Genomic DNA, 128,521 nt, shown 5'->3' on the forward strand with positions numbered 1-128,521 from the left:
GGAAGAACATTTTCTGCTTGGGAATTCTACTGGACTCAACAACCTTAGGGCTTGTGGCACCTTTTTCTAGGTTCACCCCAACTCTCACACATTAGGTCTTGTTATCACATGCTCTGTTACACACAGCCCATAATTAGCCACTAATACTCCCCATTAGTGGCTATTCATTCTCCCAGGCTGACCATTATCCACTTCTATGTATGTCCACTTCTCTCTCTTTGGGCTCTATCTCCATCTATTGTTTGCTCCTTATCCCTTCCCCCCGCATTATTATCTGCATTAAAAAAATGTTTTCCTAGCAACCATCAGTTCTGAAGAAGGGTCACTGGATCTGAAACATTAACTCTGATTTCTTTCCATCTATTTTTGAGTTGTCTACAAATTTGGCTACAGTACATTGATTTCTTTCCTCCAAGCCAATAATATATGAACCCCACCAGTCACAGGTCACCAACCTGAAAAAGAACTCCTTATCCCTGCTTACTGTATCCTGCCCATGAGCCAAGTCTTTAGCCATGCCAGTATACTAAATGATTTTAGAACATAGAACATAGAACAATACAGCGCAGAACAGGCCCTTCGGCCCTTGATGTTGAGAACTATTCTCAGCTCGTCCCCCTACACTATCCCAAAATCATCCATGTGCTTATCTAAGGATTGTTTAAATCTCCCTAATGTGGCTGAGCTGACTACATTAGCAGGTAGGGCATTTCACACCCTTACCACTCTCTGAGTAAAGAACCTGCCTCTGACCTCTGTCTTAAATCTATCACTCCTCAATTTGTAGCCACGCCCCCTCATATAAGCTGACATCATCCTAGGAAAAAGACTTTCACTGTCAACCCTATCTAATCCTCTGATCATCTTTTATGTCTCTATCAAATCCCCTCTTAGCCTTCTTCTTGCCAATGAGAACAGACCCAAGTCTCTCAGCCTTCCCTCATGAGACCTTTTACTTGTATGAAACTGTAATCTTTTGCTATAAATTCTCATCGTCCTCCTCCACAACCACCTGATGAAGGAGAGGTGCTCCGAACGCTAGTGCTTCCAAATAAATCTGTTGGACTATAACCTGGTGTTGTGTGATTTTTAACTTTGTCCACCCCGTCCAATATCCGCTCCTCCACATCTTGTAAATAGTACACTCTGCTGTTATTGAGCATCGGTGGTGGAGGGAGTGGGTACTTGTGGAAGTAGTGTCAGCTGAGGAGGCTGCTTTGGATGGTATCAAGAGCATAATGTGGAGATGGCGGTGTTGGACTGGGGTAGACAAAGTCAGAAGTCACATGACACAGGGTTATGATCCAACAGGTTTATGTGAAATCACAAGCTTTTGGAATGAGGCTTCTTAATCAGGTGAAGGAGCAGCGCTCCAAAAGCTTGTGATTTCAAATAAACCTGTTAGATTATAACCTGGTGTCATGTGACTTCTGACTTTCTCAAGAGCAATAAATACTGACCAGCCAGAGACACCCATGTCCCATTAGTAAATTTTCATGAAAACCCTCAGGACTAGAGCACTCACCTGCCTTGCAGCCAATTCGTTTGTCTAATACTACTTCTCCAGTGATGGTGACGGTACTTAATGCTTCCTCCATACTTTTTAGTAGTAATGGGATGATCAAAATATTCTCCATCATAATGACTGATGCAAAATATGGTTGAACTGCTCTGCCATTATTTTGTTCTCCAAAACTATTTTTCCAGATTTACTTTTTTAAAGGGCCTGTTCACTTTGACCTGTCTCTTCCTTTTTATATATTTAAAGAAGCTCTTTTTGTCAGTTTTTATATCCCTTGATAGTTTGCCCTCAGTATATTTGGTTAGCCACAATTGGTACATCCCTCCCTTCCAATAGTGTTCAGAGATGTGTAGGTTAGGTGCAGTAGTCAGGGGCAAACGTAGAGAAATAGGTTTGGGGAAGGGTGGGTTACTCTTCAGAGAGTCAGTTTGGAGTTGTTGGGCCAAATGGCCTGTTTCCATACTGTAGGGATTCTATGATAAGTTCTATGATGAAAATCTTTCTTCCTTACTTGAATGCATGTTTTGCTGAGAGCCATTTTCCTTCCGCGATTGTCTGATATTACTTGCTGACTGTCATTCCTACTAATCTGTCCGCCTAGTTCACTTTAGCTAACTCTATCCTGTCATTGTAATTTAATTGCAATTTAAGTTAAATACTATGGTTTCTGACCCAAGTTTCTCACACTTGAACTGAATATTCAATTCTATCATTTCATGTTCACTACTTCCTCAGGGATTTTTACTCTGAAATAATTTATTAAACCTTCCTCAATACCTGTTTTCAGATCCAAGATAGCCTGCTCCCTGGCTGGCTCCATGCTGTATTGCTCTAGGAAACTATTCCTAATTCATGTTATGAATTTGTTGTCAGAGCTATCTTTCCAACTTGCTTAACCCAAACAACATGAAGATTAAAGTTACCCATAATTATTGCTCTATTCTTTTTACATGCTTTTATTATTTGTTGATTTATAGTCTTGCCTACTGAGTAGCTACTCTCTCAGGGTCTCTGCATTATCCCTACCAGTGTCTTTTCTTCGTTTCTGATTATTAACACCCCATCCAAACAGACACTACACCTTTCAAGCCGAGATCATCTCTCACAACTGTCCTCATTTAATCTCTCACAGATAGTGCTATGTCACCACCTTATCCATCCCCTCTGTCTCTCCAAAACGTCAAATATCCCCGAATGTTAAGTTCCCAGTTTTGATTTCCTTGTAACCATGTTCCTGTAATGGTTATGAGATCACATTCATTTAGGTTGATTTACATCATCAGTTCATCTACTTTATTACAAATGCTTTGTGCATAAAGATACAAAACCTTTAAGTTAATTCTATTAAATAATTTTCCAACACTTTCATGGTTCCTTGGTACAATATAATTTCACACATTCTGTCTCATCCTTTAATTTCCTGGTAACAATTGGGGTGGCATAGTGGCTCAGTGGTTAGCACTGCTGTCTCACAGCACCGGGGTCCAGGTGTGATTCCACCCTCAGGTGACTGTCTGTGTGGAGCTTGACAATTCCATCTGTATGGATTTCCTCGGAATGCTCCAGTTTCCTCCCAGAGTCCAGAGATGTGCAGGTTAGGTGGATTGGCCATGGGAAATTTCTTTAAATATATAAAATGAAAAAGAGTGGCTAATGTAAACATTGGACCTTTAGAGGATGAGAAGGGCTGGGGGGGGCGGGAATCCAAGATGGCAGTAGTCTGAACAGTCTGCTGTGTTGGGCTCTATGCCATACCCCATGCAAAGTGGGCTCCTAGTAAAAAATGAGGTCTGCAGATGCTGGAGATCACAGCTGAAAATGTGTTGCTGGTCAAAGCACAGCAGGCCAGGCAGCATCTCAGGAATAGGGAATTCGACGTTTCGAGCATAAGCCCTTCATCAGGAATGGGCTGATTCCTGATGAAGGGCTTATGCTCGAAACGTCGAATTCCCTATTCCTGAGATGCTGCCTGGCCTGCTGTGCTTTGACCAGCAACACAAAGTGGGCTCCTACCATCACCACCACCACCCCAGAAGAAAGTTTGTAATGTAAAGTCGGTAGAATATGTAGAATCCTTTTAAATTAAGATTTGACAGATCTGGAGCTGAAATGAAGACATCCAAGGGAAAGAGAGCAAAGGAAGCGCAGCAGGCAGGACACTCCTCTACTATGTCGGGCACACCCACAGCCGTTACCTTGAGACCGTGGTGATGCCCTTAAGTTCAGTGAAGCAACAGCATTTACTCACGGAGTTCGCAAAACTCTGTGAAAAAAATCAAGGGAGGGCTGGAACCAATTACTGCCACGCTGGCAAAGCATGAGCAGGAGATCTGGGCCTTGGATGAGCACGTGGAAGCAGTGGAACAGAGGACTGCAGCCTCGGAGGCCGTGACAGAGAGCTCCAAGGGGCGGGTCTGAACCTTGGAAGGCCAGGTTCGCGTCCTGTTGGAACAAGTAGATGACCTCGAAAATTGAGGGTTGGACAAAAAGAATCTATGGATCTTGGGCTTACCGGAGCGTGAAGAAAGTGAAAGCCTCACTGATTTTCTTGAGAGGTGGCTTCTGGACTTGCTGGGCCTGGAGAGCGAGTCGGGCCGGATGAGTGTGGAGTGGGCCTACCGGGTTGTCATGTACAGGTTCGAGCTGGCCCGATCCTAGTGCGACTCTGGCCTTACAAGGAAAAGCAATTCATAATAGAAACAGCCAGAAGATTGGGAGGAGATCCACAGGCTTTGGCTTATAAAGGTTTGAAGATCATGTTTTTTCATGACTTTCTGGGGCCATAATTAAGAAAAGGAAGACCTTTGATGATGTAAAGAAAAGAATTAAGAGATTTCAACATTCTATATTCTCTGACGGACCCAGCAATGCTACGTTTCAATTATGGGGGAGCTGTTCACAACTTTAATTTGACAGAAAAAGTAAAAGAGTTTTTGAATGTGCTGAAATGATAGACTTTGGTTGAGGGTGAAGGAGGAAAAGATGCGTGCGGATAATGGCATAATATAACTTTTTTTTTCATCTTCCCTGTCTTTGTTCTTTTCCCTTTTGTGGTCTTGGGCCTTACAGGTTTGGTATTGCTTTTGTGTAAAATCTGGTATGTTTTATATTATATCTGTTTGGTGGTTATGAGTTATTCTATTGTTCCATTTTGCTGGGTGAGGGATGGTTACTCCTTTGATGTAAAGATGTCTGGGGCTGAGATGTGGAGGGGGAGGGGTGGGCGTCCATTGTTAACTTGTAGAAGTGTAAATGATATGTTTTTTTCCCATTGCTTGGGTTTGGGGTGTGGCCTTAACAGGAAGGCGCTAGGATGGTTGTGAGGTTGGGAGCGAAGGCTCTCTATGGGCAAGGTGGGGTGGGGTGTGTGTGGGTGGGGAGATCTCTGCAGATTTGTGGTTTTTTGTGTTTATTTGTTCAAGTTAGGAGTAGAGGTTAGTTTTATCATATTAGTAGTTTTGGTAGTATTCGTAGGAATAGTCTTTAGATTTGATAAAGTTTGCTTCTCCTCCAGGCTGCAGGCTGTGGGTGTGGTCTTGGTATGTACTGTACGATTATAGGAGGAGACTTTGATCATCTCATGGACCCTGGTGTAGTCAGGATGCCAAGATGGCAGTCTAGACAGGTAGTGGACTTGTGTGAGGAGTTGGGGCTAGTGGATGTGTAGAGGTGCCTCCACCCGAATGGGAGGGTCTTTGCTTTTTACTCCAACCCACACAAGTGCTACACAAGAATTGAAATGTTCTTTGTTCCGTCAGTTTGTTTGGATTTGGTGTTGGCCTGCAGGACTGGGCGCATAACTATTTCGGACCATGTGGCAGTATATTTAGATGTTAAGACCAAAGGTAATGGAGTAGGCATGCGGCTGTGGCGCATGGATGCATTTCCTTTGAAGGATGACAACTTTATACAATATATCACAAGGGAGTTCAGGGCCTTTTGGGATATCAATCAGTGCTCTGGGAGACCATTCTTAAGGGGCATGATTATTTCATACTTGACAACAAGAAGGAGACCAAAAAGAGAGCAGCAGTGTATGCTTGAGGCCTGGCTGAAGGTAGGCATATTATACCAGACCACCTGTGATCAAATTGCAACCGGTCACGGCTCTCCGGGCTGCTCTGGACTCAGCGCTCACACAAGTGGCAAAGAGAGGGGTCTCCTTTGCAAAGCAAAGACTGTTTATTATCACAGAAGAGGTAGCATTGGGAAAAATAATGGAGCTAAGGATAGACCAGTCTCCTGGCCCCGATGGAATGTATCCTAAGGTACTAAAAGAGATGACGGGAGAACTAGCAAGTGCATTTGTGCTAATTTTCCAAAATTTGTTGGACTCTGGGTCAGTTCCAACAGATTGTAATTTGTGATGCCATTATTTAAAAACAGTATTTATAGACTGGTTAGCTTATAAACTGGTTATAGACTGGTTAGCTTAACTTCTGTAGTGGGGAAGATGCTTGAGTTATTATCAAGGAAGAAATAGCAAGGCATCTTGATAACATTGTCCCATTAGGCAGATGCAGCATGGATTCATGAAGGGCAGGTCATGCTTAGCTAATTTTTTGGAATGCTATGAAGACATTATGAACACAGTGGAAAACGGGGACCCAGTAGAAGTGGTATATCTGGATTTCCAAAAAGCCTTCGACAAGGTCCCACATAAAAGACAGCTGCATAAGATAACGATGCATGGCATTACAGGTAAAGTATTAACATGGATAGAGGATTAGTTGACTAACAGGAAGCAAAGAGTGGGGATAAATGAGTGCTATTCTGGCTGGTAATCAGTAACTGGTGGTGTGCCTCAGGGATCAATATTGGGACCGCAATTAATCACAATTTACATCGATGATTTGGAATTGGGGACCACGTGTAGTTTGTCAAGGTTTGCCAATGACACTAGGATGACTGGCAGAGCAAAGTTTGCAGAGGATGTGAAACTTTGCAGAAGAACTTGGATACTTTAAGTGAGTGGGCTAAGGTCTGGCAGACGGAATACAATGTTAAAGAATGTATAGTTATCCATTTTGGTAGGACAAAAAGTAAACAGACTATTACTTGAATGGTAAAAAGTTGCAGCGTGCTGTTGTGCAGAAGGTCCTGGGTGTCCTTGCTATTGAGGTCACAGAAGGTTGATTTACAGGTACAACATGTAATTAGGAAGGGAAATGGAATTTTGTCCTTCATTACTAAAGGGATTGAGTTTAAAAGCAGAGAGGTTATGTTGCAGTTGTACAGGGTGCTGGTGAGGCCACACCTGGAGTACTGCGTGCAGTTTTGGTCTCCTTACTCGAGAAATGATGTACTGGCACTAGAGGGGGTGCAGAGGAGGTTCACTAGGTTGTTTCTAGAGTTGAGGCAGTTGGTTTATGAGGAGAGTCTGAGTAGACTGGAATTATATTTGTTGGAATTTAGAAGAATGAGGAGGGATCTTATAAAAACATCTAAAATTATGAAGGGAATAGATAAGATAGACTTAGAGGGGATGCTTTTACTGGTGGGTGAAACTAGGACAATAGGGCATAGCCTCAGGATTAGAGGGAGCAGATTTAGGATTCAATTAAGAAGGAACTTCTCCACCCAGAGGGTTATGAATCTATGGAATTCTCTGCTCAGTGAAGGAGTTGATGCTACTTCAGTAAATGTTTTTAAGGCTCGGTAGATTTTTTTTGAACAATAAAGAAATCAAGGAATACAATGAGAGGCGGGTAAGTGGAGCTGAGTCCACAAAAAGGTCATGATCTTATTGAATGGAGGAGCAGGCTCAAAGGGCCAGAAAGCCTACTCCTGCTCCTAGTTCTGATGTTATGTATGTAAATTGGCACATCTAGGGATGTGCAGGCTGTGTGGATTCGCCACAGGAAATGCAGGGTTACAGGGATAGGGTGGGTCTGGGTGGGATGCTGTTCAGAGGGTTGGTTTGAACTAGATGGGCTGAATGATCTGCTTGAAATTGTGTTGCTGGTTAAAGCACAGCAGGTCAGGCAGCATCCAAGGAATAGGAAATTCGACGTTTCGGGCATAAGCCCTTCATCAGGAATGAGAATGATCTGCTTCCATACTGTAGGCATTCTATGAATCAGCTTCATCACCAACCTGCAATCCGACTTGTGCCTTTACCTTTGACTTTTTTATGTTTGATATGCTTCCCTTTATTGGTCAGAGCACTGAGGATAGGAGTCGGGAGGTCATGTTGTGGCTGAACAGGACATTGGTTAGGCCACTTCTTGGAATATTGTGTGCAATCCTCATCTCCCTGCTATGGGAAGGATGTTGTGAAACTTGAAAGGGTTCAGAAAAGATTCACAAGGATGTTGTCAGGGTTGGAGGATTTGAGCTATAGGGAGAGGCTGAACAGGCTGGGGCTGTTTTCCCTGGAGCTTCAGAGGCTGAGGGGTGACCGTATAGTGGCTTATAAAATCATGAGGCGCATGGATTGGGTAAATAGACAAGATCTTTTTCCTGGGGTGGGGGAGTCCAGAACTAGAGGGCATAGGTTTAGGGTGAGAGGGGAAAGATATAAAAGAGACCTAAGGGCCAACGTTTCCATGCAAAGGGTGGTATGTGCATGGAATGAGCGCCAGAGGAAGAGGTGGAGGCTGGTACAATTATAACATTTAAAGGACATCAGGATAGATCTATGAATATGAAGGGTCTAGAGAGATATGGGCCAAGTGCTGGCAAATGGGACTAGATAAGATTAGGATATCTGGTCAGCATGGACAAGTTGGACCGAAGGGTCTGTTTCTGTGCTGTACATCTCCATGACTCAATGCACCCCTCCAATGTGCTCCATCCAATTCTCAGCCTCCATTATTGAGCTTAAAGCCCTATTCGCAGCCCTAGTTAAGTGATTTTACAGGACACCAGTCCTCGCATGATTCAGGTGGAGCCCATCCCATTGGTACAGCTCCCACTTCCCCAGTACTTGTACCCATGACCAATGAATTCAAACCTGTTTCTCCCACACCAATCTTTGAGCCATGTGGTAACATCTTTAACCTTGTTGACCCTGTGCCAATAAGCTCCTGGCTTAGGTACCAAGCCAAAGATTATTACCTTCTTGGTTTTGCTTTGTAATTTAGCTTCTGGCTACTTGCATTCCTTCAGTAGAACCTCTTTCCTCTATCTACCTATATCATTGGTACCTACATGGACCATGACAACCGGATCTTTCCCGTGTCACTCCAAGTTTCTTAGCAACCCAGAGGATATATCCTGAACCCAAACATCCGGGCAGGCAACATCACCTTTGACCACAGAGAACAGTATCCATTTCCCTGAACATACTTTCCCCGATTACAACTCCATTTCTTTCTCCTCCCTCCTTTTGAATTTCTCCCTGTACCATGGCACTATGGTCACTTTGCTTATCCTCTGTACAATCCCCGCTCTCAAACATTGTGGTGGGATCTCAAACCTGTTAGACAGGCTCAAGGAGTGAGTCTCCTACGTCCCTCTACCTATCTCGCTTGTAGCCACCACAAAGGGTAATTACAGATAATGACTGTCAGACCCAGCAGCAGGAGGAGGCCATTCAGTCCCTCAAGCCTGTTCTGCCATTTGACACGATCATGCCCTGATTGCATCTCAGCTTCAATTCCACCTTCCTGTCCATTCTCCATAAAGCTTAAACTAATTAAAATTCCTTTTAAATATACTCAATATCCCAGCATCCATACACCTCACTTTATGGCAGTGAATCCCACAGATTCACAACCCTTTGAGAGAAGCAGTTTCTCCTCTATTTAATTCTGTTACCCATTATCCTAAAACAATGACCTCTTGTTCTATATTGCCTCACATGGAAATATCCTTTTTACATCTACTTTATCAATTCCCTTTAGCATCTTAAATACCTCAATTCTTATTCTTCTAAACTCCAGTGAGTACAGGCCTAAATTGCTCAATGTCTCCTCATAAGACAAGCCCTTCATCTCTGGAATCAATCTAGTCAACCTCCTCTGAACTGCCTACAATGCAATTACACCCATCTTGAAACAAAGGGACCAAAATTGTCCACAATACCCCATGTGAAATCTCAGTAATGCCCTCATACAGTTGCTGACAACATTTCCTACTTTTATACTCTATTCCTTTAAATGCCAGCATTCCATTTGCCTTCCTTGTTACCTGCTGTCCTTGTATATAGTTTTCTGCAATTCATGCACAAGGACACTCAGATCCCCATGCATCAAAGCACTCTGACGTTTCTACCCATTTAGATAATAAGTTGCCATTCTATTTCACTGACCGATGTAGGTAATGGCTAATGGATTAGGGTTCTTCAATGCATTGATCTCTGTAGATCTAATTTATAAAGGTTTGATGGATTGGCCGTGCTAAATTGCATATAGTGTTCACAGATATGGTCAAAAATCAAATGACACTAGATTATTGTCCAACAGGTTTATTTGAAATTTCAAGCTTTTAGAGCGCAACTCTTTCCTCAGGACTGCAATGATAGAGAGGTATAAGACACAGTATTTACACAGATTTGATGTCTGTGTCTATATATGTGATTTTCTTGGAGATTCTCTCTACTTTGAGCCTCTTATACTTGGATTATAACTTGGTGCCATTTGATTTCTGACTTTGTCCACTCCAACCCAATCTGGCATCTCCACATCATGGCTATGACCAACACCATGAACCGCTGGCTCAAAGTAGAGAGGACCTCCAAAAAAATTGCACAACATCAAATTTGCATAAATACTGTGTCTTATACCTCTCTATCATAACACGCCTGAGGAACAAGCTGAGCTCTGAAAGCTTGCAATTTCAAATGAACCTGCTGGACCATAATCTGGTATTGTTTGATTTTTGACCTTGTTCAGCTCCCAGTCCAACTCTGGCATCTCCACATCACATATGTAGGGATGTGCAGGTTAGGTGGATTAGCTGTGGAAAATGCAAGGTTTCAGGGATGAGGTAAGGGTGTAGGTCTGGGTGGGATGCTCTTTAGAGAGTCAGTGTGGATTTGATGGGCCAGTTGGTCTGCTTCCTCACTATCGAGAGTATATGATTCTAAAAAGCCATACATCCAACATAAATAATTATGAAATAGGAACAGTAGGAGGTCAGTTCTGTCAACCATACCAATCAATAAGATCATGGCTAACCTTCCACCACAATTACTCATCCCTACTTTGTCCTTGCTTGCAAATGTCTGTCTGTCTCAGCCTTAAATATACCAAATGAGTGAACATTCATAGTCCTCTGGTGTAGAGAATTATAAATACACACCACTAGCTTTCTGGAGTGCAATTGATTCTCAGATTGGTGACAACCTGCTGTTTAGAACAAGTCAAAAGGCTGTTGTCAGATAGCTTTCCAACCTAAAGGCACTGATGTCAGCTTGTCTCACAAGAGTTTTAAATCCAGCTTCTTCAGAATTTACACCATCTTCAAGTTGTGAAAACATATACGTTGTACACGTTTTGCAACACAGCAAATGTCAGTTTTTCCCAATTTATATTCCAAAAATATATCCCTTGAATAGTTATAGAAGAAAGTGAGGAGTGCTGATGCTGGAGATCAGAGTCGAGAATGTGGTGCTGGTATAGCACAGCCGGTCAAGCAGCTTCCGAAGGGCAGGAGAATCGACGTTTCAGGCATCGTTCCTGATGAAAGGCTTATATCCGAAATGTCGATTCTCCTGCTCCTCAGATGCTGCCTGACCAGCTGTGCTTTTCCAGCACCACACTCTCGACTTGAACAGTTATAGTCAACCTTCCTGGTGTAATATTTAAACCAAATTTGACAGTTTATTGTCACAAGTCACACAACCTTGGTGATAGTCCAACAGATTTACTTAAAATCACAAACTTTCGGAGCACTGCTGCTTTGTCAGGTGAACTCAATTAATTGTCTGTCATCATTAATTAATGCCTTCTGCATAGGAACACCTCTACCAATCAGCACTCTCCTCTCACACAGTATAATTGTTTCTTTCCCATTACTTTGGTAATTCTTACAAATTTCCACAATGAATGCAAGATAATAAACTTCAACAAAATCTGTTTTTAACAAAATGAAAAGTTCTGTGCTACCAAACCACTATTCCTTTAAAAATGTTTATTTTTATCTTTTAATATCATTTCCAAATTGTTGTGTATTAATTCCGTTCTCGTTTATTGCTTCCTTACTTTGACTTATTATCCTGTGCTTTATCTTAGCATACATGCATGTTCATTGTAGCCATTGTCACAGAATCATTTTAGTGTTTTGGTGCAAGAAGAGGCCATTCGGCCCGTTGTGCCTGCATCCACTCTCCAAATTAGTATCTTTACTAAGTGCCATTCCCTTGCTTTTCCCTTGCACATTACTTCCATTTAAATAACCACCCAATTTCCTCTTCCATAACTCAGTTAAAACCTGCCATGCTTCTATCCAGACATGAGTCAGGCACGTGAAGAAATTACTCGCGTATTGCAGTTGTTTCTGTTGCAGCTTACTTTAAAAACTGTGCGCTCTTGTTCTCAATACTTTTCCCAAGTTCTCCCGACTTAGTCCATCCAATCCCTTCATGATTTTGAAGCCCTCTGTCAGATTTCCTCTTGGCTTTCTTCTGTCCAAGGATAACACCCCTAACCCCTTCGAACTGTCCTCACCACTTTCTCAGAGCCTACCCACCGATCCCTCAAGAAAGTAAAACCTACAATTCTCTTTTGGATGGGAACAGAGTTTTGTGCACTTCCGATATCTTTTCAGTAATTACTTTCATCACTCAAAATATTTCCTTTCTACATGAAATGCTTACTATAATCTTCAAGCCATAGTATGAAACTAGACACTTACGATTAGCCCTGGACATGCTTGAATTGTGATTTTCTGTGCTCATCACTTAATCCTACAAACTGTCGAAAACTAGGAGAGCTCTTTTTGTCACAGTTTTTGATTGTGGAAATTCACCAAGTTTTTTTTTAGCTGGCACTTTACAAACCCATGATTGCTACCATCTAGAAGGACAAGTCACCAGGTTACAGTCCAACAGGTTTATTTGAAATCACAAGCTTTCAAAGTGCTGCTTCTTCATCAGGTCACTAAACCTGTTGGACTATAACCTAGTGTCGTGTGACCTCTGACCTTGTCCACCCCAATCCAACACCGACACCTCCTCATCACAGCAGATATATGGGAACACCACCACCTGCAAGTTCCCCTCCAAGTCTCTCACTATCCTGACTTTGAAGTATATTGCTATTCCTCCAGTATTCCAGATCCAAATCCTGGAACTCTCTCCCATCAGCACTTTGTGTCTAACACAGCAAATAGTGGTTCAAAAAGGCAGGTCAGTACGCTTTCTCAAGAAAACTAAGACTGGGCTATAAATGCTGATTCAGCCAGTGGGAGTTACAACACCTGAAAAAAAAACAAAATGTAAGTTTTATGAGAGAATGTATAATGGTTATGTTTTATGAAATTGTTGCAAGAAAGCAAATTGGAATATATGTCAAAAACGCTCACTAAATCGAGCATCAATTTCAACGAGACCTGAAGGAACTGAAGAGAGAAATTAGTAAGTAAAACAGTGCACAACAGTGGCAAATATTCTACCATGAAATGGTGAAAGTAATAGTATTGCTGTAACTAATATAGCAGAAGTTGAAATTTATAGACTCTTAGAGATGTACACCATGGAAACAGACCCTTCAGTCCAACCCGTCCATGCTGACCAGATATCCCAACCTAATCTAGTCCCACTTGCCAACACACGGCCCATATCCCTCCCAGCCCTTCCTATTCATATACCCATCCAGATGCCTTTTAAATGTTGCAATTGTATCAGCCTCCACCAGTTCCTCTGGCAGCTCATTCCATACACGTACCACCCTCTGCATGAAAAAGTTGCCCCTGAGGTCTCTTTTATATCTTTCCCCTCTCACACTAAACCTATGCCCCTCTAGTTCTGGACACTACCACCCAAGGGAAAAAACCTTGTCTATTTACCCTATCCGTGCCCCTCAGGGAAAACAGTCCCAGCCTATTCAATCTCTCCCTATAGCTCAAACTCTCCAACCCTGGCAACATCCATGTAAGTTTTCTCTGACTCTTTCAAGTTTCACAATATCCATTTAATAGGAAGGAGACCAGAATTGCATGCAATATTCCAAAAGTGGTCTAACCAATGTCTGGTTCTGCCATTTACTGTATAATTTCCATCTGTACTTGACTTTCCGAAGTGCATCACCTCACGTTTGTCCGGATTAAACTCCATCAGCCATTTTACAGCCATATCTCTGAATGATCTATACCCTGGTGTATCCTCTAACAATCCTCCTCACTATCCGCAACTCCACCAATCTTTGTATCGTCCGCAAACTTAATAATTAGACCAGCTATATTTTTTTCCAAATCATTTATGTAGATCAGGAACCGCAGAGGTCCCAGCACTGACACCTGTGAAACACCACTAGTCACAACCCTCCATCCAAGAAGCAGTCTTCCACCACTACCCTCTGTCTCTCATGACTAAGCCAGTTCTATATCCATCTTGCCGGCTCACCCCAATACCATGTGACTTCACCTTTTGCATTAGTTTGCAACAATGGACCTTATCAAAAGCTTTACTGAAGTCCATGCAGACAATATCCCTCATCAATCATCTTCGTCACCTCCTCAAAAAACTCTAACAAGTTAGTGAGGCACGACTTCCCCCGCACAAAACCATGGTATCACTAATAAGTCCATTTGCTTCTAAATGATATAGACCTTGTCCCTGAGAATCTTTTCCAATAATTTCCCTACCACCGATATGAGGCTCACAGACCTGTAATTTCCAGGATTATCCCTGTTACCCTCCTTGGGACAATGGGACAACTTTATCTTTTCTTCAGGCTTCTGGGACCCCACCTGTGGCCCAAGAGGATGCAAAGATGTCTGTCAATACTCCAGTAATTTGTTCTCTTGCCTCCCTCAATATTCTGGGATAGATCCCATCAGGATCTGGGGAATTATCTACCTTAATACATTTTCATGCAGAATATCTCTTCATTTTTAAAAGCATCTTGTTTCAGAAGTTCAACGCTCCATTCTGAGGTTATCCTTCATCAATTCCTTTTCTTTGGTGAATACTGACACAAAGTATTCATTTAGGGCCTCACCAATCTCTTCTGGCTCCACACATACATTCCCTCCTTTGTCCTTGACGGTGCCAACCCTTTCCCTGACTATCCTCTTGCTTTTTATATATATATAATATATAGTTAATGACTTTCATGACCTCTTTTAGCCTTTCTAATTCCTTGTTTAAGTTCTTTCTTACTTTCCCTGTGTACTTCAAGGGCTTTGTCAGTTCACATCCTCCTAAATCTCGGGTCATCCAAAATCCACATAACTTCCCATTCCTATCCTTCACTCTTGCAGGGACGTGCCGTTCCTGAATTCTTATCAAACTGCCACTTGAAATACTTCCACATATCCAAAGTGGATTTACCCTCAAACAGCTGCCTCCAATCAACATTTTCCAGTTCCTGCCTAATATTGTTGTCATTTGCCTTCACCCAATTTAATACATTTACCAGAGGACTGCTGTTATCCCAATCCACGAGTAACTTAAAACTCACGGTGTTATGGTCACTACTCCCAAAATGCTCCCCCATTAAATCTTCACTCACCTGGCTGAGCTTATTTCCCAAAACCAGGTGCAGTATTACCTCTTTCCTGGTTGGACTGTAATATATTGTGTCAAGATACCTTCCTGAATGGCCCTTAGAAATTTTGCCCCATCCAAGCCCCGAGCACATAGTCCCAGTCGATGTAGGTGAAGTTTAAATCACCCACAACAACCCTGCATTTTTACATATTCCCAAAATCTGTCTACATACTCTCTCCTCTATCATCCGATGGCTATGGGGAAGCTGTAGTATACCCCCAACATTGTGATTTCTCCTTTCCTATTCCTGACTTCTACCCATACCGCCTCGCTACATGAGTCCTCTGATGTTATCTCCCTCAGTACGGCTGTGAGATACCCCTTTACCAGTAATGCAACTCCCCCACCCCTTTTACCTCCCTTTCTATCACACCTGAAACATGTAACTTCTGGGACATTCAGCTGTCAGTCCCGACCCTCTTTCACCCAAGTCTCTGTAATCACAATAGTGTCATAGTTCTGCCCCAACCAAGCCCCTAGCATGTAATCAGTCCCAGTTCCTGATGAAGGACTTATCCCAAAACATCGTCTCTCCTGCTCATTGGATGTTGCCCGACTGGCTGTGCTTTTCCAACGCCACATTTTTCAACTGTTCATTATGTTTTCCTCGTTTCTACTCTCCCTCAATTTCTGCATTTCCTGCCTTATCCTCTGATCATCCTTCTGCCACACTAGTTTTAAACCCTCCCCAACCAATCTACTACGTATCCCCCAGTCTCGGTCCTGCCCACGTGTAACCTATCCATTTTGTACAGGTCCTACCTCACCCAGAACCAGTCCCAATGCTCCTCGAATCTGAAACACGTCCCCTCACACGATCTTTTCAGCCCCATGTTCATCCTATATATTCTACTCTGATTAGCTTGTGGCACTGGTAGTAATCCTGGGATAACTACCTTTGAGATTCTATGTTTCAACTTTAGAGCATAGAACATAGAACAGAAAAATACAGCGCAGTACAGGCCCTTTGCCCTCGATGTTGCGCCGATCCAAGCCCACCTAACCTACACTAGCCCACTTTCCTCCATATGCCTATCCAATGCCCGTTTAAATGCCCATAAAGAGGGATGTTACTGGCAGGGCATTCCATGAACTCACGACTCGCTGAGTAAAGAATCTACCCCTAACATCTGTCCTATACCTACCACCCCTTAATTTAAAACTATGCCCCTTCGTAATATCTGACTCCATACGTGGAAAAAGGTTCTCATGGTCAACCCTATCTAAACCCCTAATCATCTTGTACACCTCTATCAAGTCACCCCTAAACCTTCTTTTTTTCCAATGAAAACAGCCCCAAGTGCCTCAGCCTTTCCTCATACGATCTTCCTACCATGCCAGGCAACATCCTGGTAAACCTCCTCTGCACCCGTTACAGTGCCTCCACATCCTTCCTATAGTATGGCGACCAAACTGCACACAATACTCCAGATGCGGCCGCACCAGAGTCTTATACAACTGCAACATGACCTCAGGACTCCGGAACTCAATTCCTCTACCAATAAAAGCCAGTACTCCATATGCCTTCTTCACAGCACTATTTACCTGGGTGGCAACTTTCTTGCTGGTTTTCTATATTCTGCTTTTAGGACCTCAACACTTTTTTAAAAAAATGTGTGTCGATAGTAGCAACGTGTAGCACAACTATTGGCCGTTCACCCTTCTCCTCCAGAAGGTCCGACAACTGCTGCAAGACATCCAGGTCCCTAGCACCGGGGAGGCAACACACCATCCTGGACTCTCATTTGCAGCCACAAAAATGCTTATCTATCCCATTTATGATTGAATTCCCTGTAACTATGCCTATTTTCCCCTCCCTCTGCAGCAGAGCCAACCAAGGTGCCATGAATTTGACTGTTGCTGTTATCCCCTGATGAAGGAGCAGCGCTCCGAAAGCTAGTGCTTCCAAATAAACCTGTTGGACTATAACCTGGCATGTTATTTTTAATTTTGTCCACCCCAGTCCAACGCTGGCACTGCCACATCATACCGAGAGGCCATCCAAAATGGTACATCTGTTTTGCAGGGGAATCACCACAGGAGATTCCTGAACTTCCTGCTTGACTCTCCTACTCCGCATGTGGTCTTTGAATCTGTGATGTGGCCACCTCTCCACACATTCTATCAATGATACTCTCCACCTCGTGAATGCCCCACCGTGTCTCCAGACAGTGCTCCAACTATGAGACTGAAAACTACACCAGGAAGCAGAAAATTATTACATCAGAGATGAGTGATATTGAAGAGTGAGAGGCAGATAAAATGGGAAATAGTGAAGATTTGTAAACCTTGACCAAAAACACATCCGAGCTTTAATATAGATATTTTTATTGGAAATTTAACATTTTGACAAATTTACAAAAATAAGCAGAATTTTCAAGCACAAACATTAATATAAAAATAGATCTTAAATATATAATCATCAAAATTCAACTAATCCACAATCATCCAGAGTGTATAGTTGAGTCGCTTACATCCTTCAAATAAGAGAAAATGTTCTCTAATACACTCATAACAGTATGATAAAAAGGAAGCTATTTCCAAACAATAAGAACAAACAAAAAAAAAATTAAACATGTTTGAATGGAGATCTTCCCCCTTGTTCTCAGGGGGCCTTACTACCTTTCCAACGTTCCAACATATCCTCTCCCAAACAGTGTCCCACCCTCGACCCGGGCGCTCCTTAATAGGATTTAGATATAATACCGAGCTAGAGTTAACAGTGAGCGCCGCACCCCCACCCCTCCCCACCCATACCTGAGTATATCTGATAGCATCAATGCCACGTACAAACACACATAACTATAAAATTACAACTCCAACAGATTACAGTTAAGTATAATAACATAAGATAGCAAGGAAGACAACCCCGCTCCCAGAGGCAAAAGTAAAGTAGAATAAAGTATCCATTTCTCCCCACGGAGTGTGGGAGAGGCAAGCCAACATAAATTGTCTCTTACGATTTATTTAACCGAGTCTAAAAGTTTCTTGGCCTCTTCCGGTGATCTAAAATTATACTCGGATCCTTCGTGGGTAAAGCATAATGTCGTTGGGTAGCGTAAGGTGTATTGAATATCTAAGTCCCTTAAACATTTCTTCACCTCATCAAATGCCTTCCTTCTTCGTGCCAAAGCCGGGGAGAAGTCCTGAAATAACATAATCTTGGATCCTTCATGAATCATAGCTTTAGGATCCTTTCCAAGCTTTCTGGAGGCATCCAGGAGTATCTGCCTCTCCCTATAACTCTGCAGCCAGAACAGGACCGGGCGTGGGCGCTGGTTTGGGCCAGATCCGCGTACTGCGACCCGGTAGGCCCACTCCACCCTTACCCGGTCAGTTTCAGCCCGCAGGTTTAAAAGCTGGGGCAGCCATCGCTCCAGAAATGCTACTAACTGTCCCTTCTCTTCTTGCTCGGGAAGGCCCAGCAACCGAATATTCTTTCTCTGATTTCTGTTGTCAATATCATCCATGTAGATTTCAAAGGCCCTGATTCTATGCTCCAGGGCTCCCACCTGTTCTGCAGCTGTTTGTGCTGCAGCCTCGGAGGTCGTGGCCTTTAGTTCCGCCCCCCTCCACTTGGCCCTGTAATTCCCCGATAGTTTGATTCTGTTTCTGCAGCTTTTCTTCGAATGCATTCCATCTCTGTCGGGATTCTGCGATGAAATTGACGAGTGTCGATTCCAATCTAGCAATCATCTCTATAAGGCCTGTTTTTACATCTTCGAGTAAAAAATGAGGTCTGCAGATGCTGGAGATCACAGCTGCAAATGTGTTGCTGGTCAAAGCACAGCAGGCCAGGCAGCATCTCAGGAATAGAGAATTCGACGTTTCGAGCATAAGCCCTTCACATTCCTGATGAAGGGCTTATGCTCGAAACGTCGAATTCTCTATTCCTGAGATGCTGCCTGGCCTGCTGTGCTTTGACCAGCAACACATTTGCAGCTGTTTTTACATCAGCTGCAGCCGGAGGAGAGGAGGGTGGGGGAGGGGTCTTTGTTTTCTGAGAGCTGCGGGGTCCCTTCGATTTACTCATTATCCACTCAGTATTAGACTATTTAAATATAATATTCAGCAGCTAATTAAGATTAAAGAAATTTTTTGGGTGGTTTGGCAAGTGTGGTGGGGGCAGGAAACCCACTTTTCCCAGGTTTTGGGAAGGGCTCTGTAGACTCAGACTTGCTGAGTCACCGCCATCTTGGATCTCCCATCCGAGCTTTAATAAAGGTCTCAAAGGAGATGAAGTCAGTTCAGAGACAATACTAGAGAACGAGGACTGGATATAAGCATGGTCAACTATGATCAAAAAGACAAGCAAATGAGAAAAGGGTAATACAGAGCGATGAGGAACTTTGAAAGATGATAGGGATGGAGGATGTTTCTGAGGGGAGATGGGTTTAGCAACAGATATGAACATAAAGGTGAACATTTAAAATTGGATACTGTAGGAGCCAATTTAGGACAACAAAGACATGGGTATTGGTGAATAAAACCTTATTAATTCTAGTACATGGCCAGCATAGCTTAGATGGTCCTACATACATGATACACTGGAAGACAAGAAGCCAGTTGAGCAAGGATCTTTGTGATGGAGTGGATAGGCTTGATAGTTCAAGTTGAGGATGAATTGGAAGCTACGTTTGTGAACGGGCCAGTTCAACTTGAGCCAATCACTGAGGAGAAGGCTAGAATTGGAAGCTTGGGTGTGTAATTTAAGCTGCAAGGCAAAGACAATCTCTTCCATCTTCCCAATTTAGAACTAGTGGAAACTCAAGCTCATTAAAGACCGCATGCCTTTACTATAGATGCAGTACAAGAGCTGAAGAGTGGGGATCTAGGGCTGCTGAATCCTTGACTTTAAATTTAATTTAATTTAATTTGAATATAAAAAGAGGTCCTCAAGAGTAGTAATATCTGGATTACTCCCGGTGCTACGAGCTAGTGAGGGCAGGAATAGGAGGATAGACAGGATGAATGCATTACTGAGGAGCTGGGGTATGGGAGAAGGATTCACATTTTTGGATCATTGGAATCTCTTTTGGGATAGAAGTGACCTGTACAAGAAGGACGGATTGCACCTAAATTGGAAGGGGCCTAATATAATGGCAGGGAGATTTGCTGGAGTTGCTTGGGAGGATATAAACTAGTAAGGTGGAGCGGTGGGACCCAGGGAGATAGTGAAGAAAGAGATCAAGCTGAGACTGGGACAGTTGAGAACAGAAGCTAGTCAAACAGTCAGGGACAAGGTAGGACTAATAAATTAAATTGCATTTATTTCAATGCAAGGGGCCTATAAGGGAAGGCAGATGAACTCAGGGCATGGTTGGGAACATGGGACTGGGATATCTGAGCAATTACAGAAGCATGGCTCAGGGATGGGCAGGACTGGCAACTTAATGTTCCAGGATACAAATGCTACAGGAAGGATAGAAAGGGAGGCAAGTGAGGAGAGGGTGTGATGTTTTTGATAAGGGATAGCATTACAGCTGTGCTGAGGGAGAATATTCCCAGAAATACATCCAGGGGAGTTATTTGGGTGGAACTGAGAAATAAGAAAGGGATGATCACCTTATTGGGATTGTATTATAGACCCACTAATAGTCAGAGGGAAATTGAGAATCAAACTTGTAAGGCATTTGATAAGGTTCCCCATGGTAGACTCATTCAGAAGGTCAGGAGAAATGGGATACAGGGGAACTTAGCTGTCTGGATACAGAATTGGCTGGCCAACAGAAGACAGTGAGTGGTAGTAGAAGGAAAATATTCTGCCTGGAAGTCTGTGGTGAATGGTGTTCCACAGGGATCTGTCCTTGGGCCTCTACTGTTTGTAATTTTTATTAATGACTTGGATGAGGGGATTGAAGGATGGGTCAGCAAGTTTGCAGATGACACAAAGGTTGGAGGTGTTGTTGACAGTATAGAGGGCAGTTGTAGGCTACAGCAGGACATTGACAGAATGCAGAGATGGGCTGAGAGGTGGCAGACGGAGTTCAACCTGGATAAATGCGAGGTGATGCATTTTGGAAGGTAGAATTTGAAAGCTGAGTACAGGATTAAGGATAGGATTCTTGGCAGTGTGGAGGAACAGAGGGATCTTGGTGTGCAGGTACATAGATCCCTTAAAATAGCCACCCAAGTGAACAGGGTTATTAAGAAAGCATATGGTGTTTTGGCTTTCATTAACAGGGGGATTGAGTTTAAGAGCCGTGAGATCTTGTTGCAGCTCAATAAAACTTTGGTTAGACCGCACTTGAAATACTGCGTCCAGTTCTGGTCGCTCTATTATAGGAAAGATGTGGATGCTTTGGAAAGGGTTCAGAGGAGGTTTACCAGGATGCTGCCTGGACTGGAGGGCTTATCTTATGAAGAGATGTTGACTGAGCTCGGACTTTTTTCATTGGAGAAAAGGAGGAGAGGGGACCTAATTGAGGTATACAAGATAATGAGAGGCATAGATAGAGTCGATAGCCAGAGACTATTTCCCAGGATAGAAGTGACTAGCACGAGGGGTCATAGTTTTAAGCTGGTTGGAGGCAAGTATAGAGGGGATGTCAGAGGCGGGTTTTTTACACAGAGTTGTGAGAGCATGGAATGCATTGCCAGCAGCAGTTGTGGAAGGAAGGTCATTGGGGACATTTAAGAGACCACTGGACATGCATATGGTCACAGAAATATGAGGGTGCATACATGAGGATCAGTGGTCAGCACAACATCGGGGGCTGAAGGGCCTGTTCTATGCTGCACTGTTCTATGAGATCTCAGCTATCTGTAAGAATAATAGGGTAGTTATGGTAGGGGATTTTAACTTTCCAAACATAGACCGGGACTGCCATAGTGTTAAGGGTTTAGATGGAGAAGAATTTGTTAAGTGTGTACAAGAAAATTTACTGATTCAGTATGTGAATGTACCTTCTGGAGAAGAGGCAAAACTTGACCTACTCTTAGGAAATAAGGCAGGGCAGGTGACTGAGGTGTCAGTGGGGGAGCACTGTGGGGCCAGCAACAATAATTCTATTAGATTTAAAATAGTGATGGAAAAGGATAGACCAGATCTAAAGGTTGAAGTTCTAAATTGGAGAAAGGCCAATTTTGTCGGTATTAGGCAGGAACTTTCAAAAGCTGATTGGGGCAGATGTTCGCAAGTAAAGGGACGGCTGGAAAACAAGAAGCCTTCAGAAATATCAAGAATCCAGAGAAAGTGCATTCCTGTCAGGGTGAAAGGAAAGGCTGGTAGGTGTAGGGAATGCTGGATGACTAAAGAAATTGAGGGTTTGGTTAAGAAAAAGAAGGAAGCATATGTCAAGTATAGACAGGGTAAATTGAGTGAATCCTTAGAAGAGTATAAAGGCTGTAGAGTATACTTAAGAGGGAAATCAGGAGGGCAAAAAGGGGACATGAGATAGCTTTGGCAAATAGAATTAAGGAGAATACAAAGGGTTTTTACAAATATATTAAGGACAAAAGGGTTACTAGGGAGAGAATAGGAACCCTCAAAGATCAGCAAGGCGGCCTTTGTGTGGAGCTGCAGGAGATGGGGGAGATACTAAATGAGTATTTTGCACCAGTATTTACTGTGGAAAAGGATATGGAAGATATAGACTGTGGGAAAATAGATGGTGACACCTTGCAAAATGTCCAGATTACAGAGGAGGAAGTGCTGGATGTCTTGAAAAGCATAAATTCCCAGGACCTGATCAGATGTACCCTAGATGTACTTTGTGGGATGCTAGAGAAGTGGTTGCTGGGCCTCTTGTTGAGATATTTGTATCACTAATAGTCACAGGTGAGGTGCCGGAAGACTGGAAGTTGGCTAACATGGTGCCATTGTTTAAGAAGGGTGGTAAAGACAAGCCAGGGAACTATAGACCAGTGAGCCTGACCTCGGTGGTAGGCAAGTTGTTGGAGGGAATCCTGAGGGACAGGATGTACATGTATTTGGAAAGGCAAGGACTTATTAGGGATAGTCAATATGGTTTTGTATGTGGGAAATCATGTCTCTCAAACTTGATCGAGTTTCTTGAGAAAGTAACAAAGAGGATTGATGAGGGCAGAGCAGCTCACGTGATGTAAATGAACTTCAGTAAAGCGTTCAACAAGTTTCCCCATGGGAGACTGGTTAGCAAGGTTAAATCTCACAGAATACAGAGAGAACTAGCCACTTGGATACAGAACTGGCTCAAAGGTAGAAGACAGAGGGTGGTGGTGGAGGGTTGTTTTTCAGACTGGAGGACTGTGACCAGTGGAGTGCCACAAGGATCGGTGCTGGGTCCTCTACGTTTTGTCATTTATATAAATGATTTGGATACAAGCAGACAGTTAGTAAGTTTGCAGATGACACCAAAATTGGAGGTGTAGTGGACAGCGAAGAGGGCTACCTCAGATTACAACAGGATCTGGACCAGATGGGCCAATGGGCTGAGAAGTGGCAGATGGAGTTTAACTCAGATAAATGCGAGGCGCTGCATTTTGGGAAAGCAAATCTTAGTAGGACTCATACACTTAATGGTAAGGTCCTAGGGAGTGTTGTTGAACAAAGAGAGCTTGGAGTGCAGGTTCATAGCTCCTTGAAAGTGGAGTCGCAGGTAGATAGGATTGTGAAAAAGGCACTTGGTATGATTTCTTTTATTGGTCAGAATGTTGAGTACAGGAGTTGGGAGGTCATGTTGCGGCTGTACAGGACATTGGTTGGGCCACTGTTGGAATATTGTGTGCAATTTTGGTCTCCTTCCTTTTGCAAAGATGTTGCGAAACTTGAAAGGGTTTGGAAAAGATTTACAAGGATGTTGCCAGGGTTGGAGGATTTGAGCTATAGGGAAAGGCTGAACAGGCTGGGGCTGTTTTCCCTGGAGCGTTGGAGGCTGAGGGATGACCTTATAGAGGTTTACACAATTATGAAGGGCATGGATAGGATAAATAGGCAAAGTATTTTCCCTGGGGTCGGGGAGTCCAGAACTAGAGGGCATAGGTTTAGGGTGAGAGGGGAAAGATATAAAAGAGACCTAAGGGGCAACTTTTTCACACAGAGGGTGGTACGTGCATGGAACGAGTTGCCAGAGGACATGGTGGAGGCTGGTACAATTGCAACATTTAAGAGGCATTTGGCTGGGTATATGAATAGGAAGGGTTTGGAGGGATATGGGCTGGGTGCTGGTAGGTGGGACTAGATTGGGTTGGGAAATCTGGTCGGCATGGACGGGCTGAACCGAAGGGTCTGTTTCCATGCTGTACATCTCTGTGACTCTATGTACGAGTCACAAGTGTGCAACATCTCTCTCTTTCTCTCTCCATAGATGCTGCTGGTCTTGAGTATTTCTCAAACATTCAATATTGTTTCAGATTTCCATGATCCACAGTATTTTGCATTTATTTTATTACATTTCAGTACTTTGAGGTTCATTCAACGATTTGGTACTGGTGTTTGGGACAATTTATTTTAAATTATTTGATGTAAAGTTTGTTGTGCTTCTGTTTGCATTCATAACATTTCAGACTTGATTCAAACTAGATGACAAATGAAACCTTGCATGAAAATCTGCTATCTACATCATTTAAATGTGACATTTTAGCCAAGCTGATGTACACAGTGAAACTCCCTTCTCTTCCCAAAGATACTAGGGAGCATGGAGCCAGCTTATAGACGAGCCATGACCTCACTGAAAGACAGAAGAGGTTCAAAAGGCTAAATAGCCTCCTCCTGTTGAATAACTTCAACCAGGATTTCATTTCTTAAAATTGTAATTGTGGAAAGCAGCCTCATTGGCCTCTCTTAATCTTAGGACGGCACTGTGGCAAGCACTGCTGCCTCACAGCGCCAGAGACCTGGGTTCAATTTCCGCCTCAGGCGACTGTGTGGAGTTTGCACGTTCTCCCCGTGTCTGCGTGGGTTTTCTCCGGGTGCTCCGGTTTCCTCCCACAGTCCAAAGATATGCAGGTTCAGGTGAATTGGCTATGCTAAATTGCCCGTAGTGTTAGGTAAGGGGTAAATATAGGGGTATGGGTGGGTTATGCTTCGGCGGGTCAGTGTGGACTTGTTGGGCAAAAGGGCCTGTTTCCACACTGTAATCTAATCTAATCGTCCCTAATTGCCATGATTTGATTGGCCTATCGGGCACTTTAAGAGGTCAGTTAGGAGCTCTGCTTTTTATTCATTCGTGGGGAACGAGCATGGAATATTGCTAAGGCATCTTTCTTCCCTCACTCTCTGTCTTTAACTACCTTCTTCAGGGCTTATGCCCGAAACGTCGAATCCCCTGTTCCTTGGATGCTGCCTGACCTGCTGCGCTTTTCCAGCAACACATTTTCAGCTCTGATCTCCAGCATCTGCAGTCCTCACTTTCTCCTGCTGACAGAAGACCCTCAGTAAGTGACTGCAGTGCATCTCAGAGATGGTGCACTACCATTGTGCACCTTTGGTGAAGGGAGTGAATATTCAACTTGGTGAATGGATTGACAATAAAGTGGGTTGCTATGTCTTGCATGGAGTCAAGCCTTGTGCGTTGTTGCTGCTGCACTTATCCAAGCAAGTGGGGAAGTATTCCATCACACTCCTGACTTGTGCCTTGTAGATGGTAGACAGGCTTTGTGGACTCAGGTACTGAGTTACTCACTGCAGGATTCCCAGTCGCTGATTTCCTTTTGTAGCCACAGAACTTCTATGGCTGGTCCAGTTCAGTTTCTAGTCAATGATAACCCCAGCATATTGGTTGTTTGGGGAACTCAGCAATGGTAATGCCATTGAATGTCAATGGAAGACAATAAACTATATTCTCTTCTATGCTTGTGTTTAAATTGTTTATTTTTAAAATGGATATCATTGCCAGACTCAAAATGGCCACATGATCAAATCAGTGAAGATTCTGACGTCCCTGCATTGTGTAGATAATCCGGCTAAAGTGAGTCAGTGAAGTTGGAGATGAATCATCTGCCTCCAGCCATAGAAAAATATCAAAGGCTATTACACTAAAACCTGTAAAACTTCCATGCGATCATTAGACAATCAGCAATGGTCACTATTAGCTTTTTAATTCCAGATTTCACCGTCTTTCATGACAGCATTCAAACCCATATCTGATAGCATGAGTCTGAGGTTCTGTATTGCTATTCCAGAGACATTTGTTAGAGCCCTCACTTATGTTTTCATTATTTTCTTTTACAAATATTTGGAGTTATGAAGCAGAGTTGATGATGACTTTTGGACTGTGGGTGGCAGCTTGTGTTAACAAAAGGCAAACTTGGGAGGTCAGGCCAGAAAGCTGTTTGCATGTTGATTCTTGATCTAAGTGCTCCATTTAAGTAATCTGGCCAGTTCTGTTATTTTCCTTTTATTTATCCCATAAATGTGTTTGTCTGCATGCCTTTTGAGTGAATGGAGCTGAAAACAATGGTTATTGGGTTCAAATCTTGCTTAATTTTACTTTGCTAAATTTACTGTATTGCTAAGAATTGCTAACTCTTTTGTTCAGCTACAGACCTAATGTCTAGAATTATTTTTAAGAATCCAGGATTTAGTTATACAGGCAAATCAACCTATACCTGTAACCCCATATTTGGTTAATGGTTGACATGGTTAATCCACCTAACCTGCACATCCGTGGACACTATGGGGTAATTTAACTAGGCTAATTCACCTAACCTGCACATCTTTTGAACGGTGGGGGCATCCAGCAGAAACCCACACAGACATCGGGCAGCATGGTGGCTCAGCGGTTTGGTGCTGTGAGGCAGCAATGCTGAGACTAGGGTTTGATTCCAACTTTGGGTGACTGCCCGTTTGGAGCTTGTACATTCCCAGTGTCAGTGTGGGCTCCTTCTGGGTGCCCCAGTTTCCTCCCACAGGCCAAGGATGTGCAGGCTAGGTAGGTTAGTCATGGGAAAATGCAGAGTTACAGGGATAGGCTGGGATACCCTTAACAGGGTTGGTGAGACTTCTTGGGCCCAATGGTCTGCTTCCACATTGTAGGGCTATGATTCTGCAATGGCGGGAACGTGCAAACTCCAACCATATGGCCACAGAGACTGGAATTGAACCTAGGTCCCTGGTTCTGGGAGGTAGTAGTGCTATAACCACTGTGCCATGTTCCCTCTGTAGGAAGACTGAGTGTCACTGTGCCATACACATTACCATTACATCATCGTCTCCCCTACTGCTACGATGTGAACTCTTACTCTCCAAAGGATATTAGTGAATCAGGTGGACTTTTACAACAATCAGGAATAGTTCTCATGGCCATCATTATTGTCTAGTTTTCGATATCAGATTAATCAATTAAATGTAAATTCCACAGAGGCAATGGCCTGGTAATACTATGTCAGGATTGCCAATCCAGAAGCCCAGCTAATGTTCTGGGGAGCTGGTTTCAAATTCCATATGGCAGATGGTAGAATCGGAATTCAAAAAAGAACATGGAATTCAGAATCTACTGATGAACATGAAACCATTGTCAGAAAAACCCATCTGGTTCAGCAGTGTCGTTCAGGGAAGGACATTTGTCGTTCTGACCTGGTCTGGCCTACGTGTGACTCTAGACCCACAGCAATGTGGTTGACTTTTAACTGCCCTCTGCGTAATTAGGGATAGGCAATAAATGCTGGCCTAACCATTAATGCCCACATCCTATGAATGAATTTTAAAAAATAACTTATCTTGCAAGGGTGGGATTTAAACCCAGACCCCTGCATAACTAGTCAAGTGTCATTACCACTACACTATACAGTACTAAATCACTCATTGTCATGGGATGTCCTGATTAATCACTGCTTACTTATGTTAACCAATTTTTTTCTTTACAATTTTATTTACAAGTTACTTCTACCACCAAAGTGGCTGTTGCATCAACACACTGCCTGTTGTAATTTGGGGCTGTGGGGAAATGAGCCATGCCTTCCAACAACACACGGGGGCAAAAAAATTCTAGAAAGAGCACAAATCAATGGGGCCTGAAATTGCATCCAAAGGCTTAGGAAATAACTACTTGTTTCAATCTTTCACTGGCAAGCTCTGACAGTCATTACAAAAGGTTACAGGCCTGAAATGTTAACTCTGTTTCTGACCCCACAACTGCTGAAAACCTGCAGAGTATTTCCAGCAACATTTTAATTTTATTTAGGATACAGATATAGGTGCTGCGTTGTTCTGTTTTTTTGGGCGTATAACAGCTATTTACCATACTGCAGGCTTTATCAAATATACAAGTTGACTTCAGTGTATTTTTTTTGCTGGAGAAACATTTGGGATTACTAGTTTCTCTAAATATATATCTTACATATTTTATTTCTTATCAATTTTCTACAAAAGTTTGGAACATGTTCATGCATTGTATATAGACATTTGCACATATGATACCTTTCCCAATACAGCCCACGTCTCTCCCACTTCTATGAAAAACTGATTGGAAATTTATCTAGAACCCGACAGGTAACAGAGGCACAATGTGCTGGAGTGGGAAGGGACTGTGCTATGGGCTGGGACACAGCAGGTTCATTTCAGCTGATTGCTCACAAATTTAAAACCTTGAACTCAGAAAGGCAAGTCCTGAAACAAAGGCTAGATTCTTCACAAGTGCATGTCAATGCAAATAAAAACTATAAGGTGTAATAAGCACTTGTCTTCAGCCTCCTATACTGGCACAGGCAAGGAGGTCTGACTGTGGGTCCACTTGACTGTGGATATAGGAACATTCAGGAAGGGTCAGAACTAAAGAAAGCAAGTTTAAAAAAAAGGAATGGACTTGATAGTTCACTGGAAGCGGTAGTGAATGAAGGATTAATAGTAGCTGGGAAATGCTAAGATAAGCTTGGGGACCTATTATGAGTGCCCCAGGGAAAAGATACCTCACCAGAGACTCAGCATCCTCAGACGGTTCTGCAGTTTCTCGGTATGTGTTAGCATCTCTGGCCCAGGCCACACCTTCTAACGCAACACTTGCAGGACCTTCTCTCTCTCTCTCTCTCTCTCACACACACACACACAAACAAAATGGCTGCTTAATTAAGGGTGATTAAGGTTAAGGTGGCTAAGGTGCCAGGGCCAACAGAGCCATACCCCTGATAACTATCTTCTGTAGAGAAAAATAGAATCAAAATAAATTTCAGTATAAAAAGGGCAAGGCTCACAGTAGTTCTTTGTTTGGACTGAATTAACATAATATCCACAATTTTCTAGCTTCATGCTGGAACAGGTGATGTTTTATACATGTATTGCAGCAGTGGGACATGAATGGGCTGGCAGCACAGATGCATCCTCAATTTTGATTTGTAGCGCTCAGTTTCAGAATGGCAGCATTTGGTCACAATGCTTTGAAGAACTCTAACACAATTTTCCCCCATTTGGGCTCATTTCTTGTCCTTTTGTTTTGCAAAAAGAAGCTAATTATTTGTTCCACACCATCATGTGCTTCCTGCAGAATTACAAATCTCTCAAAACAGCTGCTTTCCGCAGTCACAGATTGTCACACGTTGTAGTCTGGTGCCTTTCCCTGTGGCTGCCTCATCCGTGTCTGCAGAGTAGCAAATGCAGCAACTGTGACATGAAAGAGAATTTGCCAGGTATTGCGGAGTTCATGCAGGTACAGATTGCACAGGCAGACCAAGCCGAACATCAGAAAAGATTTCAAGTTCCTACGTCCGCTGTAACATGCTAGCAGGTAACACTGAAAACAAGAAATCAAAGATTAAAGAGAATTTCTTTTGAAGATTTAATTCATGGACAATAAGCCTGGAGAAATAGCAGACCTCATCCCTACGACATCAACAGGGCTTTCACCAGTAACAAACAGCACTTCTGTAGCTGAGAGAAAATGACCAACCTATTTAAAACACAACTCTAAACAAGAGTGAAATTATTTCAAAAATTAGACACGTAAGTCACAGTGAGAGACTGAAGTAGCTGAGCATGATTACACTCGAGAAAAGACACTGAGGCTTTATTTAAGCTTTTCAAGACTCTAATGGATTAAGGTAAACAACTGAAAAAATGTTTGATGTAACTGCAAATTCTAAGGAGAGGCAGCGGGTCAGGTTCAGAAGGGGGTACATAAATAGACTTCAGATAGTATAATCTCACAAAGGATCAATCATTTGCAAGATCAGCTGCATGACAACTTTTAGTCAGATTTTCCACATGGGTCAAGTTGGACAGAAGGTGAAACATTAGATTTTTTTCTGCGCATACACATACTTAGTTGAACACAGGTATGTAATCCTGATGCATGTTTCTCTAATGTATGGCTGAATCTCAATATTCAGCACCATTTCCACTATATTATTTAGTGTTATGTTGAGTAAAAAGGTTACAATTCAAAAGAAATCAAACCTTTCTAAAACGCATTTGAATCCTGGCTTAACCAAGTCTTCATCTCTGCCACAGCCTCACATCAATTTAAGACACAGAACATGTCCAACCACCCAATGAAACCATAAGGCCAGAATAAAATCATTAGATATTGGAGCAGAATTTGGCCATTCAGCAGTGGCCAATATGTTTCTGAACCCCATTTTTCTCCCTTCTCTGCATTACCTTTGATCCCCCTTACTAATCAAGAACTTACCCACGGAGAAGGAACGAACTTATCTCTATCTTAAAAAACAATCAATCAGACATGCCAGAGTTTGACAGGAACCTGCCTGGTGTAATTTATTGCAGGAACCAGGAAGTATCACGAGGGAGAGGAAAGAAAATCTGCTTGGAAACTGGCTGCTGTGCTCACCCACCAACAATGGGTGCACCACAGAAGCAGTTCATTGGTTCTTACGAACTCTGGGACACTGAGGATGAGAAAGGCACTGTGCTATGTTCACATATTCCATTTTGCTTCCGAGTTGTACTACGCCTGTGCAACAAAGTTCAATTTAGGTGACAATAGCAAAATCTTGGAAGAAGTGACTAAGTATATTACTGATAGTAGTTGGAAATATACATTCCAGATTACAATAAGTGATCTAATAACATCAACCCTCTGGGCATTTTAATCTTATCATTCCAAAACAAAATCCTTATTCCTTTCTTCATTGTAACATCTGGTTGGTCAGAAAGACCCTACATTATCTATGCTTTTTGACAACATGCCCAATCTCTTGATTGTCCTTTGTGTGAAGAAATACTTTGAAACGACACCTGCCCTCCATTACACTGAACTTAACCTGATGCAGCTGGAATTGATATTTACTTTCTGTAAGACATTGACTCTCTCATTTAACTGTGTCAGGTCCATGCAAAACATATTTTTCATGGCTACAGGCAAGAATGATAACAAGAACTTAATGGTATTTAATAAAACAGACATTCTAGCCAAGGGGATTTCTCAGCAGCTTGGCTCAAAGTCTCAAACATAAGGACACGTTTCCACATGCATTAGACACCTGGCTGCCCTCAAAGAGAAAGCTCGCCTGAAATTGTTCAGTAACCGGGAACCTACCTGATACAAACATGCAGCAGTACCGATGAAAAAGACAGCAATGTTGTTGAATTCCTCCTCATCATCCTGTTTAAAAATAATTGTTATTCAAAGCATGAAGGAACAAACATAAAAAGGCACAAAAGATTATATTCTATGCTAAAAACTGCAGTGTCCACATCACAGATTCTTGCCTTTGCTGAGCAGTCAGGCAGTACAGTCAATATCATTGCTCAGATTAATTAGCTTTCTTTGTTTACATTTTTACATTTCTTTACAAGTCAAACTAAACTAAACAGTGACTTGAGGGACATAGATAACAGTTGTCAAAATTAATTATATATCACAGAGAAATTGTTTAAATTAAAAGAGAAGGTAAATGAAGGGAACGAGACATGTCACTTTACCCAGCACTTCAGTTTGAATCTGGTTACAGAGTCATAGAGACGTACAGCACAGAAACAAACACTTTGGTCCAATTTGTCCATGCCACTTAGATATCCTAAATTAATCTAGTCCCATTTGCCAACATTTGGTCCATATCTCTCTAAACCCTTCCTATTCACATAACCAAACAGGTGCCTTTTAAATGTTGCAATTGTACCAGCCTCCACCACCTCCTCTGGCAGTTCATTCCATACATGCATCACTCTGCATGAAAAAGTGGTCACTTCGATCCCTTTTAAATCTTTTCCCTCTCACTTTAAATCTACGCTTTCTACTTTTGGTTCCCCCCACCCTGGGGAAAAGACCTTAATTATTCAACCTCTCCATGCCCCTCATGATTTCATAAACCTCAAAAAGGTCATGCCTCAACCTCCAATGCTCCAGAGAGGATAGCCCCAGCCTGTTCAGCCTCTCCTTGTGCCTCAAATCCTCCAGCCCTGGCAACATCCTTGCAAATTTTTTTTGAACCCTTTCAAGTTTAACAACATTTTTCCTAACCAGATTGATGGAATGAAAGCAGTCTCTCAATTGATTTCAAGGATCAATGAAGTACTTTGATCTTTCCTACTTGGCATGCACTCCAACACAATTAAATATCCATAGTTTCTAAACAGACTGGAAAGGCTGCAGGCACATTGGTGTGAGAAGCAGGAAAGTCACACTTTTGCGGGGAAAGTGAGGTCTGCAGATGCTGGAGATCAGAGCTGAAAATGTGTTGCTGGAAAAGCGCAGCAGATCAGGCAGCATCCAAGGAACAGGAGATTCGACGTTTCTGGCATAAGCCCTTCTTCAGGAATCTTCAGGATTCCTGAAGAAGGGCTTATGCCCGAAACGTCGAATCTCCTGTTCCTTGGAGGCTGCCTGACCTGCTGCGCTTTTCCAGCAACACATTTTCAAGTCACACTTTTGCGGCAAGTTTCTAAAGCTAGGAGTGGAGCAGAGACTCTCTGAAGCTGCCTTTGTTATAACTTGATTGCACAATGCTTGGGACTGACACTGGGAGTGCTGTTTGCAAAAAACAAAACCCACAAGCAATCAAAAATGGGAACAAACTAAATGGTTCAGTCCGATCTTCATCAATAATCTTTAAATAGTTTTTTTCTGTCATCAGCTATTGCACATGAAGCCACACAGAGGGTCTGGGCTAGATTACTAGCCTCGAGTTTGTGGGAGTGGGTTAACTACAATTGACTTTGATGGCCTTGAGCCACTGAAACAAAGAATTTAGTCAAGATTCCTGCTTCTGATTGACTTTAAGTGATCACTCCTGCCACACATGTACAAACAGGATCAGGCTCCACACTACCTCTTCCCCAATCAGCCCACACTCGATGTTTAGATTCGCACTGGAGAAAGCAGCCACGTGGATGCAGTCACAGGTGCGAGTGAGGTGCCAATGGAACTCTACCTTGGCCAGGAATAAGTGGGTAAAACAAACCATCTGAAGCAAGAAATATTGAGCACATAGCGTGTAATTCCAGTAGAGGGCCATATAAGACTGCAGCCTGCCTCATGTCAAATCACCATTTACCTGCTCAAAAGTCTTGAAATGCAGTAACTGAGTGACTATAACATGACACATTATAGTGAATTAGTCTTAAAGAATTGATCCGGTTTCTAAATAATCCTTTTAAATTCCAACACAGCAGAAAGGATTACTTGCAGCTTCTGAAGACTGCAAATGCGCAAACTATAAGATGATATATTTGCATTAAAATACAAGCGTAAGAACCAACATTAAAGCCTAGCATTTACAAAGACAGAGATCAGTTTATAAAGAAAAGTCCATTGGCTTTTCATAATTTTTCAAAAGCTCTGTAATCCTGAGTAAAGAGGCTACTTTCCTGGAAGCAACGTTAAGTACAGAGGGAAACTAGGTACCAGCATGCTTCAGCTTGAATGGCCTGTGCCAGTAACTGTACACATGGAGAGGTCTGAAGAAGCCCTTTGGGGTTGGCACTGAACCAAGCACTTAGTGAAGAAAGGAAAAACTGGCAGCAGATATTTCCAGTGGAGTTGCCCAGTGGCCAGTTACAAAGGCAAGTCAAGAACTACGTCCTTGGCAACAACCCCAAATAGGGTCTTATACAGTAGCACATGGACATGCGGAAGAAAAATTCTTCCCTTGGCAAAATCCTCACCCAATACATCCCAATCAGCTACTACCACTTTAACGTACCCCTATTTATGTCACTAATGAACAATTAGTCTGGATTACACAAGAAATTTAAGATCAGGAGCGAAAACATAGTGGCACTATTATGGAATTTGCAAACCAGGGACACGGTGGAGACATGGATTCAAATCGCACCATGGCAGTGGAGAATTTGGAAATTAGTGAATTAAACATATAGAGTCATAGAGATGTACAGCATGGAAACAGACCTTTCCGTCCAGCCCGTCCATGCCGACCAGATATCCCAACCCAATCTAGTCCCACCTGCCAGCACCCGGCCCATATCCCTCTAAACCCTTCTTATTCATATACCCATCCAAATGCCTTTTAAATGTTGCAATTGTACCAGCCTCCACCACTTCCTCTGGCGGCTCATTCCATCCATGTACCACCCTCTGTGTGAAAAAGTTGCCCCTTAGGTCTTTTTTATATCATTCCCCTCTCACCCTAAACCCATGCCCTCCAGTTCAGGACTCCCCAACCCCAGGGAAAAGACTTTGCCTTTTTACCCTATCCACTTCCCTCATAATTTTGTCAATCTCTATAAGGTCACCCCTCAGACTCCAACGCTCCAGGGAAAACAGCCTCAGCCTGTTCAGCCTCTCCCTACAGCTCAAATCCTCCAACCCTGGCAACATCCTCGTAAATCTTTTCTGAACCCTTTCAAGTTTCACAACATCTTTGCAAAAGGAAGGAGACCAGAATTGCACGCAATATTCCAACAGTGACCTAACCAATGTACCGTGTAGTCGCAACATGACCTCTCAACTCCTGTACTCAACATTCTGATCAATAAAAGAAAGCATACCAACTGCCTTCTTCACTATCCTATCTACCTGCGACTCCACTTTCAAGGACCTATGAACCTGCACTCCAAGGTCTCTTTGTTCAGCAATACTCCCTAGGACCTTACCATGAATTGTATAAGTCCTACTAAGATTTGCTTTCCCAAAATGCAGCACCTCGCATTTATTTGAATTAAACACCATCTGCCACTTCTCAGCCCATTGGCCCATCTGGTCAAGATCCTGTAGTAATCTGAGGTTACCTTCTTCACTGTCCACTACACCTCCAATTTTGGTTCTGAAATATCTGAAATAAAAGCTAGTGTCAGGAAAGCTGACAATGAAACTACCAGATCGTGGTTAAAAACTCAACTGGTTTGCTAATGTCCTTTAGGGAAGCAATTCCACTGTAGTCTGATTTATTCTCTAATTGTCTTTTGAAATGGTTTAGCAAATAACTAGTGATTCACCATTGCCGTTTCAAAGACAATTAGAAATTGGCAATAAGTTTCGAATTTGGCAGAATCACTCATATCCCTTAAATGAATAAGTAGCAGCCAATGTTTTCTCCACAGAGTAGGAACAGGCTGTTCAGTTCACTGACTCCACACAGGCAATGTAGAATCTATTTAGTCAAGAAATCTATTGCACCCATTCAATCGCAGGAAGGAAACATTCTGCATGAAAATTCCCCAAAACAATTTATGTAAATTTCCAGACAATCTGTGCATTGCCATTAACAAAGAAATAATGATGCCCCAGATCATGTGATCAGTCTAGTTACCCTTACCGCCTTTAGCATAATGCTCAATTAAACCGGAACTGTCACTAAACTTAGTGCCTCACCAACAAAACTCAAACATTAATGAGCCCTGTCGAAATAAAATTTATGGGCACAGATTTTGGATGTAGGTTTGCTTGCTGAGCTGTAAGGTTCATTTTCAGATGTTTCATCACCATACTAGGTAACATCTTCAGTGAACCTCCTGCCAAACCACTGCTGATGATTCCTTCTTTCTATTTATATGTTTGGATTTCTTTGGGTTAGTGATGCCATTTCCTGTTCTTTTTCTTAGGGTGTGGTAAATGGGGTCCAACACAATGTGTTTGTTGATAGAGTTCTGGTTAGGATGCCATGCTTCTTGGAATTCTCGTGTGTGTCTGGATTGTCCTTGGATGGATGTATTGTCCCAGTCGAAGTGGTGTCCTTCCTTATCTGTATATAAGGATACTAGTGAGAGAGGGTCATGTTGTTTTGTGGCTAGTGGATGTTCATGTATCCTGGTGGCTAGGTTTCTGCCTGTTTGTCACAGTTCTTGCACAGTATTTTGTAGATGACATTAGTTTTGCTTGTTGTCTGTAAAGGGTGTTTCAAGTTCATTAGCTACTGTTTTAGTGTGTTGGTGGGTTTGTGGGCTACCATGATGCCAAGGGGTCTGAGTAGTCTGGCAGTCATTTCCAAGATGTCTTTGATGTAGGGGAGAATGGTAGGGTTTCTAGACGTGTTTTGTTTGCTTGTTTGAATTTGTTGTTGAGAAATTGTCGGACTGTGTTCATTGGGTACTCGTTCTTTTTGAATAGACAGTGTAAGTGATTTTCCGCTGCTCTGCATAGTTCCTCTGTGCTGCAGTGTGTTGGCTCATTGAAATAATGTTCTGCCAGACTACTCAGACTAAACAGGGTACAGGGAGGATGAGGCGACCAGGGAAGTCAGGGATAGCATGGAAGCAAAAGAGAAAGCATGTAGTGTGGTGAAGGGCAGAGGGAAACCAGAGGATTGGGAAGTTTACAAAGACCAATAGAGGGCAACAAAAAAAAAAGGAGGGAGAGGATAAAATATGAGGATAAGCTAGTTGGTAATAAAGGGAAGACGGGAAGAGTTTTTTTATTTATCTATAGGGCAAATGCGAGGCAAAAGTGGGCATTAGGCCACTGGAAAATGACGCTGGAGAGACAGAAGCAGGGAACAAGGAAATGGCTGAGGAACGGATTTATTCACTTTGTGTCAGTCTTCATGATGCAATATCCCAAAAATTCAATAGTGAGAGAGGGCTGAGCTGAGTATGTGGCCATCACCAAGGAGAAGGTGCTAGAAAAACTGAATAGCCTAAAGTTGGATAAATCACCTGGACCAGAGGGACAACACCCTTGAGTTTTAAGGGAGATAGCTGAAGAAATAGTGGAGGCATTAGTAGTGATCTTTCAGGAATCGCTAGAATCAGGGAGGGTCCCAGCAGACTGGAAAATCCTTAATGTGACACTCCTGTTTAAAATTGGAGTAAGGCAGAAGTCAAGAAATTACAGACCAATTAGCCTCACCTTAGTAATGGGTAAGAACCTGGAATCCATTGTGAAGGTTGAAATTTCTGCACACTTGTTAAAATAGGGCAAAATCAGCATGGTTCTATCAACGGGAGGTCATGCCTGACAAATCTGCTACAATTCTATAAGTAAGAAGGTTAGACCAAGGAGAACCAATGGACTTTATCTACCTGGACTTCAAGAAGGCCCAGCGCTAGAGGCAAGGTGTTAGCATGGATAGAAACCTGGCTGTCTGGCAGAAAGCAGAGAGTGAGGACAAAAGGTCCTTCTCAGGATGGCAGCTGGTGAACAGTGGTGTTCCACAAGGCTCAGTGTTGGGATTACAACTTTTCATTTTATACATTAAAGATCCAGATGAAGGAACTGAGGGCATTCTGGTTAAGTTTGCAGACAATACAAAGATAGGTAGCATTGAGATGGTGGGCAGGCTGCAAAAGGAATTGGATACATTAGGAGAGTGGGCAAAGTGGCAGATGGAATACGTGGGAAAGTGTGAGGTCATACATCTTGGTAGGGAGAACAGGGGCATGGAATATTTTCTAAATGGGGAGAAAATTCAGAAGACTTGAGAGCTCTGGTCCAGGATTCTCTCAAGTTACACTTGCAGTTTGAATCAGTAGTTAGGAAGTCAAATGCAATGATGGTATTTATTTTGCGTGGACTTGAATATAAAAGCAGGGATGTACTTCTGAGGCTCTGTTCAGACCATATTTGGAGTGTTGTGTGCAGTTGTGGGCCCCATATCTCAGGAAGGGTGTACTGGCCTTGGAGTGTGTTCAGAGGAGGTTCACGAGAATGGTCCCAGGAATAGAACATTTAACATATGAGGAACCTTTGACGACTCTGGGTGTACATTTGATGGAGTCTGGAAGAATGAGGGGGGGATCTAATTGAAACATATAGAATACTGAATGGTGTGGACAGAGCAGATTTTGGGAAGACGTTTCCACTGGTAAGAGAGACTAGATCTGAGGCTCAACCTTTGAGTAGATGGAACACCTTTTAGAATGGAGATAAGGAGACACTTCTTCAGCCAGAGAGTGGTAAATCCTAGGAATTCATTGCCACAGAAGGTTGTGCAGGCCAGGTCATTGAGTATTTTAAGATTGAAATAGATAGGTTCTTGACTGTCAAGGAAATCCAAGACTTATAGGGAGAAAGCGGAAGAATTGGGTGCAGACTCGACGGGCTGAATGGCCTAATTTTTGTTCCTACGTTTTATAGTCTTTTCAAACCCTACCGTAGTTTTACCCCTCTTCTAAATATGAAACCACCTCCTCCTGCCCTGTAATCCTGTAAAATATCTGTGCTCCTCGAATTCTGATCTCTTGAACATTCCCAATTTTGATTCTTCCTTCAATGGTGGCAGTGCCTTCAGTAGCCTCAGCCCTAAATTCTGGAATACCCTCCCTGTAGCTCTTCACCTTACTGCTTTGATTTCCTCCTTTAAACCATCCCTCAAAATATGCTTCTTTGGCGATGGTATTGGCTATCTGGCCTAACACCTTCTATTGTGGCCTAGTGTCATATTTGGGACACTTTAATGCAATACAAGTGCTACATAAGTTGTTGTTGCAGTCCTGAATCTGCAGAATGCATCCCGGACATGTGAAGCAAGCACTTAGTAAGTCTCAGTACCTTCCTTCCTAATGAACCACAAGTCCTGTTCTACACTGACATTCAGAGACAGGGAAGAGAAAATATGTTGAAAAAGAACCACTTCTTTCTTGAAATTTGTTCAGTCTTCCAGTGACCTTTAACAGATATAAGATAAGCAAAGAAAAATATTTAAATCGCAGACTTATCACACCAAAAAAAATCCTGAGATATTTTTAGATTCATCATAACATAACTTTGATCTCAACTGCTGAATTCTCCACAGAATGCCACAGTTGTCAGCCACTGAAGGTAAAGCTAAAATATCACTTCTTGCCCAGAACTGGAAGCAGTTTGCTCTCCCATTTTCCCAAATTTAATCAGAAAATGCTGCAAACAGTCAGGTCAGGCAGCATGTGCAAAGAGAGAATCAAATTCTTTACAGTTCTCACCTGAAATAATGAATTTCGTTATCATTAACCTCTCACCAATGCTGGTCTGAGTCAGATAGCTGATTGTAACCATTAACACAAATATTTGTGACCATTCCAGTAATTTAACTTGGGATCTATTAATTACATCTATAACTCTGAAATGCAGGTCTTGCTTTAGGCTAGTAAACCTTATCCTTTCCTGTTTAAGTTGCATGCTGATACTAGATAGCACCCGTTCTAGCATTTTAAAAACCTTTTGTCAGATTCACTCTCTTCTTTTCTGCACTTTAAACAGATCTTCCTTCAGAATTTGGAATACCGGCCTCGAAATCATCTTTGACAGTCCTCTCTGAAGCCTTTCCAATCCATACTTTTGATGGCAAGATACTCAAAACAATATACCAACCCAGCCATAACCTCATCAATTGTGTGCACCAGGTTAGAACAACTTGCTTTAAATCATAAGCCCTCAATTGATGGAGTGCCACACCCTTTCTTCCAGTTGTGTCAAGTTCGTCCAATTGGCTTCCGGATACTAAAATCTCCTGTAAAACACAGTATGATTTCTGACACCATATCTTACCTGCCTGTTACTGCCGTTACCTCATGTTGATTACAATTGCCAAATATTGCCTTGTTTATTCTAACAAGGCAAGTTTCTACTCATTTCTTCTGACTGCTCTCCTGCTCTGTGTTGTGAACAACTTTGCTATTTCATTATATGGCCATAGAATTGCTTCAGCAGAGGAGGAAGCCGATCAGCCCACTATCCCTACACTGGTTCTCTGCAACTCAGCTCGCCCCACTCCCATGCCCTTTTCCTACAATTCTTATGGTCAGATAATTATTTAGTTTCCTTTGGAAAACCACAGTTGAATCTGTTTCCTATTCAAGGAGTACATTCCAGTCATGTTTCCATGCTATATAAAAAGGTTGCCTTTATGTTATCTTTGCTGCTTCTGCCTTTCATCTGCCCTACAGTCCTGGACTCTGCTGCAAATGGGAACAGTTTTTCCCTCAGGCAAAAATGAGGACCGCAGATGCTGGAAATCAGAGTCTAGATTAGAGTGGCGCACAGCAGGTCAGGCAGCATCCGAGGAGCAGGAGAAAGATGGCCGGCTGTGCTTTTACAACACCACTCTAGTCTAGACACAGTTTTTCCCTAACTATAGATTTTGACTATCTATATCAAATATCCTCTCTTCACTAAAGAAGCAGCCCAGATTCCTCAATCTAACTTTCTGACACCTCATGCGCTCAGAACTATTTTCATACATTATTCTAGTACCTTCTCCAACAACTTCTAATCCTTTCTAAAAGTGTTCAGAATTGGGCACATTATTCGAATTGAGGCTGAAACAGATAACACACTAAGAATGGTATTAGATGGTTTTGGAGAGGGTGCAGAAAAGATTTACGAGAATGGCAGCAGGGATGAAGGATTTCAGTTACACAGGAAAAAGCAGCAGCTTGGGTTGTTGCTGGTAGAGGAAAGAAAATGGAAACTTTTTTGACAAAAATCCCATGTGGGGTGTAGATAGAGTAGATAGTGATAAATTGCTCTCATTGACAGAAGGGTCAACGACTAAAAGACTTTGATTTAAGACAGTTGGCAAACAAATCAACAGCACCATGAGGAAAATTATTTTTATGTAGTAAGGATTGGTGATCTGGAATCCACTGCTTGGAGTGTGACAGACACAGATACAACCGGGATTGTCAAAAGGGGATTATATAAGCACCCGAAGAAAAAAAACATTGCGAGGTACAGAGGAAGGGCAGGGAAGTGGAATTAGTCAAAGTGCTGTTGCAGAGAAATGGCAAGGACACAATGGGGCTGTATGGCATTCTTCAGTATGGGCTGTACAGTGTTATCCCCTTGGGGAGGCAATGGTCTACTGGTACTATCACTGGACTATTAACCTAGAGACTCAGGTAATCCACTCATGGTAGATGGTGGAATTTGAGTTCAATAAAAGGAAATCTGGAACTGAGAATTTTAAATGATCATGAATCCATTGTTGAATGTTGGAAAAGCTCATCTACTTCACTAATGTCCTTTATGAAGGGAAAGTGTCATCCTTACCAGTTTTGACCTACAGGTGATTCTAGACCCACAACAATGTGGTTGACTCTTAACTGCCCCGTGGGCCATTAGGAATGAATGCTGACCTAGCCAGTGACACCCTCATCCTGTGAATACATGTTTTTAAGAAGTACAGCAACCATCCTATGATTGTGTTATTCCCATTGTATATGAGATTGCCAATCCCTGTGGCTGGCATTTTTTAAGCTGGAGCACCTGAGCAAATGAGTCCGTTGTCTCCACCTTCTCAAGGCAACTGGAGATGGACATTAAATGTTATCAAGTCTCTTCACTGGTTTTCAATGAACTAAGTATCATTGCCTTCCATGCAATATAGAGTAAAGTGAGAGCAGCCTGAACTTTAACCTGGAAATATTGCTTCCCTTCTACTTCCAGAATTTGAGATTATGAGAAGATGGATATAATAGGTTAACCTGTTAAAAAGTAGTAAGATCCACAGGCAATTTCACCAGTAACCTCTTTCTAATTGATCCAAATCCCATCTGAGTTCTAAGGGTCACTCGACCAGAAATGTTAACTGATTTCTCTCCACAGATGCTGCCAGACCTGCTGAACTATTCCAACAATTTCTGTTTTTCTTCCTACTGATTGTCAGTCTGTATCCTGAATACTACTTCCCTTTATTCCTCGATGAACCACAACCATTTTCTCAACTATAATCACTCCAAATCCAGACTAAAAGCCTTGTTGTTTTCTAATAGAATAATCATTCTAAATACATGACATTTGCAAGATTTAGTATTGCATGTTCTTACTAAGTGAATCTATTCAACTACTACTAATCCCCTTCGGGCCTACTGTGCAAAGGTTGCATTTAAAGCATTTAAAAAGTCAATACATTTGTTTGTATTGAATTTAATTCAGCCATTAAGTAACATTTCAGCTGCGTGCTCAATCTTTTTGCTTTCCATTAAAGCCAACACATTAATGGGCAACAAATAGTCACTAGAAAAACATGGTGAACATGAAAAAAGGAATAAAGCTCTCAGAAAAAAGTCGTTCGGTGGGGCTTTAATTGGGCCACCACATTCCCTTGGAATATGTTTGCATCATACCTCGTCATGGGTGAGATCCTGGAAGATGTGAGGGTAGTGATGCTGTGCCCTTATTCAAGAAGGGCTGCACAGAAAAACCTGGGAACTATAGATCAGTAAGCCTGACATCTGTGGTAGATGAGATACTTCAGAAAATTTGGAAGGATAAGACATCAGTGCATTTGGGAAGACAGGGTTTGATTAGGAGTAGTTAACATGGTATTGTGCATGAGAGATCATACTTCACAAATTTGTTAGAGTTCTTTGATGAAGTGGCCAGGAAGGCTGAGGATGGCACGGTGGTAGATGTAGTCTGTATGGTGCTTAAAAATGTGTTGCTGGAAAAGCGCAGCAGGTCAGGCAGCATCAAAGGAACTGGAAAATCGATGCTTCGGGCATAAGCCCTTCTTCAGGAATGAGCGTAGAGGAATGAAGGTGAGGCCTCTGCTAAGGACTAATTTTTCATCCTCAGAGAAGGGGAGGTCTGGAGGGATGGTGAAAATATGGCAGGCCTGGGACCTAGGACCTGGTGTGGAATGGAGCTGGGAGTGGGGGCGGGGTTAGGTGTGGGAGTGGAGATTGGCGTGGGGGTGGGGACGCATGCGGCGTGGTTGTTGTGCAGGCGAGTGACGTCACTGGGGGGCAGAAGTAGATGTGGTGACAGCAACTCCGGCGGCGGAACTGGCTGTGGCGAATGCAGAAATGGTGTTGTTCCCGGTGGTGGTGGACCCTGCGGAGGCCGTGAATCTGTCGGCAATGGTCTTCCTGGCGATCGTGGAGGCGGTTGTCTGGGCGGCGATCATGGAGGCTGCATGGTCAGTGGGGGTGGAAGTGACGTCATGGTTCGCGGCGGCAGTTGCTGCAGCGGCCGCATGGTTAACGGCGCCCGAGTGCTTCCGGAGGCCGATGGAAGATTCTGGAACAGTTGAGGAATCCGGAGTGTGGGGGTAAGTACATGAAAGTTTTTGGTACTTACTATCTTTAATTTCCGATATGGCTAGGGAGAACTGTTTGTTTAGTGTATGGATTCTTCTGTGGACGAAGAAGAGTGGAGGTCCTTTACAGGTCTGTGCGAGTGTTGTCCTGAGCTGAGGTAGCGCTGACTGCAGGGAATGTAGGTAGCGGCGCATGGCTGCAAGCATGGAGCGGAGGATCCGGAGGGAGGTCTGTTGTTGGAGGTTTCGGATTCCTGAAGAAGGGCTTATGCCCGAAACGTTGATTCTCCTGTTCTTTGATGCTGTCTGACCTGCTGCGCTTTTCCAGCAACCCATTTTTAAGCTCTGATCTCCAGCATCTGCAGTCCTCACTTTCTCTGTAGTCTGTATGGTCTTTAATAAGGTTCCACATCTAGGCTGCTCTGGAAGGCTGGATTACATAGAATCCAAAGGGAGCCAGCAAATTGGATACGCAATTGGCTTGATGGTCAGAAGCAGAGGGTAATAGTGAAAGGAGGCTTGCGATGAGTGGAGTGCCTCAGGAGTCAGTGCTGGGCTCATTACTGTTTGTTATCTGTTGCAACGATTTGGAGAAGAATATACAAGGCATAATTAGTAAGTTTGCAGATGACACTAAAATAGGCGGCAATGTAAGTAGTGAGGAACATTATCAGAAATTGCAGCAGGACCCTGATCAGCTGGGAAAGTAAGCCAAGAAATGGCAAATGCAGTTTAACATAGGTAAATGTGAGGTCTTACATTTTGGCAAGTCAAATCAAGGTAGGAGTTTTATGGTGAATGGTAAGGTCTTAAGGACAGTTTTGGAACAGAGGGACCTCGGAGTTCAGATGCTCGGTTCTCTGTAAGTGGAGTCACAGGTAGACAGGGCACTTCAGTCAGGGCATTGAGTACAGACATTGGGAAATTATCTTGCATTGTACAGGATATTGGTGAGGCTGCACTTGGGAGTTTTGGTCACCTTGCTATAGGTAGGAAGCTATTAAATTGGTAAGGATGCAGAAGTTTACAAGAATGTTGCCAGGACTCAATGGTCTGAGTTATAGGGAGAGGTGGGACAAGCTAGGACTTTTTTTATTTAGAGCGTAGGAGACTGAGGGGGGATCTTGTACAAGTTTATAAGATCATGAGAGACACAGATAGGGTGAATGCACTCAAGTCTTTTTCTTCCAGAGTTGGGGAAATAGAGGACAAGACATCATCATTTTAAGGTTAGAGGGGAAAGAACAAAAGGGAACCTGAGGGCAACTGTTTTACGAGAGGGTGGTACACATATGGAATGAGCTGCCAGCTTAAGTGGTTGAGACAGGTACATTAACAACATTTGAAAGGCATTTGGACAAATACTTGGATGGGAAAAGTTTAGCAGGATATGGGCCAGGTGATGGAAAATGGGGTTAGTGTGGCTGGACGTTTTGGTTGGCATGCACCAGTTTGGGCCAAAGGACCTATCTCCGTGCTGTAGGAATCTATGAAATTGACTTGGGATCCCATGAATTTTTGGAGGATATGTGGAATGGACTGCCAGACGAAGTGGTAAATGCAGGTACATTTACAACATTTAAATGATGTTTGGACAAGTTGAGAGAAATAGGAACCAAATGGAACTTACTTAGCTTGGGAAATTTGTTCAATATAGGCAAGTTGGACCAAAGAGTCTGTTTCCATTCTGCACGGCTATGACTCTTGATTACTTTACAGTGCCTCACTCAACTGATGAATCAGTACTCCTCCATATTAAACACCCCTTGGAGGCAAGTGTACACAACGTATACTGGGGTTGTGAAATTCCAATGTCTACCACCAAGAGTAACTTGGCAGCAGTATTACTGATGAAGCCGATCCGGCCTTAAAGGACATGGCTGCTAGACAGGGTCTGCAGCAGTGGAGAGGGAACCAACAATTTGGAGAAACGTACTTCACCTCATAGTCGTATGTTGCTGCAGCTGCATCTACCCAAGACCGTGTTAACAGCAGTGACGACAACACAGTCCTTCACATCGAGTATACCCTCCATTAATGCGTGGCACTATCACGGTCCAAAATTGATCAGAATTCAAACAGATCTAGGAAGTCACTGGATGAGTTCAGGAGATGCTGTGGGCCATCGTGAGCATTCGAATTATAGCCTGCCTCAATCTGCAACCTTATGGGACAGCTAATTCCATGTTCCACCATTACTAAAACAGGCAATCAATCCTGGTTCAATGAAAAGTACAGTGGGTACAGAGCAGCAGCTCCAGACATACCTAAAAATGAAGCGTCAACCTGGTGAAGTCATAATGCAGGACTACTTGCATGCCAAACAGCATAAGCAGCATATGATAGTCATGGCTAAATCATTCCACAACCAACAGATCAGATCTAAGCTCTGCAGTCCTGCCACAGCCAGTCATGAATGATGGTAGACAATGGAAGAACTCAATGGAGGAGACTGCTCTACAAACAAAGATGGAGGAGACCAGTTCATCACAGCAAAAGGTAACTCTGAAGCACTTGCAACAACCTCAGCCAAAAGTGCTAAATGGATGATCCATCTCAGCCTGTTCCAAAGAACACCAACAGATGTTGGTGCGAGGTAATTTGATTCACTCAACATGATCTAAAACACTGGGTACTACAAAAGCCCCAAAAACATTCTGGCACCAGAATGTGCTGTGCCCCTGAGTAATGCAATTCCAGAACAGCTACAACACTGGCATGTACCTGCTAATATGGAAAAATGCCCAGGAAAATATAATGTTCACAAAAAGTAGGAAAAATTCAACCTGATTTATTACCGTCCAATTAGTCTATTGTCAATCATCAGTAAATCATGGAAGGGGTCATCTACAGTAGCACTTGCTTCACAATAACATGCTCATTGATGTTCAGTTTGGGTTCTGTCAGTGCCATAAAGCCCCTGACTTCATAGTCTTAGTTCAAACATGTATAGAAGAAATGAACTCCAGATGTCTGCCCTTGACATCAAGGAACCTAACCAAAACTCAAATGGGAATCAGGAGAAAAACACTCCACTGGTCGAAGATGCACCAAACGCAACAGAAGATAGTTGAGGTGCAATTAGTAAGTTTAGAGATGACATGAAAATTGGTGACGTTGTTGACGGCGAGGAGGATGGTCTCAGGCTACAGCCTGAGATTTATCATCTGGCAAACTGGGCAGAACAATGGCATAGGGATTTAATCCTGGTAAGTGCGAGGTAATGCACTTTGGAAGGTCTAATAACAGAAGGATATACACAATAAATGAGAGGACTAAGGAACAAAGGAACCTTGCTGCACAAGTCCATAGACCCTCAAAAGGTGTCAGTACAGATACACAGGGTGGTGGTGGAGGCATATGGGATGCTTCATTAGTTGGGGCACCGAATATAGGAGCAAGGAAGTGTTATGCCAGAGACAGAAAACCATGGACAGTTCTGGTTGCCACACTATCAGAAGGATGTGACTGCACAGGAGAAGGTGCAGAGGTGGTTCCCAGGATGAAAAGACTCAAGAGGAGGCCTAGTGGTATTATCGCTGGACTATTAATCCCAGAGGTCAATAATATTCTGGGGATCCAGCTTCAAATCCCAGCATGGCAGATGTTAGAATTTAAATCCAGTAAAAAATCTGGAATTAAGATTCTACTAACGAGTGTCAGAAAAATCCATCTGGTTCACTAATATCCTTAAGGGAGAATATCTATCGTCTTTACCTGGTCTGTTTACATATGACTCCAGACTCTCATTAATGTAGTTGATTCCTATCCTCCGGGTAATTAAAGTTGGGCAATAAATGTTGGCCCAGCCAGCGACACCACGAATGAATAATAAAGAAATTTGAGGACAGACTGGATAGGTGAAGCTTGTTTTCCTTTGGGCAGATGTGTCTAAGCCCAGAAGGCACAAGCTTAAGGTGAGGAGTAAGTGGTTTAAAGGAGATCAGAGGAAAACATTTTTTTTCCCACCCAGAGTGTGATAGAAAGATGGAATGGATGTAGAAAGTCAGGTAAATGTGATCAGTGTAGTTTAGTGTTTGTTGGTCAGCATGGACATGATAGGCTGAAGGGCCTGTTGCTATGGTGTATGGCTCGATGGTTATTGGGATTTTAGTCATCTCAGCTCCAGAAATTCCTCAGGGTAGTATCCAACACCCAACCATCTTCAGCTGCCTTATCGATGACCTTCCTTCCATTCTACCGTCAGAAGTGGATGTGTTTGTTGATGATTTGGAGATGCCAGTGTTGGACTGGGGTGTACAAAGCTAAAAATCACCAGCTTATAGAACAACAGATTTAATTGGAAGCACTAGCTTTTGGAGCGCCGCTCCTTCATCAGGTGGTTATGGCCACAACCACCTGATGAAAGAACGATGCTCCAAAAGCTAGTGCTTTCAATTAAACCTGTTGGACTATAACTTGGTGTTGTGTGATTTTTAACTATGTTTGTTGATGATTGCATAATATTCAGTACAAAGTGCAACTCACCAGCTGATAATGTCAAAATGCAGCAAGATTTGGACAATATCCAGAGTTTGGCTGACAAACAACAAGTAACATTTGCAGCATACAATTGCCAGGCAATGACCATCTTCAACAAGAAAGACTCCAACCATTATCCAGTCAATGGTATTATCATCGCTAAATTCCCTACTGTTGAAATCCTGGAAGTTACCAGTGATCAGAAACTGAACTAGGCTAGCTTTATAAATACAGTGGTTACACGAGCAGGTTAGAGTTTAAGAAGCTTGGAGGGAGTAACTAATTTCCTGACTCAGTAAATCTTGTCCACCATAAAACACAATGGTATGACGTACATAGATATTTGTGGACAGGTTCTACCAAGGTCCCCACTTGGATAAGTATAGCTCCATTTACATTCAAGAAGGTTGACAACATCCAGGACAAAGCAGCCCAGTTAACTGGTACTGCATCCACAAACATTCATTACCTCCACCACTGATGCTCAGTAGCAGTAGTGGGTATAAGATGCACTGCAGAAATTCATCACAGCTCCTTACACAGCACCTCCCAAATCCTCAACAAGGGCAACAGAAATAAGGAAACACCATCATCTGCAAGTTCCCCTCCAAGTCACTCACCATTCTGAATTGGAACAATACATTATTGTTCCTTCTGGGTTGCTGGTTTAACATCCTGGAAACCCCTCCCTGTCGGCATTACAGTGGAAGCTACAGCAAATAATTCAAGTGGTACATTGGTTCAAGGCAGCAGCTCACCACCACTTTCTAAAGGGCAATTACAGATAGGCAGTGCCACCCACATGCCATGAATGAATTCAAATATAAGGTGGTCAAATAATGACTTCAGTGCTTTCTGTTGCTGTTGTTTTATTGTCCTTCCAGTTCCAACCCCATCAAATGATAGGGTAAAAAATGAGGTCTGCAGATGCTGGAGATCACAGCTGAAAATGTGTTGCTGGTTAAAGCACAGCAGGTTAGGCAGCATCCAAGGAATAGGAAATTCGACGTTTCGGGCATAAGCCCTTCATCAAATGATACCCTTACCCACCCTTTTGCTGGGGCCTGCCAGATTAGCACTGACAAAACCCCCTCACCTACCTGGGTGCTTAGCTCCAGCAATGATGAAGTCTCAGCAATGGCACTCAGTCCCTGTGACATGGCTAGGACAAGAAACCCACTGACGATTCAACTGATCAGCATTTCTGAGAAGCCAGACTTGCTCACAAATGTGGGTGGACATCTTGCAGCCCAACAGCTATAAAGTAAGCTCGAGGCTTACTGGTAACACAAAAGTGACCTCTATAAAATACCATCCAGTAAAACTATGGAATTCACTTGAATGAAGTAAAGCAAATGTAAAGTCACCATAGTCCCTGTGGACCACGAGGCAGATCTCTCATTAGACAGAGAGAGATGGCTCCTGGTGGTGGTTTAACCTGAGGGTCACCATGCCTCAGACAAGGGGACGGGTTGAGAAGGAGTGTCCTTTCTGGTGACCCCAGCTGCGACAGAAATTGAACCCATGATGCTGGGGTTCATTTGTATTGCAAACAAGCCCTCCGGCCAACTGAGCTAAAGACCCTCTTTATTTGAGTATAACACAGTAAACTATATGCCACTATAACTGATCATCTAGTACAGTCTCACTTGGGGATGTTAACACAATTTGATCAAAAGTCAAAACAAAAACAGAAAGCTGTCAAATGATTATATTTGTTGTTCAGTCTGTACATATAACACTACAGCATATACTGATGGCAACAATTCGCCTTGAGGTGTTTTTGATAAACTACTTTTCTGTTGCAGTTTAAGATGTCTGTTCCAAGTGACATTAACAGTTGCACTTTTTATAGTGTGCTATTGTAAGGCACACAACGCTGTGTGTGTGTATGTGTGGGTACATTGAATTTACTCTCATTTGTTTAAAGTTTTTGGCTTGCCTTTGGTTAATAATGAAAGTTGCTGAATCTCATTATGCTTTGCAGTTTGTTCTGTCAGGGACCAATAAAGATAACACTGCAGTTCTGGGGTTTGCTGAAATGACAGGATGATTAAGATTCACGCTGCATTGGGAAGCAGTTAGCCCAGGCAATTCTGTGAACTAAACAATGGAAGAAAAGCCTGAAACTGTTGGAATTTGATTTGAAGAAAGCATATCCTTTCTTGGGTCTTGTTTACAATAACACTTGTCATGCAACAATAACACCTGTCATGGCATGATTCATAATCATTTGACAGTATTCGTGAGAAACCGACTATAAAGATCTCATGCCTTTCTTAACAATTTAATAGATTCAGGATTGGAAGGAAATAATGACAAGTTCATATCTCCACCCAGAAAAAGAGAGCACAATAGGCGGCTTCATTTCTCTCTATGTCTACTGCTTAAAGTCAGTCTGGGTTTGAGTCTTATACAAATAAACAGAAGTTGCCAAAAACCATAATCCAGTATCAGGAATCTTGCAATTTTTTTCCAGTTTCTGGCAGAGTTCCTTCATTTGAACCGATATATGATGATCACTTAATAATCATTGAAGTCAGTGCATTGGAGTTCAACCTTTCCACAACACAAACACATGCAGATATTAATCGTTTGCTTGTGCTTAATGTGATAATTGTTATGAAATTTAAGAATTTTTCTCATATCACTGTTACAATCTTCATGGTCATCCCATTCTGTGTTGGAAGCCATGAACCCAGAAAATGGACACAGAATGTTGCTAAAGCCACAATAACTGCTTATTAACAATGACAGCTGCCCGATTCAATTAGATCTCAGATCTTCCCTCACTTCATCTCAGTAGACCATTGCCTACCACCTTCCAATTGGGATTGGAAACTCTTGTACAGTGAGGAAAAACGAAGAGGATAAATTGCAACAGACTGGTGTTATGGTGTGCTATTTACACTAGTCCTTCTCTATTCTTTAACCATTTTGCATTCAAGATAATTTTATGCAATTAAGCTTAAATCCCATAAAGAAAAGAAACATTTTAACTTTGAGGAACTGTATTTGCAAAAAAAAAATTCACAAATTGCACACCTCACCTGAAATACATTTTCCATTGCATGAAATGCACGGATTAGATTTAAAGCTGCGCACAGTAAACATAGTAAACAAGATATGATTCCCGGTAGCGTTACTGGTTCCAGCCTTTGATTTGGAGCTGTGGGAACACAAATACAAAGTGGTATGAAGTTAGCTGCACACTTCAATTGCTAACATAGATCATGCACTCCCAATAGAACAAACCACCCTGATGGCTTGCCAGATAATTGGATGCAAAACTGAACACAGAGACTAGTTATGATTTTCATTTGGTGCCAGGTTTGCTCATCAATCACACTGCAAAAAATCAAGCTCAATAATTGCAACCTTGAACAGACGACGAATGCACCCAAGATTCCTGTCTTAAGCTCTAGCCACCGACTTCATCATATGTTACATAGGTTTATACTTGACTGTGATGCTTCTGTGATCCATCAGCAGGTCAACTTTTACCATCTATGATGGATGTTTAATGAGGCATAGTACTCAAAAGCTAGGAGATAATGGCTACTTCAGAATAAAAGAAAATTGTTTTAATTTAAAGAAAATATACCAAGTAATTTACCATCTGCGGAGAAAGTGAGGACTGCAGATGCTGGAGTTCAAGTAGAGTATGTGGTGCTGGAAAATCACAGTAGGTCAGGCAACATCCAAGGAGCAGAAGAATCTATGTTTCAGGCATAAGCCCTTCATCAAGAATGAGGCTTGTGGGCTGGGGTGCTGAGAGATAAATGGGAGGGGGTGGGGCTGGGGGGCGAAGTAGCTGAGAATGTGATAGGTAGATGAAGGTAAGGGAGAAAGTGATAGGTCAGAGAGGAGGATGGAGCGGACAGATGGGAAAGGTGATGGACAGGACAGGAAGGCAGTACTGAGTTGGAGGTTTGGGATTGGGATAATGTAGGAGGAGGGGAAATGAGGAAACTGTTGAAATCCACATTGAATCCATGTGATTGCAGGATCCCAAGGCGGAATATAAGGTGTTCTTCCTCCAGGCATTGGATGGTAACAGTTCTGCGATGGAGGCGGCCCAGGACCTGCATGTCCTTGATGAAATGGGAGATAGAGTTGAAGTGTTCAGCAATGGAGTGGTGGGGGTGGGTGTCCCAGAGAGGTTCTCTGAAACGATCTGCAAATACGCATCCTGTCCCCTCGAGGTAGAGGAGACCATAATGGGTGCAACGGATACAGCAGATGACATTGGTGGAGGAACAGGTAAATTTACCATCTGTTACATGTGGTCTGTTAATGTCAGTGACTGGGAACAGAAAACCTAATGACTGCTGAAGATACATTAAGAAGCTGTTGCACCTGCAGAAGATAATTGCAAGATAACTGACAAAGTAGTTTTGAAGGTGGAGGAAAACAGATGAAATTTTTTTTAAAAAGATCAGGCTATGATGATCTGGAATGCACTGAAAGGATGGTGGAAGCAGATCTGCTACATTTCAAAAAGGAATTGGATGTGTATTAACTTGGAAAAAATTACAGGACTACGGGAAATAAAGCACGAGGAGCGTGTTGAATTGGATCAGTCTTTTAAATGTGTACAAAGCTTTCATTCGAGAGCTGCTGTATGCTAATGATACCACACGAACACACAATACTGAGGAATACCTGCAGTGGCAAACAGACAAACTCTTAGAGTAAAAAATGAGGTCTGCAGATGCTGGAGATCACAGCTGCAAATGTGTTGCTGGTCAAAGCACAGCAGGCCAGGCAGCAACTCTTACACCTGGAAAGAAATTGGATTGACCAGAATCAAGCGGCTAAATGTCCAGAATTTTGTTATTCCACTGTCCAATCATTTTCAGCTGTTTCATCAACGACCTTTCCTCCATTATAAAGGTAAGAAGTGGGGACCATTGCTGACAAGCGTACAATGTCCAGTATCATTTGGGATGTCACCTCAGAATACTAAAGCAGTCTGTGCCAGCATGCAAATACACCTGGACAACATTCAGGCTTGTGCTAATGGCAAGTCATACATGTGTCACTTAAGTGCCAGGGAATGACTATCACCACCAAGAGAGAATCTTACCATCAGCGTTTGACATGCAATGGCATTACCATGGCTGAATCCCCCAGCAACAACCATCTTGGGGGTAACTATTGACCAGAAACTAGACTCATCATATAAATAGGAGCTATAAGGCAGGATAATAGAGCCTATAAGGTATGCACTGTTCTCAGCTGTCAAGGTGTCTCTGACAATATCTTCCAAGCCCATCGCTTGAAACTCAACCTGGAACTCCATATGGAGTTGGACTCTGCATACCAATCACCTCAACCAACCAGGATACCTAAATAGCAAGTGGGACAGAACACCAATGCTTCACTGGAGGTGCACTGATGATATTATCTAGTGTCGTGATGAAACATCTGCACATAAACTTAGCAGCTCAGCAAACAAGTCAACTACTTATTTTACACTCCATCAATACCAACATCTGGTGAATAATTCCTCGTCTCTTGCCTTCAGTTTTAAACAGCTTCCTCCTCCCTTCCCCTTTGGTTACTCCACGGGCTGTTCCTCTTTCAGTGCTGCTCCATGTTCATCTTATAAAATGCCATTCCTGACTCCACAGAGAAAGATGTGCTATCCCTCAACCCTTCCTTGAGCCTCAATTACTCAGCTTACTCCTACCTTCTCCCAGTCCACTTTCTCAGTTACTAATTGAGGCCCTTTCCCCAGTGCCAATCTCTTCATTCTCCCAGTTTCAAGGTCCTCTACCCATTGCCAAGACTGAATCATTTCAAACGACCCCTCGTTGAGTGTCAAAATGCACAATTCCTCACTCTCCAGCTGGCTCCTGAATTTTGTGGCCCAGCGCAGACCTGTGGTGGTTACAAGTGAGCCCCTTTTCACTTTTCCAGGGAGTGTGGGACCTGGCATTGGAATCAGCGGCTGCAACATTGGTGACGGAGGCCCAGCGGTGAAAGATGGTGCTTGAGAAGTGACAACTTCACTGTTGGTTGGGTTTGACACGGACTGTGCCAAAGCTGTTGTAGAAGGGCATCATGACGACATTGACAAGGTGGGTTCAGCGGCTAGAGATGTGACTGTAACGGTGGTGGGTCCGCAAAGGTGGTGGCGAGGTGGTAGCTGAGGAGAATCAGCCCAGCAGCAAAAGATGGTGCCTGAAGACTGGTGACTTCAACATTGGTTGGGTTCAGTGTAGGGGGTGGTGGAAGAGGGATAGTGGTGGAGACGTCGTTGATGAGCTGGCTCAGCACTGATGGGCTACATCTTTTTCTTAAAAATATTCAAAATGGTGCCAGACTGTGACAACAGGAGAAATATCTTTTCACTGTATTTTTCAATTTTTCTCACTGTAAAATACATATGATAATAAAATCATTCATTCATTCAACATTCAACTGGAGAATTTGATAGCCACATCCTGGAGCTTAAATTTTTATCAGCTTGAAATAACCCTTAGGGTTTTATTGAAACACTTCTGGTCAGTAACTACTAGGAAATAATGTTTCTAACAAATCTCAATATCTTCTCCTTTTCTCAGGATTAACAGCTTTATACATCCATCTTCAGGCAAGAACTCAGCAGACCTGCCCTGAACTAAACCTGCAACTGAAAGGTTTCACTAAGTCATGGGCGTTCCTTCTAAAAGATGCCCAGCTTCTTCTATCGGAAAACCTAATGCACTAGGCCGTACTCTTCATAAACCCTCTCAATGTAAATACAAACTCAGTAACTCTTGCAGGCGATCTCCCTCAAATTGTTTTAAAGTAAGTCACCATGGCTACAGAAATAATGACATTTAACTCCTTCAAACACATAGAATACCCCACACACTACTAGCTCAGAATTCAAAAATCCAAATTCAAAAAGGTTTTATATATGGAATCTCACACTTCAGAGTGCCTGGAATTGTTTACACCTGGATATCATTCTGACTCCCAAATCAGCCTCAACACGTTTGACCAAGATAATTCTGATCCAACTAATCTATATGCTCATGGTTCAAATGGGGTTTTGATACGCTTGGTGAATCAGAACATCGCACTTATTTTTTGCATGACATAACAAGGAGATGCGGGAAAGAAGAATTTTATAGTTTCAAAGTCCAAAACACTAAAGAAGATAACAGATTCAGCTGAATCTGAAGGTCAATCTTGAATCACTGAACAGTGAGTGTATCTAAAGTTACTGGAGCTTGAAAAAAGTGGTAAAATGATTCATGGAAAGAGGTCAGGGATAATGTAATTGTCTTCAGTCCTAGTTGGGGTCTCTGTCAGACAGGGCTTCATGAAATTTGCTATAGTGTAAGTCCACGCAAAATAAACTTGTTTAAGATACAGCTCTACTTACTCCATTTAAAAATACCTGCAATTGACATGTCAGTTTTATTATTTCTGGCACCTCTGGACTTTCAGGTATATTAGAATGGGTCATCTGTAATGTAATGTTGACTTTAGCATGATGAACACGTACAGGAACATAGCAGGGATAACAAAATATAACAAAGCATATTTCACTCTGCCCCATTCTCTGCGATGGTGGGGTTGGCACATTTGTCTTCTGATCCAAGGGCCCTACTATTCAGGAATACCAGGCAGCAGAGTAGGCCACATCCACGTCATCTCCTACAACTTCATCGTTCAGTGCAATGGCAGCTTCGTTGTTTCTGTGTGGGGGAGTTGTTTGGGGCTGGGCCCTGCACCACCCTAGTCCATGGCTGGCTCTGGCGCTGATGGCGTACCGGCTTCAGTGTCATTGGAGGAGTCCAGAGCCAGGATTACAGCAACAGCGTCTGGAGGAGCGTCAGCAATGACATAGGCGGGCCTGTAATTGAGACCCCATAGTCCGCACCCGAGACCTGGGAGCCTGTTACGGAGACTGCAGCCAATGTCAAACAGCGAACAGAGTAACAGAGGGTAACAAGAGGAAGGATAGATTAAATCTATTACACTAAAATCTTGCATTATATTCAGTATTTCAAGATGGTGCTGGAGAAAGACAACATTTTGCGTGCAACAAAACAGTTTCACTGTATTTTTACATACATGTGACAATAAATCTAAATCTTATCTCCTCTGCTGTTAACATTATCCATCCAAGTTTTCTTGGACCTGTGCAGGCACCAATCAATACAGATTTTCACAATAGCATTGATTCTACTTCAGTTCTCTCTCAATCCCAGTCAAAATGCTCTGCATTAATGCAGGCTCTCACACCGAGGCCCAGCAAAGCTAGAAAACTGCACTCATTAAACAGAATCAAACTCCATTCAAGATTAGGTTACCAACTGTTAGAGAGTGACAGAAATCAAAAACAGCTCAAAATTACAAACCCCTAACACTTGATAACTGAGAGATTGAAGCTGTTCCTCACAGCATTAAACAGTCAGAGCGCAATTCACAGAACATTTCCAGCAACTGTTTTCCCCCACTTAAAGCAGCCAAGTTGGAGTTGCTTTTTCAGTGATTGTACTTAAAATCCAGGTGGCATTCCAGACCAAATAATAGAGGATAGATTTAAACAATTCTTTTTACCCATTCCTCCATTCGAGCAAAGCAAGCAATTTCCACCTACTAGCCATGAGTATTCATCATTTTGAGACTGTGAGCCATCAATTTACTCACAATACTTCAGTTATGGGAGTACAAGTTTAATGCCCAATGCAGGTGATTAACTCTCAATCTATATTTACTGATGGTTATATTTGTTTGCAAAAGCTGAGGGTTAGCTAAGATTTTCCTTTCCAGACAAAACAAAATACATCGGGTCACTGTCCTTACCAGCTGAAGTTATTCTTACAGATATTTAATAGGCACAATTCAAAAGTTAACTTTTTAAACTGGAGAGTATAAAATGCCCTGCAAGTCCTGTTAAAACTCTGCCTAAAATCCTAAAATATAGAGGGAGGGGGCTGGGGGACTGAAATGTTGATTTTCCTGCTCCTCAAATGCTGTCAGACCTGCTGTGTTTTTCCAGCTTCACATCTATTGACCATAGGATCTGACATCTGGATAGGCCCAGAACTTGACATCAAAGTAATTCATACAAAGTCTAGGCCTTCAAACTCATCCATTTCAAGTCAAATGAAACTCAAGTTAAGTTGACATATTTTAAAAGACCTTCAGGTGATCAAACTCTACTTCTTGAATTTCCTCACTAAGTTTCTCAGCCACTAGCTCTCCTTTGTGTCGGCACTTCTCAAAACTTGCCTCTATGGCCAATCTTTTGGTCAATTATTTGAATGCTACTTTATATGATTCAGTGCCAAATTTTGTAATATAACACTCTCATGATAAAATTTGCAATTAAATGCATATGTGATGCAGCAAAACACCCCAAGGCACTTCACAGGCACACTGTTGACAAAATCTGACTCCACACACGAAATAGCAAGTTTTGAGGAGATTTGTAGCTCAGATTGAGGTTCTGGATGTAAGCTTGCACACTGAGTGGAAGGTTCGTTTTCAGACATTTCATCACCATACTAGGTAACATCTTCAGTGAGCCTCTGAACGAAGCATGGTAGTGCCTTTTCTATCTATATGTCTGAGTTTTCTTGAATTGGTGATGTCCTTTCTTGTGGTGACATCATTTCCTATGGTGACGTCATTTCCTGTTTTTTTTCTGGGGGACGGTAAATCGGATTCAATTCAATGTGTTTGTTGAGAGTGTTCTGGTTAGAATGTCATGTTTCTAGGAATTCTCATGCATGTTTCAGTTTGGCTTGTCCTAGGACGGATGTGTTGGCCCAGTCAAAATGGTGTCCTTTCTCATCCGTATGTAAGGACACTAGTGAGAGTGAGTCATATCTTTTTGTGGCTAGTTGATGTTCATGTATCCTGGTAGCTAGTTTTCTGCCTATTTGGTTACAGGTCTTGCAAGGTATTTTGTGGATGCTATTAGTTTTGCTTGTCTGTATAGGGTCTATCAAGTTCATTAGTTGCTGTTTTAGCGTGTTGGTGGGTTTGTGGGCTATGATGCAAAGGGGTTTGAGTAACCTGGCAGTCATTTCTGAGATGTCTTTGATGTAGGGGAGAGTGGCTAGGGTTTCTGGGCACGTTTTGTCTGCCTGTTTGGATCTGTTGCTCAGAAATCGGTGGACTGTGTTCATTGAGTACCTTTGTTTTGGAATATACGGTATTGGTGGTTTTCCCCTGCTTTGCGTAGTTCCTATGTGATGCAGTGTGTGGTGGCTTGTTGAAATAATATTCTGATGCAGCTTTGTTTGTGGATGTTGGGATGATTGCTTATGTGGTACAATATTTAGTCCGTATGTGTTATTTTCCTGTAGATGTTGGTTTGATGTACCCCATTGGCTGTTTGTTCTACTGCGACATCTAGGAATGGCAGTTTGCCAGTAAGGGTATTATTAATTGTCTTGAAGGTTTCCTCTAATTTGTTTTATTTAGTGATGATAAAGGCGTCACAGGAGGCTCCCAAGCACTGAGGATGTCACCTAGAAAGAGGGCGAAACGTTTACAACAAAAACTTCCAGCTCGGCGAACAGAACCACAATAACTCGCAAAGTAAGGAATGTATGAATCTCACTGCTCAACAGTCATTAGCTGCTCTTAGTTGGTACGTTGCAGTGTACAAGCTTGGAGATTGATAGAAATACCGCTCATTTGTAGTTGCCTATTCTTGACAGTGTAAGTTAACATTAGAAATTCAGAAACAAGTACTCAATGTGAAAGAAGTTTGTGGTTCTGTATATTCTCATATATGTTAAATTAACAACTGCATTAAAATAATATTAGAAATGATCATTTAAGGTTTTATGATGAGCTGAGACCAATAACTTCTAAAAGGACATTTGAAATTCCACTTCAAAGCCAAAAGATGACAAGCTAATTTTACCTTCTAAAACTTTCAACGTACAGAAGGCTGAAAACACTATTTAAATAAACACTTGTGGGCAACTTATAGTTTAAATCATTAAACAGAATACTCCTTATCTCTGTTATTGTAACTGAAAACACACTTGACAGATATACTGAATTGTCCTTTAAGTGGACATTCAATTCTTTTGGAATTCATTCAAATGATTCCAAACACACGAAGATTTATTTCTGATCTTCATCATTGTTGGCTCTCTCTCTCTTATTCCTGATGAAGGGCTTATGCTCGAAACGTTGAATTCTCTATTCCTGAGATGCTGCCTGGCCTGCTGTGCTTTGACCAGCAACACATTTGCAGCTGTGATCTCCAGCATCTGCAGACCTCATTTTTTACTCGAAGATTTTAACCTACTGCGAATCCTCTTACAAGGATGCCTTCCTTGAAGAAGCTCTCTTCCTCCCTCTACAAGGATTTCAGTGAGTCCCTCTCTCACTGCACCCCCCAGGTCATCTCCTCTGCACAGAAGCTCTTCAGCCACGTTCTCAAACAGACCCGTTATCACCCTCACCTTGACCTCCTTCCACCTATCCCACCTCCATCGCCCCTCCCCCTAGTCCCTCCTCCCTACCTTTTATCTCAGCCTGCTTGGCTCTCTCTCTCTTATTCCTGATGAAGGGCTTATGCTCGAAACGTTGAATTCTCTATTCCTGAGATGCTGCCTGGCCTGCTGTGCTTTGACCAGCAACACATTTGCAGCTGTGATCTCCAGCATCTGCAGACCTCATTTTTTACTCGAAGATTTTAACCTACTGCGAATCCTCTTACAAGGATGCCTTCCTTGAAGAAGCTCTCTTCCTCCCTCTACAAGGATTTCAGTGAGTCCCTCTCTCACTGCACCCCCCAGGTCATCTCCTCTGCACAGAAGCTCTTCAGCCACGTTCTCAAACAGACCCGTTATCACCCTCACCTTGACCTCCTTCCACCTATCCCACCTCCATCGCCCCTCCCCCTAGTCCCTCCTCCCTACCTTTTATCTCAGCCTGCTTGGCTCTCTCTCTCTTATTCCTGATGAAGGGCTTATGCTCGAAACGTTGAATTCTCTATTCCTGAGATGCTGCCTGGCCTGCTGTGCTTTGACCAGCAACACATTTGCAGCTGTGATCTCCAGCATCTGCAGACCTCATTTTTTACTCGAAGATTTTAACCTACTGCGAATCCTCTTACAAGGATGCCTTCCTTGAAGAAGCTCTCTTCCTCCCTCTACAAGGATTTCAGTGAGTCCCTCTCTCACTGCACCCCCCAGGTCATCTCCTCTGCACAGAAGCTCTTCAGCCACGTTCTCAAACAGACCCGTTATCACCCTCACCTTGACCTCCTTCCACCTATCCCACCTCCATCGCCCCTCCCCCTAGTCCCTCCTCCCTACCTTTTATCTCAGCCTGCTTGGCTCTCTCTCTCTTATTCCTGATGAAGGGCTTATGCTCGAAACGTTGAATTCTCTATTCCTGAGATGCTGCCTGGCCTGCTGTGCTTTGACCAGCAACACATTTGCAGCTGTGATCTCCAGCATCTGCAGACCTCATTTTTTACTCGAAGATTTTAACCTACTGCGAATCCTCTTACAAGGATGCCTTCCTTGAAGAAGCTCTCTTCCTCCCTCTACAAGGATTTCAGTGAGTCCCTCTCTCACTGCACCCCCCAGGTCATCTCCTCTGCACAGAAGCTCTTCAGCCACGTTCTCAAACAGACCCGTTATCACCCTCACCTTGACCTCCTTCCACCTATCCCACCTCCATCGCCCCTCCCCCTAGTCCCTCCTCCCTACCTTTTATCTCAGCCTGCTTGGCTCTCTCTCTCTTATTCCTGATGAAGGGCTTATGCTCGAAACGTTGAATTCTCTATTCCTGAGATGCTGCCTGGCCTGCTGTGCTTTGACCAGCAACACATTTGCAGCTGTGATCTCCAGCATCTGCAGACCTCATTTTTTACTCGAAGATTTTAACCTACTGCGAATCCTCTTACAAGGATGCCTTCCTTGAAGAAGCTCTCTTCCTCCCTCTACAAGGATTTCAGTGAGTCCCTCTCTCACTGCACCCCCCAGGTCATCTCCTCTGCACAGAAGCTCTTCAGCCACGTTCTCAAACAGACCCGTTATCACCCTCACCTTGACCTCCTTCCACCTATCCCACCTCCATCGCCCCTCCCCCTAGTCCCTCCTCCCTACCTTTTATCTCAGCCTGCTTGGCTCTCTCTCTCTTATTCCTGATGAAGGGCTTATGCTCGAAACGTTGAATTCTCTATTCCTGAGATGCTGCCTGGCCTGCTGTGCTTTGACCAGCAACACATTTGCAGCTGTGATCTCCAGCATCTGCAGACCTCATTTTTTACTCGAAGATTTTAACCTACTGCGAATCCTCTTACAAGGATGCCTTCCTTGAAGAAGCTCTCTTCCTCCCTCTACAAGGATTTCAGTGAGTCCCTCTCTCACTGCACCCCCCAGGTCATCTCCTCTGCACAGAAGCTCTTCAGCCACGTTCTCAAACAGACCCGTTATCACCCTCACCTTGACCTCCTTCCACCTATCCCACCTCCATCGCCCCTCCCCCTAGTCCCTCCTCCCTACCTTTTATCTCAGCCTGCTTGGCTCTCTCTCTCTTATTCCTGATGAAGGGCTTATGCTCGAAACGTTGAATTCTCTATTCCTGAGATGCTGCCTGGCCTGCTGTGCTTTGACCAGCAACACATTTGCAGCTGTGATCTCCAGCATCTGCAGACCTCATTTTTTACTCGAAGATTTTAACCTACTGCGAATCCTCTTACAAGGATGCCTTCCTTGAAGAAGCTCTCTTCCTCCCTCTACAAGGATTTCAGTGAGTCCCTCTCTCACTGCACCCCCCAGGTCATCTCCTCTGCACAGAAGCTCTTCAGCCACGTTCTCAAACAGACCCGTTATCACCCTCACCTTGACCTCCTTCCACCTATCCCACCTCCATCGCCCCTCCCCCTAGTCCCTCCTCCCTACCTTTTATCTCAGCCTGCTTGGCTCTCTCTCTCTTATTCCTGATGAAGGGCTTATGCTCGAAACGTTGAATTCTCTATTCCTGAGATGCTGCCTGGCCTGCTGTGCTTTGACCAGCAACACATTTGCAGCTTCATCATTGTTAACCTGGAAACTTTTAATCTAGGACCGTCATTCATTCATTCAGGTTTTTCCCTGGAAAGGCTATTTCTAGCACAGGCTTGGTAAATCTTCCAGCCTCCTTTCAATTCCTGAAATTAGCCTTTTCAATCCGAGTGGCGAACCACAACTTAGTGCGTATAACATTTCTCCTTCACCTGGAACCTGGCAGATGAACCTGCCTAACTCAGGAACATTTCTCTCTCAAAGCCATCTCCATGGCAATGTGGATCCATTAGGCCATGCATGAAAACATCTTTCCTCACTAAGGGGTTTTACCCAAAACACCGATTTTCCTACTCCTCAGATGCTGCCTGAACCATTGTGCATTTCCAGCACCACTCTCATCTTGACTCTAATCTTCAACATCTGCAGTACCCACTTCTGCCTATGAAAACAGAAATGCTGATTGAGATCCTGACTCTTTTTTTTGAATCTTGGAAATAGGTACTCAGTTTAATGCACAACTACTTACAAATCTGATTGAAGATTTGTAGCTCGGGTATCCGTTGTTGTGGTTCTGCTCGCCGAGCTGGAAGTTTTTGCTGCAAACGTTTCGTTCCCTGGCTAGGGAACATCATCAGTGCTATTGGAGCCTCCTGTGAAGCGCTGCTTTGATGTTTCTTCCGGTATTTGTATTGGTTTGTTCTTGCCGCTTCCGGGTGTCAGTTTCAGCTGCAGTGATTTGTATGTGGGGTCCAGGTCGATGTGTCTGTTGATGGATGTTTTTGCCGTTTCCGGGTGTCAGTTTCAGCTGTAGTGGTTTGTATATGGTGTCCAGGTCAATGTGTCTGTTGATGGAGTTTGGGGATGAATGCCATGCTTCTAGGAATTCTCTGGCTATTCTCTGTCTGGCTTGTCCTATGATAGTGGTGTTTTCCCAGTCAAATTCATGTTGCTGGTTGTCTGAGTGTATGGCTACTAGAGATAGCTGGTCGTGTCGTTTTGTGGCTAGCTGATGTTCATGGATGCGGATTGTTAGCTGTCTTCCTGTTTGTCCTATATAGTGTTTTGTGCAGTCCTTGCATGGTATTTTGTAAACTATGTTAGTTTGGCTCATGCTGGGTATTGGGTCCTTTGTTCTAGTGAGTTGTTGTCTGAGCGTGGATGTTGGCTTGTGTGCTGTTATGAGTCCTAAGGGTCGCAGTAGTCTGGCTGTCAGTTCTATGGACTACCCAAAGTACACAAACCAGACATCCCACTCAGACCCATAGTATCACTACCAGGGACACCAGCATACAAACTGGCCAAAGAACTACAACAAAAACTGAAACACCTAGTCAGCGGATCCAAACACTCCATACAATCAACACAGGAATTCTTGGACGTCATCAGGAATACACACATAGACAAAGAAGAAACCATGGTATCATTCGACGTGACGGCACTGTTCACTTCAATTGACAAAACCCTAGCCAGAGAAACAATAGCCAACCTACTGGACATACATAACAGAACACAGGAGGCCGAACCTATCAACAAGGACAGCATACTTAAACTACTGGACCTGTGCCTCACCACACACTTTACATTCAACAATCAGATATACGAACAAATCAACGGAACACCCATGGGATCACCAATCTCGGGACTCATAGCAGAGGCAGTTACGCAAAGGTTAGAACATACAGCCATACCACAAATCCAACCCAAACTCTGGATCAGATATGTTGATGACACCTTTGTAATCATCAAAAACACAGATATAGAAAAAACACACCGAATCATCAACGCCACACTCACAGGAATCCGATTCACACGAGAAGAGGAAAAGGATAGCCAACTCCCATTCCTAGACGTGTTAGTAGAGAGAACACCCAACGGAGAATTCACCACAAGGGTACACAGGAAACCAACACACACAGACCAAGTCTTAAACTATGAAAGTAACCACCCCAACACACACAAACGAAGCTGCATCAGGACACTATTCAAAAGGGCCACAACACACTGCAGTACACCAGAACTGCGAAAAGAGGAAGAGGAACATCTATACAAGGTATTCGCCAAAAACGGATACCCACGCAACTTTATCACCAGATGCCTAAGAGATAGACCGAGGAACGAGGACATGCCACAACCAAAAGGACTAGCCACTCTACCATACGTCAGGAGCGTCTCAGAACTGACAGCCAGACTACTGCGACCCTTAGGACTCATAACAGCACACAAGCCAACATCCACGCTCAGACAACAACTCACTAGAACAAAGGACCCAATACCCAGCATGAGCCAAACTAACATAGTTTACAAAATACCATGCAAGGACTGCACAAAACACTATATAGGACAAACAGGAAGACAGCTAACAATCCGCATCCATGAACATCAGCTAGCCACAAAACGACACGACCAGCTATCTCTAGTAGCCATACACTCAGACAACCAGCAACATGAATTTGACTGGGAAAACACCACTATCATAGGACAAGCCAGACAGAGAACAGCCAGAGAATTCCTAGAAGCATGGCATTCATCCCCAAACTCCATCAACAGACACATTGACCTGGACACCATATACAAACCACTACAGCTGAAACTGACACCCGGAAACGGCAAAAACATCCATCAACAGACACATCGACCTGGATCCCACATACAAATCACTGCAGCTGAAACTGACACCCGGAAGCGGCAAGAACAAACCAATACAAATACCGGAAGAAACATCAAAGCAGCGCTTCACAGGAGGCTCCAATAGCACTGATGATGTTCCCTAGCCAGGGAACGAAACGTTTGCAGCAAAAACTTCCAGCTCGGCGAGCAGAACCACAACTACTTACAATCTAGCATTCGCAACACTGTTCTGGGACTTTGGAGACGATCAGTCTCTCCATTGTTAGCACTTAGGCTGCTGTCATTGCCTCCAAGTGTAAACACCATGAACCTTCTTAGTAAGAACATCTGCACTGCCTTCAATCTCTAACAACCAACCAACCAGATTTGCCATCAGGCAGCTTTCAGAAGAGGCCACATACCCACTTCATCTTACTTTAATAATATAGTTGCAAAACTCATAACTGCAAGTGACACAAATAGGGTTTCAGCTTGCATTATTTCATTATCTAATACAATACCAGTAAAATATTAGTATATCCAAAGGATAGAATTTTGATGCCAATTACATCCAGTCATTAGTGACTGCAAAGGGGCGCAAAGCTGGACAACCAGAACAACAAATCTCTGGAGTTCTTTGTCATGAATATAGACCTACAAAACAAGCTCCAAAAATTAGTCTTACTTTGAAAAATAAAACATTTGCTTCGAGGGCTTATTACTGAAGTTTACAGAATGATAAATGGATTGGTTCTGTATAGTTAGATGTGTTTTTTTAAAATTGATTTGTGGAATGTGGGCATCACTGGCTGGCCAACATTTATTGCCCATACCTAGTTGCCCTTCGATGTGATGGTGGTGGTGAGCTGCCTTTTCGAACTGCTGTATTATACCTGCTGTGGATTGATCCACAATGCCCTTAGGGAGGGAATTCCAGGATTTTGACCCAGCGACAGTGAAGGAATAGCGATATATTTCAAGTCAGGATGGTGAGTGGCTTGGATGGAAACTTGAAGGTGGGGGTGTGTCATGTATTTGTTTTTGTCCTTCTATATGGAAGTGGTTGTGGGTTTGGAAGATGCTGTCTGACGACCTTTGGTGAATTTCTGCAGTGCATCTTGTAAATTGTACACACTGCTGCTACTAAGCATTGGTGGTGGAGGGAGCGGATGCTTCTGAATGTCATGCCAATCAATAGGGGTGCTTTTACTTGGATGGTGTCAAGCTTGAGTGTTGTTGGAGCTGCACCCATCCAGGAAAGCAGGGAGAATTCCATCACTCTCCTTATGGGCCTTATGGGCAGTGGACAGGCTTTGGGGATCAGAAGGTGAGTTACCTGGCACAGGAGTCCGAGTCTCTGATCTGCTTTTGTAACCAGCGTTTATGTGGTGAGTTCAGCTTGGGTTCTGGTCCTATATCTATCACTTCTCAATTTAAAACTATGTCCACTCGCGCTAGCCATCACCATCAGAGGGAAAAGACTCTCACTGTCCAACTTATCTAACTCTCTGATTATCTTGTATGTTTCCATTAAGTCGCCTCTCAACCTTCTCTCTAATGAAAACAGCCTCAAATCCCTCAGCTTTTCCTTGTAAGAACTTCCTTCCATACCAGGCAACATCCGAGTAAATCTCCTCTGAACCCCTTCCTAAGCTTCCACATCCTTCTTTTAATATGGTGACCAGAACTATACGCAACACTCCAAATGTGGCCACACCAGAGTTTTGTATAGCTGCAGCATGATCTCATAGTTCCAAAGCTCAATCCCCCTGCCAATAAAAGCTAACACACCAAATGCCTTCTCAATAAGCTGATCAATCTGGGTGGCAACTTTCAAGGATCTATACACACGGGCACTGAGATCTGTCTGCTCATCCACACTACCAAGAATCTTACCATTAGCCCAGTATTCTGCATCCCTGTTACTCCTTCCAAAACAAATCACCTCATATTTGTCTGTGTTAAACTCCATTTGCCACCTCTCAGCCCAGCTCTGCAGCTTATCTATGTCCCTCTGTAACTTGCAACATCCTTTGTCATTATCCACGACTCTACTAACTGTAGTGTCATCCGCAAATTTACTAACCCATCCTTCTATGCCCTCAGCCAGGTCATTTATACAAATGACAAACAACAGTAGACCCAAAACAGATCCTTACGGTACCCCACTAGTAACTGAACTCCAAGATGAATATTTCCCATCAACCACCACCTTTCTTCTTCCAGCAAGCCAATTTCTGATCCAAACCACTAAATCACCCTCAATTCCATGCCTCCGTATTTTGTGCAATAGTCTATTGCGGGGAACCTTATTAAATGCCTTACTGAGATCCACATACACCCCATCAACCTCTTTTCCGTCATCCATCTGTTTGGTCACCTTCTCAAAGAAGTCAATACGGTTTGTGAGGCATGACCTACCCTTCACAAAACTGCGTTGACTATCCTAATCAACTCATTCATCTCCAGATGATTACAAATCCTCTCTCTTACAACCCTTTCTAACACTTTACCCACAACTGAAGGAAGGCTCACAGGTCTATAATTTCCAAGGTTGTTTCTACTCCCCTTCTTGAACAAGGGAGCAACATTTGCTATCCTTCAATCTTCTGGCACTACTCCAGTAAACAATGATGACAAAGATCAAAGCCAAAGGCTTGGCAATCTCCTCCCTGGCGCCCCAGAGAATCCTAGGATAAATCCCATCCAACCCAGGGGATTTATCTATTTTTACACCTCCTCATGTACGTCAATCCCATCTAGTCTAGCAGCCTGTATTTCAGTATTCTCCTCGACCACGCTGTCTTTTTCGAGTGTGAATACTGATGGTTTCCTAGCCTGAACCACCTTCTTTTCACCACAGACGCCCAATCCATCTGCACTTTCATCCCCAAGAAGATCTGAGTTGTTGCTGCTTCTTTCTCAGATAGAACACTTTCTACCCATTATCATCTAACTTTGCCTGGCTGAAAGATCCTCACATTTAATATATCCTCCTCACCACCTCATTGCTATGGGTTAGGTGGTGGTCCTTTCGCTTTTCTATGCACACTTTTGAATTTATGCAAAAGGAATAATGCACTGGACTTGCAGGGACACATGATGGTGACTTTTTCTTAGGGTGTGGCGATCCTACAATAGTGGACAATAGAGAACCCATACTGAAAGGACCTGAATGGGAAAGGACAGAATAGTTGGGTGAAATGGAGCACACCCAAAACGATTGTCATTGTGAGAATGAACAGAATGTTCACCAATCTAATTTCAGGGTAGTACAAGCAGTAACCCAGCAAGTTCACCTGGACCCTACCAGCTGGACCAAGTCTGGAGAATTCATTATGCCTAATGAATAGTGATTGGCTTATAGATTGCTCTTTGTGAAGCAATCCAGTTTCATTCCTCTACTCAATCCCTTTAGCACTTCCAAGTTTATTTCCTTCAAATGCCCACCTCCCTTACTTTTGAAATCACCGATTGTGTCCACTTCCACCATACCTGAGAGCAGTAAGTTCCAGATCATTACCTCTTGCAATTCCTCTTGAATCTGTTGCTCAAAACCATGTATCTGTTTGTCGTAGTTTCAAGTAACGGGAACAGCTTTTTTACTTCGTCTAGTTTGTCCAAACCTGTCACCTCAATCCTATTTCTTAAAAGGAGGAAAACATCAGCTTCTCCAATCTATCGTTGTAACTAAAATTCCCCTTTCTCTTGAATTATTTGAGTAAATCCCTTCTGCAGCCTCTCAAGGATATTCAAATCCGTTCTGAGGAAGGGTCACTGGACCCAAAACGTTAACTCTGATTTCTCTCCACAACTGCTATCAGACCTGCTGAGCTTTTCCAACAATTTTTGTTTTTGTTTCTGATTTCCATGTTTGGCATTTCTTTTGGTTTTAATTTAAATTCAAGTATTTGAGAGCTTTATAAAGGGAGAGAGATTAAGGCAGAGCCCACAGAAGAGGGACCGAATGAACTCTGGCATTGGAATGGTGAGGCCGGCAGGTTTAAAAGGCATGAGAAAGACCAAATTCTGCGCCAAGGGAGCAACACTGATTTACATTAATATAGCAAATTTATAATAGTAAATAATTCTGAAACATTTTTCAGAAACAAACAAGCAAAAATTAAGCACCAAAAACTACAAAGGGGTCTTGGGGAAGGTAACCAAAAATTTCGGCAAAATGATAGACTTTAAGGAGCACCTGAAAGGTAGTCAATTGTGTTAGTAACCAGGGATCTGGGGAGATTTTTGTCTTATCTTATTTTTATTTAGTATCTTGGGGTGGTTTCCATTCAATACGCCACATGACGATGAATTGTTGTTGTTGAATGATAGCTCAATCATTAGTCATTAAGAGAGGAAACAAAATAAATCGGTAGTTGGTCTCAAGGGACGAGAACCTAATGCTTCTAACATGATGCTGCAGTCCAAATATTAATAAAACTTAGAAGAAATTAAATTTCCTCACCTATTCCCTTGGAAGGGGTGGAATGTGCATGCACATTACCATTCACTGTTCCAACATCTAGCATAGTTAGCTGATGAGACGGCCTCAACTTGATCTCCGTCTGCATGTCAGCAAGATTTATCTTTGTTGACAGAGACCGAGGGTTATTGTATCTCTGCTTGGTCTTCTGGATAAAATTATCTAGAGATTTAAAGTAGACAAAATTAAGACATGAAAATCATTCTCTCTTTTAACTAGTAGAACAGAAGACCTTTACATTCATTCAAAAAAAAAATTATTGGAGTGAAAGAGAATGCTATTCAGCCATTAATTCCACATTGGGCCCACATACAGCAATTCACTTAGTCCACCTTCCCCACTCTATCCTACGTCAGACCATTATTCTCAAGAGTTCATCCAATTTCCTTTGAAACTATTCACTATGTACACTTTCACAATCCGTGCAGAGAATTCAAGGTCATGCAAGAAAGACGATATTTAGTGCATACTGCTTTGTTGCAAGACTAGTAAGTCAGAGACCAAGGTAATGTTCCAGTGGCCTGGGTTCAAATCCCACCACGGCAGATGGGGAATTTGAACTGAATCAAAATCTGAATTGAAAGTTTAATGATGACCGTGAAACCGCTGTCAATAAAATAAAAACTCTGGTTCTCTAACTTCCTTTAGGGAAGGGAACTGCTGCTTGATCCAGGGGTGAGGTGAGAGTTATTGCCCTTGACACCGTTGTTGCACGGACCACAACAGTAGGTCAAATGTTGTCAGTTATCAAAGAAATACAACATGCAAAGTTACCAATTAAAATACTGATGCTGTCAGTCTGAAATGATTGACAAAGCACTTGTTGTAAACAGATCCTAAATAACAGAATGATTAGAATCCTTCAACAGCACATTCCAAACCCACAACCTCTATTACCTAGGACAAAGACAGCAGATGCATGGGAACACCACCACGTGCAAGTTCCCCATCAAGCCACAGAATATCCAACTTGGAAAATGCTCAAAGTTTGTGCGAAGATTTGTAGCTCAGGTGCTTGTTGTAGTGGTTCTGTTCGCCGAGCTGGAAGTTTTTGTTGCAAATGTTTTGTCCCCTGGCTAGGAGACATCATCAGTGCTGTGGAGCCTCCTGCGAAGCGCTTCTTTGATGTTTCTTCCGACATTTATAGTGGTCTGTCCTTGCCGCTTCCGGGTGTCAGTTTCACGGAACGAGGACATGCCACAACCAAAAGGACTAGCCACACTACCATACATCAGGAGCGTTTCAGAACTGACAGCCAGACTACTGCGACCCCTAGGACTCATAACGGCACACGAACCAACAGCCACACTCAGACAACAACTTACTAGAACAAAGGAGCCAATACCCAACATGAGCAAAACTAATGTAGTTTATAAAATACCATGCAAGGACTGCACAAAACACTATATAGGACAAACAGGAAGACAGCTAACAATCCGCATACATGAACACCAACTAGCCACGAAACGACACGACCAGCTATCCCTAGTAGCCACACACTCAGACAACAAGCAACATGAATTCGACTGGGAAAACACTACTATCATAGGGCAAGCCAGACAGAGAACAGCCAGGGAATTCCTAGAGGCATGGCATTCATCCACAAATTCCATCAACAGACACATCGACCTGGACCCAATATACCAATCACTACAGCGGACAGCTGAAACTGACACCCGGAAGCGGCAAGGACAGACCACTATAAATGCCGGAAGAAACATCAAAGAAGCGCTTCGCACGAGGCTCCACAGCACTGATGATGTCTCCTAGCCAGGGGACGAAACGTTTGCAACAAAAACTTCCAGCTTGGAAATATGTCACCATTCCATATATGTCGCTAGATAGAAGTCCTGGAACTTCCTGACTGCATATCGGGTGTACCTATGTCACATGGACTGTAGAAATTCAGGCAGCAAATCATGACCACTTTTACAAGGTTAGTCGCAGAACAGTTAATAAATGGAAGCCTAGCCAGTGCAACCCACAACCCATAAACTAGTTTTTAAAACTCAGCAGCATCTTTGATTTATTGGCAAGATTCAAACCTTGAACATGCTGGATAACGAGTAAAAGGTGAGGTCTGCAGATGCTGGAGATCAGAGCTGACAATGTGTTGCTGGTTAAAGCACAGCAGGTTAGGCAGCATCCAAGGAACAGGAAATTCGATGTTTCGGGCCAGAGCCCTTCATCAGGATTCCTGATGAAGGGCTCTGGCCCAAAACGTCGAATTTCCTGTTCCTTGGATGCTGCCTAACCTGCTGTGCTTTAACCAGCAACACATTTTCATGCTGGATAACACAAACTTTCCTGCTCGTTATTCTAGTTTGACTAATCTATCAAATTGAGGACAATTATACAACTTGGCCCCCTTGTTATAATTTCGTTTGTACCCGAATTGCCATACAAGAGAAAAATGTGACTTATGCATCTGAATTCACAGGACCAAAATGAAAAATTATATTCAATGTAATAAAATTAATAAACAGAATGTTTAAAATATATCTGCTTTTCCCTTCTCAATATGTAATTAACACTTTGCATATTTTCCTCTCTATAAATTTCCACTTTAGAAGACAAACTATCATTGCTTTCATTGTCATATAACCGTTTACAGAAAAGAAATATGCAAGCTCACCAAATTCTATGAAGGAGTATGGCCTGACAGCAATATTTATCCTCATCGTGTCATATAACGTTATAAATTCTCTTTGCAGTTCATCCAAGAAACAGAAAGCGAGGACATTTGGATAATTCTCAGAGCAGATCATCATATACCCGAGTCCCAATGAGCTTATAAAACTAAAGGAGAAGAAAATAAGTTATTAACGTATCATACAAAAAATAACGGAACATTTACTGTAACAAAACAATTACTGGAACAAAATGTTTTATAAACACTAGTGCAGAATGTACATTATTAAAATTAGTCTATTGTACAATTCAAAATATATTAAATGCACTTGCTTCTATTAAATAGAAAAAATTAAAAACAATTTTTAAATCGTACTCCAAATTTGACAGAGTATATAAATTTAGCTACCACTCAGGTTCACAGAATGTGGCAGTATAACAGTAGCAGGATTGCACCAGCATGAACGGTCTCCTGCACAAGTTACAATACTTTGAGGGTTTTCAAAAGAATTCTATGCTCTATTCAGGTGCTTCACTTTTCTAGCCTTTTTTAAATTATTCATTCATTGGATGAGAGGGTCAATGGATCAAAGGTAAAACCACCATTAGTCAGACAAGGGGAGTGATTGAGAAAGAGAATTGGGTAACCTCAGCAGGTGCAGGAATTGAACCCATGCTGTTGGCATTACTTTAAATTGCAAACCAGCTGTCCAGTCAGTTAGCTCAACTAACTGGATAGGCCAGATTTTACAACCCATCTCCAAATGTTCCAGAAAAGGTCATGGTGAGCTGCCTTCTTGAACTGCTGCAGACCGCACAGTAGTGCCACGGTGCTGTTGGGAATAAGTTCTAGGATTTCGAACCAGCAGTATAATTCCAAGTCAGGATTCTTTGAGATAATCATAAAATGTGTGCCTTACTTGCACTGTCTCACCAATGGAAACATGTTTTTAGACATTGATTTCAGTGTATTCTTTTGTATCCTGAAGGCCTATAGCAGGTCATCCTTTCACTTTCCCAGTACCAATGAAAATCCTTGATTTTAAATTTGTCTCTTTCTAAAACAGTAATATCCTCGTGAATCTATGCTAAACCAGTTCCAAAGCTTTTACATCATTCGCCAACTAGGATTTAACTAGATTCTGATATCTTATATTGTGCTAAGAAAGCTGTGTGGAAGCAAACCTCAATATTAAAGTATCATGTAAACGGCAAAACTAATTGTTTAAAGATATTTGGCCAAGTTCTGAGCTACATGGTTGATGGCAAAGGTTCAGGCATCAACAGGTGAACTAAAGGATAGTCTTACAGGGCTGTTGGGTTGAAATATGAAAATTGCTGATTTATTTCCAGCAAAACATATAGTAACAATAGTCTGCTACAGCAATTGAAGCACATTATTGATCACAGACATCAAAAGACACATCAAAAGACAAAATTGGAGAGCAGTGAAAGTGTGGGCAAATAAACACTTGTTTTTTTTAGGAAATACAGCTTCTGCTTTATCCCGGTGTCTCTGTCTTATGGGCATTAAGGAGAGCAGGCAATGTGCTCAGACACTTTCAGCTATTCTGAACCAGCCAGTGGAAGATGCAAAATAGTTGACAAGAAAAGAATTACCGAATGACTCGCTCGCCCAACTTGCAAAAAACAAACATCATCACTTCCACGTCAGTGACATGACTGGGACAGATTAGCAGGCATGAGCCTACTGCTCTGTCACGAGTTGAAATTCCAATGTTTGAGCGATACTGTGGCCCAACATTTAATTTTAAAGGGGAAAAATTAAAACTAAAATTGACTCCCAGATGCTCCTCACTCGATAGTAAATTACATGCTGTCTCAGCCAAAAGCACTGATTCCAAATGTATTATAATGGCATATCGGCAAAGTAATGGAAGGGACTATTACACAGTGCTATTAGACAGTACCTGTAGTTGAACAGCCTGCTCATGGATACCCAGTTTGAGAGCCACTGCAGCCACTCAGTTTCTGACCTCATTACAGTCTTGGTCAAAACTGCGACAAAGGCAGTAGGAATATACTTAATAGAGAAAGCAGGACGGTAAAAAGGGGACATGAGATAGCTTTGGCAAATAGAGTTGAGGGGAATCCAAAATGCTTTTATAAATACATTAAGGACAAAAGGGCCCTAAGGAGAGAATAGGGCCCCTCAAAGTTCAGCAAGGTGGCCTTTGTGTGGAGCCGCAGGAGATGGGGCAGATCCTCGGACAAGCCAAACAAAGATACGCATGAGAATTCCTTGAAACATGGCATTCTAACCGGAACTCTATCAACAAACATATCGAGTTAGACCCCATCTACCACCTCCTGAGAAAAGGAGCAGGAAGTGACTTCACCACATGAAATGACATCACCAACCCAAAGAAACGCAAACATATAAAGAGAAAGCAGGAAATTTTAAGCAAGGGTTCCCTTTGAGGCCTACTGAAGATGTTACTGAGTAGGGTGATGAAACGTCTGGAAATGAACCTTCAAGCTCAGGGAGCAAACCTACATCCAAAATCTCAACCTGAGCTAAAGATCATTTCAAAACTCGCTATTGGGGAGATACTAAACGAGTATTTTGCATCAGTATTTACTGTGGAAAAGGACATGGAAGATAGAGAATGTAAGGAAATAGATGGTGACATCTCGAAAAATGTCCATATTACAGAGGAAGAAGTGCTGGATGTCTTGAAACACATAAAAGTGGATAAATCCCCAGGACCTGATCAGGTCCCATAGAGCTCTGTGGGAAGCCAAGGAAGTGATTGCTGGGCCTCTTGCTGAGATATCTGTATCATCAATAGTCACAGGTGAGGTGCCAGAAGACTGGACGTTGGCTAATATGGTGCCACTGTTTAAGAAAGGTGAAAGGACAAGCCAGGGAACTATAGATCGGTGAGCTTGACGTCGGTGGTGGGCAAGTTGTTGGAGGGAATCCTGAGGGACACGATGTACATGTATTTGGAAAGACAAGGACTGATTAGGGATAGTTAACATGGCTGTGTGTGTGGGAAATCATGTCTCACAAACTTGATTGAGTTTTTTGAAGAGGTAACAAAGAAAATTGATGAGGGCAGAACTATGGATGTGATCTATATGGACTTCAGTAAGACATTCGACAAAGTTCCCCATGGGAAACTGGTTAGCAAGATTAGATCTCATGGAATGTCGGGAGAACTAGCCATTTGGATACAAAACAGGCTCAAAGGTAGAAGACAGAGGGTGGTGGGGGAGGGTTGCTTTTCAGACTGGAGACGTGTGACAAATGGAGTACCACAAGGATCGGTGCTGGGTGCACTACTTATCATTTATATAAATGATTTGGATGTGAGCATAAGAGGTATAAGTTAGTAAGTTTGCAGATGACACCCAAATTGGAGGTGTAGTGGACAGCAAAGAAGGTTAGGATCTTGATCAGATGGGCCAATGCACTGAGAAGTGGCAGATGGAGTTTAATTTAGATATATGCGAGGTGCTGCATTTTGGGAAAGTAACTCTTAGCAGGTCTTATACACTTAATGGTAAGGCCCTCGGGAGTGTTGCTGAACAAAGAGACCTTGGAGTGCAGGTTCATAGCTCTTTGAAAGTGGAGTCGCAGGTAGATAAGATAGTGAAGGCGGCGTTTGGTATGCTTTCCTTTATTGGTCAGAGTATTGACTACAGGAGTTCGGAGGTCATGTTGCAGCTGTATAGGCCACTGTTGGAATATTGCGTGCAATTCTGATCTCCTTCCTATCGGAAAGATATTGTGAAACTTGAAAGGGTTCAGAAAAGATTTACAAGGATGTTGCCAGAAATGGAGGATATGAGCTATAGGGAGAGGTTGAACAGGCTAGGATTGTTTTCCCTGGAGCGTCGGAGGCGGAGAGGTGACTTTATAGAAGTATACAAAATCATGAGGGACATGGATAGGATAAATAGACAAAGTCTTTTCCCTGGGGTTGAGGTGTCCAGGACTAGAGGGCATTGGTTTAGGGTGAGAGGGGAAAGATATGAGAGATCTAAGGGGCAACTTTTTCACGCAGAGGGTGGTACGTGTATGGAATGTGCTGCCAGAGGAACATTTAAAAGGCATCTGGATGTGTATATGAATAGGAAGGGTTTGGAGGGATATGGGCCAAGTGCTAGCGGATGGGACTGGATTGGATTGGGCTCTCTGGTCGGCATGGACGAGTTGGACCGAAGGGTCTATTTCCGTGCTGTAGATCTCTAGGACTTTGTAAATGAGCTGCACTTCAGAATTGAGAGAGTGACTGCCTTTGACATCAAGGCTGCATTTCACCAACAATGGCATCAACAGTCCTTAGTAAATCAGAGGAAAAACTCTGCTGGTTGAAGCCTCGCCAGCACAAAAGACTGTTATGCTTATCTGTAGGTCAATTATCTTGGCCTTTGGACATCTCTGCAGGAGTTCTTCAGGATGATGTCCTCAGTGCAGCCATTTTCAGCTGCTTCATCAATGACTTTCCCTCCAAGATAAACTCAGAAATATGAATTATCACTTATAAATGAACAGTGTATGGAAACATTTACGACTCCTCAGACTTTCTAGAGCATTCTGGATCAGTCTGTGTCCATATACAGCAAGTCCTGGACCATACGTATGCTTGGAGTGATAAGTGTCAAGTGACCACTTAAATGCTAGGCAGTGACTATCACCAAACAAGAGGAATCTGGCCGTTATTCCTCAACGTTGAATGCCAAACAATACAAGGTAGTTCTATTAAAGCAAGGAAGAACAGATGTGCAGAGTAATGAAGTCTTGCTTCAATTGTATAGCAGCTTAGACAGACCACACCTGGAGTATTCTATGCAATTTTGGTCTCCTTATCTCAAAATATAAAGTCATAAAAGCAAAGTTTAAAAATCACACAACGCCAGGTTATAGTCCAACATTATTTGGACCTGTTGGACTTTAGCCTGGTGTTGTAAGAGTTTTAACTTTGTCCACCCCAGTCCAACACTGGCACCTCCAAATCATGTCATAAAAGCAGGTAGTATAACGCAGATTCCCAGAATGGGGGAAACTGATCTCTGGAGACTGCACAAACTGCCTGCATTCAAGAGTTTCAAAGAAAAAGAAGTGATCTCATTGAAATCTGTAAAATATTTAAAGGGATAGATAGGGTTGATGTAGGTAAAATTATTCTCCTGGTAGAGGAGTCTACAACCAGAGGGCACTGTTTCAAACTAAGGACCAAGTGGAGTTTTTTTTACTCAAGAGGGGGTGAAAGTTTGGAATTCTCTACCCTAGAGGACTGTGGAAGGTCAATCTTTTGAGTATAGAGGTTAATCTTTGTTTCATTATCTCCATAACCCTTTATGCCATTGATGATGTGGCTAAAAGGCACTGAAGTCTTTGATCAAACATGATTATATTACACGGCAGAGAAGTTGCGATGGGCTGAATGGTCTGCTCTGCTCCTAATATCAGCACTGAATTACCCATTATCAACATCCTGGGGCTACGACTGAGCAGAAACTGAATTGGACTAGCCATACAAAAACTGTAGCTACTAAACCATGTCAGAGGTTAGAATTCTGTAGTGAGTAACTTGTCTCCTGTCTTCACACTGCCTATGCATTAGCCACAAGGCACAAGTCAGAAGTGTGCTGGAATTCTACCCAGTTGTTTGGATAAGTCAAGGTCAAATACACTAAAGACACAGACACAGGCAGGAGAAAGCAGCCAGCTTGATTTTTTTTTAATTCACTTGTAGGATGTGGGCTTTGCTGGCTGGTAGGCATTATTGCCTGCCCCCGAGCTGCTCTTGAACTGCTAAGCCATTTTAGTGGATAGTTGAGAGTCAACCACATTGTTGTAGGTCTGGAGTCACATAGGTCAGACCAAGTGAGGAGGGCAGATTTCCTTCCCTGAATTGCATTAGTGAGCTAGATGGGATTATTGAGATAATCAGCAATGGTTTCACGGTCTTCATTCCAGATTTGTTTAAACTGAATCCAAATTCCAATATCTGCCATAATGGTGAGAGTCAATCCCAGGTGCCTAGAATTTTAACTGAGTTTCTGGATTAATAGTTTTGTGATAATACCAGGAGGACATCACCTCCTCACTGGCAGCCCATATCACAACATTCACTCCCTACATCCTTAATGCATGATGGAAACAGTATGTGCCATCTACAAGATGGACAATAGTAAAGTTTCTCTGATTGCACCTTCCAAACCTGCAAACTAACACACCTGGAAGGACAAGGGCAGCAGTTTCATGGGAACAACACCAGCTGCAAGATCCCCATCCTGACTTGGAACTATATCGGCATTCCTTCACTGTTTCTGGGTCAATATCTTGCAATTCTCTTCCCAGCCTCACTCTGTGTTCCTCAAATCACCATCTTCTCCAAGGCAATTGGGGCAAGGAATAAATACTGGCCTAACCAGTGATGTCCACATCCCAGAAAGATATAAAAACAGAGGGTCAGGCTGCATAGACAGACAGAAAGAGAAAACAAGCTAATGTTTTGTGTCTAGATGATTCCTCAGAGTTTATCAAACCAACCATGGAAACAGATGTATTTTGTTAAAACAATAATGACAATTATAAGAACTTTAAAAACACAACCCTTACTTTCATTTTGATGTTATCTTAGGATGTTGGAAAAATATTTTATTCATTGCATGCAGGAGTCAGTGTCATGGTCAGCATATATTGACCATCCCTAATCCCTTGAATTGAGTTGCTTCCTCAGCTATTTCAGAGGACAGTTAAGCATCAACAACACTACTGTGGATCTGGAGTGTTCTGTAGGCCAGGTAAGGAATTGCAGATGTCCTTCCTCAAGGGACATCAATTAATTCGATGGATTGATAATGACAATCAACAACGGTTACACGGTCACCATTAGTGTAGCTTTTAATTCCAGATGTTTAAAAATTGGATTTAAATTTCACTATCTGCCACAGTGGGATTCAAATCCATGTCACTCAAAGTATTCTGGGGTTCAGGATTCCTGGGCCAGTGACATAAGAGAAACTGGGAAGCACAGACTACCCTTTCTCCTCTACAGTCCGGTCTCAAATTCAGCCAAACACCGAGTAAAAGCCTTATTTGGCCACATGAAAGGGCGCGACAATCATTTCTAAGTTAGCACAGAGTCACAGCAGAGAAATGGGGTTATAATGAGACACAATTTGGTCACCTCACTTAGAGATGCCATTCCAATGGCTTAGTTGTCGCAAGTAACTTGCTGAAATACGTATACTTTCTCAAGTGAATGCCCAGAATTGAACAATGTTTCAAATGAGGCATGAGCAGTGTCTATGGAGATTTTACTCTTTGCACCCTCTATCTATTAACATAAAGGAATCCATTACCTTATATCTTGAAAAAAAAATGTGAACATACATGTTCATGTCTATCTGCTTCTACACCCACTTTGAAATTGTCTTTGCATTGTCTCTCTCGGTTTTCAGACCAAAATGTAATGTTTCATACTGCTGCCACTGGCTTCCAATTTCACTGGTTTACGTCCCACTAAAATCTGTTATTATTCTCCTCAATGTTGACCAAATTTTTGAGATTTGAGTCAGGTGTGAACTTTAAAATTATAAACAATTAGAGGTATAGAGTGGAACTGTGGAACAATTTGGAAATAGACCCTTCGGTCTAGCCCATCCATGCCGACCAGATATCCCAAACCCAATCTAGTTCCATCTGCCAGCACCCGGCCCATATCCCTCCAAATCCTTCCCATTCATATACCCATCCAAATGCCTCTTAAATGTTGCAATTGTAATAGCCTCCACCACTTCCCCTGGCAGCTCATTCCATACATGTACAACCCTCTGCATGAAAAGGTTGCCCCTTAGGTCTCTTTTATAGCTTTCCCCTCTCACCCTAAACCTATGCCCTCTAGTTCTGGGCTCCCCCACCCTCGGGAAAAGACTTTGCCGATTTACCCTCTCAACGCCCCTCGATTTAATAAACCTCTATAAGGTCACCCCTCAGCCTTTGATGGTTCAGGGAAAACAGCCCCAGCTTATTCAACCTCTCCCTATAACTCAAATCACCCACCCTGGCAACATCCTTGTCAATTTTTTCTGAACTCTTTCAAGTTTCACAACATCCTTCCAATAGGAAGGAGACCAGAACTGCACGCAATATTCCAACAGTGGCCTAAGCAATGTCCTGTACAGCTGCAACATGACCTCCCAACTCCTGGACTCAATACTCTGACCAATAAAGGAAATACCAAATGCTGCCTTCACTATCCTATCCACCTGTGACTCTACTTTCAAGGAGCTATGAACCTGTACTCCAAGGTCTCTTTGTTCAGCAACACTCCCTAGGACACTACCATTAAGTGTGCAAGTCCTGCCCTGATTTGCCTTTCCAAAATGCAGCACCTCGCATTTATCTGAATTAAACTCCATCTGCCACTCCTCAGCCCACTGGCCCATCTGATCAAAATCCCGTTGTAATCTGAGGTAATCCTCTTCACTGTCCACTGCACCTCCAATTTTGGTGTCATCTGCAAACTTAATATCTATACCTCTTACGCTCACATCCAAGTCATTTATATAAATGACAAAAAGTAGCAGACCCAGCATCGATCTTTGAGGACACTCCACTAGTCACAGGCCTCCAGTTTGAAAAGCAAACCATCACCCCCACCCTCTGTCCCCTACCTTTGAGCCAGTTCTGTATCCAAATGACTAGTTCTCCCTGCATTCCAGGAGATCTAACCTTGCTAACCAGTCTCCCATGGGGAACTTTATCGAACGCCTTACTGAAGTCCTTGTAGATCACAACTATTGCTCTGCCCTCATCAATGCTCTTTGTTACTTCTATAAAAAATTCAATCAAGTTGATGAGACATGATTTCCCACACACAAAGCCATGCTGACTATCCCTAATCAGTCCTTGCCTTTCCAAATACACATACATCCTGTCCCTCAGGATTCCCTCCAACAACTTGCCCACCACTGACGTCAGACTCACCGACCTATAGTTCTCTGGCTTGTCCTTACCATCTTTCTTAAATAGCGGTACTATGTTAGCCAACCTGCAGTCTTCCGGCACCTCACGTGTGACTATCGATGATACAAATATCTCAGCAAGAGGCCCAGCAATCACTTCCTTAGCTTCCCACAGAGTTCTAAGGTACACCTGATCAGGTCCTGGGGATTTATCCACTTTATGCGTTTCAAGACATTCAGCACTTCTTCCTCTGTAATATGGACATTTTTCACCACCCGGGAACATCACTTTCGACTTCCCTCCAGTCTGAAAAACCAATCATTTACCATTAGTCACTGTCTTCTCTCTCTTCTATTATGTCAAATGTTTTGTTAAAGTTTATATACCCATCAAGTGTCTCACTTATTTCAAAGAACTCAACTGAGTTAGTCAAATATGGTGTGGTTTTAACAAATCTTGTGCTAATGTTGATTTATTAGCCACATTTTTCCAAATGGGAATTCTTTCTTTTCCTGATTGATTCCAAAGGCCTCTCACTGCAGACATTGAACAAACTAGCTTTTAAACTAGCTCTGGTTGCCACATTACCAAAAGAATGTGGACGCTTTGGAGAGGGTGCAGAGAAGGTTTACGAGGATGTTGCCTGGTATGGAAGGTGCTAGCTATGAAGAGGGGTTGAGTAGGTTAGGTTTGTTTTCATTAGAAAAAAGGAGATTGGGGGGGACCTGACTGAGGTTTACAAACTATTGAAGGGTATAGACAGGGTAGATAGAGATAAGCTTTTTCCCAGGGTGAAGGATTCAATAACGAGGGGTCACACTTTCAAGGTGAGAGGTGAAAAGTTTAAGGGGAATACGCGCAGCAAGTACTTCACACTGAGGGTGGTGGGTGCCTGGAACACGTTCCCAGCAGAGGTGGTAGAGGCAGGCACGGTAGATTCATTTAAGATGCGTCTGGAAAGATGAATGAGTAGGTGGGGAGCAGAGGGACAGATGCTTAGGAGTTGGGCAACAGATTTAGACAGTAGATTTGGATCGGCTCAGGCTTGGAGGGCCGAAGGGCCTGTTCCTGGGCTGTAAATTTTCTTTGTTCTTTGTTCTAAATGTTGAGCTTATTTATTTCCCTAAACATTTTTTTAGAAGGCTGTAATATATGAAAACTACAGCTGGATTCGATGTCACTATTGTGTAATCAGGGCAAATATACTTAGACATCTTCACTGAAGGAAGAGAAGAAAAACAAATTTACTATAAAACCATCAGCTTACAGTAGAGAAGAGGAGAAATTTATGTCGCTGCAGTTTATGTTTTCAACAAGTCCATTAATTTTGAATTAAAGAGCGTCAGTCATCGCCTCTTATCATTTTGTTGAATGACCTCTTTTGCTAGGTTACAGCTCATCAGTGGGGCTGACCTCAGATTGTGGTGGGAACTACAGAAACATGGTGACATTTTAGATAATTAATGAAACAGGCAAATGTGGTCTGGGAGTCAAAGACCTCTGGAATAATAGTAAAGCTAGCTTTTTGCACTTCTTTCATTTTAAGGCAAGTTTCAACCAGTACAATAAACAAAAAGTTTAACATCTTTGTCTTGCACAAGCCCAAGCCAACCACATGCGTACCGCCAATTCTCCACCAACTATTCTTTCGTTCAATGTACACATGGCAGTGACTAATCTATGTGCTACAGAAACAGTTGATCTTTACTCTGACATTGACCTGCTTACAAGTTTGAACAAAAGCGCTTTGAGCAAGACATTATTCTGTATTTAAGTTTCCACGTTTGTTAAACATGCAATAACATCTCTCATACAGGTCTCAATCTGCAAAACTCATGATTACTTTATTTGCATGGAGCCAAACAAATGTTTGAAATAACGCAACCAAGAGTGCAGGCTAGAGAAATAAGAATAATTTCATCGATAGAATGCATATTAGTGCTTCCCAAACCTTTTCTCACTGTGATCCGATTTTGAGGCTTGAAAATTGCCGCACTCTCACAGTAAGCTGGAGGGCGGAATGAGAAAGAGAAGATTTCTAAGCCCAAGGAGCAAGAAGGGCTTGATCATCGTTTACTTAGAGCTTGTGAGCCTATAATTTCAGCTGGCGACTTCCCTTAGGCTCTCGACATTTATAATGAATGACAGCTTTATGCTTGCGTCACTCAAACATATACTCAATTTTGTCCCTCAAACGTTTCCTCTTCATCCCGAGTCACTCATTTTCTATTTTCATTAAGTGTATAGAAACTTCCCTGACAATAATATCTCCCTAAACTGCTAGCTCACATCGTATCCTTACGGCGTACAGTTTTGTGATAAGCGCAAATACGCTCAATGCAGTTACACAGGGAAAGATGCAATGTTCAAAGATACTGCTATTAAGATAAAACATTAAACCTAGTCTTGTTGAGGTGAATGTAAAGAATCCATGTGACATTATGTGAAAAAGAGTACAAAGTTCTGGAGCATCCTGGTCAACATTCTTCACTCAAGTCAGTACTGTCAAAACTAGATATCAAATTTTGATCTCTGAACAAGTGTAATGGGGAGCTTGAAACGGCCCCAGTTTTTAGCAGTACTTGGCATGCCAGGTCCCAGAATTAAATCAGACTTGATGGATCTATACTTTTTTCTAATTTTAGTTAATGCAGTGGTCATGTATTGAAACCGTCACACAAGGTTGCAGACTTTATTTCATGACACAGATTTATTACACAAGAGGGAAAAAAAAAGCCATCTAAATATAGAACACAGTTTGAACACATAATAAAAAGTCTTATCCTGTTTCTCAACACTATCCATTAGATTCAAACCCGAAGGAATGATCCCTCTACGTCTCTCCGAAATTGGTAATGAGACTGAATGAGTAATCCAGAATCCCAAGGTGATGTTCTCAGGATTATGGGCACAAATCTTACCATGGCAGATGGTGAAATTTGAATCCAATAAAAATCTGCAATATAAAAAAAAACCTAGCCTAGTGGCAACAATGTAACCATTGTCAGTTTTTGAAAAAGATAATCCCATCTTGTTCACTCATGTCCTTGAGGGAATGAAACTTTTTAAAAAATTATTCATTCATGGGAAAAGGATATTGCTGACCATACCAGCATTTATTGCCCATCCCTAATTGTCCAGAGGGCAGTTAAGAATCAACCACATTGCTGTGGATTTGGAGTCACATGTAGGACAGACCAGGCAAGGACAGCAGATTCCTTCCCTAAAGTTCATCAGTGAACCAGATGGGTTTTTCTAGCAATCAACAATGGATTCACAGTCATCATTAGAACCTTAATTCCAGATTTTACTGAATTCAAATTCCACCGTCTGCCATGGCAGGATTCGAACCAGAGCCCCGAGGACACTACCTAGGTTTCTGGATTCACAGTCCAGCAATAATACCACTAGGCCACTGCCTACCTACCATCCTTGTCTGGTCTAGTGTGGTGTCTATGTGACACCAAACCAACAAATGATTGATCCTAACTGCTCTCTGGGTAACTAGGGATAGGCAATAAATGCCAGCCTAGTTCATGACACTATATTCCACAAATGAAAAAAAAAGCTTTCAATGCAATTTAACCGATTTCCTGTGAACACATTCTTACACGAATACTATCAAAACTATCAGTTTAGTCTTTCTCAGCTTTTAATCACCTCAGATTTCTAACTCTGCACTCCTTATTTGTAAACATCACAAACTAAACTTTTCTACAGAAGTAACTGTGCTTTTTCCGAATTGTCCTATGCTCCTTTCTATAAAATCTACCACATTTTCTCCTGACTCCATTCAGGTCTCCTATGACTTGCCTTAAAAGTTTTCAATCTTCAGGTTTTCTAAGCTGAGATCAATCCTTGATTATCCAGAATCAAAAAAAAATTAATGGTCTTCAATGTTGACCCCACCTATCATAAACCACAGTAAAAATTATTTTCTATAACACTCCAGGGGTTCCTTGCTCTCTAACTTCTACTGTACTATAGAGCCATTCGGCATGGAAACACAACCTTGGGTCCAACTCGTCCATGTTGACCAGACATCCCAATATGACATAGGTCCATTTGCCAGTATTTGGCCCATATCCCTCTAACCCTTCCTATTCATATACCCATCCAGATGCCTTTTAGATGTGGTAATTGTACCAGCCTCCACCAAATTCCTTTGGTAGCTCATTGCATACATGCATTCCCTTTATGAAAAAGTTACCCCTCAGGTGAGACAGCTAGAGTTCAAGGTCTACATCTTCCTGCAAGTGTGAAAAGCAAGGTTGACAGAAATTGAGAATCCTGGATGACAGGAAATAGTGAGGCTTTGACCAGAAAATAGGAGGTATGGTTCAGGTACAGGCAGCTGGAATCAAGGGAATCCCTGGAGGTACATAGGAATTACAGGAGTTTTCTAATGAAGGAAAACAGGAGGTTGAAAAGCAGGCCTGAGACAGTCTGGACTGAGAAGGTTAGGGTGAATCCAAAGAGGTTCCTTAAGTATTTTAAAAGGAAAAAGAATAACTAGAGTGAGAATAGGACCCCTCAAGGGCCAAACTGGATATATATCTGTAGAACTGCAGGAAATGGGCAAGATCCTCAATGAATATTTCTCCCCTGTTTACTGTGCAGAAAGACACGAAGACTTAGGAACTTGGGGAAGTTAGTGGTCATGTCTTGGGGACAGTTCATATCACAGTAGAGGTGTTTTGGATGATTTAGAATGTTTGAAAGTGGATAAATCTCCTGGTCCTGACCACATACATCCAAGGACACTGCAAGAAGCCAGAGAATAAATTACAGGTGTTCTGGCTGATAGTTTTGTATCACCATTGGCCACGGGTGAGGACCCAAAAGACTGGAGAGTAGCGAATGTTGTGCCCTTATTTAAGGAGGGCTGTAAAGAAAATCCTGGGAACTATAGACCAGTAAGCTTAACATCTGTGGTGGGTAAGTTACTTGAGAAGATTGAGATAAGATATGCAAGCATTTGGAAGGACAGGGTTTGATTAGGAGTAGTCAGCATGGCTTTTTGTGTGGGAGATCATGCCTCACAAATTTGTTAGAGTTCTTTGATGAAGTGATCAGGAAGATTGACAAGGCAGGGCGGTAGACGAAGTCCACATGGATGTCAGTAAGGCCTTTGGTAAGGTTCCACATAGTAGGCTGTTCTGGAAGGTACGATTGCATGGAATCCAGGGGGAGCCAGCAAACTGGAGACACAATTGGCTTGAAGTAAGGAAGCAGAGGAAGGAATAGTGGAAGGATGCTTGTCAGACTCAAGGTCTATGACGAGTGGAGTACCTCAGGGGCCCATTACCATTTGTTATCTATATCCATGATTTAGATGGGAATGTACAAGGCATGATTAGTAAGTTTGTTGATGACACTGAAATAGGTAGTATCATGGGCAGTGAGGAAGGTTATCAGAAATTGCAGCAGGACCTTAATCAGCTTGGGGTGTGGGCCGAGGAATGGTAAATGGAGTTTAATATAGATAATTGTGAGGTCTTGCATTTTGCAAAGTCAAATCAAGGTAGAAGTTTCATGGTGAATGGTACGGCCTTAAAGAGTGTTTTGGAACAGAAGGACCTTGGGGTTCAGGCACATTGTCCTCTTTAAGTGGAGTCACAGGTAGACAGGGCAGTGAAGGCGGCTTTTAGCATACTGCTCTTCATCAGTCAGAGCACTGAACATAGAAGTTGGGAAGTTATATTGTAGTTATACAGGACGTTGGTGAGGCCGCACTTGGGAGTATTGCATTCAGTTTTGGTCATCTTGCTATAGGAAGGATGTTATTAAACTTGAAAGAGTGCAGAAGAAATTTACAGGGATGTTCTCAGGACTCAATGGTCTGAGTTATAGGGGGAGGTTGGACAAGCTAGAGGTTTTTTTTCTTTAGAACATAGAAGACTGAGGGGGGAATCTTACAGAAGTTTATAAGATCATGAGAGGCATGGATAGGGTGAATGCACTCAGTCTTTTTCTCAGGGTTAGGGAATCTAGGATTAGAGGGCATCATTTTAAGGTTAGAGGGGAAGGAATCAAAGGGAACCTGAGGGACAACATTTTTTTTTACACAGAGGGTGGTATGCAGATGGAATGAGTTACCAGCGAAAGCGGTTGAGGTGGGTACATTCACAACATTTGAAAGGCATTTAGACAAATACATGGATAGGAAATATTTAGAAGGAAATGGGTCAAGTGCAGGTAAATGGGGTTAGTGGATGGACATTCTGGTCGGCATGGACCAGTCTGGGCCAAAGGACCCATCTCCATGTGTAGGACTCTATAGTGGAAAGGACGATAGATGAAGACTCGCCATCTGAGGTAGTTTGGGCTGAGGTTAGAAGTAGGAAAGGTGAGTTCACCCTGTTAGGAGTTTTCTACAGGCCTCCTAATAATCCTAGAGACGTAGAAGAAAGGATTGCGAGGATGATTCAGGAGAAGAGTGAAAGTAATAGGGTGGTTGCTATGGGGGACTTTTAACTTTCCAGATATTGACTGGGAAAGCTATAGCTCGAGTACATTAGATGGGTTGGTGTTTGTCCAATGTGTGCAGGAGGGTTTTCGGACACAATATGGAGACAGGCCAACAAGAGGTGAGGCCATACTGGATTTGGTTCTGGGTAACGAATCAGGCCAGGTGTTAGAATTGGAGGTAGGTGAGCACTTTGGGGACAGTGACCACAATTCGGTGACTTTTACTCTAATGATGGAGAGGGATAAGTGCGCACTGCAGGGCAAGAGTTATACCTGGGGGCAGGGAAATTATGATACAGTGAGGCATGACTTAGGATGCGTGGCTTTGAAAAGTAAGCTTCAAGGGAAGGGCGCAATCAATATGTGGAGCTTGTTCAAGGAGCAACTATTGAGTGTCCTTGATAAGTATGTACCTGTCAGGCAGGGAGGAAAAGGTCGTGTGAGGCAGCCGTGGTTTAATAAGGAATTGGAATCCCTTGTTAAAGGGAAGAGGGCGGCCTACGTAAAGATGAGGTGTGAAGGTTCAATTGGAGCGATTGAGAGTTATAAGGTAGCCAAGAAGGATCTAAAGCGAGAGCTAAGAGCAGCAAGGAGGGGACATGAAAAGTCCTTGGTTGGTAGGAATAGGGAAAACCCAAAGGCTTTCTATAGGTATGTCAGGAATAAAAGGATGACTAGGGTAGGAATAGGTCCAGTCAAGGATAGTAGTGGGAAGTTGCGTGTGGAGGCTGAAGAGAGTGGGGAGACACTGAATGAATACTTTTCATCAGTATTCACTCAGGAACAGGACATTGTTGCCGATGTGAATAGTGAGTCACAATTAATTAGAATGGATGGCTTTGAGGTATGTAGGGAAGAGGTGTTGGAAATTCTGGAAAGGGTGAAAATAGATAAGTCCCCTGGGCCTGATGGCATTTATCCTAGGATTCTCTGGGAAGCAAGGGAGGAGATTGCAGAGCCAATGGCCTTGATTTTTATGTCCTCGTTGTCTACAGGAATAGTGCCAGAAGACTGGAAGATAGCAAATGTGGTTCCCTTGTTCAAGAAGGGGAGTAGGGATAACCCTAGTAACTATAGGCCAGTGAGTCTCACTTCTGTTGTGGGCAAAGTCTTCGAGAGAATTGGAAGGGATAGGATTTATGAACATCTGGATAGGAATAATGTGATCAAGGATAGTCAGCATGGTTTTGTGAAGGGCAGATCGTGCCTCACAAACCTTATTGAATTCTTTGAGAAGGTGACTGAGGAGGTGGACGAAGGTAAAGCGCTAGATGTGGTGTATATGGATTTTAGTAAGGCATTTGATAAGGTTTTCCATGGTAGGCTACTGCAAAAAATACGGAGGTATGGCATTGAGGGTGCGTTGGAGGTTTGGATTAGGAATTGACTGGCTGGAAGAAGACAGAGGGTAGTAGTTGATGGTAAAGGGTCATCTTGGAGTGCAGTTACTAGCGATGTTCTGCAAGGATCTGTTTTGGGATCATTGCTGTTTGCCATTTTTATGAATGACCTGGAGGAGGGGCTAGAAGGTTGGGTGAGCAAGTTTGCGGATGATACGGAAGTCGGTGGAGTTGTTGACAGTGAGGAAGGATGTGGCAAGTTACAGCGGGATATAGATAAGCTGCAGAGCTGGGCAGAAAGGTGGCAAATGGAGTTCAATGTAGCTAAGTGTGAAGTGATTCACTTTGGTAAGAGTAACAAGAAGATGGGGTACTGGGCTGATGGTCGGATACTTGGTAGTGTGGATGAGCAGAGGGATCTTGGTGTCCATGTACACAGATCTCTGAAAGTTGCCACCCAGGTAAATAGTGCTGTGAAGAAGGCATATGGCGTACTGGCTTTCATTGGTAGAGGAATTGAGTTCCGGAGTCCTGAGGTCATGTTGCAGTTGTATAAAACTCTGGTGCGGCTGCATCTGGAGTATTGTGTGCAGTTTTGGTCGCCATACTATAGGAAGGATGTGGAGGCACTGCAACGGGTGCAGAGGAGGTTTACCAGGATGTTGCCTGGTATGGTAGGAAGATCGTATGAGGAAAGGCTGAGGCAGCTGGGGCTGTTTTCATTGGAGAAAAGAAGGTTTAGGGGTGACTTGATAGAGGTATACAAGATGATTAGGGGTTTAGATAGGGTTGACCATGAGAACCTTTTTCCACGTATGGAGTCAGCTATTACGAGGGGGCATAGCTTTAAATTAAGGTGTGGTAGGTATAGGACAGATGTTAGGGGTAGATTCTTTACTCAGCGAGTCGTGAGTTCATGGAATGCCCTGCCAGTAACAGTGTTGGACTCTCCCTCTTTATGGGCATTTAAATGGGCATTGGATAGGTATATGGAGGATAGTGGGCTAGTGTAGATTAGATGAGCTTGGATCGGCGCAACATCGAGGGCCAAAGGGCTTGTACTGCGCTGTATGTTTCTATATTCTATGTTCTATGTTCTAGTTCCTAGGCTTTTCCTTACAGCCTTTCTTAAACAATGGTACCACATTAGCAATGTTCTGGAAAAAAAACAGTCTGCCCCATTTTTTTTAAACCATTCAAAAATGTTAGTAATCCCATATGCTGATATTTTGAAGTCCAACTCCAAAACTATATTTATACATAAAAATTAGACATCTTCCATCACATTAACTCTTTTTCTTTCTCTTGGCACGCTGTCAAACCTGCTGCATTTCTGCGACATTTCTTGTATTTATGTCAGATTAACACTTTACTCCGTACCAAATCTAACTTTATTGTAGAGGCACTACATTGGTTCCAAGGTGCTTAAGCACACAAGTCACATGATAAAAATGCAGTTGCTTCCTTTCCTTCAAAAGCAGAAGGGAAACAGTTAGCAAGGACTTACTGTATATTGTACTGTACACTTTTCAGGGTGCATCGGTCAGGCAGATGGTTTAGTTTTTTTGACAGCACTTTAAGATGCTTCTTGACTTCCTGCACTCCTTTATTGTGTTCAAAATCTGTGGAAGCAGAAAGCGGGAGGCCATCTCTGACACGCACAACAGATGCAAACAGGACCATAGACATTTCCGACAAGTCCCCAGAAGGGCTGGAAAACATTTAAGAAAAATGCTTTAACAAGTTGATATATATTAAATATTTTCATAGTTGTAGAAGCTACTTGCAAAGAATATTTAAAATATACAGTAACCACATGCACTGCAATACGACACATTAGTTGTCAAGAATCTAAGTGAAACATTGTACTGGTAGATGCACATTTGAAGAAATATTATTCAATTATTATTGAATATGAAAATAATCTGCATACTCACAAAACTGTGCAGGAGAGGTTTCCAACAACATTTGCTTGCACTAAATATGCAGGCATTAGAATATGCTATGTCTTGAAAGTTCAGAGCTTAAATTGCTAAATATTTTCATTTTACTCTAGTCTCTCTCACATTACTTTGGCATTAGCACCCCATTGCTTGGAGAAGAAAAAAAACATAGACAGAAGTTTCAGCAGCTACTCACAATCTAGTGACCAGAAGCTTATCAGTAGAAATAGTGAACAAATGGAAGTTCAGACATAGCCATGATGGATCTGATATTTGAACTGCCCATCAGATTGGCACTATGGCTTAGACAAAGAGTGGCTAGTTAAGGAAAATATATTTGTCTGTTACTTCAGTGCATCATATCTAGCTGCTTTCAAAACATGAAAATATTTGGGAGGTGATGGAAAGTGGTAGTATCTCTGGATTGGTAATCCAGAACCCCAGGTTAATGTTCTGAGAACAGGGGCTTAAATCCTACCATAACAGATGGTGAGATTTGAATACAATTAATAAAAAACTGAAATAAATAGCCAGTCTAATGGTGATCATTGTCATCTAGTTCACTAATGTCACTAATAAGGTAAAAGCACATGGGATCCAGGGTAACATGGCAAGATAGAGCCAATATTGGTTTAGCTGTTGGAAACAGAGGACAGAGATTGAAGGTTGCCTGTGACTGGAGGCTGCTGTCCAGTGGCATACCACAGGAGTCAGAGTTGGGTCTCTTATTGGTCATTATATATACACAAAACCTTGATTAGGCCACAGCTGCAATATTGCATGCAGTTCTGGTTGGCAACATTATAGAAAGGATGTGATTGCACTGGAGGGGGTACAGAATAGATTCACCGGGATGTTGCATGGGTTAGAACACTTAGCTATGACATGGTGCTGGATAGGCTTGGGTTTTTTTCTTTAGAGCGGAGAAGGCTGAGGGGGTCCTGATTGAGGTGCATAAGATTATGAGAAGTACGGACAAGGTGAACCGGAAGCATCTGTTTCTGTTAGCTGAAGAGTCAGTAATGAGGCGGCATAATTTTAAAGTGAAGGGCAGAAGTTTAGAGGGAATTTGAGGAAAACCTTTTTCATCCAGTGAGTGGTAGGGATCTGTAATGAACTGCCTAGGTGGGTAACAGAGGCAGAAAACCTGATCACCTTTAAAATATACACGGATGAGCACTTGAAACATCACAACATTAAAGGCCATGGGTCTCATCCAGGAAAGTGGGGTTGCATAGATATGTCATTGCAGACTCGAATGGCCTCTTCTGTACTCCTTTAGGGTAGGAAATCTGCCATCATCTGGCTTATATGAGACTCCAAACCTACAACAAAGTGTTTGACTCTCAACTGAAATAAAATTACAGCAAAAATATCTCTTTCCCTCTACTCTAAAAGCACTACAGAAAAATGTAAAACAAGTGCTTTAACCTTAACCAATTAGATATTTAACTGCAATATCTTTTATTACACATATTAGAATTTGATTGATTAAACTGATCATGAAAAATCAGAAGATCAAAAGGTTACAATAAACTTTGAATCTGCATTTCAGCCTTTACCATGTGGGAATCTAAGTACCTCTCTTGATCTCACTACAGTTTTTTTAAAACAAGGCACAAGTGTACTTGGCTTTCAAACTCATTAGTTACCACATTGAACTCTGTACGCTGAGAACAGCAAAACAAGAATAATCCAATAAAAGCTGCATCTATACAGTGCCTTTCACAACCTCAGAACACCCTAATGCACTTCAGAGTCAATGAAATATAACATGAAATGCAGTCTCTGCTGTAATGTAGGAAACACAGCAGTTAATTGTGGATACAATCTACTCCCACAAATGCCAATGCAATAACAACCAGATAAGTTTTTTTTAAAAATGATTTTGATTAAGGGATAAATACTATCACTAGGGATAATCCGTGATCTTCCTTGGAATAGCGCCAGGGGATCTTTAAATCCAAAGTTATCAGACAGCAAACTCTGAAGCAAACTCCTCAAACCGTACAGGGCACCTCCAGTAGCAGCCTGGACTTTTGTGCTCTAGAGTCTGAGTTGAGATTTGAACTCAAAACCTCTGACTCCAATCAGCCAATGTCAGTAAGCCATGGTTAATACACCTGCTTTTCAAGGGCTGAAAATGCACAGCAGGTCAGGCAGCATCCAAGGAGCAGGAGAGTCGGACGTTTTGGGCATGAGCCCTTCTTCAGGGATCCTTTTCAAGTCCAATATCTTAAAAAGGTGTTACAAGCAGCAAACCTGAAGTACCATGTCAAGGTTTAGCTGGTGTCAACATTAGCCTGCAAAATACAGGACTTATCAATGCAGAGACTTTCAACATTTTTGCAAGATCAAACGCTATACAGAGGATGACAGGTGAAATACAGTCATTTGCGTCGTGCAGTTTGCTTGAATATCCAGGTATTCTAAAACTATAAATTTAGCTATTGTAGCTTCTCAGGCTATCGAAATCACCAAGCAAGTTTGCCAATCAATTATTGCTTTCTACAGTATGACATTCTTGGGTAACACTGATAACGAGATCAAGATTACATTGTTCAAGTACTTAAATTCAAATCCTGATGACACTTTCAAGTTCCGTGTTGCCACAAATGTGATTTCACCAAGCAACTGAATTAATCAATGCAATCTCAGCAAGCTTTTTGTCAAGTTCACATGGTTCAATGACAACAACGTGTAGTTATATAAAGCCTTCAACATAATGAAACCACCCAAGATGGTTCAGAGGACTGTGCCCAAGATGGGAGGCTGGACAGACACATGTTGGAATTGAGTGTAAAAGTAACAAAAGTATTGCACCTGTTGCTCATAGTTGATGGGCCAACCTGCCAAGTGCTGCAACAGCACAAATATTTTCAAACATCTTTATTGGCTCTAAAAGTTTTACAAACTCATGAAATCGTGTAAGGCAAAGATATAAAATAAAAGCTATTTCCTCAGCATAGAGTTAGGTGTAAAAGTAAATCAACACGCTTATCATTGAACCATGCATATATGCACTTGGAGTAAGTAAATGAAACTAAACACTCCCAGGCTGATGAGCTATTTATTAAGTATGCTGAACCCACTGACTGACATCAGCAAGTCTGAGGGAAGACATATCTTCACCCATCTGGTGCAAAAAGACTAGCATTAAGCTGCTTGCTAAATCAGAGTTCAAACTCTATTTTCTTTTCTGTGGTAGTGCTTATTTTTTCCCCAGCACCCATGTTGTGTGTGCAGGTGTGAGACACAGTGAAAGATACAAAATGCACAAATCTTTATTCAAATTAGTTCAAACTCTATAAACGAGTCAATAATGATTCTTACGGTAACATTAATTTACATTGCTCTATAAATAAAATGGAGCACCCATAGGAACAGTCGACCATTTATCTCCTCAAGCCTGTGGAAGAGAACTCCAAATATCTACAACCCTTCGTGTATAGAAATGCTTCCTAACATCTCTCTTGAATGGTCTGACCCTAATTCTCAAACTATACTCCCTAGATCTAGAATATCCAATCAGTGGAAATAGTTTATCTTAAGTTAACCTGTCTTCTCCTGTTAGTATCATGAAGAATTTGATATGGTCACCCTTTAACCTTCTAAATTCTAGAGAAACCAGGCCTAATTTATGTAACCGCTTTGCATAACTTAACCCCTGAAGTACAGTATCATTCTTGCAAACATATATTGTATGTCCTCCAAGGCCAAGAAGTCCTTCCTAAGGTGTGGTGGCCAAATCCACTCTCAGTGCTCCCAGTGTTTTGTATCTTATGCATCCTTGTACTCCAGTCCTTTTATATATAAAGGCCAGAATTCCATTAGCTTTCTTGTTTTCTGCATCCATTCATGACATTTTAAAGATCTATGCACCTGCATATGACATTCACTATATTTAACTTCGTACCATCCAGAAGTACACTAATCTATCCTTTTTTTGGATCCAAAATGGATAAATTCACACATGCTTACACTGAACTCCATTTGCCACCATTTTGCCTATTCAGTTAACATAAAATTACAAAGGGATATTGATAAACTATCATCTACATTGTCGACAGTGCTGCCTTTGTGTCAACAGCAAGTTTCAGCAGCTCTGTAAATTATAAATGAAAACCATCTATTTAACAATTGGTAAGCAATGCGTGTGTAAAGATTAGTTTGTTGTAGAAACATTACAGAAGTTGGATTTTGATTTTTGTTTTATTTTTTCATGGAATGTGAGTAAAGTAAGTCTAACGTTTGTTACCCATCCCTAACTGATCTTGAATTGAATGGCTTGCTCAAGCATTTCACAGGATAGTTAAAAGTGAACTAGTTACCTGGGACTCAGCGATGAGCACTGCTGCCTCACAGCTAGGGACTCTGGCTCAATTCCAATCTCAAGCGACTCTCTGGGTGGAGTTTGCACATTCTTCCTGTGTCTGCGTGGGTTTCCTACGGGTGCTCCGATTTCCTCCCACAATCCAAAGATGTGCAAGTTAGATGAATTGGCCATGCTAATTTGCCCATAGTGTTCAGGGATGTGTAGGTTAGGTGCATTAGTCGGGGTAAAAATTGATAATAGGGTGGGGGAATGGTTCTGGACGGGTTATTCTTCCAAGGGTCGGTGTGAACTAGTTAGGCCGAAGGGCCTGTTTCCAAACTGTATCTATTCTATTCAATCAGATAAGGATGGCAGAATTTCTTTTCCAAAGAAATTAGCAAACAAGGTGTGCTCGTATGACCACTGATGACAGCTCTATCCATAATTTTCAATTCCAGACTCCTTCAATTGAACTTAAATTCGTCAACTGCCATGGTGGAATCTGAACCAGTGTCCTCACTGCATTAACCTGCACCTCTGGATTATTAATCCAGTGACATCAGTAAAAAAATTGGCAAGGCCGCAATTATTGCCCATCTCAAATTCTCCTTGAGCTGATTAACCCTTTAGGCCATTTCAGAGGGCAGTCAAGAATCAACCAATTTGCAATGGGTGTGGATTTACGTGTAGATTAGACAGGGTAAGAACAGCAGATTTCCTTCTCTAAAACAAAACAAAAAGTTATTGTCAAGGCCAGAGTCAGAGAACCTAAAGTGGAGAGAACCCGATCATTTGAATTAAACAGTAAGAATAGAATGGAGATGTAATGCCAAAAAAAAATTGATCAAGTAGTGGAGTTAAGACACTGAATGAATCTCATTGCAGCCTGTAGCACAGGTGATGCCCATGAGGCCTATCATGCACATAGGCTCTTTAAAAATAGCACCAGCCCTTTGACCCTACTCTTTGTTCGCAATTTTGTACGTGCCTGAACCCCACTTGTCCATCGGACTGATCTTCAAATTTATTTACAGAATTAATTTCCAACACCGACATAAAAAAAAGTAACATGGACAAGTGAGAATCAGGTATAGTCATAGCTACTGACACAAAGTAAGAACATGGGACTAAGCACCAGCAGCATTTTCAAACAGTCAGTATCAGCAAGATGGGCCATATAGACAAGTTGCAATGATTTTCATCCCTAGTGTCGTCATTCAAACCAGCAAACTTTTCTTCGCCTTAAATTTCCCTCTATTTAACTGTTTATTGGATTATTATTGGATAATTTACTTCTGATTTGAACAGTTTGCATTGGTTTTGCTTTTGTCACTTATGGAAAGTCATGTAAGCAATTAAAGGTATTTATATTACAAACACTAGTTCACTTGTGCAGCCAGCTGCAAGGCAACATTTTGAAATGCCAGAACTCATTAAGACCAGCAGACTGCAGGCTCACTAAACAAGAGCTTGAAACCTTTACTTGAAATCTTCAGAAATCATTAACTCCAAACATCCAAACACATACACTTGAACAGCAGCATATACTGAAACAGAAGTAGGCTATTTAGCCACTTGAGCCTGTTCCCCTATTAAACGCTGATCTGCACCTCAATTCCATTTAATTGCCTTTGATTCATATTTAAAAAATCCATCCCAGTCTTGAACATTTTAATTCATCAACCATCCTCTGGGATGAGATATCCATAGTCGAAAAGGTGCTCCAAAACAATTGATGGCATTAAAACTTAAGTGTTGATAAACAGCATGGTGTCTTGCATTCATTAGGGCTGAAACACAAGAAAGCCAACTTCAGAAAAGGAACAACACTTCAGAGCCAAGGAGTATTACAGTACAGAAAAAAGCCCTTCGACCCACTGTTCCTACATCAGTCAAAAAGCAGCCATCTTCCCTTAGCCTTTTATGCTATTGTGTTTAGTGTTGTGATGGCTCCTGGCTCCTGCCTCTGCCATCCTTTCAGGTATTGGGTCACTGCCTTCTGGGTGAAAGGATTCTTCCTTAATCCACTCTAAACTTCCTGCCTCTTAACTTAAATCTATGCACTCTCGTTATTGACTGGTACACTTTTGGGAAAGCCTCCTATCTATGCTAACAATGTCCCTCAATTTTGTAGATCTCAAGCAGATTTCCTCACACCTCACCCCCTCACACTGTCAGCCTTCTCTGCTCTAAGAAGAACAACTCTATCTACAAAGCTGAAACACTCCAAGGATGGCAACATCCCGGTGAATCTTCTCTGTACCCTCTCTAGTGCAATTACATCCTTCCAATAGGATGGGCAACAGCTGTGCCTTACCAATATCTTATACAATTCCATCGTTACTATTGTATTCAATGCCTTGATGAATAAGGCACATGTCCCATACAGCTTCTTGAGGACCCTATTTTACTGCCTTGCTAGATTCAAGAGTATATGGACATGCACACTAAGGTCCATCTGATCTACAGTACTTCTGGGTCAGGTGAATTGGCCATGCTAAATTGCCCGTAGTGTTAGGTACGGGGCAAATGTAGGGGTGTGAGTGGGTTGAGCGTCGGCGGGTCGGTGTGGACTTGTTGGGCCAAAGGGCCTGTTTCCACACTGTAAGCAATCTAATCTTCTCAGGCGCACTCAGTTATGTGTACTCTGGTTTCATCAGTTCTCCTGCAATGTATCAGTTCACACTTTCTGGGATTAAACTTTATCTACCACTGTTGGTGTCCATCTGACCAGTCCATTTATATCATCCAATAGACTAAGCTTTCCCATTTGCTGTTTACTACACTACAAACTTACTGATCAATCCTACTACATTCATATCTAGACCAAAATGTACAAACAGCAAGGGAACCAGCAGTGACCCATGCAGTAAGCCGATAGACTCAAGTGTCCAGTCACAAAAACAACCTTTCGCTTGTAGCCTCTGCATCCTGCTAACCTGCCAATTGTAGATCCAATTTGTTAAATTGTCCTGGATCCAATGGGTTCTTACCTTCTTGATCAGTCCCCCACATGACCACCTTGTTAAACATTTTAGTGAAGTACACATGGACTATGTCAACTGTACTACCCATATCAACACACTAGTCATTTCCTCGAAAAATTCAATCAAGTCTTTCGACATCGGCTCCTGCTTTACAAAACCATGCTGACTACCTCTGATTAATAGTGGGAAGGTGTGCTTCAGTTATACAGGGCATGGTGAGACCACAAATGCAGTACTATGTGGAATCAAGGGTTATGGGGATAAGGCAGGAACAGGATACCGATTGTGGATGATCAGCCATGATCATAATGAATGGTGGTGCTGGCTTGAAGGGCCGAATGGCCTACTCCTGCACCTATTGTCTATTGTACAGCACTAGTAATCTTATTTAAGGATGGATGTAAATGCACTGCAAAGCAATTTAGAGAAGGTTAACTAGATTAAAACCTAGAATGAAGAGTCAGGCAGCTGTGCTTTTCCAGCACCACAATCTTGGCTCTAATCTCCAGCATCTGCAGTACTCACTTTCACCTAATACCTAGAATGCATGAGTTATTTTATGAGGAGAGCTTATGTAAGCTCAAATTGTGCCTGGAGTTAAGAAAGGTAAGAAATAAACTGATTGCAACACACAAGATCCTATGGGGACCTGACATTGCAGGTGTGGAGAGGATATTTCCCCAATGGGAGAATCTGGAATTGCTCACTTCAAACACTCCTAAGGCAATTCTTTGGAACTCTTCCTGAAAAGGTGGTAGAAGGAGATTGCTCAAATATTTATAAAGCAGGGTCAATAGATTCTTATTAAGCAAAGAGGTGAAAGATAATTAGGTGTACGAGGAAATGCAGATCTGAGGCTACAATCAGATCAACTGTGATCTTACTGAATGTTGAAGGAGACTCAAGACTGAAAAGCCTATTCCTTCTCCTTGTTTCAAATGAAGGGTTCAAACGTTGACCAATGTCAGGATGGAACCACAAACAACAAGACAGTTGCCAATAAACACAACTGCTTAGAAGTGAAGAAAAAACTTGCATTTGCATAATGTTTTTGACGATCTCTGGATATTCCAAAGTACTTGAAGACCTTCCTGCCATCGTAAGATCAGAAGTGGGATGTTCGCCAATGTTCAGCACCAATCACAACTACTCAGCTACAGAAGCAATCCATGTTCAAATGCAACAAGTTCTGGACAATATCCAGAGAAGTAACATTCACGCCACACAAATGCCAGACAATGATAATCTCTAAGAGACAAACTAACCACAGGCCCTAGACATTCAATGGTATTACCATCACCACTCTTGTAAACATAGTACCAACAAGAGCAGGTCAGAGGCTAGGACATACTGTGGTGAGTAACTCACCTAATTCTCCAAAGCCCATCCATCGTCAACAAGGCACAAGACAGGAGCATGATGGAACACTCCCTAGTTGCCTGGATGGGTACAGCGCCAACAACACTCAAGAAGCTTAACACATTCCAGGACAAGGTAATCCACATGACTGGCACGGCATCCACAAGCATCGACTTCCTCCACCACCGACACCCAGTAGCAGCAGTGTGAACAATCCGTAAGATCCACTGCAGAAATTCACCAAATGTCCTTATACAGCACCTTCCAAACCCACAACCACTGCCATCTATAAGGACAAGGATAGCAGATGTATGGGAACACAGTTATCCGCAAGTTCCCCTCCAAGCCATTTACCATCCTGACTTGGAAACACACTGTTGTTCCTTCACTGTCACTGGAACAAAATCCTGGAATTTCCTCCTATTGGCATTGTGGGACAACCCTTGGCATGTGGACTGCAAAGGTTTAAGAAGGCAGCTCACCAGCACCTTCTCAAGGGCAATTAGAGATGGGCAATAAAAAAATGCTAGCGCAGCCAGCAATGGCCAGATCCCACAAGTTGAAGTAGTCTAATCATTGCAGTCTAATCATAATGTCACATAAGATGCAAAGCACCCAAGTGCGCACACAGTATGACCTCGAGGAGAAGTATGAGATAACAAGCTGATGACCTGCTTTAAATGATGCTTCCTGAAGCATAAATACTGGCCAGGGCAGTGGGATGAACTCCTTGGTTCCTCTTCAGTGACTTTTGACAGCCAACTGAATAGGCATTAACAGTACTGACAACATAACCATCTCATAACACAGGTTATACGTGCAGGCAGAGAAACAGGGTCAATAAAGTACCACATTCTAGCATCAGTGCAACATGCCTTCCAACAAGAATCACCCGAGCCCCACATTACTAGATGTCTCTCTGTACTGATACGCAGACATGTAAGTGCCTCATGGGCTGAGCCACAGAATGGGCAGCCCTCTTGGCACAGAAACCCTCCAGTCTGCCCACCACAATGACACTGCCAAGAATGAAGTGCGAGCTTGGATCTGACCCTCAAGACATTGCAGAGTTCCCCATGTAATTACCCAGCGACAATGCGGAGCACCCCGAGTACCGACGTCCCAACAGTACCAAATGCTGACAGCGCTGACCCTCCGACAGTGCGGCGCTCCTCAGGCACTGACCCTCCGACAGCGCGACGTTCCCTCACTGACCCTCCGACAGCGCGACGCTCCCTCACTGACCCTCCGACAGTGCGGCAGCATTCCCTCAGCACTGACCCTCCGACAGTGCGCCGCTCCCCAGGCACCGACCCACCGACAGTGCGGCACCGACCCACCGACAGTGCGGCACCGACCCACCGACAGTGCGGCACCGACCCACCGACAGTGCGGCGCTCCCCCGGCACCGACCCACCGACAGTGCGGCGCTCCCCCGGCACCGACCCACCGATAGTGCCCACTCCCTCAGCACTGACCCTCCGACAGTGCGGCACTCCCCCAGCACTGACACTCCGACAGTGCCCACTCCCTCGGCACCGACCCTCCGACAGTGCGGCGCTCCCTCGGCACCGACCCTCCGACAGTGCGGCGCTCCCTCGGCACCGACCCACCGACAGTGCGGCGCTCCCTCGGCACCGACCCACCGACAGTGCGGCGCTCCCCCGGCACCGACCCACCGACAGTGCGGCGCTCCCCCGGCACCGACCCACCAACAGTGCGGCGCTCCCCCGGCACCGACAGTGCGGCGCTCCCCCGGCACCGACAGTGCCCGCTCCCCCGGCACCGACCCACCGACGGTGCGGCGCTCCCCCGGTACCGACCCACCGACAGTGCCCACTCCCCCGGCACCGACAGTGCCCACTCCCCTGGCACCGACCCACCGACAGTGTGGCACCGACAGTGCGGCGCTCCCCCAGCACGGACCCACCGATAGTGCGGCGCACCCCCGGCACCGACCCACCGACAGTGCCCACTCCCCCGGCACCGACAGTGCCCACTCCCCCGGCACCGACCCTCCGACAGTGCGGCACCGACCCACCGACAGTGCGGCGCTCCCCCGGCACCGACCCACTGACAGTGCGGCGCTCCCCCGGCACCGACAGTGCCCACTCCCCCGGCACCGACCCACCGACAGTGCGGCGCTCCCCCGGCACCGACCCTCCGACAGTGCGGCGCTCCCCCGGCACCGACCCTCCGACACTCCCCCGGCACCGACCCTCCGACAGTGCGGCGCTCCCCCGGCACCGACCCTCCGACAGTGCGGCGCTCCCCCGGCACCGACCCTCCGACAGTGCGGCGCTCCCCCGGCACCGACCCTCCGACAGTGCGGCGCTCCCCCGGCACCGACCCTCCGACAGTGCGGCACTCCCCCGGCACCGACCCTCCGACAGTGCGGCGCTCCCCCGGCACCGACCCTCCGACAGTGCGGCGCTCCCCCGGCACCGACCCTCCGACACTCCCCCGGCACCGACCCTCCGACAGTGCGGCGCTCCCCCGGCACCGACCCTCCGACAGTGCGGCGCTCCCCCGGCACCGACCCTCCGACAGTGCGGCACTCCCCCGGCACCGACCCTCCGACAGTGCGGCACTCCCCCGGCACCGACCCTCCGACAGTGCGGCGCTCCCCCGGCACCGACCCACCGACATTGCGGCGCTCCCCTACCACCGACCCACCGATAGTGCCCACTCCCTCAGCACTGACCCTCCGACAGTGCGGCACTCCCCCAGCACTGACCCTCCGACAGTGCCCACTCCCTCGGCACCGACCCTCCGACAGTGCGGCGCTCCCCCGGCACCGACCCTCCGACAGTGCGGCGCTCCCTCGGCACCGACCCACCGACAGTGCCCACTCCCCCGGCACCGACAGTGCCCACTCCCCTGGCACCGACCCACCGACAGTGTGGCACCGACAGTGCGGCGCTCCCCCAGCACGGACCCACCGACAGTGCGGCGCACCCCCGGCACCGACCCACCGACAGTGCCCACTCCCCCGGCACCGACTGTGCCCACTCCCCCGGCACCGACCCACCGACAGTGCGGCGCTCCCCCGGCACCGACCCAACGATAGTGCGGCGCTCCCCCGGCACCGACCCACCGACAGTGCGGCGCTCCCCCGGCACCGACAGTGCGGCGCTCCCCCGGCACCGACAGTGCCCGCTCCCCCGGCACCGACCCACCGACGGTGCGGCGCTCCCCCGGCACCGAACCACCGACGGTGCGGCGCTCCCTCGGTACCGACCCACCGACAGTGCCCACTCCCCTGGCACCGACCCACCGACAGTGTGGCACCGACAGTGCGGCGCTCCCCCAGCACGGACCCACCGACAGTGCCCACTCCCCCGGCACCGACAGTGCCCACTCCTCCGGCACCGACCCACCGACAGTGCGGCACCGACCCACCGACAGTGCGGCGCTCCCCCGGCACCGACCCACCGACAGTGCGGCGCTCCCCCGGCACCGACCCACCGACAGTGCGGCGCTCCCCCGGCACCGACCCACCGACAGTGCGGCGCTCCCCCGGCACCGACCCACCGATAGTGCCCACTCCCTCAGCACTGACCCTCCGACAGTGCGGCACCCCCCAGCACTGACCCTCCGACAGTGCCCACTCCCTCGGCACCGACCCACCGACAGTGCGGCGCTCCCTCGGCACCGACCCACCGACAGTGCCCACTCCCCCGGCACCGACAGTGCCCACTCCCCTGGCACCGACCCACCGACAGTGTGGCACCGACAGTGCGGCGCTCCCCCAGCACGGTCCCACCGACAGTGCGGCGCACCCCCGGCACCGACCCACCGACAGTGCCCACTCCCCCGGCACCGACAGTGCCCACTCCCCTGGCACCGACCCACCGACAGTGTGGCACCGACAGTGCGGCGCTCCCCCAGCACGGACCCACCGACAGTGCGGCGCACCCCTGGCACCGACCCACCGACAGTGTGGCACCGACAGTGCGGCGCTCCCCCGGCACCGACCCACCGACAGTGCGGCACTCCCTCGGTACCGACCCACCAACAGTGCCCACTCCCCCGGCACCGACAGTGCCCACTCCCCCGGCACCGACCCACCGACAGTGCGGCACCGACCCACCGACAGTGCGGCGCTCCCCCGGCACCGACCCACCGACAGTGCGGCGCTCCCCCGGCACCGACAGTGCCCACTCCCCCGGCACCGACCCACCGACAGTGCGGCACCGACCCACCGACAGTGCGGCGCTCCCCCGGCACCGACCCTCCGACAGTGCGGCGCTCCCCCGGCACCGACCCTCCGACAGTGCGGCGCTCCCCCGGCACCGACCCTCCGACAGTGCGGCGCTCCCCCGGCACCGACCCTCCGACAGTGCGGCGCTCCCCCGGCACCGACCCTCCGACAGTGCGGCTCTCCCCCGGCACCGACCCTCCGACAGTGCGGCGCTCCCCCGGCACCGACCCTCCGACAGTGCGGCGCTCCCCCGGCACCGACCCTCCGACAGTGCGGCGCTCCCCCGGCACCGACCCTCCGACAGTGCGGCGCTCCCCCGGCACCGACCCTCCGACAGTGCGGCGCTCCCCCGGCACCGACCCTCCGACAGTGCGGCGCTCCCCCGGCACCGACCCTCCGACAGTGCGGCGCTCCCCCGGCACCGACCCTCCGACAGTGCGGCGCTCCCCCGGCACCGACCCTCCGACAGTGCGGCGCTCCCCCGGCACCGACCCTCCGACAGTGCGGCACTCCCCCAGCACTGACCCTCCGACAGCGTGGCACTTCCTCAGCACTGACCCTCCGACAGTGCCTACTCCCTCGGCACTGATCCTCCGACAGTGCGGCACTCCCCCGGCACTGACCCTCCGACAGTGCGGCACTCCCCCAGCACTGACCCTCCGACAGTGCGGCACTCCCCCAGCACTGACCCTCCGACACTCCCCCAGCACTGACCCTCCGACACTCCCCCAGCACTGACCCTCCGACAGTGCGGCACTCCCCCGGCACTGACCCTCCGACAGTGCGGCACTCCCCCGGCACTGACCCTCCGACAGTGCGGCACTCCCCCAGCACTGACCCTCCGACAGTGCGGCACTCCCCCGGCACTGACCCTCCGACAGGGCGGCACTCCCCCGGCACCGACCCTCCGACAGTGCGGCACTCCCCCAGCACTGACCCTCCGACAGTGCGGCGCCCCCTCCTTGCTGCACTGGGAGTATTAGTGTGGTTTGTCCCTCTCTAGCCTGGTATTTGAGCCCAGGCCGCTGGTGGCTCGGGGATGAATTACTGCCCAATGCCCCCAGCACAAGCGGGGCCCTCGGTTACCCGCCGTCTACCCGGCAGCGGGCCTCATCCGTTACCTCGGAACCCTGTCGCCCAGAAGACAAGGCCGCAGGCCTTTCCTCCAGCCGCTCGTGCTGTGAACCAGAGCCGGTGCTTTGCCTGTGGTGACCGGTCCGTGTCCCGCTCTCCGGGATGCGGCTGTCGGGTTTGTGAGGGGGAACGAGGTCGCCGACCCGTCTGACAGACACCGAGCGAGCGCAGCGCGCAGGCGCACCCGCCCCTCGCTCCGTTTGCTCCAGACAGCGCATGCGTGTTGACCGGCTCACGGATCAGTCCGCTCCCAAGCGGCAAACGGCGTAGCGCACGCGCACCCTCTTCCACGCCTGGGCGTCGGGGGCGCATGCGCGTTAGTCCTTCCACCCGCTGGATCCAGGCGTGCACGCGCGCCTTGCGGGATGGGGGTAGCCTCGGCTGTCAATCAAAATCCGCAACCCTTATGTTTACGTGGCAAAAGGGGTTTGCAGACTGTGAGCAGTTTGCAGAATCTGAGAAATCACGCTTATTTATCGATGCTTTGAGATGACAGACTCCTTACCAGATACATGTGGCAGTACTTGAAATCATTCAGCATTGAGTTGGATCATCCAAAAGTTTATGTATTTTTAAAAATATTCTCGACTGGAGTACAAGCATTGCTGGTTGGCCAGCATTTATTGCCTGTCCTTAGTTGGAGAGCTGTCTTCTTGAAAAAAACATGTGCAATACGTAAACGCTCAATGCTGTTAGGCAAAAATGGGTACTGTAGATGCTGGAGATTAGAGTCAAGATTAGAGGAGTGCTGGAAAAGTACAGCAGGTCAGACAGCATCTGAGGAGCAGGAAAATCGACTTTTCAGGCAAAAGCCCTTCATCTGGAATGTTGCCCGAAATGTTTATTTTCCTGCTCCTTGTATGCTGCCTGACCTGCTATGCTTTTCCAGCACTGTGGACAACAAAGAAGGTTACCTCAGATTACAACAAGATCTTGATCAGATGGGCCAGTGGCCGAGAAGTGGCAGATGGAGTTTAATTCAGTTAAATGTGAGTTGCTGCATTTTGGGAAAGCAAATCTTAGCAGGACTTAAACACTTAATGGTAAGGTCCTGGAGAGTGTTGCGGAATAAAAAGACCTTGGAGTGCAGGTTCATTGCTCCTTGAAAAGGGAGTCGCAGGTAGATAGGACAGTGAAGGTGGCGTTTGCTATGCTTAGCTTTATTGGTCAGAGTATTGAGTACAGGAGTTGGGAGGTCATGTTGCGGCTGTACAGGACATTGGTTAGGCCACTGTTGAAATATTGCATGTAATTCTGGTCTCCTTCCTATCGGAATGGTGTTGTAAAATTTGAAAGGGTTCAGAAAAGATTTACAAGGATGTTGCCAGGGTTGGAGGATTTGAGCTATAGAGAGAGGCTGAACAGCAGCACGGTGGCTCAGTAGTTAGCATTGTTGTCTCACAGCGCCAAAGACCTGGGTTCAATTCCCGCCTCAGGCAACTGTCTGTGTGGAGTTTGCACTTTCTCGCTGTGTCTGCGTGGGTGTCCTCCAGGTGCTCCGGTTTCCTCACACAGTCCAAAAATGTGCAGGTTAGATGAATTGGCCATGCTGAATTGCCTGTAGTATTAGGTGAAGGGGTAAATGTAGGGGAATGGGTGGGTTGCGCTTAGGCAGGTCAGTGTGGACTTGTTGGGCCGAAGGGCCTGTTTCCACACTGTAAGTAATCTAATCTAAGGCTGGGGCTTAGATCAGAGAAAAGCACAGCAGGTCAGGCAGCATCCAAGGAGCAGGAGAATCGATGTTTCGGGCAAAAGCCCTTCATCAGGAATAGAGCCAGGGAGCCTCCAGGGTGGAGAGATAAATGGGGTGGGGGCTGGGGAGAAGGTAGCAAAGAGTAAAGTAGGTGAATGGGGGTTGGGGATGGAGGTGATAGGTCAGAGAGGAGGTTGGAGCGGATTGGTGGGAAGGGAGATTGGCAGGTCGGACAGGTCATGAGGACAGTGCTGGGCTGGAAGGTTGGAACTGGGGTAAGGTGAGGGAAGAGGAAATGAGAAAACTGGTGAAGTCCACATTGAAGTGTTCCGAGGCAGAAGATGAGGTGTTCTTCCTCACCGTTCCTTGAGTGTCACTGGGTCAAAATCCAAGAACTCTCTCCTTAACAGCATTGTGGGTGTAGCGACAGCACACGGACAGCAGTGATTAAAGAAGACAGTTCAGCACCACCTTCTCAAGGGCAACTAGGGACAGACAATAAATGCTGTCCAGAGTTTAGAAGGACGAGGGGAGAACTATTTGAGGTATACAGATGCTGAAGGAAATTGACAAGGCAGACATGGAGTGGATATTGAGCTGAAAAATGTGTTGCTCGAAAAGCGCAGCAAGTCAGGCAGCATCCAAGGAGCAGGAGCATCCTGCTCCTTGGATGCTGCCTGACCTGCTGCGCTTTTCCAGCAACACATTTTTCAGCTCTGATCTCCAGCATCTGCAGTCCTCACTTTCTCCTCGAGGAGTGGATATTTCTCCTTATCGGACAATCTAGAATGAGAAGTCACTGTTTTAGGCACATTCAATACAGAAATGAGGGGGAATGACTTCTCTCAAAGGGTCATGCATCTATACCCCACTGTGAAGTGGATACTGGAGACACTGAATAAATTTAATGACAGATTTTTAATCAGTAACAGGTTAAAGGATTATGGGGATATGCAGGAAAGTGGAGTTGAGGCTGAAGTGAGATTAGTTGTGATTGTGTTAAATGGTGGAGCAAGTTCTCAGTTCCTGCTCCTAGATCTTATGTTCTAATGCAATAGTCACCATCATTGAGATCAGCTTAGAATTCAACTAACAGAGCAGGCGTAGCAACCTCACCGGTTGTGAATTTCAGATTTTAACTTGTACTTAGTGCACTAAAGTTGCATTTTGGTAAAGGAAACCAGAGCAGGACTTGCAAAGTTAATGGTAGGGCCCTGGAGAGTGTTGCCAAACAGAAAGACCTAAGAGTACAGGTTCACAGATTCTTGAAAGACAGAGTGGTGAAGAAAGCATTTGGCATGCTAGCCTTCATTGGTCAGAGCACTAAGTATAGGAGTTGGGACATCATGTTGCAGCTGTACAAGATAGTGGTGAGGTTACTTTTAGAATACTGCGTACAGTTTTGGTTGTCCTGCTATTGGAACAACATTGTTAAACTAGAAAGGATGCAGAAAATAGTTACAAAGATGCTGCTGGGTCTGGATTGTTTCAGTTATAAGGAGAGTCTGGATAGGCTGAGACTTTTTTCCCCTGGAGCATTGGAAGCTAAGGGTTGACGTTATAGAGTTCTTTAAGATCATGAGGGATATAGATAAGGTCTTTTTCCTAGGGCAGGGGAGTTCAAAACTAGACGGCATAGGTTTAAGGTGAGAGAGGAAAGATTTCAAAAGAAGCTTTAAAGGGCAGCTTTTTTCACATGGAGGGTGGTGGGTATATCAAATGAGCTGCCAGGAGAAGTGGTAGAGGCAAGTACAAAAAAACATTTGAAAGACATTTCGATAGGTACATGAATAGGAAAGTATTAGAGAGGTCAAATGCAGGGAAATAGAGTCATAAAGATGTACAGCATGGAAACAGACCCTTCGGTCCAACCCGTCCATGCCGACCAGATATCCCAACCCAATCTAGTCCCACCTACCAGCACCCGGTCCTTATACCTCCAAACCCTTCCTATTCATATACCCATCCAAATGCCTCTTAAATGTTGCAATTGTACCAGCCTCCACCACTTCCTCTGGCAGCTCATTCCATACACGTACCACACTCTGCGTGAAAATATTGCCCCTTAGGTCTCTTTTATATCTTTTCCCTCTCACCCTAAACCTATGCCCTCTAATTCTGGACTCCCCCACACCAGGGAAAAGACTTTGCCTATTTATCCTATCCATGCCCCTCATAATTTTGTAAACCTCCATAAAGTCACCCCTCAGACGCTCCAAGGAAAACAGCCCAGCCTGTTCAGACTCTCCCTGTAGCTCAAATACTACAACCCTGGCAACACCCTTGTGAATCTGTCTGAACCATTTCAAGTTTCACACCGTCTTTCCAATAGAACGGAGACCAAAATTGCACGCAATTCTGACCAATAAAGGAAAGCATACCAAACACCTTCTTCACTATCCGGACTAGTTCAGTTCAGGATTCCTTGTTGGTATCGATGAGTTGGACCAAAAGCTCTGTTTCTGAGCTGTATTACTCTATTAGCACAATAACGTTACCACTATGTCACCAGCTGCCTCCATTTAATCTCCCAAAATAGGCCGAAAGGCACAGTAGAGGTCATGCAGATTGATTCAGATGGAATCGTGTCATAACTATAAAAGAATGAATGGGGTTTAACTACAAATAATGGTACAGTACTATGCACAAGCAAATTTCAATAGATGAATTTTTGAAATAATCTATTAATGAGTTTTGAGAAGATTTATAGCTCAAGTTGAGGTTCTGAATGTGGTTTTGCTCGCTGAGCAGGAAAGTTCGTTTTCAGACGTTTTGTCACCATATTAGATAACATCTTCAGTGGGCCTCCGAATGAAGCACTGGTGGTGTGGCCCATTTTCCATTTATATATTTGAGTTTCATTGGGCTGGTGATGTCATGTCCTGTGGTGACACCATTTCCTATGGTGATGTAATTTCCTGTTCTTTTTCTCAGGGAGTGTAAATGGGATCCAAGTCAATGGGTTTATTGATAGAGTTCTGGTTGGAATGCCATGCTTCTAGGAATTCTCATGCGTGCCTCTTTTTGGCCTGTCCTAGGATGGATGTGTTGTCCTAGCTGAAGCAGTGTCCTTCCTCATCTGCATGTAAGGATACTAGTGAGAGAGCGTCATGTTGTTTTGTGACTAGTTGATGTTCATGTAGCCTGGTGGCTAGTTTTCTGCCTGTTTGTCCAATGTAGTTATTGTTATAGTTCTTCCACGGTATTTTGTAGATGACATTTGTTTTGCTTGTTGTCTGTATAAGGTCTTTCAAGTTCATTAGCTGCCAGTTTAGTGTGTTGGTGGGTTTGTGGGCTATCATGGTACCATAATCCTACTCAGAGCTCTTGACATTTGACTACTCACAAGCAGGTTATGCGTGTAAATCTGATAAAATAATGTCTATCCTTAGTTGTGATTCTGCGATTGGACATCAATTGCTGAATGATCTCAAATGTGCTAAGAAGTATAGAAACAACTCATTTAAGATTATCAGTCTTGCTTGCAATGTGGCTCACTCACACTTGCTTTAAACTGTGCAGGGCCTGTCCTATACAGAGAGAAGAAACCTCTCCAGGCATTGCAATTTCCTTTGAATTAAACAAAAACACAGGGACAATAACTTCTGGTAAATTCTCCATGGCAACGCCTAGACCGATCAAAGTCAACCTGCTAAACAAACAGCACCCTCTTCCCATGCCATGTAAATCATTATGCCTTTTGAAATTTGGCATTCTTGCATATGCCCTGATGACTGCAAGATGAGAATCTTCAGCAACACATCAGCAATAAATGTCACTTGCAAATTCTAGATTGAATTCTTGGTGAAGATGTTCTGCTGCGGTATCTTGTCACTCTCACTTGTGAGATTTTGCACATCTCACTTAAACACAAATTCATCTGACGCTGTATTCTTACACACACTGTCAGATTTATTTCTCACCACTGAGGTAAAAGTTAGTGCGTAGCTCTGAAAATAATTACTACCATTGCCATATGTTATGCCCTTATGCTGCATTGTAAAAAGCAACTACCAATATATCTCAAATCTCATGACCTCCCTAGTGCCTTTTTCTGTCCCAGCCGGGGTTTTCTGCAGATTCCAAGGACTATATAACTTAATTCTTTACATTTTGTTTCCATTATTGCATCATGAGAATACACCAAGAATACTCAGCAGTTTTATCCAGAATAATTCTTTAAGAGGTTACAATGATGTAATTTTACAATCCCTTGAACAAAACCTCCTCATTGTTCTGTTCACATGGAACTCATGTTGCTTGTCATCTGAGTGTGTGGCTACTAAGGATAGCTGGTCATGTCGTTTCGTGGCTAGTTGATGTTCATGGATGCGGACCGTTAGCTGTCTTCCTGGTTGTCCTATGTAGTGTTTTGTCAGATGACAAGCAACATGAGTTCGACTGGGACAACACTACTATTATAGGTCAAGCCAAACAGAGAACAGCCAGGGAATTCCTAGAGGCATGGCACTCATCCACAGATTCAATCAATAAGCACATCGACCTGGACCCAATATACCAGCCACGGCAGCGGACAGCTGGAACTGACAACCGGAAGCGGCAGGTACAAATCACTATAAATTCCGGAGGAAACATCACAGAAGCGCTTCACAGGAGGCTCTCAAGCACTGAGGATGACACCTAGACAGGGGACGAAACGTCTGCAACACAAATTCCCAGCTTGGCGAACAGAACCACAACAACGAGCATCCGAGCTACAAATCTTCTCCCAAACTTTGAAAACCTCCTCATGGTAGAAGCAACTTAAAATGTGGCTAATTTCTGATTGTTTCTTTTCTTGTTTGCAGAGAAAAGGCCTTTTGGCACAACGTCGCTGTTTTAGCTGTCCAAAAGTATCTGTTTTCCTTGCTCTGTACCTGTGGACTGATGGGTTTTTTTCAATTCCAAGTATTTATCCAATTTCCTTTTGAAAGTTGTCATTGAATTTTCTTTCACCATCATTTTCATGCAGTGTGCTGCAGCTTATAGATTCTTGCAATCTGAAAGTTTCATAGCTACCTCAGGCTTTCTTTGCAAATTACCTTAATTCTGTCTCCTGTGATTACCGACACTCCTGTCAGTGGAAACAATTTCTCTATATTCACTCTATCAAAAGCTATCATGACTATCTTCATCAAATTTCTCTCAAATCATTTAGCTCTGAGAATAATCATGGTTTCTCAAGCTCATTCTGCTGCCTTTCCTCCATAACCCTTGATCCACTTACCAATGAAGAACCAATCTATCTCAGTCTTAAATGCAGTCGTTACTCAGCCTCCACCGCTCTCTGCAGCAATGAGTTCCACAGATTTACCATTCTCTGGATGAAAAAATTTCTCCTCATTTCAATTCTAAAGGGCTGTTGCTTCACTCAGAGGCCGTAGCCTCAGCTCTTAGTCTCTCCTACTACATGGAAACATCTTCTCCACATCTGCTCTATCCAAGCCTCTCAGTATTCTGTATGTTTTGATCAGATTCCCCCCTCAACCTTCTAAACTCCACTGAGTACAGCCCCAGAGTCTTCAACCGCTCCTCATGTAACAAGCCCTTCATCTCTGGGATCTGTAAGCCAAAGGACTAGCTATTTTAGATTGGTTTTATGTAATGAGGAAGGATTGATAAATGGTCTTGTCATTAAGGATTCTCTTGGAATGAGTGACCACAATATGCTAGAATTTCAGCTCAGATTGCTAGAGTAAAGACAGAGTCACATACAAGAATTTTAGTGTTGGGCAAAGGTAATTGTACAGGCCTGAGGAAGAAGTTGGCCCAAGTGCATTGGGCAAAAACATCAAAGGGCAGGACAGTTGAAGAACAATGGCAAATGCTTGGGGAGACACCAAGTATCTCTCAAATAAAGTATATTCCTGAGAGAAAGAGGAATTGCAAAAAGGTGAAAAATCATCTATGACTTACCGAGGAAGTCAAGAATAGCATAAAGGCAAAAACTAGGGGATTATCATCCTTCAAAACTTAATGGCACTCTGGAGGATTGGGAGAAGGGTTAATAAAATTAAAATCAAAAAAACTAAGACGTGTATACTGTGAAATGACAAAAGGGAAAACTACAAAAGGAAACCAGCAGAAAATATGAGGACTGTAAGAAACTATAATAGACAATAGACAATAGGTGCAGGAGTAGGCCATTCGGCCATTTGAGCCAGCACCACCATTCATTATGATCATGGCTGATCATCCACAATCAGTATCCTGTTCCTGCCTTATCCCCATAACCCTTGATTCCACTAACTTTAAAAGCTCTATCCATCTCTTTCTTGAAAGTATCCAGAAACTTGGCCTCTGGGGAAGAGCATTCTATATATATCCACTACTCTCTGGGTGAAGAAGTTTTTTCCTCAACTCTGTTCTAAATGGCCTACCCCTTATTTTTAAACTGTGTCCTCTGGTTCTGGACTCACCTTACAGAAGATTATGAGCACAGCCCAGACCATCACGGGAGCCAACCTTCCGTCCATGGATTCCATTTACACGGTTCGCTGACGCGGAAAGGTTGCCAATATCACCAAAGAGTCATCCCACCTGGCAATGCTCTCCTACAATCTCTTCCATCAGGCAGGAGATACAGAAGCCTTCCTAGCTGTTATTAGACTAATGAATGGACTGTCTAACTTCAGATAAAGCTGATCTTGGTAATGTTCATCTTACCGAGCACATGCCCTGTGCAGTGTAACCTGTATGCCTGTGTCTAAGTATTTTTTTCACCCTGTGATCTGTACACCCATGCTGACTATGATCTACCTGCACTGCTTGTAAACAAAGCTTTTCACTGTACTTAGATACTCGTGACAATAAATCAAATTGAATCATTGGTACCAAAAGCTCTATAAGTATATAAAAAGGAAGAGAATAGTGAAAGTAAATGTTAGTCCTTTAGAGGATGAAAATGATGAGGTAATAAAAGGAAACTCAAAAATAGCAGGGGAACTAAACCAATATTCACAGTGGAAGATAATAAATACTTCCCAAAGACTGCAGTCACCACAGAAGAACTTGGTGAAATTACTATAACTCGGGAGATGGAATTAAGTGGGTCCTCTAGACAGCAAACTATAACCAGTGGGGTGCTGCAGGGTTCAGTTCTTGGACCTCATCTATTTTCAATCTATATGAATGATCTGCAAGCAAGGAGACGTGTAACATAGCAGAATTCGCAGATGAAACTAAAATAGGTGGGGAACCAAGCAGTGATGAGCTAAGGAGATTACAGGTGGATATTGATAGGCCAAGAGAATGGGCCCGAATCTGGCAGATGGAGTATAATGTGGAGAAGTGCAAGGTTACTCTTTTTGGCCAGAGAAAAGAAAGGGAAAATTATTATTTAAATGGGAAGTTGATTTAAAGTGTTATTGGTGTACTGGCATCTGAACATCTTTGTCCATGAAGTGCAGAATGTGAGTATGCAGGTATTATAGGGTCATCATAGGGGAGGCGATGCCTAATGGACTGTTTATTATCATTGGACTATTAATCCAGAGACTCAGGTAATGTTCTGGTTTGAATCCTGCTATGGCAGATGGTGGAATTTGAATTAAAAAAAAACTCTGGAATTAAGAGTCTAATGATGACCATGAAGCCATTGTTGATTGTCAGAAAAGCCCATTTGGTTCACTAATGCCCTCTAGGGAAGGAAACTGCCACCCTTACCTGGTCTGGCCTACATGTGACTCCAGACCCACAGCAATGTGGTTGACTCTTAAGTACCCTCTGGGCAATTAAGGATGGGCAATAAATTCCACACTGGCCAGCGATGCTCTCATCACAGAAATGAATTTTAAAAGTGCAGCATAGAATAAGATGGGCAAATGGAATCTTGGCATTTATTGCAAAAGGACTAGCTAATAAAAATAAAAGAGTTCAGAAGCACGAGGAGGGACCTGATTGCGGTATGCAAAATGCTAAAGGGGATTTACAAGGTAGATGCTGAACACATGATCCACCTTGTGAGACAGTTATGAACAAGAGGGCATAGATATAGAGTGAGATATAGAGGTTCAGAAAGAAACTACTTCTCTCAGAGCATTGTGAATCTGTGGACCTCATTGTTGCCGAGTGCGGTGGAGGCGGAATCAAGACTCAAAACTCAAGAAAGAAATAGATTTATTTCTGATGAAAAGTGAGATAAAGGGCTATGGGGAGCAGGCATGAAACTGGCATTGAGATCAGAATAAGATCAGCCATGATCGTATTAAATGGCGGACGGGGCTCAAAGGGCTGAATTGCCTACTCCCACTCCTAATTCCTAAGTTCCTACGGAAACCTTCTCTGGACCTTCAACATCTGCTTATTTTTACTTCGATATAGGGCTGAACACTGCTCACGATTTGCCAAATGCAGTCTGACCAGAGCCTTATACATCCTCCTAGAACATAGAACATAGAACAAGACAGCACAGAACAGGCCCTTCGGCCCTCGATGTTACGCCAACCTGTGAACTATTGTCAGCTCGTCCCCCTACACTGTCCCATCATCATCCATGTGCTTATCCAAGCATTGCTTAAATCTCCCTAATGTGGCTGAGTTAACTGCATTAGCAGGTAGGGCATTCCATGCCCTCACCACTCTCTGAGTAAAGAACCTGCCTCTGACATCTGTCTTAAATCTATCACCTCTCAATTTGTTGTTGTGTCCCCTCGTATAAGCTGACATCATCATCATAGGAAAAAGATTTTCACTGTCTACCCTATCTAATTCGCTGATCATCTTGTATATTTCTATCAAATCCCCTCTTACCCTTCTTCCAATGAGAATAGACCCAAGTCTCTCAGCCTTTCCTCATAAGACCTTCCTTCCAAACTAGGCAACATCCTGGTAAATCTCTTCTGCACCTTTTCCAATGCTTCCACATCCTTCTTGTAATGGGGCGACTAGGACTGTAGGAGAAAGTGAGGTCTGCAGATGCTGGAGATCAGAGCTGAAAATGTGTTGCTGGAAAAGCACAGCAGGTCAGGCAGCATCCAAGGAACAAGAAATTCGACGTTTCGGGCATAAGCCCTTCATCAGGATCACCTACTGCGAATCCTCTTGCAAGGATGCCTTCCTTGAAGAAGCTCTCTTCCTCCAATTCTTGATGAAGGGCTTATGCCTGAAACGTCGAATTTCCTGTTCCTTGGATGCTGCCTAACCTGCTGTGCTTTTCCAGCAACACATTATCAGCGACTAGAACTGTACACAATATTCTGAGTGCGGCCGCACTAATGTTTTGCATAGGTGCAAAATGACATTACAGCTCCGGAACTCAATCCCTCTTCCAATAAAACCTAACACACCATATGCCTTCTTAACAGTACTCATCAGTACATCATTGTTCTTGTATTCATAGCCATCTTGAAATGAATGCTAACATTACACTAGACTTCCTAACTACGAACAGAACCTGCACGTTAACCTTAAGAGAATTCTGTTTTCGGACTTCCAAGTTCCTTTGTGTTTCAGATTTCTGAAGCCTTTCCCCATTTATAAAATAGTCTATGCCTCTATTCTTTCGACCAAAGTGCGTAACTTCATATTTCCCCACATTGATTTCGATCTGCCACTTCCCTTCCCACAATCCTTGTCTGTCCAAGTCCTTCTACAGCCTCCACAGATCCTCAACACTACCTGTCCCTCCATCTATCTTTGTTTCATCTGCAACTTCACAACAATGTCCTCAGTTCCTTTGTCCAGATCGTTAATGTATAACGCGGATACTTGCGGTCCCAACACTGACCCCTGCGGAACTCCATGAGTCACCGGCTGCCATCCTGAAAATGACTGCTTTATCCATATTTTTTGCTTTCCGCCAGTCAGCCAATCCTCTATCCATCTAACATCATGCCCCTAACATCATGGGCTCTTGTCTTATCTAGCAGCATCCTGTGCAGCACCTTGTCAAAGCCCTTCTGGAAATCCAAATGAATCACGTCCTCGGGCTCTTCTTTGTTTAACTCGCTGATTAACTCCACAAAGAATTCTAATGGATTTGTCAGGCATGACCCTCCTTGATGAAGCCATGGGGACTCAGCCCTATGTTACCATGCACTTCGAAGTACTCCGCGTTCTCACTCTTAATGACGGACTCTAACGTCTTACCAATAACCAAGGTCAGGCTAACTGGCCTATAAGTTTCTGTCTGCCTCCTTTCCTTCTTAGGGGAGAAAGTGAGGTCTGCAGACGCTGGAGATCAGAGCTGAAAATGTGTTGCTGGAAAAGCACAGCAGGTCAGGCAGCATCCAAGGAACAGGAGATTCGACGTTTCGGACATAAGCCTGAGGAAGGGCTTATGCCCGAAACGTCGAATCTCCTGTTCCTCGGATGCTGCCTGACCTGCTGCGCTTTTCCAGCAACACATTTTCAGCTCCTTTCCTTCTTAAACAGGGCTGTCAAGTTACCATTTTCCAGTCCTCTGGCATCCTCCCTGTCTCGTGATTACTGAACGGTCACCACCAATGCCTCGACAAGCGCCTCAGTATCTCCTTCAGAATTCTGAGAGGTAGTTCTGGCAATTTAACCACCTTCATCTTCCCCAGAACTTCTCCTCGTTGATGGCCACTACACTTACCCCTGCCCCCAACTCTCGAATTTCTCGTATGCTGCTATCTTCCACAGTGAAAACTGATACCTATTCAGTTCCTCCACCATTTCTTCGTTGCCCATGACTATATTTCTAGCCTCATTTTTCAGCAGTCCAATCACCACTCTTGCCTCTTTCTTACCTTTTAGATATTTAAAAAAATTATTGCAACATTCATTTATATTTCTAGCTAACTTCCTGTCATCATTCATATTCTCCCTCCTTATTGTTTTTAAGTCGTCATCTGCAGGTTTTTAAAGACTTCCCAGTCCTCTGGCTTCCACTAGTCTTCACCACATTATAGAATCATAGAGATGTACAGCATGGAAACAGACCCTTCGGTCCAACCCGTCCATGCTGGCCAGATATCCCAACCCAATCTAGTCCCACCTGCCAGCACCCGGCCCATATCCCTCCAAACCCTTCCTATTCATATACCCATCCAAATGCCTCTTAAATGTTGCAATTGTACCAGCCTCCACCACTTCCTTTGGCAGCTCATTCCATACATGTACCACCCTCTGAGTGAAAACGTTGCCCCTTAGGCCTCTTTTATATCTTTCCCTTCTCACCCTAAACTTATACCCTCTAGTTCTGGACTCCCCAACCCCAAGGGAAAAGACTTTGTCTATTTATCCTATCCATGCCTCTCATAATTTTGTTACCCTCTATAAGGTCACCCCTCAGCTTCCGACACTCCAGGGAAAACAGCCCAGCCTGTTCAGCCTCTCCCTATAGCTCAAGTCCTCCAACCCTGGCAACATCCTTGTAAATCTTTTTTGAACCCTTTGTTTTTATGCTGTCCTTGACTTTCCCTGTCATCCACGGTCTCCTTGTCCCCTCTTCGTATGCATCTTCTTCCTCGGGATGAATTTCTCTGTGCCACCTGAATTACTCCTAGAAAGTCCTGCCATTGCTGCTCAACTGTCTTCCTTGAAAGACTTCCCTTCCAATCAACTCTGGCCAGTATTTTTCTCATGTCTTTGTACAATTGTAATACCATTACATCTAATTTAAACCCTCCCTCTCAAACTGCAGAGGGAATTCTTTCATATTATGGTCACTGTCCCTAGGGGATCCTTTACCTTGTGTTCCCTAATCACGTCTGCCTCATTTCATATCCAAAAATTCAGAATTGCCTATTCCCTAGTGGGCTCTACCCCAAGCTGCTCTTAAAAAAATCTTTTGACATTCCACAAATTCCTTTTCTTGGGATCCGCTACCAACCTGTTATTTCCTTCCCACCTACATTTTGAATTCCCTCGTGATTATTATAATGGGGCCTTTCTTATATTCTTTTCTATCTCCTGATTTATTTTCTGCTCTGTATCCTGACTACTGCTAGGAGGCCTGTGCATAACTCCCATCAGCTTCTTATTTCTTTGTAGTTCCTCAACCCTACCCACACGGATTCTATGTCTTTCAGTCCTATATCACTTTTTGCTTTCAATTTAATCTCATTTCTTACTCACAAGGCCACCCTGCCCCCTCTGCCCATCTGCCTGCCTGTTGATAGAATGTGTGCCTTGGATATTTAGTTCCCAGCCCTGACCCCCTTGCAGCCATGTGTTGATGATACTCACAACATGGTACCTGTGAAATTCAATCTGCACCACAAGTTTAATTACTTTGTTTTGTATATTGTATGCATTTAAGTACAACACCGTCATAGAGTCATATAGCACAGAAACAGACCCGTTGGTCCAACCAGTCCATGCTGAACATAATTTCAAACTAAACTAGTCCCACCTTTTATTCATATATAAGGAACAAGAGGGTAACTAGAGAAAGGGTTGGCCCACTCAAGGACAAAGGAGCAAAGTTATGTGTGGAGTCAGAAAAATTGGGTGAAATTTGTAATGAGTACTTTGCGTCGGTATTCATCGAGGAGAGGGACATGACGGATCTTGAGGTTAGGGATAGCTGTTTGATTACTCTAGGCAAAGTCGGCACAAGGAGGAAGTGTTGGGTATTCTAAAGTGCGTTAGGGTGGGCAAGTCCCCAATCCGGATGGGATCTACCCCAGATTACTGAGGGAAGTGAGAGGGGAAATAGCTGGGGCTTGAACATATATCTTTACAGCATTCTTGAACATGGGTGAAGTTCCAGAGGACTGGAGAATTGCTATTATTGTCTCCTTGTTTAAAAAGGTTAGCAGGGATAATCCAGGTATTTAGAGACCGGTGAGCCTGATGTCAGTGGTAGAAAAGCTACTGGAGAAGATACTGAGGGATAGGATCTATTCCCATTTGGAAGAAAATGGGCTTATCAGTAATGGGCAGCATGGTTTTGTGTGGGGAAGGTAATGTCTTAGCAACTTAATAGAATTCTTTGAGAAAGTAACAAAGTTGATTGATGAGGGAAGGGTTGTAGATATCATATACATGGACTTCAGTATGGCATTTGATAAGGTTCACCATGGTAGGCTGATGGAGGAAGTGAAATTGCATGGGGTCCAGGGTGTACTAGCTAGATGAATAGAAAACTAGCTGGGCAACAGGAGGCAGAGAGTAGTAGTGGAAGGGAGTTTCTCAAAATGGAGAACTGGGACCAGTGATGTTCCACAGGATCCATGTTGGGACCACTGTTGTTTGTGATATACATAAATGATCTGGAGGAAGATCTTGGTGGTCTGATTACCTACTTTTCAGATGACACAAGGATTGGTGGAGTAGTAGATAGTGGAGGGGACTATCAGAGAATACAGCAGGGGGACCTGATTGAGGTCTACAAAATCATGGCAGGTATAGACAGGGTGGATAGCAAGAAGCTTTTTCTCAAAGTGGGGGACTCAATTACCAGGGGTCATGAGTTCACAGAGAAAGCAGAAAAGTTTAAGGGAGATATGTGTGGAAAGTCTTTATACACAGAGTGGTGGGTGTCTGTAACGCGTCGTCAGCAGAGGTGGTAGAGGCGGGAATGATAGCGTCACTTAAGATGTATCTAGACAGATACATGAACGGGCAGGGAGCAGAGGGATACAGACCCTTAGAAAACAGGCGACAAGTTTAGATAGAGGATCTGGATCGCGCAGGCTTGAGGGCCGAAGGGCTTGTTCTTGTGCTGTAATTTTCTTTATTCAACTGCCTAGTCCTGGCCCATATCCCTCCAAACCTTTCCTATTCATGTATCTATCCAAATATCTTTTAATAGTTGTAATTGTACCCACACCCACCATTTTCCCAGGAAGCACATTTCACACATGAACCACCCAGTGTAAAAAAATGGTCTCTTTATGTCTTTTTTAACTCCCTCTCCTCTCACCTTAAAAATGTGCCCATAATCTTAAATTTCTCCATCCTAGGGAAAAGATGACAGCCATTAACTCGATCTATATCCCTCATTGTTTTATCAACTTCTATCAGGTCGCCTCTCAACTTCCTATGTTCCAGTGAATAAAATCCCAGCTTTTTCTTCATAACTCAAACCTTCAATACCCAAAAACAATCTGGTAAATCTCTGCTGAACCCTCTCCAGCTTGATAATATCCTTCCTGTAACTGGGCAACCAGAACTGGTGTCACAAAGCTCGTTCCTTTTTTTCTAAAAGCTGTTCCTTGGCTCAAGGAGACTCTGTCCTTGATTTTGTTTCAGAGGGGTAATAAACCGGGCCGGGCTCCGATCAGTCTGGTTTGGTACAGAGAGGAAAAGGATTTTGAGAGGCCTTTTGTTTATATGTAAACAGATGAGACTTCAGGCTAAAGTGGTCAGGTCATGTTTTAGAAGTGACCAAGATAGGGAAGGGGTGCGGTCAGCTCTCCAGCTGACTTGAGCTGAGCAGTTTTAGTTCAGTCTTGAACTGGGAAGTTCAACAGGGAACTGTGTGGAAACTCTCTCTTTCTGCTCTTCAACTTCAACCTGTAAGCCTGTGTTTCAATTATACTGGGTTTTTTTATCTTGTTTTTTTTTTCTTTTTTTCTCCCCACACTACCGCTTAACTGCGGTAGTGCTTATTTTTTCCCCATCACCCACGGTGTGTGTGTGTGTTTATACTGGGTTTTAAAGGGAGTTTGCTTATTGGGACTGTTGTATATATTCAGAACAACATAGTTAAGTCTAGTCAGATAGCTCGAGTTCTGTAGGGGTTCGTTATTCTATACTTTGTGTTTCATTGTGTAATTTTGTGAATAAATTTTCCTCTGTTTAAAATCTAGTTGTCAATCTAGCTGTCTTACTCCGGGTAATTTTCATTACACACTTACTGAAACAAATAGCAAAGTTATGGTCTGGGGCTGCCTCCTTAAGAATGTTTAGAGTATTCTGGCCTAGTCCATAACACTGGATACAATATTCCAGAGATGCCTCACCAATGTCCTGTAGAACCTCAACATAACATGCAGTGATTGCTCCCCACATTCTCATAGTTGTCCCCTCATCTGCTGAAGTTAGATTCCTGACCTTTCCATACTCTGTCCTATGGCTTGTACTGGAAACTCCCAGCCTTTAATTTGTTTTTTAAATTTTCCGTACAACTGACACTATTTAGTTTGAAGCTCTAGCCACAGCCCTAGCTTTGCGATTTGCCAGGATTCTAGTCCCAGAATGATTCAGGTAGAGCCCATCCCATTGGAACAGCTCCCTCCTTCCCTACTACTGGTGCATATGTCCCATGAACTTGGACCCACTTCTTGCAAACCAACCGATGAGCTGCATGTTTACCTTTTTAACTTTGCTGTGACTCAGGCAGTCATTCCGAGATTACTATCTTTTTGCACTTGGTTTCTACTTTAACACTTAGCTGCTCAAATCCACCCCCCAGAACCTCTTTCCTCTTTCTACCTATATTGTTGATACCTACGTGGTCCACAACAACTGGATCCTTTCCCTCCCATTCGGGAAAGGCAAGGCCGACTAAATGTTGAAGGAGGAGGCAACTGGCAGCAGCCGACTAGGCTCCACCCCAGCCTGAGATCTCCCAGCTAGTGAGGAGCTGGTCCCAAGCTTAATGCCCTGGTCCAAATTTGGATGCTGAGCCCAGGCTTCTGGCTTGCAGCTAGATGCAGGCGCCTGTCGGTGGAGGCAGTGAGTTTGAACATAAAATGTACAACACAGAACATTACAGCACAGTACAGGCCCTTCGGCCTTTGATGTTGTGCCAACCTGTGGAACCAATCTGAAGCCTATCTAACCTATACTATTCCATTCTCTTCCATATGCCTATCTAATGACCAATTAAATGCCCTTAAATTTGGCGGGTCTACTACTGTTTCAGATAGTGCGTTCTACGTCCCTACTACTCTGACTAAAGAAACTACCTCTGACACATCTGTCCTAAATCTATTACAAGATAAAAACATTTGGTTCCTGTGCAGGTCCTTGAGGCGCAGGCGAGTGTGATTCCGGTGTCAACTCATGGGGTGTTGCTGAGATGATACCGGTGAAAGGTGGCCCTCTGTTCCAGCAGCAGCAGTGCGGTGAAGCACAGTTACAGCAATATTGTCAATTTAGCAACGGGGAACTCAAGGCATTGGGGTGGAGGAGCCCAAATCCAGGCTCATGACTGAGCTAGAAGCAGGAGCTGTTCCAAACATTACCTAACTTTATTGAGATAAAACTGTAAGTTGAACTTGATTTGTTTTATTTTCCTGGCTTTATATTGTGTTTCAGATTAATTTAAGATGGTGCTAGCGAGTGGCAACACCAAACAACAGTTTTTACTGTATTTCTTATAAATACGTGTGACAATAAATAATCAAATTAAATCACTCCATATTCCTCTGCAACACAGATGAAATATCCTGAACATGTGCACCAGGCAGCCAAAACAGCCTTCAGGACTCTACATCCTGGCTGCACAATCCCAGATTATAACTTTTCTCTGGGCGGCACGGTGGCTCAGTTGTTAGCACTGCTGCTTCACAGCACCAGGGCCCCAGGACAGATTCCAGCCTCGGGCAACAGTCTGTGCCGAGTTTGCACATTCTCCACGTGTCCGTGTGGGTTTCCTTCAGGTGCTTCATATCCTCCCACAATCCAAAGTTTGCAGGTTAGGTGAACTGGCTATGCTAAATTGCCCATTGTATTCAGGGATGTGTGGGTTAGGTGCATTAGTCAGGGGTAAATACAGGGAGCAAGTTTCTCAAATGTATTAGACAAGCTCAGGGGCCGAAGCTCCTTCAGCACTACCTTGTGAAGGATAAATATTGCCCAGCAGTCCAGGAACGACATCATCATGAGACTGTTACACCTAACTAAGTGGGCAGATGTGATCTTTGTGTCATGTTTTAGTTGAGCTGCTGAATATCTTATCCATTTCAGATGAAGTAGATGTGATCTATATGGACGGCAGTAATGCGTTCGACAAGGTTCCCCATGGGGGATTGATTAGCAAGGTTAGATCTCATGGAATACAGGGAGAACTTGCCATTTTGATACAGAACTGGCTCAAAGGTAGAAGACAGTGGTGGAGGGTTGTTTTTCAGACTGGAGGCCTGTGACCAGTGGAGTGCCATAAGAATTGGTGCTGGGTCCTCTACTTTTCATCATTTATATAAATGATTTGGATGCGTGCATAAAAGATATACTTAGTAAGTTTGCAGATGCACCAAAATTGGAGGTGTAGTGGAAAGTGAAGAAGGTTACTTCAGATTACAATGGGATCTTGATCAGATGGGTCAATGGGCTGAGAAGTGACAGGTGGAGTTTTAATTCAGCTAAATACAAAGTGTTGTATTTTGGGAAAGCAAATCTTAGCAGAACCTATAGACTTAATAGTAAGGTCATAGGGAGTGTTGCTGAACAGAGACCTTGGAGTGTGGGTACATAGCTCCTTGAAAGTGGAGTCACAGGTAGATAGGATAGTGAAGAAAGCGTTTGGTATGCTTTCCTTTTTTGGTCAGAGTATTGAGTACAGGACTTGGGAGGTCATGTTGTGGCTGTACCGGACATTGGTTAGGCCACTGTAGGAGAACTGCATGCAATTCTGGTCTCCTTCCTATTGGAAAGATGTTGTGAAACTTGAAAGGGTTCAGAAAAGATTTGCAAGGATGTTGCCAGGGTTGGAGGATTTGAGCTACAGGGAGAGGCTGAATAAGCTGGGGCTGTTTTCTCTGGAGCACTGGAGGCTGAGGGGTGACCTCTCCATGAGGGGCATGGAGAGGGTAAATAGACAAGGTCTTTTCCCTGTGATGGGAGAGTCCAGAACTAGAGAGCATAGGTTTAGGGTGAGAGGGGAAAGATATGAAAGAGACCCAAGGGGACACATTTTCATGCAAAGGGTGGTGCATGTGTGGAATGAGCTGCAGAGGAAGTGGTGGAGGTGAGTACAAATTGCAACATTTAAAAGGCATTTGGATGGGTATATGATTAGGAAGGGATATGGGCCAGGTGCTGGCATGTGGGACTAAATTGGGTTGGGACATCTGGTCAGCATGGATAGGTTGGACCGAAGCGTCCATTTCTGTGCTGTACATCTTTATGACTCTAAGTAGTTCTTAACTTGTAATAACAAATCTCAGGTTGAGGATCTGGATGTACTTTTGCTCACTGAGCTAGATGGTTCATTTCCAAATGTTTCATCACCATCTACGGCAACATCATCAGTGAGCCTTCGGTGAAGCACTGGCATTACTGAACCACTTCCTATTTGTGCGTTTAGGTTTCCTTGGGTTGGTGACATCATTTCCTGTGGTGATATCATTTTCTGTTCTTTTTCTCAGAGGGTGGTAAATGGGGTCCAAGTGTTTGTTGATAGAATTCCGGTTGGAATGCAATGCTTCTAGGAATTCTTGTGCATGTCTCTGGTTGGCTTGTCCTAGGATGGATGTGTTATCCAGTCGAAGTGGTGATTCCTCACCTGTATGTAAGGATACTAGTGAGAGAAGTGGTTTGTGATTATTTGACGTTTATTTCGCCTGCTGGCTAGTTTTCTGCCTGTTTGTCCAATGTAGTGTTTGCTACAGTTCTTGCACAGTATTTTGTAGATGACATTAGTTTTGCTTGTTGTCTGTACAGGGTCTTTCAAGTTCATTAGCTGCTGTTTTAGTGTGTTGGTGGGTTTGTGGGCTACCGTGATGCCAAGAGGTCTGAGTAGTCTGGCTGTCATTTCTGAGATGTCTGTGATGTAGGGGAGAGTGACTAGAGTTTCTGGTCACATTTTGTCAGCTTGCTTGGCTTTGTTACTGAGAAACCATCGGACTGTGTTCATTGGGTACCCGTTCTTTTTAAGTACACCGTTTAGGTGATTTTGCTCTGCTCTTTGTAGTGTGTACAGCATTCCAACAAGAACTCTATTAACAAACAGACTTAGACCCCATTTACCATCCTGAGAAAAAGAACAGGAAATGATATCATCAACCCAAGGAAACCTAAACACATAAATAGAAGGCAGGTCAGAACACCAGTGCTTCACCAGCGGCTCACTGATGATGTTACTTAGTATGGAGACAAAGTGTCTAGAAATGAACCTTCTAGCTCAGCGAGCAAACGTACATCCATAACAAATCTATTCTCTCTGTCTCGTGTTCTCAGGAACCCAAGGGTTGATCACTTGACTCATGAGTTCCACCTACAGATAAAAGTGAGCAAAGCACTGGACAAGATTCAATGACCAGACAATTTACGCAGTTTGACGTCATATCCAAAAGCCAGCACTTTCAACAGTGCAGCACTCCCTTTGTATTGCAATGACACTATCAGCCTTGATATTTCTGCTCCAGTCCTTAATTGGGACTTGAAACTACAACTGATTGGCGAGATGGCTGGTGACCGCACTGGGACCTGACCCCTTAGATAAACAAATATTTCTCACAGTTCTGCTCGTGATCAGTTTGAGGGCAACACGGTGAACAGATCAGGGTAAAATACTGCAGAGATGTGAAATAAAATCAAATAATGCTGGAAAGACTCAGCAGGTCAGGGAGCATCCGTGGAGAGGAACAGGGTTTTTGTTTCGGGACTGTGATCTTCGTCAGATAAATGTTAAGAAATGCAGCAGGTTTTAAAGGAGTATAGCACAGGGAAACAAAGTGCAGGGGTGGTGGGGAAAAGAAAAAGGAAGATGTGAGATAAATGGAAAGATAGGAGTAATTAAATGTGGTTGTAGGGTAAAGAGGCCCCCTCTTTACTCTACAACAACATCTAATTACTCCTATTTTAAAGTTGCAGGTGGGAATGTATAAATAAAAAAAAGTCATAACATCACTGCAAACTAGTTTTACAACCATTTCAAAAACAAAATGTTGACAATTTTAAATGCTTTCCTACAGGCAGAAGTAGTTTGCAAATTGGCCATTGCCTGTCTCAGGGGTGATGAGGAAGCTGAGGAGTGCGCTGTATTCTGGAACATGTTGTCCGGAAGGGTGGTGGAACAATATTCAATAGCAACTTTAAAAAATGAAATTGGTTAAGTACTTGTAGGGCTGAGAGTGAAAGAGCACAGGCAAACCAGCACAAGGAAAATGGACCAAATGGTCTCCTTCCCCACCATATCACTGACAATTTTGTGAAGATAGCTGAATGAAAAAAAAATAACTGCACTTAAAATATCTGGAGGGTTATATTTCCCACGATCATTTACCATTGGAAGCAGTGACTGATGTAACCAAAACAGTCACTAACGTCAAGAAAAAAATTCCATGACAATGATGGGCAAAGTGACTTTGGAACATTATTTTGAATGTTGGAAGTACTTTTATAAATTGAACCTTTGCTTAAAAAGCTCGCAAAAGGGGCTAGTGTAATTTGTCACTCATCTTATAAAACAAATCTATACTTATTAAAATGTCTTTGAGATTCATGTGTTCTTAGGTCACATTATAATGGTAGGCCCTTGGGAATTAGATGAGTTCAATGTGGTACATAAATTAGCAAGACAAAAATTATATGCAGAGCAATTTTAAACAACAAGCACAATTCTAAGTGCATTTGTAAACAGGGCATGGCTCTGAAGGAGATACAGACAGCTGCTGCCCTTCAGCTCTGAAGCAATCGCTCCCACGACCCTAATTTGAAGAATTAAATTTAGTCCTTGCTCAAAATAATAATGCAATATGTACTTACTCACAGAAAACAGTTGAGATATTAACTATGCTCCTGCCAGAAATTCCCAGCTGAGAAATTCTGGCACCCAGCTCATCCACTCCACCCACCCTCACTACAGAAATGCTTGACACTGGAATTCTGTGCTCATACTAAGTAATCTAATTTCAAAAACTATTTTGGCTCAGATTTTGCAGTCAACAGCGAATGACCTCAAAGGAAGCTGCCTGCAAAGATCTAGTGGGCTTGGTGGAGTGCAGGTCACCTTGATCACTTCATTCCATTCTAGCACCAGCAACTGCAGTGTCAGAGTTGGTTAACAGATGAGGAGAAAAGGGTTAACTCCATAGAGACAGAGAGAGGTACAGCATGGAAACAGAACCTTCGGTCCAATCAGTCCATGCCGATCAGATATCCCAACCCAATCTAGTCCTACCTGCCAGCACCCGGCCCATATCCCTCCAAACCCTTCCTATTCATTTATCAATCCAAATGCCTCTTACATGTTGCAATTGTACCAGCCTCCACCCACTTCCTCTGGCAGCTCATTCCATACACCATCTGCTTGAAAAAGTTGCCCCTTAGGTCTCTTTTATATCTTTCCCCTCTCACCCTAAACCTATGCCCTCTAGTTCTGGACTCCCTGACCTCTAGGAAAAGACTTTGCCTATCTATCCTCTCCATGCCCCTCATAATTTTGTAAACCTCTATAAGGTCACCCCTCAGCCTCTGACGCTCCAGGGAAAATAGCCCTAGCCTGTTCAGCCTCTCCCTATAGCTCAAATCCTCCAACCCTGGTAATATCCTTATAAATCTTTTCTGAACCCTTTCAAGTTTCACAACATCTTTCTGATAGGAAGGAGACAAGAATTGCACACAATATTTCAACAGTGACCTAACCAACGTCCTGCACAGCTGCAACATGACCTCCCAACTTCTGTACTCAGTACTCTGACCAATAAAGGAAAACATACCAAACGCCTTCTATCTTTGCCTTAAGAGTAGTTACTGAACATGTACATGGGAGGATGTATCAGAATGACATCGGGTGATGAGGATGTGTGACAAGTCTGTAGAATTCCCAGAAAGTCCTCTTTTACCATATACCATATAATGTAGGGATCTTTGGTGACAGGGCTGTAGTCAGAGATGTACAGCACAGAAAGAGACCATTTGGTCCAATTTGTCCATACTGGCCTGATATTCCAAATTAATCTAGTCCCATTTGCTAGCATTTGGCTCATAATGCTCCAAGGAAAAAGTGAGGACTGCAGATGCTGGAGATCAGAGCTGAAAATGTGTTGCTGGAAAAGCGCAGCAGGTCAGGCAGCATCCAAGGAGCAGGAGATTCGACGTTTCGGGCATAAGTCCTTCTTCTTTTGGGCTTATGCCTGAAACGTCGAATCTCCTGTTCCTTGGATGCTGCCTGACCTGCTGCGCTTTTCCAGCAACACATTTTCAGCTCATAATGCTCCAAATCCTTCATATTCATATAAGCATTCAGATGCCTTTTAAATGTTGTCATTGTATCAGCCTCCACTACCTCCCCTAACAGCTCATTCGATACACACACCACCCTCCACATGAAAAAGTTTCCCCTTAGATCCCTTTTAAATTTTTCCTCTCTCACCTTAAACCTATGCCCTCTGGTTCTGGACTCCCCTACCCCAGGGAAAAGATCTTGTCTATTAACCCTATCCATGCCCCTCACGATTTTATAAACCTCTAGGAGGTCACCTCCCAGCCTCGGACACTCCAGGGAAAATAGGTGAAAATGAGGACTGTAGATGCTGAAGATCAGAATCAAGAATAGAGTGGTGCTGGAATAGCACAGCAGGTCAGGCAGCATCCGAGGAGCAGGAAAATCAACGTCTTCGGCAGGAGACCTTCATCAGGAATGTGAATCAGTGAAAGTAGCCTCAGCCTGTTCAGTCTCTCCCTGAAGCTCAAATCCACCAATCCTGGCAACATC

General features: G+C 43.8%; 1 protein-coding gene across 2 annotated transcripts; it reads right to left on the bottom strand.

The window, feature by feature from the left end:
• Positions 1-24,711: 24,711 nt before the first annotated feature.
• On the bottom strand, positions 24,712-104,528 carry sec22a (SEC22 homolog A, vesicle trafficking protein). Of its 2 annotated transcripts, XM_060828272.1 has the most exons (8): positions 104,297-104,528; positions 94,642-94,775; positions 89,875-90,078; positions 71,611-71,774; positions 68,958-69,137; positions 50,936-51,054; positions 31,589-31,654; positions 24,712-29,824 (listed from the first exon to the last, which is right to left on the bottom strand). In XM_060828272.1, exons 1-8 carry the CDS (start codon positions 104,525-104,527, stop codon positions 29,624-29,626), a joined length of 1,299 nt encoding a protein of 432 aa, XP_060684255.1. In that variant the 5' UTR covers position 104,528; the 3' UTR covers positions 24,712-29,623. The 2 variants fall into 2 exon arrangements, with proteins under 2 accessions (XP_060684255.1, XP_060684256.1); XM_060828273.1 differs by lacking the exon at positions 94,642-94,775 and having other exon boundaries at positions 104,297-104,380.
• Between the last annotated feature and the right edge of the window lie 23,993 nt (positions 104,529-128,521).

This window comes from Hemiscyllium ocellatum, chromosome 7 (genome assembly GCF_020745735.1).
Source record: "Hemiscyllium ocellatum isolate sHemOce1 chromosome 7, sHemOce1.pat.X.cur, whole genome shotgun sequence".
Classification (NCBI taxonomy): domain Eukaryota; kingdom Metazoa; phylum Chordata; class Chondrichthyes; order Orectolobiformes; family Hemiscylliidae; genus Hemiscyllium; species Hemiscyllium ocellatum.

Bases quoted from the DNA above. Each gene is read 5' to 3' on its own strand.
- sec22a (XM_060828272.1), bottom strand. From the start codon at position 104,527: ATGCGCTGTCTGGAGCAAACGGAGCGAGGGGCGGGTGCGCCTGCGCGC. The intron at 90,079-94,641 runs GTAACTAGTTCA...AATGTTTTCCAG, and splicing joins TGCTCATCGCTGAGTCCCAG to CCCTTCTGGGGACTTGTCGG. The intron at 71,775-89,874 runs GTAAGTCCTTGC...CTTCTCCTTTAG, and splicing joins AGTGTACAGTACAATATACA to TTTTATAAGCTCATTGGGAC.